Source organism: Stegodyphus dumicola, chromosome 2 (genome assembly GCF_044657685.1).
Source record: "Stegodyphus dumicola isolate Sdum_Otavi_A_Nest chromosome 2, ASM4465768v1".
NCBI lineage: Eukaryota > Metazoa > Arthropoda > Arachnida > Araneae > Eresidae > Stegodyphus > Stegodyphus dumicola.
Genome location: NC_140769.1, coordinates 249,721,704 through 249,865,882, shown reverse-complemented (window position 1 = coordinate 249,865,882; position 144,179 = coordinate 249,721,704). Strand labels below are relative to the sequence as shown.

The following is a 144,179-nucleotide window of genomic DNA, read 5'->3' as shown; positions in this document are numbered from 1 at the left end:
ATGATGTCTTTTTTTTATTTTGTGGACAGCCAATTTTGTATTGGAATATACTGAAAACGGGCGTTCACGTTGGTTTTCAGTATATTCCAATACAAATGGAGCTGGATCCAAGAAAAAAATGATGTCTTTTTTTTATGTTGTGGACTGCCCTATTTTGTATTGGAATATACTGAAAACGGGCGTTCACGTCGGTTTTCAGTATATTACAATACAAGTGGAGCTCGATCCAAGAAAAAAATGATGTCTTTTTTTTATTTTGTGGACAGCCAATTTTGTATTGGAATATACTGAAAACGGGTGTTTGAGTCGGTTTTCAGTATATTTCAATACAAATAGAGCTCGATCCAAGAAAGAAATGATGTCTTTTTTTTATTTTATGGACTGCCAATTTGTATTGGAATATACTGAAAACGGGTGTTTGAGTCGGTTTTCAGTATATTTCAATACAAATAGAGCTCGATCCAAGAAAAAAATGATGTCTTTTTTTCATTTTGTGGACTGCCAATTTTGTATTGGAATATACTGAAAACGGGTGTTTGAGTCGGTTTTCAGTATATTCCAATACAAGTAGAGCTCGATCCAAGAAAAAAATGATGTCTTTTTTTTATTTTGTGGACTGCCAATTTTGTATTGGAATATACTGAAAACGGGTGTTTGAGTCGGTTTTCAGTATATTCCAATAAAAGTGGAGCTCGATCCAAGAAAAAAATGATGTCTTTTTTTTATTTTGTGGATTGCCAATTTTGTATTGGAATATACTGAAAACGGGTATTTGAGTCGGTTTTCAGTATATTTCAATACAAGTGGAGCTGGATCCATGAAAAAAATGATGTCTTTTTTTTATGTTGTGAACAGCCAATTTTGTATTCGAATATACTGAAAACGGGCGTCAACGTTGGTTTTCAGTATATTACAATACAAATGGAGCTGGATCCAAGAAAAAAATGATGTCTTTTTTTTATGTTGTGGACTGCCCTATTTTGTATTGGAATATACTGAAAACGGGCGTTCACGTCGGTTTTCAGTATATTACAATACAAGTGGAGCTCGATCCAAGAAAAAAATGATGTCTTTTTTTTATTTTGTGGACAGCCAATTTTGTATTGGAATATACTGAAAACGGGCGTTCTCGTCGGTTTTCAGTATATTTCAATACAAATGGAGCTCCATCCAACAAAAATGATGTCTTTTTTTATGTTGTGGACTGCCCTATTTTGTATTGGAATATACTGAAAACGGGCGTTCACTATGGTTTTCAGTATATTCCAATACAAATGGAGCTGGATCCAAGAAAAAAATGATGTCTTTTTTTTATTTTGTGGACAGCCAATTTTGTATTGGAATATACTGAAAACGGGTGTTTGAGTCGGTTTTCAGTATATTTCAATACAAATAGAGCTCGATCCAAGAAAGAAATGATGTCTTTTTTTTATTTTGTGGACTGCCAATTTGTATTGGAATATACTGAGAACGGGTATTTGAGTCGGTTTTCAGTATATTTCAATACAAGTGGAGCTGGATCTAAGAAAAAAATGATGTCTTTTTTTTATGTTGTGAACAGCCAATTTTGTATTGGAATATACTGAAAACGGGCGTTCACATTGGTTTTCAGTATATTACAATACAAGTGGAGCTGGATCCAAGAAAAAATGATGTCTTTTTTTTATTTTGTGGACAGCCAATTTTGTATTGGTATATACTGAAAACGGGCGTTCACGTTGGTTTTCAGTATATTCCAATACAAATGGAGCTGGATCCAAGAAAAAAATGATGTCTTTTATTATGTTGTGGACTGCCCTATTTTGTATTGGAATATACTGAAAACGGGCGTTCACGTCGGTTTTCAGTATATTACAATACAAGTGGAGCTCGATCCAAGAAAAAAATGATGTCTTTTTTTTATTTTGTGGACAGCCAATTTTGTATTGGAATATACTGAAAACGGGTGTTTGAGTCGGTTTTCAGTATATTTCAATACAAATAGAGCTCGATCCAAGAAAGAATTGATGTCTTTTTTTTATTTTGTGGACTGCCAATTTGTATTGGAATATACTGAAAACGGGTGTTTGAGTCGGTTTTCAGTATATTTCAATACAAATAGAGCTCGATCCAAGAAAAAAATGATGTCTTTTTTTCATTTTGTGGACTGCCAATTTTGTATTGGAATATACTGAAAACGGGCGTTTGAGTCGGTTTTCAGTATATTCCAATAAAAGTGGAGCTCGATCCAAGAAAAAAATGATGTCTTTTTTTTATTTTGTGGATTGCCAATTTTGTATTGGAATATACTGAAAACGGGTATTTGAGTCGGTTTTCAGTATATTTCAATACAAGTGGAGCTGGATCCAAGAAAAAAATGATGTCTTTTTTTATGTTGTGAACAGCCAATTTTGTATTGGAATATACTGAAAACGGGCGTTCACGTTGGTTTTCAGTATATTACAATACAAGTGGAGCTGGATCCAAGAAAAAAATGATGTCTTTTTTTTATTTTGTGGACAGCCAATTTTGTATTGGAATATACTGAAAACGGGCGTTCACGTTGGTTTTCAGTATATTCCAATACAAATGGAGCTGGATCCAAGAAAAAAATGATGTCTTTTTTTTATGTTGTGGACTGCCCTATTTTGTATTGGAATATACTGAAAACGGGCGTTCACGTCGGTTTTCAGTATATTACAATACAAGTGGAGCTCGATCCAAGAAAAAAATGATGTCTTTTTTTTATTTTGTGGACAGCCAATTTTGTATTGGAATATACTGAAAACGGGCGTTCTCGTCGGTTTTCAGTATATTTCAATACAAATGGAGCTCCATCCAACAAAAATGATGTCTTTTTTTATGTTGTGGACTGCCCTATTTTGTATTGGAATATACTGAAAACGGGCGTTCACGTTGGTTTTCAGTATATTCCAATACAAATGGAGCTGGATCCAAGAAAAAAATGATGTCTTTTTTTTATTTTGTGGACAGCCAATTTTGTATTGGAATATACTGAAAACGGGTGTTTGAGTCGGTTTTCAGTATATTTCAATACAAATAGAGCTCGATCCAAGAAAGAAATGATGTCTTTTTTTTATTTTGTGGACTGCCAATTTGTATTGGAATATACTGAGAACGGGTATTTGAGTCGGTTTTCAGTATATTTCAATACAAGTGGAGCTGGATCTAAGAAAAAAATGATGTCTTTTTTTTATGTTGTGAACAGCCAATTTTGTATTGGAATATACTGAAAACGGGCGTTCACGTTGGTTTTCAGTATATTACAATACAAGTGGAGCTGGATCCAAGAAAAAATGATGTCTTTTTTTTATTTTGTGGACAGCCAATTTTGTATTGGTATATACTGAAAACGGGCGTTCACGTTGGTTTTCAGTATATTCCAATACAAATGGAGCTGGATCCAAGAAAAAAATGATGTCTTTTATTATGTTGTGGACTGCCCTATTTTGTATTGGAATATACTGAAAACGGGCGTTCACGTCGGTTTTCAGTATATTACAATACAAGTGGAGCTCGATCCAAGAAAAAAATGATGTCTTTTTTTTATTTTGTGGACAGCCAATTTTGTATTGGAATATACTGAAAACGGGTGTTTGAGTCGGTTTTCAGTATATTTCAATACAAATAGAGCTCGATCCAAGAAAGAATTGATGTCTTTTTTTTATTTTGTGGACTGCCAATTTGTATTGGAATATACTGAAAACGGGTGTTTGAGTCGGTTTTCAGTATATTTCAATACAAATAGAGCTCGATCCAAGAAAAAAATGATGTCTTTTTTTCATTTTGTGGACTGCCAATTTTGTATTGGAATATACTGAAAACGGGCGTTTGAGTCGGTTTTCAGTATATTACAATACAAGTGGAGCTCGATCCAAGAAAAAAATGATGTCTTTTTTTTATTTTGTGGATTGCCAATTTTGTATTGGAATATACTGAAAACGGGTATTTGAGTCGGTTTTCAGTATATTTCAATACAAGTGGAGCTGGATCCAAGAAAAAAATGATGTCTTTTTTTTATGTTGTGAACAGCCACTTTTGTATTGGAATATACTGAAAACGGGCGTTCAAGTTGGTTTTCAGTATATTACAATACAAGTGGAGCTGGATCCAAGAAAAAAATGATGTCTTTTTTTTATTTTGTGGACAGCCAATTTTGTATTGGAATATACTGAAAACGGGCGTTCACGTTGGTTTTCAGTATATTCCAATACAAATGGAGCTGGATCCAAGAAAAAAATGATGTCTTTTTTTTATGTTGTGGACTGCCCTATTTTGTATTGGAATATACTGAAAACGGGCGTTCACGTCGGTTTTCAGTATATTACAATACAAGTGGAGCTCGATCCAAGAAAAAAATGATGTCTTTTTTTTATTTTGTGGACAGCCAATTTTGTATTGGAATATACTGAAAACGGGCGTTCTCGTCGGTTTTCAGTATATTTCAATACAAATGGAGCTCCATCCAAGAAAAAAATGATGTCTTTTTTTATGTTGTGGACTGCCCTATTTTGTATTGGAATATACTGAAAACGGGCGTTCACGTTGGTTTTCAGTATATTCCACTACAAATGGAGCTGGATCCAAGAAAAAAATTATGTCTTTTTTTTATTTTGTGGACTGCCAATTTTGTATTGGAATATACTGAAAACGGGTGTTTGAGTCGGTTTTCAGTATATTTCAATACAAATAGAGCTCGATTCAAGAAAGAAATGATGTCTTTTTTTTTATTTTGTGGACTGCCAATTTGTATTGGAATATACTGAGAACGGGTATTTGAGTCGGTTTTCAGTATATTTCAATACAAGTGGAGCTGGATCTAAGAAAAAAATGATGTCTTTTTTTTATGTTGTGAACAGCCAATTTTGTATTGGAATATACTGAAAACGGGCGTTCACGTTGGTTTTCAGTATATTACAATACAAGTGGAGCTGGATCCAAGAAAAAATGATGTCTTTTTTTTATTTTGTGGACAGCCAATTTTGTATTGGTATATATTGAAAACGGGCGTTCACGTTGGTTTTCAGTATATTCCAATACAAATGGAGCTGGATCCAAGAAAAAAATGTCTTTTTTTATGTTGTGGACTGCCCTATTTTGTATTGGAATATACTGAAAACGGGCGTTCACGTCGGTTTTCAGTATATTACAATACAAGTGGAGCTCGATCCAAGAAAAAAATGATGTCTTTTTTTTATTTTGTGGACAGCCAATTTTGTATTGGAATATACTGAAAACGGGTGTTTGAGTCGGTTTTCAGTATATTTCAATACAAATAGAGCTCGATCCAAGAAAGAAATGATGTCTTTTTTTTATTTTATGGACTGCCAATTTGTATTGGAATATACTGAAAACGGGTGTTTGAGTCGGTTTTCAGTATATTTCAATACAAATAGAGCTCGATCCAAGAAAAAAATGATGTCTTTTTTTCATTTTGTGGACTGCCAATTTTGTATTGGAATATACTGAAAACGGGTGTTTGAGTCGGTTTTCAGTATATTCCAATACAAGTAGAGCTCGATCCAAGAAAAAAATGATGTCTTTTTTTTATTTTGTGGACTGCCAATTTTGTATTGGAATATACTGAAAACGGGTGTTTGAGTCGGTTTTCAGTATATTCCAATAAAAGTGGAGCTCGATCCAAGAAAAAAATGATGTCTTTTTTTTATTTTGTGGATTGCCAATTTTGTATTGGAATATACTGAAAACGGGTATTTGAGTCGGTTTTCAGTATATTTCAATACAAGTGGAGCTGGATCCATGAAAAAAATGATGTCTTTTTTTTATGTTGTGAACAGCCAATTTTGTATTGGAATATACTGAAAACGGGCGTCAACGTTGGTTTTCAGTATATTACAATACAAATGGAGCTGGATCCAAGAAAAAAATGATGTCTTTTTTTTATGTTGTGGACTGCCCTATTTTGTATTGGAATATACTGAAAACGGGCGTTCACGTCGGTTTTCAGTATATTACAATACAAGTGGAGCTCGATCCAAGAAAAAAATGATGTCTTTTTTTTATTTTGTGGACAGCCAATTTTGTATTGGAATATACTGAAAACGGGCGTTCTCGTCGGTTTTCAGTATATTTCAATACAAATGGAGCTCCATCCAACAAAAATGATGTCTTTTTTTATGTTGTGGACTGCCCTATTTTGTATTGGAATATACTGAAAACGGGCGTTCACTATGGTTTTCAGTATATTCCAATACAAATGGAGCTGGATCCAAGAAAAAAATGATGTCTTTTTTTTATTTTGTGGACAGCCAATTTTGTATTGGAATATACTGAAAACGGGTGTTTGAGTCGGTTTTCAGTATATTTCAATACAAATAGAGCTCGATCCAAGAAAGAAATGATGTCTTTTTTTTATTTTGTGGACTGCCAATTTGTATTGGAATATACTGAGAACGGGTATTTGAGTCGGTTTTCAGTATATTTCAATACAAGTGGAGCTGGATCTAAGAAAAAAATGATGTCTTTTTTTTATGTTGTGAACAGCCAATTTTGTATTGGAATATACTGAAAACGGGCGTTCACGTTGGTTTTCAGTATATTACAATACAAGTGGAGCTGGATCCAAGAAAAAATGATGTCTTTTTTTTATTTTGTGGACAGCCAATTTTGTATTGGAATATACTGAAAACGGGCGTTCACGTTGGTTTTCAGTATATTCCAATACAAATGGAGCTGGATCCAAGAAAAAAATGATGTCTTTTATTATGTTGTGGACTGCCCTATTTTGTATTGGAATATACTGAAAACGGGCGTTCACGTCGGTTTTCAGTATATTACAATACAAGTGGAGCTCGATCCAAGAAAAAAATGATGTCTTTTTTTTATTTTGTGGACAGCCAATTTTGTATTGGAATATACTGAAAACGGGTGTTTGAGTCGGTTTTCAGTATATTTCAATACAAATAGAGCTCGATCCAAGAAAGAATTGATGTCTTTTTTTTATTTTGTGGACTGCCAATTTGTATTGGAATATACTGAAAACGGGTGTTTGAGTCGGTTTTCAGTATATTTCAATACAAATAGAGCTCGATCCAAGAAAAAAATGATGTCTTTTTTTCATTTTGTGGACTGCCAATTTTGTATTGGAATATACTGAAAACGGGCGTTTGAGTCGGTTTTCAGTATATTCCAATAAAAGTGGAGCTCGATCCAAGAAAAAAATGATGTCTTTTTTTTATTTTGTGGATTGCCAATTTTGTATTGGAATATACTGAAAACGGGTATTTGAGTCGGTTTTCAGTATATTTCAATACAAGTGGAGCTGGATCCAAGAAAAAAATGATGTCTTTTTTTATGTTGTGAACAGCCAATTTTGTATTGGAATATACTGAAAACGGGCGTTCACGTTGGTTTTCAGTATATTACAATACAAGTGGAGCTGGATCCAAGAAAAAAATGATGTCTTTTTTTTATTTTGTGGACAGCCAATTTTGTATTGGAATATACTGAAAACGGGCGTTCACGTTGGTTTTCAGTATATTCCAATACAAATGGAGCTGGATCCAAGAAAAAAATGATGTCTTTTTTTTATGTTGTGGACTGCCCTATTTTGTATTGGAATATACTGAAAACGGGCGTTCACGTCGGTTTTCAGTATATTACAATACAAGTGGAGCTCGATCCAAGAAAAAAATGATGTCTTTTTTTTATTTTGTGGACAGCCAATTTTGTATTGGAATATACTGAAAACGGGCGTTCTCGTCGGTTTTCAGTATATTTCAATACAAATGGAGCTCCATCCAACAAAAATGATGTCTTTTTTTATGTTGTGGACTGCCCTATTTTGTATTGGAATATACTGAAAACGGGCGTTCACGTTGGTTTTCAGTATATTCCAATACAAATGGAGCTGGATCCAAGAAAAAAATGATGTCTTTTTTTTATTTTGTGGACAGCCAATTTTGTATTGGAATATACTGAAAACGGGTGTTTGAGTCGGTTTTCAGTATATTTCAATACAAATAGAGCTCGATCCAAGAAAGAAATGATGTCTTTTTTTTATTTTGTGGACTGCCAATTTGTATTGGAATATACTGAGAACGGGTATTTGAGTCGGTTTTCAGTATATTTCAATACAAGTGGAGCTGGATCTAAGAAAAAAATGATGTCTTTTTTTTATGTTGTGAACAGCCAATTTTGTATTGGAATATACTGAAAACGGGCGTTCACGTTGGTTTTCAGTATATTACAATACAAGTGGAGCTGGATCCAAGAAAAAATGATGTCTTTTTTTTATTTTGTGGACAGCCAATTTTGTATTGGTATATACTGAAAACGGGCGTTCACGTTGGTTTTCAGTATATTCCAATACAAATGGAGCTGGATCCAAGAAAAAAATGATGTCTTTTATTATGTTGTGGACTGCCCTATTTTGTATTGGAATATACTGAAAACGGGCGTTCACGTCGGTTTTCAGTATATTACAATACAAGTGGAGCTCGATCCAAGAAAAAAATGATGTCTTTTTTTTATTTTGTGGACAGCCAATTTTGTATTGGAATATACTGAAAACGGGTGTTTGAGTCGGTTTTCAGTATATTTCAATACAAATAGAGCTCGATCCAAGAAAGAATTGATGTCTTTTTTTTATTTTGTGGACTGCCAATTTGTATTGGAATATACTGAAAACGGGTGTTTGAGTCGGTTTTCAGTATATTTCAATACAAATAGAGCTCGATCCAAGAAAAAAATGATGTCTTTTTTTCATTTTGTGGACTGCCAATTTTGTATTGGAATATACTGAAAACGGGCGTTTGAGTCGGTTTTCAGTATATTCCAATAAAAGTGGAGCTCGATCCAAGAAAAAAATGATGTCTTTTTTTTATTTTGTGGATTGCCAATTTTGTATTGGAATATACTGAAAACGGGTATTTGAGTCGGTTTTCAGTATATTTCAATACAAGTGGAGCTGGATCCAAGAAAAAAGTGATGTCTTTTTTTTTATTTTGTGGACAGCCAATTTTGTATTGGAATATACTGAAAACGGGCGTTCACGTTGGTTTTCAGTATATTCCAATACAAATGGAGCTGGATCCAAGAAAAAAATGATGTCTTTTTTTTATGTTGTGGACTGCCCTATTTTGTATTGGAATATACTGAAAACGGGCGTTCACATCGGTTTTCAGTATATTACAATACAAGTGGAGCTCGATCCAAGAAAAAAATGATGTCTTTTTTTTATTTTGTGGACAGCCAATTTTGTATTGGAATATACTGAAAACGGGCGTTCTCGTCGGTTTTCAGTATATTTCAATACAAATGGAGCTCCATCCAAGAAAAAAATGATGTCTTTTTTTATGTTGTGGACTGCCCTATTTTGTATTGGAATATACTGAAAACGGGCGTTCACGTTGGTTTTCAGTATATTCCAATACAAATGGAGCTGGATCCAAGAAAAAAATTATGTCTTTTTTTTATTTTGTGGACAGCCAATTTTGTATTGGAATATACTGAAAACGGGTGTTTGAGTCGGTTTTCAGTATATTTCAATACAAATAGAGCTCGATCCAAGAAAGAAATGATGTCTTTTTTTTATTTTGTGGACTGCCAATTTGTATTGGAATATACTGAGAACGGGTATTTGAGTCGGTTTTCAGTATATTTCAATACAAGTGGAGCTGGAGCTAAGAAAAAAATGATGTCTTTTTTTTATGTTGTGAACAGCCAATTTTGTATTGGAATATACTGAAAACGGGCGTTCACGTTGGTTTTCAGTATATTACAGTACAAGTGGAGCTGGATCCAAGAAAAAATGATGTCTTTTTTTTATTTTGTGGACAGCCAATTTTGTATTGGTATATATTGAAAACGGGAGTTCACGTTGGTTTTCAGTATATTCCAATACAAATGGAGCTGGATCCAAGAAAAAAATGATGTCTTTTTTTATGTTGTGGACTGCCCTATTTTGTATTGGAATATACTGAAAACGGGCGTTCACGTCGGTTTTCAGTATATTACAATACAAGTGGAGCTCGATCCAAGAAAAAAATGATGTCTTTTTTTTATTTTGTGGACAGCCAATTTTGTATTGGAATATACTGAAAACGGGTGTTTGAGTCGGTTTTCAGTATATTTCAATACAAATAGAGCTCGATCCAAGAAAGAAATGATGTCTTTTTTTTATTTTATGGACTGCCAATTTGTATTGGAATATACTGAAAACGGGTGTTTGAGTCGGTTTTCAGTATATTTCAATACAAATAGAGCTCGATCCAAGAAAAAAATGATGTCTTTTTTTCATTTTGTGGACTGCCAATTTTGTATTGGAATATACTGAAAACGGGTGTTTGAGTCGGTTTTCAGTATATTCCAATACAAGTGGAGCTCGATCCAAGAAAAAAATGATGTCTTTTTTTTATTTTGTGGACTGCCAATTTTGTATTGGAGTATACTGAAAACGGGTGTTTGAGTCGGTTTTCACTATATTCCAATAAAAGTGGAGCTCGATCCAAGAAAAGAATGATGTCTTTTTTTTATTTTGTGGATTGCCAATTTTGTATTGGAATATACTGAAAACGGGTATTTGAGTCGGTTTTCAGTATATTTCAATACAAGTGGAGCTGGATCCAAGAAAAAATGATGTCTTTTTTTTATGTTGTGAACAGCCAATTTTGTATTGGAATATACTGAAAACGGGCGTTCACGTTGGTTTTCAGTATATTCCAATACAAATGGAGCTGGATCCAAGAAAAAAATGATGTCTTTTTTTTATGTTGTGGACTGCCCTATTTTGTATTGGAATATACTGAAAACGGGCGTTCACGTCGGTTTTCAGTATATTACAATACAAGTGGAGCTCGATCCAAGAAAAAAATGATGTCTTTTTTTTATGTTGTGGACTGCCCTATTTTGTATTGGAATATACTGAAAACGGGCGTTCACGTCGGTTTTCAGTATATTACAATACAAGTGGAGCTCGATCCAAGAAAAAAATGATGTCTTTTTTTTATTTTGTGGACAGCCAATTTTGTATTGGAATATACTGAAAACGGGTGTTTGAGTCGGTTTTCAGTATATTCCAATACAAGTGGAGCTCGATCCAAGAAAGAAATGATGTCTTTTTTTTATTTTGTGGACTGCCAATTTGTATTGGAATATACTGAGAACGGGTATTTGAGTCGGTTTTCAGTATATTTCAATACAAGTGGAGCTGGATCTAAGAAAAAAATGATGTCTTTTTTTTATGTTGTGAACAGCCAATTTTGTATTGGAATATACTGAAAACGGGCGTTCACGTTGGTTTTCAGTATATTACAATACAAGTGGAGCTGGATCCAAGAAAAAATGATGTCTTTTTTTTATTTTGTGGACAGCCAATTTTGTATTGGTATATACTGAAAACGGGCGTTCACGTTGGTTTTCAGTATATTCCAATACAAATGGAGCTGGATCCAAGAAAAAAATGATGTCTTTTATTATGTTGTGGACTGCCCTATTTTGTATTGGAATATACTGAAAACGGGCGTTCACGTCGGTTTTCAGTATATTACAATACAAGTGGAGCTCGATCCAAGAAAAAAATGATGTCTTTTTTTTATTTTGTGGACAGCCAATTTTGTATTGGAATATACTGAAAACGGGTGTTTGAGTCGGTTTTCAGTATATTTCAATACAAATAGAGCTCGATCCAAGAAAGAATTGATGTCTTTTTTTTATTTTGTGGACTGCCAATTTGTATTGGAATATACTGAAAACGGGTGTTTGAGTCGGTTTTCAGTATATTTCAATACAAATAGAGCTCGATCCAAGAAAAAAATGATGTCTTTTTTTCATTTTGTGGACTGCCAATTTTGTATTGGAATATACTGAAAACGGGCGTTTGAGTCGGTTTTCAGTATATTCCAATAAAAGTGGAGCTCGATCCAAGAAAAAAATGATGTCTTTTTTTTATTTTGTGGATTGCCAATTTTGTATTGGAATATACTGAAAACGGGTATTTGAGTCGGTTTTCAGTATATTTCAATACAAGTGGAGCTGGATCCAAGAAAAAAATGATGTCTTTTTTTTTATTTTGTGGACAGCCAATTTTGTATTGGAATATACTGAAAACGAGCGTTCACGTTGGTTTTCAGTATATTCCAATACAAATGGAGCTGGATCCAAGAAAAAAATGATGTCTTTTTTTTATGTTGTGGACTGCCCTATTTTGTATTGGAATATACTGAAAACGGGCGTTCACGTCGGTTTTCAGTATATTACAATACAAGTGGAGCTCGATCCAAGAAAAAAATGATGTCTTTTTTTTATTTTGTGGACAGCCAATTTTGTATTGGAATATACTGAAAACGGGCGTTCTCGTCGGTTTTCAGTATATTTCAATACAAATGGAGCTCCATCCAAGAAAAAAATGATGTCTTTTTTTATGTTGTGGACTGCCCTATTTTGTATTGGAATATACTGAAAACGGGCGTTCACGTTGGTTTTCAGTATATTCCAATACAAATGGAGCTGGATCCAAGAAAAAAATGATGTCTTTTTTTTATTTTGTGGACAGCCAATTTTGTATTGGAATATACTGAAAACGGGTGTTTGAGTCGGTTTTCAGTATATTTCAATACAAATAGAGCTCGATCCAAGAAAGAAATGATGTCTTTTTTTTATTTTGTGGACTGCCAATTTGTATTGGAATATACTGAGAACGGGTATTTGAGTCGGTTTTCAGTATATTTCAATACAAGTGGAGCTGGATCTAAGAAAAAAATGATGTCTTTTTTTTATGTTGTGAACAGCCAATTTTGTATTGGAATATACTGAAAACGGGCGTTCACGTTGGTTTTCAGTATATTACAATACAAGTGGAGCTGGATCCAAGAAAAAATGATGTCTTTTTTTTATTTTGTGGACAGCCAATTTTGTATTGGTATATATTGAAAACGGGCGTTCACGTTGGTTTTCAGTATATTCCAATACAAATGGAGCTGGATCCAAGAAAAAAATGATGTCTTTTTTTATGTTGTGGACTGCCCTATTTTGTATTGGAATATACTGAAAACGGGCGTTCACGTCGGTTTTCAGTATATTACAATACAAGTGGAGCTCGATCCAAGAAAAAAATGATGTCTTTTTTTTATTTTGTGGACAGCCAATTTTGTATTGGAATATACTGAAAACGGGTGTTTGAGTCGGTTTTCAGTATATTTCAATACAAATAGAGCTCGATCCAAGAAAGAAATGATGTCTTTTTTTTATTTTATGGACTGCCAATTTGTATTGGAATATACTGAAAACGGGTGTTTGAGTCGGTTTTCAGTATATTTCAATACAAATAGAGCTCGATCCAAGAAAAAAATGATGTCTTTTTTTCATTTTGTGGACTGCCAATTTTGTATTGGAATATACTGAAAACGGGTGTTTGAGTCGGTTTTCAGTATATTCCAATACAAGTGGAGCTCGATCCAAGAAAAAAATGATGTCTTTTTTTTATTTTGTGGACTGCCAATTTTGTATTGGAGTATACTGAAAACGGGTGTTTGAGTCGGTTTTCACTATATTCCAATAAAAGTGGAGCTCGATCCAAGAAAAGAATGATGTCTTTTTTTTATTTTGTGGATTGCCAATTTTGTATTGGAATATACTGAAAACGGGTATTTGAGTCGGTTTTCAGTATATTTCAATACAAGTGGAGCTGGATCCAAGAAAAAATGATGTCTTTTTTTTATGTTGTGAACAGCCAATTTTGTATTGGAATATACTGAAAACGGGCGTTCACGTTGGTTTTCAGTATATTACAATACAAGTGGAGCTGGATCCAAGAAAAAAATGATGTCTTTTTTTTATTTTGTGGACAGCCAATTTTGTATTGTAATATACTGAAAACGGGCGTTCACGTTGGTTTTCAGTATATTCCAATACAAATGGAGCTGGATCCAAGAAAAAAATGATGTCTTTTTTTTATGTTGTGGACTGCCCTATTTTGTATTGGAATATACTTAAAACGGGCGTTCACGTCGGTTTTCAGTATATTACAATACAAGTGGAGCTCGATCCAAGAAAAAAATGATGTCTTTTTTTTATTTTGTGGACAGCCAATTTTGTATTGGAATATACTGAAAACGGGCGTTCACGTCGTTTTTCAGTATATTACAATACAAGTGGAGCTCGATCCAAGAAAAAAATGATGTCTTTCTTTTATTTTGTGGACTGCCAATTTTGTATTGGAATATACTGAAAACGGGCGTTCACGTTGGTTTTCAGTATATTACAATACAAGTGGAGCTGGATCCAAGAAAAAAATGATGTCTTTTTTTTTTTTGTGGACAGCCAATTTTGTATTGGAATATACTGAAAACGGGCGTTCACGTTGGTTTTCAGTATATTCCAATACAAATGGAGCTGGATCCAAGAAAAAAATGATATCTTTTTTTTATGTTGTGGACTGCCCTATTTTGTATTGGAATATACTGAAAACGGGCGTTCACGTCGGTTTTCAGTATATTACAATACAAGTGGAGCTCGATCCAAGAAAAAAATTATGTCTTTTTTTTATTTTGTGGACAGCCAATTTTGTATTGGAATATACTGAAAACGGGTGTTTGAGTCGGTTTTCAGTATATTTCAATACAAATAGAGCTCGATCCAAGAAAGAAATGATGTCTTTTTTTTATTTTGTGGACTGCCAATTTTGTATTGGAATATACTGAAAACGGGTGTTTGAGGCGGTTTTCAGTATATTCCAATACAAGTGGAGCTCGATCCAAGAAAAAAATGATGTCTTTTTTTATTTTGTGCACTGCCAATTTTGTATTGGAATATACTGAAAACGGGTGTTTGAGTCGGTTTCAGTATATTCCAATACAAGTGGAGCTCGATCCAAGAAAAAAATGATGTCTTTTTTTTATTTTGTGGATTGCCAATTTTGTATTGGAATATACTGAAAACGGGTGTTTGAGTCGGTTTTCAGTATATTTCAATACAAATAGAGCTCGATCCAAGAAAGAAATGATGTCTTTTTTTTATTTTGTGGACTGCCAATTTGTATTGGAATATACTGAGAACGGGTATTTGAGTCGGTTTTCAGTATATTTCAATACAAGTGGAGCTGGATCTAAGAAAAAAATGATGTCTTTTTTTTATGTTGTGAACAGCCAATTTTGTATTGGAATATACTGAAAACAGGCGTTCACGTTGGTTTTCAGTATATTACAATACAAGTGGAGCTGGATCCAAGAAAAAATGATGTCTTTTTTTTATTTTGTGGACAGCCAATTTTGTATTGGTATATATTGAAAACGGGCGTTCACGTTGGTTTTCAGTATATTCCAATACAAATGGAGCTGGATCCAAGAAAAAAATGATGTCTTTTTTTATGTTGTGGACTGCGCTATTTTGTATTGGAATATACTGAAAACGGGCGTTCACGTCGGTTTTCAGTATATTACAATACAAGTGGAGCTCGATCCAAGAAAAAAATGATGTCTTTTTTTTATTTTGTGGACAGCCAATTTTGTATTGGAATATATTGAAAACGGGTGTTTGAGTCGGTTTTCAGTATATTTCAATACAAATAGAGCTCGATCCAAGAAAGAAATGATGTCTTTATTTTATTTTATGGACTGCCAATTTGTATTGGAATATACTGAAAACGGGTGTTTGAGTCGGTTTTCAGTATATTTCAATACAAATAGAGCTCGATCCAAGAAAAAAATGATGTCTTTTTTTCATTTTGTGGACTGCCAATTTTGTATTGGAATATACTGAAAATGGGTGTTTGAGTCGGTTTTCAGTATATTCCAATACAAGTGGAGCTCGATCCAAGAAAAAAATGATGTCTTTTTTTTATTTTGTGGACTGCCAATTTTGTATTGGAATATACTGAACACGGGTGTTTGAGTCGGTTTTCAGTATATTCCAATAAAAGTGGAGCTCGATCCAAGAAAAGAATGATGTCTTTTTTTTATTTTGTGGATTGCCAATTTTGTATTGGAATATACTGAAAACGGGCGTTCACGTCGGTTTTCAGTATATTACAATACAAGTGGAGCTCGATCCAAGAAAAAAATGATGTCTTTCTTTTATTTTGTGGACTGCCAATTTTGTATTGGAATATACTGAAAACGGGCGTTCACGTTGGTTTTCAGTATATTACAATACAAGTGGAGCTGGATCCAAGAAAAAAATGATGTCTTTTTTTTATTTTGTGGACAGCCAATTTTGTATTGGAATATACTGAAAACGGGCGTTCACGTTGGTTTTCAGTATATTCCAATACAAATGGAGCTGGATCCAAGAAAAAAATGATGTCTTTTTTTTATGTTGTGGACTGCCCTATTTTGTATTGGAATATACTGAAAACGGGCGTTCACGTCGGTTTTCAGTATATTACAATACAAGTGGAGCTCGATCCAAGAAAAAAATGATGTCTTTTTTTTATTTTGTGGACAGCCAATTTTGTATTGGAATATACTGAAAACGGGTGTTTGAGTCGGTTTTCAGTATATTTCAATACAAATAGAGCTCGATCCAAGAAAGAAATGATGTCTTTTTTTTATTTTGTGGACTGCCAATTTTGTATTGGAATATACTGAAAACGGGTGTTTGAGTCGGTTTTCAGTATATTCCAATACAAGTGGAGCTCGATCCAAGAAAAAAATGATGTCTTTTTTTATTTTGTGGACTGCCAATTTTGTATTGGAATATACTGAAAACGGGTGTTTGAGTCGGTTTCAGTATATTCCAATACAAGTGGAGCTCGATCCAAGAAAAAAATGATGTCTTTTTTTTATTTTGTGGATTGCCAATTTTGTATTGGAATATACTGAAAACGGGTGTTTGAGTCGGTTTTCAGTATATTTCAATACAAATAGAGCTCGATCCAAGAAAGAAATCATGTCTTTTTTTTATTTTGTGGACTGCCAATTTGTATTGGAATATACTGAGAACGGGTATTTGAGTCGGTTTTCAGTATATTTCAATACAAGTGATAGTATATTACAATAGAAGTGGAGCTGGATCCAAGAAAAAATGATGTCTTTTTTTTATTTTGTGGACAGCCAATTTTGTATTGGTATATACTGAAAACGGGCGTTCACGTTGGTTTTCAGTATATTCCAATACAAATGGAGCTGGATCCAAGAAAAAAATTATGTCTTTTTTTATGTTGTGGACTGCCCTATTTTGTATTGGAATATACTGAAAACGGGCGTTCACGTCGGTTTTCAGTATATTACAATACAAGTGGACCTCGATCCAAGAAAAAAATGATGTCTTTTTTTTATTTTGTGGACAGCCAATTTTGTATTGGAATATACTGAAAACGGGTGTTTGAGTCGGTTCTCAGTATATTTAAATACAAATAGAGCTCGATCCAAGAAAGAAATGATGTCTTTTTTTTATTTTGTGGACTGCCAATTTGTATTGGAATATACTGAAAACGGGTGTTTGAGTCGGTTTTCAGTATATTTCAATACAAATAGAGCTCGATCCAAGAAAAAAATGATGTCTTTTTTTCATTTTGTGGACTCCCAATTTTGTATTGGAATATACTGAAAACGGGTGTTTGAGTCGGTTTTCAGTATATTCCAATACAAGTGGAGCTCGATCCAAGAAAAAAATGATGTCTTTTTTTTATTTTGTGGACTGCCAATTTTGTATTGGAATATACTGAAAACGGGTGTTTGAGTCGGTTTTCAGTATATTCCAATAAAAGTGGAGCTCGATCCAAGAAAAAAATTATGTCTTTTTTTTATTTTGTGGATTGCCAATTTTGTATTGGAATATACTGAAAACGGGTATTTGAGTCGGTTTTCAGTATATTTCAATACACGTGGAGCTGGATCCAAGAAAAAAATGATGTCTTTTTTTTATGTTGTGAACAGCCAATTTTGTATTGGAATATACTGAAAACGGGCGTTCACGTTGGTTTTCAGTATATTACAATACAAGTGGAGCTGGATCCAAGAAAAAAATGATGTCTTTTTTTTATTTTGTGGACAGCCAATTTTGTATTGGAATATACTGAAAACGGGCGTTCACGTTGGTTTTCAGTATATTCCAATACAAATGGAGCTGGATCCAAGAAAAAAATGATGTCTTTTTTTTATGTTGTGAACAGCCAATTTTGTATTGGAATATACTGAAAACGGGCGTTCACGTTGGTTTTCAGTATATTCCAATACAAATGGAGCTGGATCCAAGAAAAAAATGATGTCTTTTTTTTATGTTGTGGACTGCCCTATTTTGTATTGGAATATACTGAAAACGGGCGTTCACGTCGGTTTTCAGTATATTACAATACAAGTGGAGCTCGATCCAAGAAAAAAATATTGTCTTTTTTTTATTTTGTGGACAGCCAATTTTGTATTGGAATATACTGAAAACGGGTGTTTGAGTCGGTTTTCAGTATATTTCAATACAAATAGAGCTCGATCCAAGAAAGAAATGATGTCTTTTTTTTATTTTGTGGACTGCCAATTTTGTATTGGAATATACTGAAAACGGGTGTTTGAGGCGGTTTTCAGTATATTCCAATACAAGTGGAGCACGATCCAAGAAAAAAATGATGTCTTTTTTTATTTTGTGGACTGCCAATTTTGTATTGGAATATACTGAAAACGGGTGTTTGAGTCGGTTTCAGTATATTCCAATACAAGTGGAGCTCGATCCAAGAAAAAAATGATGTCTTTTTTTTATTTTGTGGATTGCCAATTTTGTATTGGAATATACTGAAAACGGGTGTTTGAGTCGGTTTTCAGTATATTTCAATACAAATAGAGCTCGATCCAAGAAAGAAATGATGTCTTTTTTTTATTTTGTGGACTGCCAATTTGTATTGGAATATACTGAGAACGGGTATTTGAGTCGGTTTTCAGTATATTTCAATACAAGTGGAGCTGGATCTAAGAAAAAATGATGTCTTTTTTTATGTTGTGAACAGCCAATTTTGTATTGGAATATACTGAAAACGGGCGTTCACGTTGGTTTTCAGTATATTACAATACAAGTGGAGCTGGATCCAAGAAAAAATGATGTCTTTTTTTTATTTTGTGGACAGCCAATTTTGTATTGGTATATATTGAAAACGGGCGTTCACGTTGGTTTTCAGTATATTCCAATACAAATGGAGCTGGATCCAAGAAAAAAATGATGTCTTTTTTTATGTTGTGGACTGCCCTATTTTGTATTGGAATATACTGAAAACGGGCGTTCACGTCGGTTTTCAGTATATTACAATACAAGTGGAGCTCGATCCAAGAAAAAAATGATGTCTTTTTTTTATTTTGTGGACAGCCAATTTTGTATTGGAATATATTGAAAACGGGTGTTTGAGTCGGTTTTCAGTATATTTCAATACAAATAGAGCTCGATCCAAGAAAGAAATGATGTCTTTATTTTATTTTATGGACTGCCAATTTGTATTGGAATATACTGAAAACGGGTGTTTGAGTCGGTTTTCAGTATATTTCAATACAAATAGAGCTCGATCCAAGAAAAAAATGATGTCTTTTTTTCATTTTGTGGACTGCCAATTTTGTATTGGAATATACTGAAAACGGGTGTTTGAGTCGGTTTTCAGTATATTCCAATACAAGTGGAGCTCGATCCAAGAAAAAAATGATGTCTTTTTTTTATTTTGTGGACTGCCAATTTTGTATTGGAATATACTGAAAACGGGTGTTTGAGTCGGTTTTCAGTATATTCCAATAAAAGTGGAGCTCGATCCAAGAAAAGAATGATGTCTTTTTTTTATTTTGTGGATTGCCAATTTTGTATTGGAATATACTGAAAACGGGCGTTCACGTCGGTTTTCAGTATATTACAATACAAGTGGAGCTCGATCCAAGAAAAAAATGATGTCTTTCTTTTATTTTGTGGACTGCCAATTTTGTATTGGAATATACTGAAAACGGGCGTTCACGTTGGTTTTCAGTATATTACAATACAAGTGGAGCTGGATCCAAGAAAAAAATGATGTCTTTTTTTTATTTTGTGGACAGCCAATTTTGTATTGGAATATACTGAAAACGGGCGTTCACGTTGGTTTTCAGTATATTCCAATACAAATGGAGCTGGATCCAAGAAAAAAATGTTGTCTTTTTTTTATGTTGTGGACTGCCCTATTTTGTATTGGAATATACTGAAAACGGGCGTTCACGTCGGTTTTCAGTATATTACAATACAAGTGGAGCTCGATCCAAGAAAAAAATGATTGTCTTTTTTTTATTTTGTGGACAGCCAATTTTGTATTGGAATATACTGAAAACGGGTGTTTGAGTCGGTTTTCAGTATATTTCAATACAAATAGAGCTCGATCCAAGAAAGAAATGATGTCTTTTTTTTATTTTGTGGACTGCCAATTTTGTATTGGAATATACTGAAAACGGGTGTTTGAGTCGGTTTTCAGTATATTCCAATACAAGTGGAGCTCGATCCAAGAAAAAAATGATGTCTTTTTTTATTTTGTGGACTGCCAATTTTGTATTGGAATATACTGAAAACGGGTGTTTGAGTCGGTTTCAGTATATTCCAATACAAGTGGAGCTCGATCCAAGAAAAAAATGATGTCTTTTTTTTATTTTGTGGATTGCCAATTTTGTATTGGAATATACTGAAAACGGGTGTTTGAGTCGGTTTTCAGTATATTTCAATACAAATAGAGCTCGATCCAAGAAAGAAATGATGTCTTTTTTTTATTTTGTGGACTGCCAATTTGTATTGGAATATACTGAGAACGGGTATTTGAGTCGGTTTTCAGTATATTTCAATACAAGTGATAGTATATTACAATACAAGTGGAGCTGGATCCAAGAAAAAATGATGTCTTTTTTTTATTTTGTGGACAGCCAATTTTTGTATTGGTATATACTGAAAACGGGCGTTCACGTTGGTTTTCAGTATATTCCAATACAAATGGAGCTGGATCCAAGAAAAAAATGATGTCTTTTTTTATGTTGTGGACTGCCCTATTTTGTATTGGAATATACTGAAAACGGGCGTTCACGTCGGTTTTCAGTATATTACAATACAAGTGGACCTCGATCCAAGAAAAAAATGATGTCTTTTTTTTATTTTGTGGACAGCCAATTTTGTATTGGAATATACTGAAAACGGGTGTTTGAGTCGGTTTTCAGTATATCTAAATACAAATAGAGCTCGATCCAAGAAAGAAATGATGTCTTTTTTTTATTTTGTGGACTGCCAATTTGTATTGGAATATACTGAAAACGGGTGTTTGAGTCGGTTTTCAGTATATTTCAATACAAATAGAGCTCGATCCAAGAAAAAAATGATGTCTTTTTTTCATTTTGTGGACTCCCAATTTTGTATTGGAATATACTGAAAACGGGTGTTTGAGTCGGTTTTCAGTATATTCCAATACAAGTGGAGCTCGATCCAAGAAAAAAATGATGTCTTTTTTTTATTTTGTGGACTGCCAATTTTGTATTGGAATATACTGAAAACGGGTGTTTGAGTCGGTTTTCAGTATATTCCAATAAAAGTGGAGCTCGATCCAAGAAAAAAATTATGTCTTTTTTTTTTTTTTTTTGTGGATTGCCAATTTTGTATTGGAATATACTGAAAACGGGTATTTGAGTCGGTTTTCAGTATATTTCAATACAAGTGGAGCTGGATCCAAGAAAAAAATGATGTCTTTTTTTTATGTTGTGAACAGCCAATTTTGTATTGGAATATACTGAAAACGGGCGTTCACGTTGGTTTTCAGTATATTACAATACAAGTGGAGCTGGATCCAAGAAAAAAATGATGTCTTTTTCTTATTTTGTGGACAGCCAATTTTGTATTGGAATATACTGAAAACGGGCGTTCACGTTGGTTTTCAGTATATTCCAATACAAATGGAGCTGGATCCAAGAAAAAAATGATGTCTTTTTTTTATGTTGTGGACTGCCCTATTTTGTATTGGAATATACTGAAAACGGGCGTTCACGTCGGTTTTCAGTATATTACAATACAAGTGGAGCTCGATCCAAGAAAAAAATGATGTCTTTTTTTTATTTTGTGGACAGCCAATTTTGTATTGGAATATACTGAAAACGGGCGTTCTCGTCGGTTTTCAGTATATTTCAATACAAATGGAGCTCCATCCAAGAAAAGAATGATGTCTTTTTTTATGTTGTGGACTGCCCTATTTTGTATTGGAATATACTGAAAACGGGCGTTCACGTTGGTTTTCAGTATATTACAATACAAGTGGAGCTGGATCCAGGAAAAAATGATGTCTTTTTTTTATTTTGTGGACAGCCAATTTTGTATTGGAATATACTGAAAACGGGTGTTTGAGTCGGTTTTCAGTATATTTCAATACAAATAGAGCTCGATCCAAGAAAGAAATGATGTCTTTTTTTTATTTTGTGGACTGCCAATTTGTATTGGAATATACTGAGAACGGGTATTTGAGTCGGTTTTCAGTATATTTCAATACAAGTGGAGCTGGATCTAAGAAAAAAATGATGTCTTTTTTTTATGTTGTGAACAGCCAATTTTGTATTGGAATATACTGAAAACGGGCGTTCACGTTGGTTTTCAGTATATTACAATACAAGTGGAGCTGGATCCAGGAAAAAATGATGTCTTTTTTTTATATTGTGGACAGCCAATTTTGTATTGGTATATATTGAAAACGGGCGTTCACGTTGGTTTTCAGTATATTCCAATACAAATGGAGCTGGATCCAAGAAAAAAATGATGTCTTTTTTTATGTTGTGGACTGCCCTATTTTGTATTGGAATATACTGAAAACGGGCGTTCACGTCGGTTTTCAGTATATTACAATACAAGTGGAGCTCGATCCAAGAAAAAAATGATGTCTTTTTTTTATTTTGTGGACAGCCAATTTTGTATTGGAATATACTGAAAACGGGTGTTTGAGTCGGTTTTCAGTATATTTCAATACAAATAGAGCTCGATCCAAGAAAGAAATGATGTCTTTTTTTTATTTTATGGACTGCCAATTTGTATTGGAATATACTGAAAACGGGAGTTTGAGTCGGTTTTCAGTATATTTCAATACAAATAGAGCTCGATCCAAGAAAAAAATGATGTCTTTTTTTCATTTTGTGGACTGCCAATTTTGTATTGGAATATACTGAAAACGGGTGTTTGAGTCGGTTTTCAGTATATTCCAATACAAATAGAGCTCGATCCAAGAAAAAAATGATGTCTTTATTTTATGTTGTGAACAGCCAATTTTGTATTGGAATATACTGAAAACGGGCGTTCACGTTGGTTTTCAGTATATTACAATACAAGTGGAGCTCCATCCAAGAAAAAAATGATGTCTTTTTTTTATTTTGTGGACAGCCAATTTTGTATTGGAATATACTGAAAACGGGCGTTCACGTTGGTTTTCAGTATATTCCAATACAAATGGAGCTGGATCCAAGAAAAAAATGATGTCTTTTTTTTATGTTGTGGACTGCCCTATTTTGTATTGGAATATACTGAAAACGGGCGTTCACGTCGGTTTTCAGTATATTACAATACAAGTGGAGCTCGATCCAAGAAAAAAATGATGTCTTTTTTTTATTTTGTGGACAGCCAATTTTGTATTGGAATATACTGAAAACGGGCGTTCACGTCGGTTTTCAGTATATTACAATACAAGTGGAGCTCGATCCAAGAAAAAAATGATGTCTTTCTTTTATTTTGTGGACTGCCAATTTTGTATTGGAATATACTGAAAACGGGCGTTCACGTTGGTTTTCAGTATATTCCAATACAAATGGAGCTGGATCCAAGAAAAAAATGATGTCTTTTTTTTATGTTGTGGACTGCCCTATTTTGTATTGGAATATACTGAAAACGGGCGTTCACGTCGGTTTTCAGTATATTACAATACAAGTGGAGCTCGATCCAAGAAAAAAATGATGTCTTTTTTTTATTTTGTGGACAGCCAATTTTGTATTGGAATATACTGAAAACGGGTGTTTGAGTCGGTTTTCAGTATATTTCAATACAAATAGAGCTCGATCCAAGAAAGAAATGATGTCTTTTTTTTATTTTGTGGACTGCCAATTTTGTATTGGAATATACTGAAAACGGGTGTTTGAGTCGGTTTTCAGTATATTCCAATACAAGTGGAGCTCGATCCAAGAAAAAAATGATGTCTTTTTTTATTTTGTGGACTGCCAATTTTGTATTGGAATATACTGAAAACGGGTGTTTGAGTCGGTTTCAGTATATTCCAATACAAGTGGAGCTCGATCCAAGAAAAAAATGATGTCTTTTTTTTATTTTGTGGATTGCCAATTTGGTATTGGAATATACTGAAAACGGGTATTTGAGTCGGTTTTCAGTATATTTCAATACAAGTGGAGCTGGATCCAAGAAAAAATGATGTCTTTTTTTCATTTTGTGGACTCCCAATTTTGTATTGGAATATACTGAAAACGGGTGTTTGAGTCGGTTTTCAGTATATTCCAATACAAGTGGAGCTCGATCCAAGAAAAAAATGATGTCTTTTTTTTATTTTGTGGACTGCCAATTTTGTATTGGAATATACTGAAAACGGGTGTTTGAGTCGGTTTTCAGTATATTCCAATAAAAGTGGAGCTCGATCCAAGAAAAAAATTATGTCTTTTTTTTTTTTTTGTGGATTGCCAATTTTGTATTGGAATATACTGAAAACGGGTATTTGAGTCGGTTTTCAGTATATTTCAATACAAGTGGAGCTGGATCCAAGAAAAAAATGATGTCTTTTTTTTATGTTGTGAACAGCCAATTTTGTATTGGAATATACTGAAAACGGGCGTTCACGTTGGTTTTCAGTATATTACAATACAAGTGGAGCTGGATCCAAGAAAAAAATGATGTCTTTTTCTTATTTTGTGGACAGCCAATTTTGTATTGGAATATACTGAAAACGGGCGTTCACGTTGGTTTTCAGTATATTCCAATACAAATGGAGCTGGATCCAAGAAAAAAATGATGTCTTTTTTTTATGTTGTGGACTGCCCTATTTTGTATTGGAATATACTGAAAACGGGCGTTCACGTCGGTTTTCAGTATATTACAATACAATTGGAGCTCGATCCAAGAAAAAAATGATGTCTTTTTTTTATTTTGTGGACAGCCAATTTTGTATTGGAATATACTGAAAACGGGCGTTCTCGTCGGTTTTCAGTATATTTCAATACAAATGGAGCTCCATCCAAGAAAAGAATGATGTCTTTTTTTATGTTGTGGACTGCCCTATTTTGTATTGGAATATACTGAAAACGGGCGTTCACGTTGGTTTTCAGTATATTACAATACAAGTGGAGCTGGATCCAGGAAAAAATGATGTCTTTTTTTTATTTTGTGGACAGCCAATTTTGTATTGGAATATACTGAAAACGGGTATTTGAGTCGGTTTTCAGTATATTTCAATACAAGTGGAGCTGGATCTAAGAAAAAAATGATGTCTTTTTTTTATGTTGTGAACAGCCAATTTTGTATTGGAATATACTGAAAACGGGCGTTCACGTTGGTTTTCAGTATATTACAATACAAGTGGAGCTGGATCCAGGAAAAAATGATGTCTTTTTTTTATTTTGTGGACAGCCAATTTTGTATTGGTATATATTGAAAACGGGCGTTCACGTTGGTTTTCAGTATATTCCAATACAAATGGAGCTGGATCCAAGAAAAAAATGATGTCTTTTTTTATGTTGTGGACTGCCCTATTTTGTATTGGAATATACTGAAAACGGGCGTTCACGTCGGTTTTCAGTATATTACAATACAAGTGGAGCTCGATCCAAGAAAAAAATGATGTCTTTTTTTTATTTTGTGGACAGCCAATTTTGTATTGGAATATACTGAAAACGGGCGTTCACGTTGGTTTTCAGTATATTCCAATACAAATGGAGCTGGATCCAAGAAAAGAATGATGTCTTTTTTTTATGTTGTGGACTGCCCTATTTTGTATTGGAATATACTGAAAACGGGCGTTCACGTCGGTTTTCAGTATATTACAATACAAGTGGAGCTCGATCCAAGAAAAATATGATGTCTTTTTTTTATTTTGTGGACAGCCAATTTTGTATTGGAATATACTGAAAACGGGCGTTCACGTCGGTTTTCAGTATATTCCAATACAAATGGAGCTGGATCCAAGAAAAAAATGATGTCTTTTTTTATGTTGTGGACTGCCCTATTTTGTATTGGAATATACTGAAAACGGGCGTTCACGTCGGTTTTCAGTATATTACAATACAAGTGGAGCTCGATCCAAGAAAAAAATGATGTCTTTTTTTTATTTTGTGGACAGCCAATTTTGTATTGGAATATACTGAAAACGGGCGTTCACGTTGGTTTTCAGTATATTCCAATACAAATGGAGCTGGATCCAAGAAAAGAATGATGTCTTTTTTTTATGTTGTGGACTGCCCTATTTTGTATTGGAATATACTGAAAACGGGCGTTCACGTCGGTTTTCAGTATATTACAATACAAGTGGAGCTCGATCCAAGAAAGAAATGATGTCTTTTTTTTATTTTATGGACTGCCAATTTGTATTGGAATATACTGAAAACGGGAGTTTGAGTCGGTTTTCAGTATATTTCAATACAAATAGAGCTCGATCCAAGAAAAAAATGATGTCTTTTTTTTATTTTGTGGACAGCCAATTTTGTATTGGAATATACTGAAAACGGGCGTTCACGTCGGTTTTCAGTATATTCCAATACAAATGGAGCTGGATCCAAGAAAAAAATGATGTCTTTTTTTTATGTTGTGAACAGCCAATTTTGTATTGGAATATACTGAAAACGGGCGTTCACGTTGGTTTTCAGTATATTACAATACAAGTGGAGCTCCATCCAAGAAATAAATGATGTCTTTTTTTTATTTTGTGGACAGCCAATTTTGTATTGGAATATACTGAAAACGGGCGTTCACGTTGGTTTTCAGTATATTCCAATACAAATGGAGCTGGATCCAAGAAAAGAATGATGTCTTTTTTTTATGTTGTGGACTGCCCTATTTTGTATTGGAATATACTGAAAACGGGCGTTCACGTCGGTTTTCAGTATATTACAATACAAGTGGAGCTCGATCCAAGAAAAATATGATGTCTTTTTTTTATTTTGTGGACAGCCAATTTTGTATTGGAATATACTGAAAACGGGCGTTCACGTCGGTTTTCAGTATATTACAATACAAGTGGAGCTCGATCCAAGAAAAAAATGATGTCTTTCTTTTATTTTGTGGACTGCCAATTTTGTATTGGAATATACTGAAAACGGGCGTTCACGTTGGTTTTCAGTATATTCCAATACAAATGGAGCTGGATCCAAGAAAAAAATGATGTCTTTTTTTATGTTGTGGACTGCCCTATTTTGTATTGGAATATACTGAAAACGGGCGTTCACGTCGGTTTTCAGTATATTACAATACAAGTGGAGCTCGATCCAAGAAAAAAATGATGTCTTTTTTTTATTTTGTGGACAGCCAATTTTGTATTGGAATATACTGAAAACGGGTGTTTGAGTCGGTTTTCAGTATATTTCAATACAAATAGAGCTCGATCCAAGAAAGAAATGATGTCTTTTTTTTATTTTGTGGACTGCCAATTTTGTATTGGAATATACTGAAAACGGGTGTTTGAGTCGGTTTTCAGTATATTCCAATACAAGTGGAGCTCGATCCAAGAAAAAAATGATGTCTTTTTTTATTTTGTGGACTGCCAATTTTGTATTGGAATATACTGAAAACGGGTGTTTGAGTCGGTTTCAGTATATTCCAATACAAGTGGAGCTCGATCCAAGAAAAAAATGATGTCTTTTTTTTATTTTGTGGATTGCCAATTTGGTATTGGAATATACTGAAAACGGGTATTTGAGTCGGTTTTCAGTATATTTCAATACAAGTGGAGCTGGATCCAAGAAAAAATGATGTCTTTTTTTTATGTTGTGAACAGCCAATTTTGTATTGGAATATACTGAAAACGGGCGTTCACGTTGGTTTTCAGTATATTACAATACAAGTGGAGCTGGATCCAAGAAAAAAATGATGTCTTTTTTTTATTTTGTGGACAGCCAATTTTGTATTGGAATATACTGAAAACGGGCGTTCACGTTGGTTTTCAGTATATTCCAATACAAATGGAGCTGGATCCAAGAAAAAAATGATGTCTTTTTTTTATGTTGTGGACTGCCCTATTTTGTATTTGAATATACTGAAAACGGGCGTTCACGTCGGTTTTCAGTATATTACAATACAAGTGGAGCTCGATCCAAGAAAAAAATGATGTCTTTTTTTTATTTTGTGGACAGCCAATTTTGTATTGGAATATACTGAAAACGGGCGTTCACGACGGTTTTCAGTATATTACAATACAAGTGGAGCTCGATCCAAGAAAAAAATGATGTCTTCTTTTATTTTGTGGACTGCCAATTTTGTATTGGAATATACTGAAAACGGGCGTTCTCGTCGGTTTTCAGTATATTTCAATACAAATGGAGCTCCATCCAAGAAAAAAATGATGTCTTTTTTTATGTTGTGGACTGCCCTATTTTGTATTAGAATATACTGAAAACGGGTGTTTGAGTCGGTTTTCAGTATATTTCAATACAAATAGAGCTCGATCCAAGAAAGAAATGATGTCTTTTTTTTTTTATTTTCTGGACTGCCAATTTGTATTGGAATTTACTGAAAACGGGTGTTTGAGTCGGTTTTCAGTATATTTCAATACAGATGGAGCTCGATCCAAGAAAGAAATGATGTCTTTTTTTTATTTTGTGGACTGCCAATTTTGTATTGGAATATACTGAAAACGAGTGTTTGAGTCGGTTTTCAGTATATTTCAATACAAATAGAGCTCGATCCAAGAAAGAAATGATGTCTTTTTTTTATTTTGTGGACTGCCAATTTGTATTGGAATATACTGAAAACGGGTGTTTGAGTCGGTTTTCAGTATATTTCAATACAAATAGAGCTCGATCCAAGAAAAAAATGATGTCTTTTTTTTATGTTGTGAACAGCCAATTTTGTATTGGAATATACTGAAAACGGGCGTTCACGTTGGTTTTCAGTATATTACAATACAAGTGGAGCTGGATCCAGGAAAAAATGATGTCTTTTTTTTATTTTGTGGACAGCCAATTTTGTATTGGAATATACTGAAAACGGGTGTTTGAGTCGGTTTTCAGTATATTTCAATACAAATAGAGCTCGATCCAAGAAAGAAATGATGTCTTTTTTTTATTTTGTGGACTGCCAATTTGTATTGGAATATACTGAGAACGGGTATTTGAGTCGGTTTTCAGTATATTTCAATACAAGTGGAGCTGGATCTAAGAAAAAAATGATGTCTTTTTTTTATGTTGTGAACAGCCAATTTTGTATTGGAATATACTGAAAACGGGCGTTCACGTTGGTTTTCAGTATATTACAATACAAGTGGAGCTGGATCCAGGAAAAAATGATGTCTTTTTTTTATTTTGTGGACAGCCAATTTTGTATTGGTATATATTGAAAACGGGCGTTCACGTTGGTTTTCAGTATATTCCAATACAAATGGAGCTGGATCCAAGAAAAAAATGATGTCTTTTTTTATGTTGTGGACTGCCCTATTTTGTATTGGAATATACTGAAAACGGGCGTTCACGTCGGTTTTCAGTATATTACAATACAAGTGGAGCTCGATCCAAGAAAAAAATGATGTCTTTTTTTTATTTTGTGGACAGCCAATTTTGTATTGGAATATACTGAAAACGGGTGTTTGAGTCGGTTTTCAGTATATTTCAATACAAATAGAGCTCGATCCAAGAAAGAAATGATGTCTTTTTTTTATTTTATGGACTGCCAATTTGTATTGGAATATACTGAAAACGGGAGTTTGAGTCGGTTTTCAGTATATTTCAATACAAATAGAGCTCGATCCAAGAAAAAAATGATGTCTTTTTTTCATTTTGTGGACTGCCAATTTTGTATTGGAATATACTGAAAACGGGTGTTTGAGTCGGTTTTCAGTATATTCCAATACAAATAGAGCTCGATCCAAGAAAAAAATGATGTCTTTATTTTATGTTGTGAACAGCCAATTTTGTATTGGAATATACTGAAAACGGGCGTTCACGTTGGTTTTCAGTATATTACAATACAAGTGGAGCTCCATCCAAGAAAAAAATGATGTCTTTTTTTTATTTTGTGGACAGCCAATTTTGTATTGGAATATACTGAAAACGGGCGTTCACGTTGGTTTTCAGTATATTCCAATACAAATGGAGCTGGATCCAAGAAAAAAATGATGTCTTTTTTTTATGTTGTGGACTGCCCTATTTTGTATTGGAATATACTGAAAACGGGCGTTCACGTCGGTTTTCAGTATATTACAATACAAGTGGAGCTCGATCCAAGAAAAAAATGATGTCTTTTTTTTATTTTGTGGACAGCCAATTTTGTATTGGAATATACTGAAAACGGGCGTTCACGTCGGTTTTCAGTATATTACAATACAAGTGGAGCTCGATCCAAGAAAAAAATGATGTCTTTCTTTTATTTTGTGGACTGCCAATTTTGTATTGGAATATACTGAAAACGGGCGTTCACGTTGGTTTTCAGTATATTCCAATACAAATGGAGCTGGATCCAAGAAAAAAATGATGTCTTTTTTTTATGTTGTGGACTGCCCTATTTTGTATTGGAATATACTGAAAACGGGCGTTCACGTCGGTTTTCAGTATATTACAATACAAGTGGAGCTCGATCCAAGAAAAAAATGATGTCTTTTTTTTATTTTGTGGACAGCCAATTTTGTATTGGAATATACTGAAAACGGGTGTTTGAGTCGGTTTTCAGTATATTTCAATACAAATAGAGCTCGATCCAAGAAAGAAATGATGTCTTTTTTTTATTTTGTGGACTGCCAATTTTGTATTGGAATATACTGAAAACGGGTGTTTGAGTCGGTTTTCAGTATATTCCAATACAAGTGGAGCTCGATCCAAGAAAAAAATGATGTCTTTTTTTATTTTGTGGACTGCCAATTTTGTATTGGAATATACTGAAAACGGGTGTTTGAGTCGGTTTCAGTATATTCCAATACAAGTGGAGCTCGATCCAAGAAAAAAATGATGTCTTTTTTTTATTTTGTGGATTGCCAATTTGGTATTGGAATATACTGAAAACGGGTATTTGAGTCGGTTTTCAGTATATTTCAATACAAGTGGAGCTGGATCCAAGAAAAAATGATGTCTTTTTTTTATGTTGTGAACAGCCAATTTTGTATTGGAATATACTGAAAACGGGCGTTCACGTTGGTTTTCAGTATATTACAATACAAGTGGAGCTGGATCCAAGAAAAAAATGATGTCTTTTTTTTATTTTGTGGACAGCCAATTTTGTATTGGAATATACTGAAAACGGGCGTTCACGTTGGTTTTCAGTATATTCCAATACAAATGGAGCTGGATCCAAGAAAAAAATGATGTCTTTTTTTTATGTTGTGGACTGCCCTATTTTGTATTTGAATATACTGAAAACGGGCGTTCACGTCGGTTTTCAGTATATTACAATACAAGTGGAGCTCGATCCAAGAAAAAAATGATGTCTTTTTTTTATTTTGTGGACAGCCAATTTTGTATTGGAATATACTGAAAACGGGCGTTCACGACGGTTTTCAGTATATTACAATACAAGTGGAGCTCGATCCAAGAAAAAAATGATGTCTTCTTTTATTTTGTGGACTGCCAATTTTGTATTGGAATATACTGAAAACGGGCGTTCTCGTCGGTTTTCAGTATATTTCAATACAAATGGAGCTCCATCCAAGAAAAAAATGATGTCTTTTTTTATGTTGTGGACTGCCCTATTTTGTATTAGAATATACTGAAAACGGGTGTTTGAGTCGGTTTTCAGTATATTTCAATACAAATAGAGCTCGATCCAAGAAAGAAATGATGTCTTTTTTTTTTTATTTTCTGGACTGCCAATTTGTATTGGAATTTACTGAAAACGGGTGTTTGAGTCGGTTTTCAGTATATTTCAATACAAATGGAGCTCGATCCAAGAAAGAAATGATGTCTTTTTTTTATTTTGTGGACTGCCAATTTTGTATTGGAATATACTGAAAACGAGTGTTTGAGTCGGTTTTCAGTATATTTCAATACAAATAGAGCTCGATCCAAGAAAGAAATGATGTCTTTTTTTTATTTTGTGGACTGCCAATTTGTATTGGAATATACTGAAAACGGGTGTTTGAGTCGGTTTTCAGTATATTTCAATACAAATAGAGCTCGATCCAAGAAAAAAATGATGTCTTTTTTTTATGTTGTGAACAGCCAATTTTGTATTGGAATATACTGAAAACGGGCGTTCACGTTGGTTTTCAGTATATTACAATACAAGTGGAGCTGGATCCAGGAAAAAATGATGTCTTTTTTTTATTTTGTGGACAGCCAATTTTGTATTGGAATATACTGAAAACGGGTGTTTGAGTCGGTTTTCAGTATATTTCAATACAAATAGAGCTCGATCCAAGAAAGAAATGATGTCTTTTTTTTATTTTGTGGACTGCCAATTTGTATTGGAATATACTGAGAACGGGTATTTGAGTCGGTTTTCAGTATATTTCAATACAAGTGGAGCTGGATCTAAGAAAAAAATGATGTCTTTTTTTTATGTTGTGAACAGCCAATTTTGTATTGGAATATACTGAAAACGGGCGTTCACGTTGGTTTTCAGTATATTACAATACAAGTGGAGCTGGATCCAGGAAAAAATGATGTCTTTTTTTTATTTTGTGGACAGCCAATTTTGTATTGGTATATATTGAAAACGGGCGTTCACGTTGGTTTTCAGTATATTCCAATACAAATGGAGCTGGATCCAAGAAAAAAATGATGTCTTTTTTTATGTTGTGGACTGCCCTATTTTGTATTGGAATATACTGAAAACGGGCGTTCACGTCGGTTTTCAGTATATTACAATACAAGTGGAGCTCGATCCAAGAAAAAAATGATGTCTTTTTTTTATTTTGTGGACAGCCAATTTTGTATTGGAATATACTGAAAACGGGTGTTTGAGTCGGTTTTCAGTATATTTCAATACAAATAGAGCTCGATCCAAGAAAGAAATGATGTCTTTTTTTTATTTTATGGACTGCCAATTTGTATTGGAATATACTGAAAACGGGAGTTTGAGTCGGTTTTCAGTATATTTCAATACAAATAGAGCTCGATCCAAGAAAAAAATGATGTCTTTTTTTCATTTTGTGGACTGCCAATTTTGTATTGGAATATACTGAAAACGGGTGTTTGAGTCGGTTTTCAGTATATTCCAATACAAATAGAGCTCGATCCAAGAAAAAAATGATGTCTTTATTTTATGTTGTGAACAGCCAATTTTGTATTGGAATATACTGAAAACGGGCGTTCACGTTGGTTTTCAGTATATTACAATACAAGTGGAGCTCCATCCAAGAAAAAAATGATGTCTTTTTTTTATTTTGTGGACAGCCAATTTTGTATTGGAATATACTGAAAACGGGCGTTCACGTTGGTTTTCAGTATATTCCAATACAAATGGAGCTGGATCCAAGAAAAAAATGATGTCTTTTTTTTATGTTGTGGACTGCCCTATTTTGTATTGGAATATACTGAAAACGGGCGTTCACGTCGGTTTTCAGTATATTACAATACAAGTGGAGCTCGATCCAAGAAAAAAATGATGTCTTTTTTTTATTTTGTGGACAGCCAATTTTGTATTGGAATATACTGAAAACGGGCGTTCACGTCGGTTTTCAGTATATTACAATACAAGTGGAGCTCGATCCAAGAAAAAAATGATGTCTTTCTTTTATTTTGTGGACTGCCAATTTTGTATTGGAATATACTGAAAACGGGCGTTCACGTTGGTTTTCAGTATATTCCAATACAAATGGAGCTGGATCCAAGAAAAAAATGATGTCTTTTTTTTATGTTGTGGACTGCCCTATTTTGTATTGGAATATACTGAAAACGGGCGTTCACGTCGGTTTTCAGTATATTACAATACAAGTGGAGCTCGATCCAAGAAAAAAATGATGTCTTTTTTTTATTTTGTGGACAGCCAATTTTGTATTGGAATATACTGAAAACGGGTGTTTGAGTCGGTTTTCAGTATATTTCAATACAAATAGAGCTCGATCCAAGAAAGAAATGATGTCTTTTTTTTATTTTGTGGACTGCCAATTTTGTATTGGAATATACTGAAAACGGGTGTTTGAGTCGGTTTTCAGTATATTCCAATACAAGTGGAGCTCGATCCAAGAAAAAAATGATGTCTTTTTTTATTTTGTGGACTGCCAATTTTGTATTGGAATATACTGAAAACGGGTGTTTGAGTCGGTTTCAGTATATTCCAATACAAGTGGAGCTCGATCCAAGAAAAAAATGATGTCTTTTTTTTATTTTGTGGATTGCCAATTTGGTATTGGAATATACTGAAAACGGGTATTTGAGTCGGTTTTCAGTATATTTCAATACAAGTGGAGCTGGATCCAAGAAAAAATGATGTCTTTTTTTCATTTTGTGGACTCCCAATTTTGTATTGGAATATACTGAAAACGGGTGTTTGAGTCGGTTTTCAGTATATTCCAATACAAGTGGAGCTCGATCCAAGAAAAAAATGATGTCTTTTTTTTATTTTGTGGACTGCCAATTTTGTATTGGAATATACTGAAAACGGGTGTTTGAGTCGGTTTTCAGTATATTCCAATAAAAGTGGAGCTCGATCCAAGAAAAAAATTATGTCTTTTTTTTTTTTTGTGGATTGCCAATTTTGTATTGGAATATACTGAAAACGGGTATTTGAGTCGGTTTTCAGTATATTTCAATACAAGTGGAGCTGGATCCAAGAAAAAAATGATGTCTTTTTTTTATGTTGTGAACAGCCAATTTTGTATTGGAATATACTGAAAACGGGCGTTCACGTTGGTTTTCAGTATATTACAATACAAGTGGAGCTGGATCCAAGAAAAAAATGATGTCTTTTTCTTATTTTGTGGACAGCCAATTTTGTATTGGAATATACTGAAAACGGGCGTTCACGTTGGTTTTCAGTATATTCCAATACAAATGGAGCTGGATCCAAGAAAAAAATGATGTCTTTTTTTTATGTTGTGGACTGCCCTATTTTGTATTGGAATATACTGAAAACGGGCGTTCACGTCGGTTTTCAGTATATTACAATACAAGTGGAGCTCGATCCAAGAAAAAAATGATGTCTTTTTTTTATTTTGTGGACAGCCAATTTTGTATTGGAATATACTGAAAACGGGCGTTCTCGTCGGTTTTCAGTATATTTCAATACAAATGGAGCTCCATCCAAGAAAAGAATGATGTCTTTTTTTATGTTGTGGACTGCCCTATTTTGTATTGGAATATACTGAAAACGGGCGTTCACGTTGGTTTTCAGTATATTACAATACAAGTGGAGCTGGATCCAGGAAAAAATGATGTCTTTTTTTTATTTTGTGGACAGCCAATTTTGTATTGGAATATACTGAAAACGGGTGTTTGAGTCGGTTTTCAGTATATTTCAATACAAATAGAGCTCGATCCAAGAAAGAAATGATGTCTTTTTTTTATTTTGTGGACTGCCAATTTGTATTGGAATATACTGAGAACGGGTATTTGAGTCGGTTTTCAGTATATTTCAATACAAGTGGAGCTGGATCTAAGAAAAAAATGATGTCTTTTTTTTATGTTGTGAACAGCCAATTTTGTATTGGAATATACTGAAAACGGGCGTTCACGTTGGTTTTCAGTATATTACAATACAAGTGGAGCTGGATCCAGGAAAAAATGATGTCTTTTTTTTATTTTGTGGACAGCCAATTTTGTATTGGTATATATTGAAAACGGGCGTTCACGTTGGTTTTCAGTATATTCCAATACAAATGGAGCTGGATCCAAGAAAAAAATGATGTCTTTTTTTATGTTGTGGACTGCCCTATTTTGTATTGGAATATACTGAAAACGGGCGTTCACGTCGGTTTTCAGTATATTACAATACAAGTGGAGCTCGATCCAAGAAAAAAATGATGTCTTTTTTTTATTTTGTGGACAGCCAATTTTGTATTGGAATATACTGAAAACGGGTGTTTGAGTCGGTTTTCAGTATATTTCAATACAAATAGAGCTCGATCCAAGAAAGAAATGATGTCTTTTTTTTATTTTATGGACTGCCAATTTGTATTGGAATATACTGAAAACGGGAGTTTGAGTCGGTTTTCAGTATATTTCAATACAAATAGAGCTCGATCCAAGAAAAAAATGATGTCTTTTTTTCATTTTGTGGACTGCCAATTTTGTATTGGAATATACTGAAAACGGGTGTTTGAGTCGGATTTCAGTATATTCCAATACAAATAGAGCTCGATCCAAGAAAAAAATGATGTCTTTTTTTTATGTTGTGAACAGCCAATTTTGTATTGGAATATACTGAAAACGGGCGTTCACGTTGGTTTTCAGTATATTACAATACAAGTGGAGCTCCATCCAAGAAAAAAATGATGTCTTTTTTTTATTTTGTGGACAGCCAATTTTGTATTGGAATATACTGAAAACGGGCGTTCACGTTGGTTTTCAGTATATTCCAATACAAATGGAGCTGGATCCAAGAAAAAAATGATGTCTTTTTTTTATGTTGTGGACTGCCCTATTTTGTATTGGAATATACTGAAAACGGGCGTTCACGTCGGTTTTCAGTATATTACAATACAAGTGGAGCTCGATCCAAGAAAAAAATGATGTCTTTTTTTTATTTTGTGGACAGCCAATTTTGTATTGGAATATACTGAAAACGGGCGTTCACGTCGGTTTTCAGTATATTACAATACAAGTGGAGCTCGATCCAAGAAAAAAATGATGTCTTTCTTTTATTTTGTGGACTGCCAATTTTGTATTGGAATATACTGAAAACGGGCGTTCACGTTGGTTTTCAGTATATTCCAATACAAATGGAGCTGGATCCAAGAAAAAAATGATGTCTTTTTTTTATGTTGTGGACTGCCCTATTTTGTATTGGAATATACTGAAAACGGGCGTTCACGTCGGTTTTCAGTATATTACAATACAAGTGGAGCTCGATCCAAGAAAAAAATGATGTCTTTTTTTTATTTTGTGGACAGCCAATTTTGTATTGGAATATACTGAAAACGGGTGTTTGAGTCGGTTTTCAGAATATTTCAATACAAATAGAGCTCGATCCAAGAAAGAAATGATGTCTTTTTTTTATTTTGTGGACTGCCAATTTTGTATTGGAATATACTGAAAACGGGTGTTTGAGTCGGTTTTCAGTATATTCCAATACAAGTGGAGCTCGATCCAAGAAAAAAATGATGTCTTTTTTTATTTTGTGGACTGCCAATTTTGTATTGGAATATACTGAAAACGGGTGTTTGAGTCGGTTTCAGTATATTCCAATACAAGTGGAGCTCGATCCAAGAAAAAAATGATGTCTTTTTTTTATTTTGTGGATTGCCAATTTGGTATTGGAATATACTGAAAACGGGTATTTGAGTCGGTTTTCAGTATATTTCAATACAAGTGGAGCTGGATCCAAGAAAAAATGATGTCTTTTTTTTATGTTGTGAACAGCCAATTTTGTATTGGAATATACTGAAAACGGGCGTTCACGTTGGTTTTCAGTATATTACAATACAAGTGGAGCTGGATCCAAGAAAAAAATGATGTCTTTTTTTTATTTTGTGGACAGCCAATTTTGTATTGGAATATACTGAAAACGGGCGTTCACGTTGGTTTTCAGTATATTCCAATACAAATGGAGCTGGATCCAAGAAAAAAATGATGTCTTTTTTTTATGTTGTGGACTGCCCTATTTTGTATTTGAATATACTGAAAACGGGCGCTCACGTCGGTTTTCAGTATATTACAATACAAGTGGAGCTCGATCCAAGAAAAAAATGATGTCTTTTTTTTATTTTGTGGACAGCCAATTTTGTATTGGAATATACTGAAAACGGGCGTTCACGACGGTTTTCAGTATATTACAATACAAGTGGAGCTCGATCCAAGAAAAAAATGATGTCTTTCTTTTATTTTGTGGACTGCCAATTTTGTATTGGAATATACTGAAAACGGGCGTTCTCGTCGGTTTTCAGTATATTTCAATACAAATGGAGCTCCATCCAAGAAAAAAATGATGTCTTTTTTTATGTTGTGGACTGCCCTATTTTGTATTAGAATATACTGAAAACGGGTGTTTGAGTCGGTTTTCAGTATATTTCAATACAAATAGAGCTCGATCCAAGAAAGAAATTATGTCTTTTTTTTTTTATTTTCTGGACTGCCAATTTGTATTGGAATTTACTGAAAACGGGTGTTTGAGTCGGTTTTCAGTATATTTCAATACAAATGGAGCTCGATCCAAGAAAGAAATGATGTCTTTTTTTTATTTTGTGGACTGCCAATTTTGTATTGGAATATACTGAAAACGAGTGTTTGAGTCGGTTTTCAGTATATTTCAATACAAATAGAGCTCGATCCAAGAAAGAAATGATGTCTTTTTTTTATTTTGTGGACTGCCAATTTGTATTGGAATATACTGAAAACGGGTGTTTGAGTCGGTTTTCAGTATATTTCAATACAAATAGAGCTCGATCCAAGAAAAAAATGATGTCTTTTTTTTATGTTGTGAACAGCCAATTTTGTATTGGAATATACTGAAAACGGGTGTTTGAGTCGGTTTTCAGTATATTCCAATACAAGTGGAGCTCGATCCAAGAAAAAAATGATGTCTTTTTTTTATTTTGTGGATTGCCAATTTTGTATTGGAATATACTGAAAACGGGTATTTGAGTCGGTTTTCAGTATATTCCAATACAAATGGAGCTGGATCCAAGAAAAAAATGATGTCTTTTTTTTATGTTGTGGACTGCCCTATTTTGTATTGGAATATACTGAAAACGGGCGTTCACGTCGGTTTTCAGTATATTACAATACAAGTGGAGCTCGATCCAAGAAAAAAATGATGTCTTTCTTTTATTTTGTGGACTGCCAATTTTGTATTGGAATATACTGAAAACGGGCGTTCACGTTGGTTTTCAGTATATTACAATACAAGTGGAGCTGGATCCAAGAAAAAAATGATGTCTTTTTTTTATTTTGTGGACAGCCAATTTTGTATTGGAATATATTGAAAACGGGCGTTCACGTTGGTTTTCAGTATATTCCAATACAAATGGAGCTGGATCCAAGAAAAAAATGATGTCTTTTTTTTATGTTGTGGACTGCCCTATTTTGTATTGGAATATACTGAAAACGGGCGTTCACGTCGGTTTTCAGTATATTACAATACAAGTGGAGCTCGATCCAAGAAAAAAATGATGTCTTTTTTTTATTTTGTGGACAGCCAATTTTGTATTGGAATATACTGAAAACGGGTGTTTGAGTCGGTTTTCAGTATATTTCAATACAAATGGAGCTCGATCCAAGAAAGAAATGATGTCTTTTTTTTATTTTGTGGACTGCCAATTTTGTATTGGAATATACTGAAAACGAGTGTTTGAGTCGGTTTTCAGTATATTTCAATACAAATAGAGCTCGATCCAAGAAAGAAATGATGTCTTTTTTTTATTTTGTGGACTGCCAATTTGTATTGGAATATACTGAAAACGGGTGTTTGAGTCGGTTTTCAGTATATTTCAATACAAATAGAGCTCGATCCAAGAAAAAATGATGTCTTTTTTTTATGTTGTGAACAGCCAATTTTGTATTGGAATATACTGAAAACGGGTGTTTGAGTCGGTTTTCAGTATATTCCAATACAAGTGGAGCTCGATCCAAGAAAAAAATGATGTCTTTTTTTTATTTTGTGGATTGCCAATTTTGTATTGGAATATACTGAAAACGGGTATTTGAGTCGGTTTTCAGTATATTCCAATACAAATGGAGCTGGATCCAAGAAAAAAATGATGTCTTTTTTTTATGTTGTGGACTGCCCTATTTTGTATTGGAATATACTGAAAACGGGCGTTCACGTCGGTTTTCAGTATATTACAATACAAGTGGAGCTCGATCCAAGAAAAAAATGATGTCTTTTTTTTATTTTGTGGACAGCCAATTTTGTATTGGAATATACTGAAAACGGGCGTTCACGTCGGTTTTCAGTATATTACAATACAAGTGGAGCTCGATCCAAGAAAAAAATGATGTCTTTCTTTTATTTTGTGGACTGCCAATTTTGTATTGGAATATACTGAAAACGGGCGTTCACGTTGGTTTTCAGTATATTACAATACAAGTGGAGCTGGATCCAAGAAAAAAATGATGTCTTTTTTTTATTTTGTGGACAGCCAATTTTGTATTGGAATATATTGAAAACGGCCGTTCACGTTGGTTTTCAGTATATTCCAATACAAATGGAGCTGGATCCAAGAAAAAAATGATGTCTTTTTTTTATGTTGTGGACTGCCCTATTTTGTATTGGAATATACTGAAAACGGGCGTTCACGTCGGTTTTCAGTATATTACAATACAAGTGGAGCTCGATCCAAGAAAAAAATGATTGTCTTTTTTTTATTTTGTGGACAGCCAATTTTGTATTGGAATATACTGAAAACGGGTGTTTGAGTCGGTTTTCAGTATATTTCAATACAAATAGAGCTCGATCCAAGAAAGAAATGATGTCTTTTTTTTATTTTGTGGACTGCCAATTTTGTATTGGAATATACTGAAAACGGGTGTTTGAGTCGGTTTTCAGTATATTCCAATACAAGTGGAGCTCGATCCAAGAAAAAAATGATGTCTTTTTTTATTTTGTGGACTGCCAATTTTGTATTGGAATATACTGAAAACGGGTGTTTGAGTCGGTTTCAGTATATTCCAATACAAGTGGAGCTCGATCCAAGAAAAAAATGATGTCTTTTTTTTATTTTGTGGATTGCCAATTTTGTATTGGAATATACTGAAAACGGGTGTTTGAGTCGGTTTTCAGTATATTTCAATACAAATAGAGCTCGATCCAAGAAAGAAATGATGTCTTTTTTTTATTTTGTGGACTGCCAATTTGTTTTGGAATATACTGAGAACGGGTATTTGAGTCGGTTTTCAGTATATTTCAATACAAGTGATAGTATATTACAATACAAGTGGAGCTGGATCCAAGAAAAAATGATGTCTTTTTTTTATTTTGTGGACAGCCAATTTTGTATTGGTATATACTGAAAACGGGCGTTCACGTTGGTTTTCAGTATATTCCAATACAAATGGAGCTGGATCCAAGAAAAAAATGATGTCTTTTTTTATGTTGTGGACTGCCCTATTTTGTATTGGAATATACTGAAAACGGGCGTTCACGTCGGTTTTCAGTATATTACAATACAAGTGGACCTCGATCCAAGAAAAAAATGATGTCTTTTTTTTATTTTGTGGACAGCCAATTTTGTATTGGAATATACTGAAAACGGGTGTTTGAGTCGGTTTTCAGTATATTTAAATACAAATAGAGCTCGATCCAAGAAAGAAATGATGTCTTTTTTTTATTTTGTGGACTGCCAATTTGTATTGGAATATACTGAAAACGGGTGTTTGAGTCGGTTTTCAGTATATTTCAATACAAATAGAGCTCGATCCAAGAAAAAAATGATGTCTTTTTTTCATTTTGTGGACTCCCAATTTTGTATTGGAATATACTGAAAACGGGTGTTTGAGTCGGTTTTCAGTATATTCCAATACAAGTGGAGCTCGATCCAAGAAAAAAATGATGTCTTTTTTTTATTTTGTGGACTGCCAATTTTGTATTGGAATATACTGAAAACGGGTGTTTGAGTCGGTTTTCAGTATATTCCAATAAAAGTGGAGCTCGATCCAAGAAAAAAATTATGTCTTTTTTTTTTTTTTGTGGATTGCCAATTTTGTATTGGAATATACTGAAAACGGGTATTTGAGTCGGTTTTCAGTATATTTCAATACAAGTGGAGCTGGATCCAAGAAAAAAATGATGTCTTTTTTTTATGTTGTGAACAGCCAATTTTGTATTGGAATATACTGAAAACGGGCGTTCACGTTGGTTTTCAGTATATTACAATACAAGTGGAGCTGGATCCAAGAAAAAAATGATGTCTTTTTCTTATTTTGTGGACAGCCAATTTTGTATTGGAATATACTGAAAACGGGCGTTCACGTTGGTTTTCAGTATATTCCAATACAAATGGAGCTGGATCCAAGAAAAAAATGATGTCTTTTTTTTATGTTGTGGACTGCCCTATTTTGTATTGGAATATACTGAAAACGGGCGTTCACGTCGGTTTTCAGTATATTACAATACAAGTGGAGCTCGATCCAAGAAAAAAATGATGTCTTTTTTTTATTTTGTGGACAGCCAATTTTGTATTGGAATATACTGAAAACGGGCGTTCTCGTCGGTTTTCAGTATATTTCAATACAAATGGAGCTCCATCCAAGAAAAGAATGATGTCTTTTTTTATGTTGTGGACTGCCCTATTTTGTATTGGAATATACTGAAAACGGGCGTTCACGTTGGTTTTCAGTATATTACAATACAAGTGGAGCTGGATCCAGGAAAAAATGATGTCTTTTTTTTATTTTGTGGACAGCCAATTTTGTATTGGAATATACTGAAAACGGGTGTTTGAGTCGGTTTTCAGTATATTTCAATACAAATAGAGCTCGATCCAAGAAAGAAATGATGTCTTTTTTTTATTTTGTGGACTGCCAATTTGTATTGCAATATACTGAGAACGGGTATTTGAGTCGGTTTTCAGTATATTTCAATACAAGTGGAGCTGGATCTAAGAAAAAAATGATGTCTTTTTTTTATGTTGTGAACAGCCAATTTTGTATTGGAATATACTGAAAACGGGCGTTCACGTTGGTTTTCAGTATATTACAATACAAGTGGAGCTGGATCCAGGAAAAAATGATGTCTTTTTTTTATTTTGTGGACAGCCAATTTTGTATTGGTATATATTGAAAACGGGCGTTCACGTTGGTTTTCAGTATATTCCAATACAAATGGAGCTGGATCCAAGAAAAAAATGATGTCTTTTTTTATGTTGTGGACTGCCCTATTTTGTATTGGAATATACTGAAAACGGGCGTTCACGTCGGTTTTCAGTATATTACAATACAAGTGGAGCTCGATCCAAGAAAAAAATGATGTCTTTTTTTTATTTTGTGGACAGCCAATTTTGTATTGGAATATACTGAAAACGGGTGTTTGAGTCGGTTTTCAGTATATTTCAATACAAATAGAGCTCGATCCAAGAAAGAAATGATGTCTTTTTTTTATTTTATGGACTGCCAATTTGTATTGGAATATACTGAAAACGGGAGTTTGAGTCGGTTTTCAGTATATTTCAATACAAATAGAGCTCGATCCAAGAAAAAAATGATGTCTTTTTTTCATTTTGTGGACTGCCAATTTTGTATTGGAATATACTGAAAACGGGTGTTTGAGTCGGTTTTCAGTATATTCCAATACAAATAGAGCTCGATCCAAGAAAAAAATGATGTCTTTTTTTATGTTGTGAACAGCCAATTTTGTATTGGAATATACTGAAAACGGGCGTTCACGTTGGTTTTCAGTATATTACAATACAAGTGGAGCTCCATCCAAGAAAAAAATGATGTCTTTTTTTTATTTTGTGGACAGCCAATTTTGTATTGGAATATACTGAAAACGGGCGTTCACGTTGGTTTTCAGTATATTCCAATACAAATGGAGCTGGATCCAAGAAAAAAATGATGTCTTTTTTTTATGTTGTGGACTGCCCTATTTTGTATTGGAATATACTGAAAACGGGCGTTCACGTCGGTTTTCAGTATATTACAATACAAGTGGAGCTCGATCCAAGAAAAAAATGATGTCTTTTTTTTATTTTGTGGACAGCCAATTTTGTATTGGAATATACTGAAAACGGGCGTTCACGTCGGTTTTCAGTATATTACAATACAAGTGGAGCTCGATCCAAGAAAAAAATGATGTCTTTCTTTTATTTTGTGGACTGCCAATTTTGTATTGGAATATACTGAAAACGGGCGTTCACGTTGGTTTTCAGTATATTCCAATACAAATGGAGCTGGATCCAAGAAAAAAATGATGTCTTTTTTTTATGTTGTGGACTGCCCTATTTTGTATTGGAATATACTGAAAACGGGCGTTCACGTCGGTTTTCAGTATATTACAATACAAGTGGAGCTCGATCCAAGAAAAAAATGATGTCTTTTTTTTATTTTGTGGACAGCCAATTTTGTATTGGAATATACTGAAAACGGGTGTTTGAGTCGGTTTTCAGTATATTTCAATACAAATAGAGCTCGATCCAAGAAAGAAATGATGTCTTTTTTTTATTTTGTGGACTGCCAATTTTGTATTGGAATATACTGAAAACGGGTGTTTGAGTCGGTTTTCAGTATATTCCAATACAAGTGGAGCTCGATCCAAGAAAAAAATGATGTCTTTTTTTATTTTGTGGACTGCCAATTTTGTATTGGAATATACTGAAAACGGGTGTTTGAGTCGGTTTCAGTATATTCCAATACAAGTGGAGCTCGATCCAAGAAAAAAATGATGTCTTTTTTTTATTTTGTGGATTGCCAATTTGGTATTGGAATATACTGAAAACGGGTATTTGAGTCGGTTTTCAGTATATTTCAATACAAGTGGAGCTGGATCCAAGAAAAAATGATGTCTTTTTTTTATGTTGTGAACAGCCAATTTTGTATTGGAATATACTGAAAACGGGCGTTCACGTTGGTTTTCAGTATATTACAATACAAGTGGAGCTGGATCCAAGAAAAAAATGATGTCTTTTTTTTATTTTGTGGACAGCCAATTTTGTATTGGAATATACTGAAAACGGGCGTTCACGTTGGTTTTCAGTATATTCCAATACAAATGGAGCTGGATCCAAGAAAAAAATGATGTCTTTTTTTTATGTTGTGGACTGCCCTATTTTGTATTTGAATATACTGAAAACGGGCGTTCACGTCGGTTTTCAGTATATTACAATACAAGTGGAGCTCGATCCAAGAAAAAAATGATGTCTTTTTTTTATTTTGTGGACAGCCAATTTTGTATTGGAATATACTGAAAACGGGCGTTCACGACGGTTTTCAGTATATTACAATACAAGTGGAGCTCGATCCAAGAAAAAAATGATGTCTTTCTTTTATTTTGTGGACTGCCAATTTTGTATTGGAATATACTGAAAACGGGCGTTCTCGTCGGTTTTCAGTATATTTCAATACAAATGGAGCTCGATCCAAGAAAGAAATGATGTCTTTTTTTTATTTTGTGGACTGCCAATTTTGTATTGGAATATACTGAAAACGAGTGTTTGAGTCGGTTTTCAGTATATTTCAATACAAATAGAGCTCGATCCAAGAAAGAAATGATGTCTTTTTTTTATTTTGTGGACTGCCAATTTGTATTGGAATATACTGAAAACGGGTGTTTGAGTCGGTTTTCAGTATATTTCAATACAAATAGAGCTCGATCCAAGAAAAAAATGATGTCTTTTTTTTATGTTGTGAACAGCCAATTTTGTATTGGAATATACTGAAAACGGGTGTTTGAGTCGGTTTTCAGTATATTCCAATACAAGTGGAGCTCGATCCAAGAAAAAAATGATGTCTTTTTTTTATTTTGTGGATTGCCAATTTTGTATTGGAATATACTGAAAACGGGTATTTGAGTCGGTTTTCAGTATATTCCAATACAAATGGAGCTGGATCCAAGAAAAAAATGATGTCTTTTTTTTATGTTGTGGACTGCCCTATTTTGTATTGGAATATACTGAAAACGGGCGTTCACGTCGGTTTTCAGTATATTACAATACAAGTGGAGCTCGATCCAAGAAAAAAATGATGTCTTTTTTTTATTTTGTGGACAGCCAATTTTGTATTGGAATATACTGAAAACGGGCGTTCACGTCGGTTTTCAGTATATTACAATACAAGTGGAGCTCGATCCAAGAAAAAAATGATGTCTTTCTTTTATTTTGTGGACTGCCAATTTTGTATTGGAATATACTGAAAACGGGCGTTCACGTTGGTTTTCAGTATATTACAATACAAGTGGAGCTGGATCCAAGAAAAAAATGATGTCTTTTTTTTATTTTGTGGACAGCCAATTTTGTATTGGAATATATTGAAAACGGGCGTTCACGTTGGTTTTCAGTATATTCCAATACAAATGGAGCTGGATCCAAGAAAAAAATGATGTCTTTTTTTTATGTTGTGGACTGCCCTATTTTGTATTGGAATATACTGAAAACGGGCGTTCACGTCGGTTTTCAGTATATTACAATACAAGTGGAGCTCGATCCAAGAAAAAAATGATGTCTTTTTTTTATTTTGTGGACAGCCAATTTTGTATTGGAATATACTGAAAACGGGTGTTTGAGTCGGTTTTCAGTATATTTCAATACAAATGGAGCTCGATCCAAGAAAGAAATGATGTCTTTTTTTTATTTTGTGGACTGCCAATTTTGTATTGGAATATACTGAAAACGAGTGTTTGAGTCGGTTTTCAGTATATTTCAATACAAATAGAGCTCGATCCAAGAAAGAAATGATGTCTTTTTTTTATTTTGTGGACTGCCAATTTGTATTGGAATATACTGAAAACGGGTGTTTGAGTCGATTTTCAGTATATTTCAATACAAATAGAGCTCGATCCAAGAAAAAAATGATGTCTTTTTTTTATGTTGTGAACAGCCAATTTTGTATTGGAATATACTGAAAACGGGTGTTTGAGTCGGTTTTCAGTATATTCCAATACAAGTGGAGCTCGATCCAAGAAAAAAATGATGTCTTTTTTTTATTTTGTGGATTGCCAATTTTGTATTGGAATATACTGAAAACGGGTATTTGAGTCGGTTTTCAGTATATTCCAATACAAATGGAGCTGGATCCAAGAAAAAAATGATGTCTTTTTTTTATGTTGTGGACTGCCCTATTTTGTATTGGAATATACTGAAAACGGGCGTTCACGTCGGTTTTCAGTATATTACAATACAAGTGGAGCTCGATCCAAGAAAAAAATGATGTCTTTTTTTTATTTTGTGGACAGCCAATTTTGTATTGGAATATACTGAAAACGGGCGTTCACGTCGGTTTTCAGTATATTACAATACAAGTGGAGCTCGATCCAAGAAAAAAATGATGTCTTTCTTTTATTTTGTGGACTGCCAATTTTGTATTGGAATATACTGAAAACGGGCGTTCACGTTGGTTTTCAGTATATTACAATACAAGTGGAGCTGGATCCAAGAAAAAAATGATGTCTTTTTTTTATTTTGTGAACAGCCAATTTTGTATTGGAATATACTGAAAACGGGCGTTCACGTTGGTTTTCAGTATATTCCAATACAAATGGAGCTGGATCCAAGAAAAAAATGATGTCTTTTTTTTATGTTGTGGACTGCCCTATTTTGTATTGGAATATACTGAAAACGGGCGTTCACGTCGGTTTTCAGTATATTACAATACAAGTGGAGCTCGATCCAAGAAAAAAATGATGTCTTTTTTTTATTTTGTGGACAGCCAATTTTGTATTGGAATATACTGAAAACGGGTGTTTGAGTCGGTTTTCAGTATATTTCAATACAAATAGAGCTCGATCCAAGAAAGAAATGATGTCTTTTTTTTATTTTGTGGATTGCCAATTTGGTATTGGAATATACTGAAAACGGGTATTTGAGTCGGTTTTCAGTATATTTCAATACAAGTGGAGCTGGATCCAAGAAAAAATGATGTCTTTTTTTTATGTTGTGAACAGCCAATTTTGTATTGGAATATACTGAAAACGGGCGTTCACGTTGGTTTTCAGTATATTACAATACAAGTGGAGCTGGATCCAAGAAAAAAATTATGTCTTTTTTTTATTTTGTGGACAGCCAATTTTGTATTGGAATATACTGAAAACGGGCGTTCACGTTGGTTTTCAGTATATTCCAATACAAATGGAGCTGGATCCAAGAAAAAAATGATGTCTTTTTTTTATGTTGTGGACTGCCCTATTTTGTATTGGAATATACTTAAAACGGGCGTTCACGTCGGTTTTCAGTATATTACAATACAAGTGGAGCTCGATCCAAGAAAAAAATGATGTCTTTTTTTTATTTTGTGGACAGCCAATTTTGTATTGGAATATACTGAAAACGGGCGTTCTCGTCGGTTTTCAGTATATTTCAATACAAATGGAGCTCCATCCAAGAAAAAAATGATGTCTTTTTTTATGTTGTGGACTGCCCTATTTTGTATTAGAATATACTGAAAACGGGTGTATGAGTCGGTTTTCAGTATATTTCAATACAAATAGAGCTCCATCCAAGAAAGAAATGATGTCTTTTTTTTTATGTTGTGAACAGCCAATTTTGTATTGGAATATACTGAAAACGGGTGTTTGAGTCGGTTTTCAGTATATTCCAATACAAGTGGAGCTCGATCCAAGAAAAAAATGATGTCTTTTTTTTATTTTGTGGATTGCCAATTTTGTATTGGAATATACTGAAAACGGGTATTTGAGTCGGTTTTCAGTATATTCCAATACAAATGGAGCTGGATCCAAGAAAAAAATGATGTCTTTTTTTTATGTTGTGGACTGCCCTATTTTGTATTGGAATATACTGAAAACGGGCGTTCACGTCGGTTTTCAGTATATTACAATACAAGTGGAGCTCGATCCAAGAAAAAAATGATGTCTTTTTTTTATTTTGTGGACAGCCAATTTTGTATTGGAATATACTGAAAACGGGCGTTCACGTCGGTTTTCAGTATATTACAATACAAGTGGAGCTCGATCCAAGAAAAAAATGATGTCTTTCTTTTATTTTGTGGACTGCCAATTTTGTATTGGAATATACTGAAAACGGGCGTTCACGTTGGTTTTCAGTATATTACAATACAAGTGGAGCTGGATCCAAGAAAAAAATGATGTCTTTTTTTTATTTTGTGGACAGCCAATTTTGTATTGGAATATATTGAAAACGGGCGTTCACGTTGGTTTTCAGTATATTCCAATACAAATGGAGCTGGATCCAAGAAAAAAATGATGTCTTTTTTTTATGTTGTGGACTGCCCTATTTTGTATTGGAATATACTGAAAACGGGCGTTCACGTCGGTTTTCAGTATATTACAATACAAGTGGAGCTGGATCCAAGAAAAAAATGATGTCTTTTTTTTATTTTGTGGACAGCCAATTTTGTATTGGAATATACTGAAAACGGGTGTTTGAGTCGGTTTTCAGTATATTTCAATACAAATAGAGCTCGATCCAAGAAAGAAATGATGTCTTTTTTTTATTTTGTGGACTGCCAATTTTGTATTGGAATATACTGAAAACGGGTGTTTGAGTCGGTTTTCAGTATATTCCAATACAAGTGGAGCTCGATCCAAGAAAAAAATGATGTCTTTTTTTATTTTGTGGACTGCCAATTTTGTATTGGAATATACTGAAAACGGGTGTTTGAGTCGGTTTCAGTATATTCCAATACAAGTGGAGCTCGATCCAAGAAAAAAATGATGTCTTTTTTTTATTTTGTGGATTGCCAATTTGGTATTGGAATATACTGAAAACGGGTATTTGAGTCGGTTTTCAGTATATTTCAATACAAGTGGAGCTGGATCCAAGAAAAAATGATGTCTTTTTTTTATGTTGTGAACAGCCAATTTTGTATTGGAATATACTGAAAACGGGCGTTCACGTTGGTTTTCAGTATATTACAATACAAGTGGAGCTGGATCCAAGAAAAAAATTATGTCTTTTTTTTATTTTGTGGACAGCCAATTTTGTATTGGAATATACTGAAAACGGGCGTTCACGTTGGTTTTCAGTATATTCCAATACAAATGGAGCTGGATCGAAGAAAAAAATGATGTCTTTTTTTTATGTTGTGGACTGCCCTATTTTGTATTGGAATATACTTAAAACGGGCGTTCACGTCGGTTTTCAGTATATTACAATACAAGTGGAGCTCGATCCAAGAAAAAAATGATGTCTTTTTTTTATTTTGTGGACAGCCAATTTTGTATTGGAATATACTGAAAACGGGCGTTCTCGTCGGTTTTCAGTATATTTCAATACAAATGGAGCTCCATCCAAGAAAAAAATGATGTCTTTTTTTATGTTGTGGACTGCCCTATTTTGTATTAGAATATACTGAAAACGGGTGTATGAGTCGGTTTTCAGTATATTTCAATACAAATAGAGCTCCATCCAAGAAAGAAATGATGTCTTTTTTTTTTATTTTCTGGACTGCCAATTTGTATTGGAATATACTGAAAACGGGTGTTTGAGTCGGTTTTCAGTATATTTCAATACAAATGGAGCTCGATCCAAGAAAGAAATGATGTCTTTTTTTTATTTTGTGGACTGCCAATTTTGTATTGGAATATACTGAAAACGGGTGTTTGAGTCGGTTTTCAGTATATTTCAATACAAATGGAGCTCGATCCAAGAAAGAAATGATGTCTTTTTTTTATTTTGTGGACTGCCAATTTGTATTATAATATACTGAAAACGGGTGTTTGAGTCGGTTTTCAGTATATTTCAATACAAATAGAGCTCGATCCAAGAAAAAAATGATGTCTTTTTTTTATGTTGTGAACAGCCAATTTTGTATTGGAATATACTGAAAACGGGCGTTCACGTTGGTTTTCAGTATATTACAATACAAGTGGAGCTGGATCCAAGAAAAAAATGATGTCTTTTTTTTATTTTGTGGACAGCCAATTTTGTATTGGAATATACTGAAAACGGGCGTTCACGTTGGTTTTCAGTATATTCCAATACAAATGGAGCTGGATCCAAGAAAAAAATGATGTCTTTTTTTTATGTTGTGGACTGCCCTATTTTGTATTGGAATATACTGAAAACGGGCGTTCACGTCGGTTTTCAGTATATTACAATACAAGTGGAGCTCGATCCAAGAAAAAAATGATGTCTTTCTTTTATTTTGTGGACTGCCAATTTTGTATTGGAATATACTGAAAACGGGCGTTCACGTTGGTTTTCAGTATATTACAATACAAGTGGAGCTGGATCCAAGAAAAAAATGATGTCTTTTTTTTATTTTGTGGACAGCCAATTTTGTATTGGAATATACTGAAAACGGGCGTTCACGTTGGTTTTCAGTATATTCCAATACAAATGGAGCTGGATCCAAGAAAATAATGATGTCTTTTTTTTATGTTGTGGACTGCCCTATTTTGTATTTGAATATACTGAAAACGGGCGTTCACGTCGGTTTTCAGTATATTACAATACAAGTGGAGCTCGATCCAAGAAAAAAATGATGTCTTTTTTTTATTTTGTGGACAGCCAATTTTGTATTGGAATATACTGAAAACGGGTGTTTGAGTCGGTTTTCAGTATATTTCAATACAAATAGAGCTCGATCCAAGAAAGAAATGATGTCTTTTTTTTATTTTGTGGACTGCCAATTTTGTATTGGAATATACTGAAAACGGGTGTTTGAGTCGGTTTTCAGTATATTTCAATACAAATAGAGCTCGATCCAAGAAAGAAATGATGTCTTTTTTTTATTTTGTGGACTGCCAATTTTGTATTGGAATATACTGAAAACGGGTGTTTGAGTCGGTTTTCAGTATATTCCAATACAAGTGGAGCTCGATCCAAGAAAAAAATGATGTCTTTTTTTATTTTGTGGACTGCCAATTTTGTATTGGAATATACTGAAAACGGGTGTTTGAGTCGGTTTCAGTATATTCCAATACAAGTGGAGCTGGATCCAAGAAAAAAATGATGTCTTTTTTTTATTTTGTGGATTGCCAATTTGGTATTGCAATATACTGAAAACGGGCGTTCACGTTGGTTTTCAGTATATTCCAATACAAATGGAGCTGGATCCAAGAAAAAAATGATGTCTTTTTTTTATGTTGTGGACTGCCCTATTTTGTATTGGAATATACTGAAAACGGGCGTTCACGTCGGTTTTCAGTATATTACAATACAAGTGGAGCTGGATCCAAGAAAAAAATGATGTCTTTTTTTTATTTTGTGGACAGCCAATTTTGTATTGGAATATACTGAAAACGGGCGTTCACGTTGGTTTTCAGTATATTCCAATACAAATGGAGCTGGATCCAAGAAAAAAATGATGTCTTTTTTTTATGTTGTGGACTGCCCTATTTTGTATTGGAATATACTGAAAACAGGCGTTCACGTCGGTTTTCAGTATATTACAATACAAGTGGAGCTCGATCCAAGAAAAAAATGATGTCTTTTTTTTATTTTGTGGACTGCCAATTTTGTATTGGAATATATTGAAAACGGGTGTTTGAGTCGGTTTTCAGTATATTCCAATACAAGTGGAGCTCGATCCAAGAAAAAAATGATGTCTTTTTTTTATTTTGTGGATTCCCAATTTTGTATTGGAATATACTGAAAACGGGTATTTGAGTCGGTTTTCAGTATATTACAATACAAGTGGAGCTCGATCCAAGAAAAAAATGATGTCTTTTTTTTATTTTGTGGACAGCCAATTTTGTATTGGAATATACTGAAAACGGGTGTTTGAGTCGGTTTTCAGTATATTTCAATACAAATAGAGCTCGATCCAAGAAAGAAATGATGTCTTTTTTTTATTTTGTGGACTGCCAATTTGTATTGGAATATACTGAAAACGGGTGTTTGAGTCGGTTTTCAGTATATTCCAATACAAGTGGAGCTCGATCCAAGAAAAAAATGATGTTTTTTTTATTTTGTGGACTGCCAATTTTGTATTGGAATATACTGAAAACGGGTGTTTGAGTCGGTTTCAGTATATTCCAATACAAGTGGAGCTCGATCCAAGAAAAAAATGATGTCTTTTTTTTATTTTGTGGATTGCCAATTTGGTATTGCAATATACTGAAAACGGGTATTTGAGTCGGTTTTCAGTATATTTCAATACAAGTGGAGCTGGATCCAAGAAAAAACGATGTCTTTTTTTTATGTTGTGAACAGCCAATTTTGTATTGGAATATACTGAAAACGGGCGTTCACGTTGGTTTTCAGTATATTACAATACAAGTGGAGCTGGATCCAAGAAAAAAATGATGTCTTTTTTTTATTTTGTGGACAGCCAATTTTGTATTGGAATATACTGAAAACGGGCGTTCACGTTGGTTTTCAGTATATTCCAATACAAATGGAGCTGGATCCAAGAAAAAAATGATGTCTTTTTTTTATGTTGTGGACTGCCCTATTTTGTATTAGAATATACTGAAAACGGGTGTATGAGTCGGTTTTCAGTATATTTCAATACAAATAGAGCTCCATCCAAGAAAGAAATGATGTCTTTTTTTTTTATTTTCTGGACTGCCAATTTGTATTAGAATATACTGAAAACGGGTGTTTGAGTCGGTTTTCAGTATATTTCAATACAAATAGAGCTCGATCCAAGAAAGAAATGATGTCTTTTTTTTTTTATTTTCTGGACTGCCAATTTGTATTGGAATATACTGAAAACGGGTGTTTGAGTCGGTTTTCAGTATATTTCAATACAAATGGAGCTCGATCCAAGAAAGAAATGATGTCTTTTTTTTATTTTGTGGACTGCCAATTTTGTATTGGAATATACTGAAAACGAGTGTTTGAGTCGGTTTTCAGTATATTTCAATACAAATAGAGCTCGATCCAAGAAAGAAATGATGTCTTTTTTTTATTTTGTGGACTGCCAATTTGTATTGGAATATACTGAAAACGGGTGTTTGACTCGGTTTTCAGTATATTTCAATACAAATAGAGCTCGATCCAAGAAAAAAATGATGTCTTTTTTTTATTTTGTGGACTGCCAATTTTGTATTGGAATATACTGAAAACGGGTGTTTGAGTCGGTTTTCAGTATATTCCAATACAAGTGGAGCTCGATCCAAGAAAAAAATGATGTCTTTTTTTTATTTTGTGGATTGCCAATTTTGTATTGGAATATACTGAAAACGGGTATTTGAGTCGGTTTTCAGTATATTTCAATACAAGTGGAGCTGGATCCAAGAAAAAAATGATGTCTTTTTTTTATGTTGTGAACAGCCAATTTTGTATTGGAATATACTGAAAACGGGCGTTCACGTTGGTTTTCAGTATATTACAATACAAGTGGAGCTGGATCCAAGAAAAAAATGATGTCTTTTTTTTATTTTGTGGACAGCCAATTTTGTATTGGAATATACTGAAAACGGGCGTTCACGTTGGTTTTCAGTATATTCCAATACAAATGGAGCTGGATCCAAGAAAAAAATGATGTCTTTTTTTTATGTTGTGGACTGCCCTATTTTGTATTGGAATATACTGAAAACGGGCGTTCACGTCGGTTTTCAGTATATTACAATACAAGTGGAGCTGGATCCAAGAAAAAAATGATGTCTTTTTTTTATTTTGTGGACAGCCAATTTTGTATTGGAATATACTGAAAACGGGCGTTCACGTTGGTTTTCAGTATATTCCAATACAAATGGAGCTGGATCCAAGAAAAAAATGATGTCTTTTTTTTATGTTGTGGACTGCCCTATTTTGTATTGGAATATACTGAAAACGGGCGTTCACGTCGGTTTTCAGTATATTACAATACAAGTGGAGCTCGATCCAAGAAAAAAATGATGTCTTTTTTTTATTTTGTGGACTGCCAATTTTGTATTGGAATATATTGAAAACGGGTGTTTGAGTCGGTTTTCAGTATATTCCAATACAAGTGGAGCTCGATCCAAGAAAAAAATGATGTCTTTTTTTTATTTTGTGGATTCCCAATTTTGTATTGGAATATACTGAAAACGGGTATTTGAGTCGGTTTTCAGTATATTACAATACAAGTGGAGCTCGATCCAAGAAAAAAATGATGTCTTTTTTTTATTTTGTGGACAGCCAATTTTGTATTGGAATATACTGAAAACGGGTGTTTGAGTCGGTTTTCAGTATATTTCAATACAAATAGAGCTCGATCCAAGAAAGAAATGATGTCTTTTTTTTATTTTGTGGACTGCCAATTTGTATTGGAATATACTGAAAACGGGTATTTGAGTCGGTTTTCAGTATATTACAATACAAGTGGAGCTCGATCCAAGAAAAAAATGATGTCTTTTTTTTATTTTGTGGACAGCCAATTTTGTATTGGAATATACTGAAAACGGGCGTTCACGTCGGTTTTCAGTATATTACAATACAAGTGGAGCTCGATCCAAGAAAAAAATGATGTCTTTCTTTTATTTTGTGGACTGCCAATTTTGTATTGGAATATACTGAAAACGGGCGTTCACGTTGGTTTTCAGTATATTACAATACAAGTGGAGCTGGATCCAAGAAAAAAATGATGTCTTTTTTTTATTTTGTGGACAGCCAATTTTGTATTGGAATATACTGAAAACGGGCGTTCACGTTGGTTTTCAGTATATTCCAATACAAATGGAGCTGGATCCAAGAAAAAAATGATGTCTTTTTTTTATGTTGTGGACTGCCCTATTTTGTATTGGAATATACTGAAAACGGGCGTTCACGTCGGTTTTCAGTATATTACAATACAAGTGGAGCTCGATCCAAGAAAAAAATGATGTCTTTTTTTTATTTTGTGGGCAGCCAATTTTGTATTGGAATATACTGAAAACGGGTGTTTGAGTCGGTTTTCAGTATATTTCAATACAAATAGAGCTCGATCCAAGAAAGAAATGATGTCTTTTTTTTATTTTGTGGACTGCCAATTTTGTATTGGAATATACTGAAAACGGGCGTTCACGTTGGTTTTCAGTATATTACAATACAAGTGGAGCTGGATCCAAGAAAAAAAAGATGTCTTTTTTTTATTTTGTGGACAGCCAATTTTGTATTGGAATATACTGGAAACGGGCGTTCACGTTGGTTTTCAGTATATTACAATACAAATGGAGCTGGATCCAAGAAAAAAATTATGTCTTTTTTTATGTTGTGGACTGCCCTATTTTGTATTGGAATATACTGAAAACGGGCGTTCACGTCGGTTTTCAGTATATTACAATACAAGTGGAGCTCGATCCAAGAAAAAAATGATGTCTTTTTTTTATTTTGTGGACAGCCAATTTTGTATTGGAATATACTTAAAACGGGTGTTTGAGTCGGTTTTCAGTATATTTCAATACAAATAGAGCTCGATCCAAGAAAGAAATGATGTCTTTTTTTTATTTTGTGGACTGCCAATTTGTATTGGAATATACTGAAAACGGGTGTTTGAGTCGGTTTTCAGTATATTTCAATACAAATAGAGCTCGATCCAAGAAAAAAATGATGTCTTTTTTTTATTTTGTGGACTGCCAATTTTGTATTGGGATATACTGAAAACGGGTGTTTGAGTCGGTTTTCAGTATATTCCAATACAAGTGGAGCTCGATCCAAGAAAAAAATGATGTCTTTTTTTTATTTTGTGGACTGCCAATTTTGTATTGGAATATATTGAAAACGGGTGTTTGAGTCGGTTTTCAGTATATTCCAATACAAGTGGAGCTCGATCCAAGAAAAAAATGATGTCTTTTTTTTATTTTGTGGATTCCCAATTTTGTATTGGAATATACTGAAAACGGGTATTTGAGTCGGTTTTCAGTATATTTCAATACAAGTGGAGCTGGATCCAAGAAAAAAATGATGTCTTTTTTTTATGTTGTGAACAGCCAATTTTGTATTGGAATATACTGAAAACGGGCGTTCACGTTGGTTTTCAGTATATTACAATACAAGTGGAGCTGGATCCAAGAAAAAAATGATGTCTTTTTTTTATTTTGTGGACAGCCAATTTTGTATTGGAATATACTGAAAACGGACGTTCTCGTCGGTTTTCAGTATATTTCAATACAAATGGAGCTCCATCCAAGAAAAAAATGATGTCTTTTTTTATGTTGTGGACTGCCCTATTTTGTATTAGAATATACTGAAAACGGGCGTTCACGTTGGTTTTCAGTATATTCCAATACAAATGGAGCTGGATCCAAGAAAAAAATGATGTCTTTTTTTTATGTTGTGGACTGCCCTATTTTGTATTGGAATATACTTAAAACGGGCGTTCACGTCGGTTTTCAGTATATTACAATACAAGTGGAGCTCGATCCAAGAAAAAAATGATGTCTTTTTTTTATTTTGTGGACTGCCAATTTTGTATTGGAATATACTGAAAACGGGCGTTCTCGTCGGTTTTCAGTATATTTCAATACAAATGGAGCTCCAACCAAGAAAAAAATGATGTCTTTTTTTATGTTGTGGACTGCCCTATTTTGTATTAGAATATACTGAAAACGGGTGTATGAGTCGGTTTTCAGTATATTTCAATACAAATAGAGCTCCATCCAAGAAAGAAATGATGTCTTTTTTTTTATTTTCTGGACTGCCAATTTGTATTAGAATATACTGAAAACGGGTGTTTGAGTCGGTTTTCAGTATATTTCAATACAAATAGAGCTCGATCCAAGAAAGAAATGATGTCTTTTTTTTATTTTGTGGACTGCCAATTTTGTATTGGAATATACTGAAAACGGGCGTTCACGTTGGTTTTCAGTATATTACAATACAAGTGGAGCTGGATCCAAGAAAAAAAAGATGTCTTTTTTTTATTTTGTGGACAGCCAATTTTGTATTGGAATATACTGGAAACGGGCGTTCACGTTGGTTTTCAGTATATTACAATACAAATGGAGCTGGATCCAAGAAAAAAATTATGTCTTTTTTTATGTTGTGGACTGCCCTATTTTGTATTGGAATATACTGAAAACGGGCGTTCACGTCGGTTTTCAGTATATTACAATACAAGTGGAGCTCGATCCAAGAAAAAAATGATGTCTTTTTTTTATTTTGTGGACAGCCAATTTTGTATTGGAATATACTTAAAACGGGTGTTTGAGTCGGTTTTCAGTATATTTCAATACAAATAGAGCTCGATCCAAGAAAGAAATGATGTCTTTTTTTTATTTTGTGGACTGCCAATTTGTATTGGAATATACTGAAAACGGGTGTTTGAGTCGGTTTTCAGTATATTTCAATACAAATAGAGCTCGATCCAAGAAAAAAATGATGTCTTTTTTTTATTTTGTGGACTGCCAATTTTGTATTGGGATATACTGAAAACGGGTGTTTGAGTCGGTTTTCAGTATATTCCAATACAAGTGGAGCTCGATCCAAGAAAAAAATGATGTCTTTTTTTTATTTTGTGGACTGCCAATTTTGTATTGGAATATATTGAAAACGGGTGTTTGAGTCGGTTTTCAGTATATTCCAATACAAGTGGAGCTCGATCCAAGAAAAAAATGATGTCTTTTTTTTATTTTGTGGATTCCCAATTTTGTATTGGAATATACTGAAAACGGGTATTTGAGTCGGTTTTCAGTATATTTCAATACAAGTGGAGCTGGATCCAAGAAAAAAATGATGTCTTTTTTTTATGTTGTGAACAGCCAATTTTGTATTGGAATATACTGAAAACGGGCGTTCACGTTGGTTTTCAGTATATTACAATACAAGTGGAGCTGGATCCAAGAAAAAAATGATGTCTTTTTTTTATTTTGTGGACAGCCAATTTTGTATTGGAATATACTGAAAACGGACGTTCTCGTCGGTTTTCAGTATATTTCAATACAAATGGAGCTCCATCCAAGAAAAAAATGATGTCTTTTTTTATGTTGTGGACTGCCCTATTTTGTATTAGAATATACTGAAAACGGGCGTTCACGTTGGTTTTCAGTATATTCCAATACAAATGGAGCTGGATCCAAGAAAAAAATGATGTGTTTTTTTTATGTTGTGGACTGCCCTATTTTGTATTGGAATATACTTAAAACGGGCGTTCACGTCGGTTTTCAGTATATTACAATACAAGTGGAGCTCGATCCAAGAAAAAAATGATGTCTTTTTTTTATTTTGTGGACTGCCAATTTTGTATTGGAATATACTGAAAACGGGCGTTCTCGTCGGTTTTCAGTATATTTCAATACAAATGGAGCTCCAACCAAGAAAAAAATGATGTCTTTTTTTATGTTGTGGACTGCCCTATTTTGTATTAGAATATACTGAAAACGGGTGTATGAGTCGGTTTTCAGTATATTTCAATACAAATAGAGCTCCATCCAAGAAAGAAATGATGTCTTTTTTTTTATTTTCTGGACTGCCAATTTGTATTAGAATATACTGAAAACGGGTGTTTGAGTCGGTTTTCAGTATATTTCAATACAAATAGAGCTCGATCCAAGAAAGAAATGATGTCTTTTTTTTTTTATTTTCTGGACTGCCAATTTGTATTGGAATATACTGAAAACGGGTGTTTGAGTCGGTTTTCAGTATATTTCAATACAAATGGAGCTCGATCCAAGAAAGAAATGATGTCTTTTTTTTATTTTGTGGACTGCCAATTTTGTATTGGAATATACTGAAAACGAGTGTTTGAGTCGGTTTTCAGTATATTTCAATACAAATAGAGCTCGATCCAAGAAAGAAATGATGTCTTTTTTTTATTTTGTGGACTGCCAATTTGTATTGGAATATACTGAAAACGGGTGTTTGACTCGGTTTTCAGTATATTTCAATACAAATAGAGCTCGATCCAAGAAAAAAATGATGTCTTTTTTTTATTTTGTGGACTGCCAATTTTGTATTGGAATATACTGAAAACGGGTGTTTGAGTCGGTTTTCAGTATACTCCAATACAAGTGGAGCTCGATCCAAGAAAAAAATGATGTCTTTTTTTTATTTTGTGGATTGCCAATTTTGTATTGGAATATACTGAAAACGGGTATTTGAGTCGGTTTTCAGTATATTTCAATACAAGTGGAGCTGGATCCAAGAAAAAAATGATGTCTTTTTTTTATGTTGTGAACAGCCAATTTTGTATTGGAATATACTGAAAACGGGCGTTCACGTTGGTTTTCAGTATATTACAATACAAGTGGAGCTGGACTCAAGAAAAAAATGATGTCTTTTTTTTATTTTGTGGACAGCCAATTTTGTATTGGAATATACTGAAAACGGGCGTTCACGTTGGTTTTCAGTATATTCCAATACAAATGGAGCTGGATCCAAGAAAAAAATGATGTCTTTTTTTTATGTTGTGGACTGCCCTATTTTGTATTGGAATATACTGAAAACGGGCGTTCACGTCGGTTTTCAGTATATTACAATACAAGTGGAGCTGGATCCAAGAAAAAAATGATGTCTTTTTTTTATTTTGTGGACAGCCAATTTTGTATTGGAATATACTGAAAACGGGCGTTCACGTTGGTTTTCAGTATATTCCAATACAAATGGAGCTGGATCCAAGAAAAAAATGATGTCTTTTTTTTATGTTGTGGACTGCCCTATTTTGTATTGGAATATACTGAAAACGGGCGTTCACGTCGGTTTTCAGTATATTACAATACAAGTGGAGCTCGATCCAAGAAAAAAATGATGTCTTTTTTTTATTTTGTGGACTGCCAATTTTGTATTGGAATATATTGAAAACGGGTGTTTGAGTCGGTTTTCAGTATATTCCAATACAAGTGGAGCTCGATCCAAGAAAAAAATGATGTCTTTTTTTTATTTTGTGGATTCCCAATTTTGTATTGGAATATACTGAAAACGGGTATTTGAGTCGGTTTTCAGTATATTACAATACAAGTGGAGCTCGATCCAAGAAAAAAATGATGTCTTTTTTTTATTTTGTGGACAGCCAATTTTGTATTGGAATATACTGAAAACGGGTGTTTGAGTCGGTTTTCAGTATATTTCAATACAAATAGAGCTCGATCCAAGAAAGAAATGATGTCTTTTTTTTATTTTGTGGACTGCCAATTTGTATTGGAATATACTGAAAACGGGTATTTGAGTCGGTTTTCAGTATATTACAATACAAGTGGAGCTCGATCCAAGAAAAAAATGATGTCTTTTTTTTATTTTGTGGACAGCCAATTTTGTATTGGAATATACTGAAAACGGGCGTTCACGTCGGTTTTCAGTATATTACAATACAAGTGGAGCTCGATCCAAGAAAAAAATGATGTCTTTCTTTTATTTTGTGGACTGCCAATTTTGTATTGGAATATACTGAAAACGGGCGTTCACGTTGGTTTTCAGTATATTACAATACAAGTGGAGCTGGATCCAAGAAAAAAATGATGTCTTTTTTTTATTTTGTGGACAGCCAATTTTGTATTGGAATATACTGAAAACGGGCGTTCACGTTGGTTTTCAGTATATTCCAATACAAATGGAGCTGGATCCAAGAAAAAAATGATGTCTTTTTTTTATGTTGTGGACTGCCCTATTTTGTATTGGAATATACTGAAAACGGGCGTTCACGTCGGTTTTCAGTATATTACAATACAAGTGGAGCTCGATCCAAGAAAAAAATGATGTCTTTTTTTTATTTTGTGGACAGCCAATTTTGTATTGGAATATACTGAAAACGGGTGTTTGAGTCGGTTTTCAGTATATTTCAATACAAATAGAGCTCGATCCAAGAAAGAAATGATGTCTTTTTTTTATTTTGTGGACTGCCAATTTTGTATTGGAATATACTGAAAACGGGCGTTCACGTTGGTTTTCAGTATATTACAATACAAGTGGAGCTGGATCCAAGAAAAAAATGATGTCTTTTTTTTATTTTGTGGACAGCCAATTTTGTATTGGAATATACTGGAAACGGGCGTTCACGTTGGTTTTCAGTATATTACAATACAAATGGAGCTGGATCCAAGAAAAAAATTATGTCTTTTTTTATGTTGTGGACTGCCCTATTTTGTATTGGAATATACTGAAAACGGGCGTTCACGTCGGTTTTCAGTATATTACAATACAAGTGGAGCTCGATCCAAGAAAAAAATGATGTCTTTTTTTTATTTTGTGGACAGCCAATTTTGTATTGGAATATACTGAAAACGAGTGTTTGAGTCGGTTTTCAGTATATTTCAATACAAATAGAGCTCGATCCAAGAAAGAAATGATGTCTTTTTTTTATTTTGTGGACTGCCAATTTGTATTGGAATATACTGAAAACGGGTGTTTGACTCGGTTTTCAGTATATTTCAATACAAATAGAGCTCGATCCAAGAAAAAAATGATGTCTTTTTTTTATTTTGTGGACTGCCAATTTTGTATTGGAATATACTGAAAACGGGTGTTTGAGTCGGTTTTCAGTATATTCCAATACAAGTGGAGCTCGATCCAAGAAAAAAATGATGTCTTTTTTTTATTTTGTGGATTGCCAATTTTGTATTGGAATATACTGAAAACGGGTATTTGAGTCGGTTTTCAGTATATTTCAATACAAGTGGAGCTGGATCCAAGAAAAAAATGATGTCTTTTTTTTATGTTGTGAACAGCCAATTTTGTATTGGAATATACTGAAAACGGGCGTTCACGTTGGTTTTCAGTATATTACAATACAAGTGGAGCTGGACTCAAGAAAAAAATGATGTCTTTTTTTTATTTTGTGGACAGCCAATTTTGTATTGGAATATACTGAAAACGGGCGTTCACGTTGGTTTTCAGTATATTCCAATACAAATGGAGCTGGATCCAAGAAAAAAATGATGTCTTTTTTTTATGTTGTGGACTGCCCTATTTTGTATTGGAATATACTGAAAACGGGCGTTCACGTCGGTTTTCAGTATATTACAATACAAGTGGAGCTGGATCCAAGAAAAAAATGATGTCTTTTTTTTATTTTGTGGACAGCCAATTTTGTATTGGAATATACTGAAAACGGGCGTTCACGTTGGTTTTCAGTATATTCCAATACAAATGGAGCTGGATCCAAGAAAAAAATGATGTCTTTTTTTTATGTTGTGGACTGCCCTATTTTGTATTGGAATATACTGAAAACGGGCGTTCACGTCGGTTTTCAGTATATTACAATACAAGTGGAGCTCGATCCAAGAAAAAAATGATGTCTTTTTTTTATTTTGTGGACTGCCAATTTTGTATTGGAATATATTGAAAACGGGTGTTTGAGTCCGTTTTCAGTATATTCCAATACAAGTGGAGCTCGATCCAAGAAAAAAATGATGTCTTTTTTTTATTTTGTGGATTCCCAATTTTGTATTGGAATATACTGAAAACGGGTATTTGAGTCGGTTTTCAGTATATTACAATACAAGTGGAGCTCGATCCAAGAAAAACATGATGTCTTTTTTTTATTTTGTGGACAGCCAATTTTGTATTGGAATATACTGAAAACGGGTGTTTGAGTCGGTTTTCAGTATATTTCAATACAAATAGAGCTCGATCCAAGAAAGAAATGATGTCTTTTTTTTATTTTGTGGACTGCCAATTTGTATTGGAATATACTGAAAACGGGTATTTGAGTCGGTTTTCAGTATATTACAATACAAGTGGAGCTCGATCCAAGAAAAAAATGATGTCTTTTTTTTATTTTGTGGACAGCCAATTTTGTATTGGAATATACTGAAAACGGGCGTTCACGTCGGTTTTCAGTATATTACAATACAAGTGGAGCTCGATCCAAGAAAAAAATGATGTCTTTCTTTTATTTTGTGGACTGCCAATTTTGTATTGGAATATACTGAAAACGGGCGTTCACGTTGGTTTTCAGTATATTACAATACAAGTGGAGCTGGATCCAAGAAAAAAATGATGTCTTTTTTTTATTTTGTGGACAGCCAATTTTGTATTGGAATATACTGAAAACGGGCGTTCACGTTGGTTTTCAGTATATTACAATACAAGTGGAGCTGGACTCAAGAAAAAAATGATGTCTTTTTTTTATGTTGTGGACTGCCCTATTTTGTATTGGAATATACTGAAAACGGGCGTTCACGTCGGTTTTCAGTATATTACAATACAAGTGGAGCTCGATCCAAGAAAAAAATGATGTCTTTTTTTTATTTTGTGGACAGCCAATTTTGTATTGGAATATACTGAAAACGGGTGTTTGAGTCGGTTTTCAGTATATTTCAATACAAATAGAGCTCGATCCAAGAAAGAAATGATGTCTTTTTTTTATTTTGTGGACTGCCAATTTTGTATTGGAATATACTGAAAACGGGCGTTCACGTTGGTTTTCAGTATATTACAATACAAGTGGAGCTGGATCCAAGAAAAAAATGATGTCTTTTTTTTATTTTGTGGACAGCCAATTTTGTATTGGAATATACTGGAAACGGGCGTTCACGTTGGTTTTCAGTATATTACAATACAAATGGAGCTGGATCCAAGAAAAAAATTATGTCTTTTTTTATGTTGTGGACTGCCCTATTTTGTATTGGAATATACTGAAAACGGGCGTTCACGTCGGTTTTCAGTATATTACAATACAAGTGGAGCTCGATCCAAGAAAAAAATGATGTCTTTTTTTTATTTTGTGGACAGCCAATTTTGTATTGGAATATACTTAAAACGGGTGTTTGAGTCGGTTTTCAGTATATTTCAATACAAATAGAGCTCGATCCAAGAAAGAAATGATGTCTTTTTTTTATTTTGTGGACTGCCAATTTGTATTGGAATATACTGAAAACGGGTGTTTGAGTCGGTTTTCAGTATATTTCAATACAAATAGAGCTCGATCCAAGAAAAAAATGATGTCTTTTTTTTATTTTGTGGACTGCCAATTTTGTATTGGAATATACTGAAAACGGGCGTTCACGTTGGTTTTCAGTATATTACAATACAAGTGGAGCTGGACTCAAGAAAAAAATGATGTCTTTTTTTTATGTTGTGGACTGCCCTATTTTGTATTGGAATATACTGAAAACGGGCGTTCACGTCGGTTTTCAGTATATTACAATACAAGTGGAGCTCGATCCAAGAAAAAAATGATGTCTTTTTTTTATTTTGTGGACAGCCAATTTTGTATTGGAATATACTGAAAACGGGTGTTTGAGTCGGTTTTCAGTATATTTCAATACAAATAGAGCTCGATCCAAGAAAGAAATGATGTCTTTTTTTTATTTTGTGGACTGCCAATTTTGTATTGGAATATACTGAAAACGGGCGTTCACGTTGGTTTTCAGTATATTACAATACAAGTGGAGCTGGATCCAAGAAAAAAATGATGTCTTTTTTTTATTTTGTGGACAGCCAATTTTGTATTGGAATATACTGGAAACGGGCGTTCACGTTGGTTTTCAGTATATTACAATACAAATGGAGCTGGATCCAAGAAAAAAATTATGTCTTTTTTTATGTTGTGGACTGCCCTATTTTGTATTGGAATATACTGAAAACGGGCGTTCACGTCGGTTTTCAGTATATTACAATACAAGTGGAGCTCGATCCAAGAAAAAAATGATGTCTTTTTTTTATTTTGTGGACAGCCAATTTTGTATTGGAATATACTTAAAACGGGTGTTTGAGTCGGTTTTCAGTATATTTCAATACAAATAGAGCTCGATCCAAGAAAGAAATGATGTCTTTTTTTTATTTTGTGGACTGCCAATTTGTATTGGAATATACTGAAAACGGGTGTTTGAGTCGGTTTTCAGTATATTTCAATACAAATAGAGCTCGATCCAAGAAAAAAATGATGTTTTTTTTTTATTTTGTGGACTGCCAATTTTGTATTGGGATATACTGAAAACGGGTGTTTGAGTCGGTTTTCAGTATATTCCAATACAAGTGGAGCTCGATCCAAGAAAAAAATGATGTCTTTTTTTTATTTTGTGGACTGCCAATTTTGTATTGGAATATATTGAAAACGGGTGTTTGAGTCGGTTTTCAGTATATTCCAATACAAGTGGAGCTCGATCCAAGAAAAAAATGATGTCTTTTTTTATTTTGTGGATTCCCAATTTTGTATTGGAATATACTGAAAACGGGTATTTGAGTCGGTTTTCAGTATATTTCAATACAAGTGGAGCTGGATCCAAGAAAAAAATGATGTCTTTTTTTTATGTTGTGAACAGCCAATTTTGTATTGGAATATACTGAAAACGGGCGTTCACGTTGGTTTTCAGTATATTACAATACAAGTGGAGCTGGATCCAAGAAAAAAATGATGTCTTTTTTTTATTTTGTGGACAGCCAATTTTGTATTGGAATATACTGAAAACGGACGTTCTCGTCGGTTTTCAGTATATTTCAATACAAATGGAGCTCCATCCAAGAAAAAAATGATGTCTTTTTTTATGTTGTGGACTGCCCTATTTTGTATTAGAATATACTGAAAACGGGCGTTCACGTCGGTTTTCAGGATATTCTAATACAAGTGGAGCTCGATCCAAGAAAAAAATGATGTCTTTTTTTTTATGTTGTGGACTGCCCTATTTTGTATTGGAATATACTGAAAACGGGCGTTCGAGTCGGTTTTCAGTATATTCAAATACAAATGGAGCTCTATCCAAGAAAAAAATGATGTCTTTTTTTATATTGTGGACAATCAATTTTGTATTGGAATATACTGAAAACGGGCGTTCGAGTCCTTTTTCAGACTATTTTTACACACATTTCACTATATTAAAATGACGTCATGGTTGAGTCCAAACAGAGTCGTCCCCGGACAGAGTCGTCTCCGGACAAAGTCGTCCCCGGACAATTTTATACCGAATTTGTATAGAGATATACTTAAAATGGGCTTGGAGGGGAGGGCGCGTTCTAGTATATTCCTATATACATTCGGTTGCATTCAGAAACAAAAAGAAAGTCTTTTTGAATGGACAAAAAACTTTTTGTTAATTTTTATCATGTCTTCTAGACATGATAAAAATTAACTCATCCCCCTTTTGTCTGGGTATGTTGTCTCACCGTTTCTAAAATGTATATTCCAATACAAATTGGCAGTCCACAAAATAAAAAAAAGACATCATTTCTTTCTTGGATCAAGCTCTATTTGTATTGAAATATACTGAAAACCGACTCAAACACCCGTTTTCAATATATTCCAATACAAAATTGGCAGTCCACAAAATAAAAAAATGACATCATTTCTTTCTTGGATCGAGCTCCATTTGTATTGAAATATACTGAAAACCGACTCAAACACCCGTTTTCAGTATATTCCAATACAAATTGGCAGTCCACAAAATAAAAAAAAAGACATCATTTCTTTCTTGGATCGAGCTCTATTTGTATTGAAATATACTGAAAACCGACTGAAACACCCGTTTTCAGTATATTCCAATACAAATTGGCAGTCCACAAAATAAAAAAAAGACATCATTTCTTTCTTGGATCGAGCTCCATTTGTATAGAAATAGCCTAGAATTCAGTTCGAACGCTCGTATTCAGTATATTGTAATAAAAATGAAATGACATGAAAAATGCAAAAAGAGGAAAAGTAGCCTACCTTGACGGAAATTCTATTCCAAAAGGGGAAAACTTGTATCCAGGTGGGCCCACAGCACGGAAATCGATCCATTAAATAACATTTTTAAAAAAAAAAGTAAAGTTTTATTCACATCGAGTCGGCTGGGAAAAGTTTCTGAAAAATAAATTACCCCCCTTTTTAGTCTGAAAATTTGAAAATTGATGTCTTCAATTTTTCAAAAATTGAAGACATCTTGAATTGAAGACAATTTTCAGACTAAAAGGGTTTTTTTTTTTTTTTTTTTTTTTTTTTTTTTTTTTTTTTTTTTTTTTCAGCCAGAGAAATTTTTCTCCGGCTCTCAGAAATTTTTCCGCACTCGACTGGATGAATAAAACATCCCCGTTTCTTTAAGAATGGGATCACTGTTAACTATTTCAGCATTCGACGTTTCGCGTCTAATAATAACTGCCGGGTGTTCAAGAATGCATATGCACCTACTAGATTTTCTACAGAGAAGCTTGACTGGATGGAGAGTGGATGACTTTTTCCAAGATTCTCCACTTTGGACCGTCAAGAGGTAAAGGATCTTTTTTGTTTTTTTTCTTTTAAGACAATTTATAGATAGATTCATTTCTTTTTGAATGGACCTAGAAAAATAGGACAAAGTTCTTTTCCAAGATTGGATGAGAGAGGGACCCAAAAAAATTTGGTCTCGGAAGGAATCGAATGCATTTGCACTCATTCCTTCCAAGACCCATTTTTTTGGTCTCCTGATTCGTCTCTCTCTCTCTCTTCTCAGTCCATTTCCATAAATATAGGGAAAGCGGAGAACCTTTCCCTACTTATTTCTAAAAATCTTTTCTTTATTTTTTTTTCTCCTGAGTTTATGTATATATCAATTCAAATACTTTTGAGAACGGTCATCCCAATTCTCTGTCGTCTTTTCGGTTTCATTGTCCCAACACTCAGTGGACATATTCTTAGTGCATTTTGGAGCATGAGTCGTCCGTTCATTGTCCCAACACTCAGTGGATTTTGTCTTTGGATCCTCTGAAGATATTTTGGGGGTCTCATGAGATTCTTTGGAAGGTTCGTCCCAACAGGCTGCTGGATCGTAATGGGGAATATTTTCAGGTATGTCTCCCCAACCCTCCGTCTTCCTCGAGTTATTGGAGGAAGTTGACGAAGTAGAAGAGCCCATCAAGTGGAAAGGCGTATGCTCATCCGGATGTTCCATCACTTGGAAACAGGACAGATTATCCCATTTCTGGATGAGGTTATCGTACGCTTTTGGGGACGGATCCTTCTCTAACTGATCGTAGGCCTTATCAAAAGCTTGCAGCGGATTGTCTGCTTCCTCCTGAATCCTCTCCTCTTTCTCCGTTCCGTCTGGATAAACGTGATTGATATGAAAATCTCCTTCCATAATATGCCATCGATAGTTGCGCACTTTGTTTTCGGCACAATGGAAATATTTCCTCCTTTGATGATGTCGGGCACATTTTCCCCGATACTTCCAAATAATTCCATCTGGCACATAAATTTCCGTCACGGGTTTTTGATAATCCAAGGCTTTAGCAAAGAATTTAGCTTTCTGGCATCCCACCACATAAATCGTGGAGAAGCTGTGAGTGAGCGATTGGAGAATGCGTCCTAAATGGTTGTAGGGAATATGACCCTCGTTCCAACGAATTCCGTGCCGGTTTCTCGTCAGCCAGGCATTCGTCTTTTGGTTTTTTTCATTCAGTTGGTGGAAGGGGTGAGGAGGAGCAAACGTCAACGATCCCACGGTCAAAAAATCTTTTGTCGCATAGCCCAATTCTTTTAAAACGTAGGTAAATTCACCCTTCTTGTGGTTGTAGGACTGGAAACCCTCTAGATCGAGCGCGATAAAGTTTTCTGAACACGCCATGGCGATGAATACGGTGATGTCTTCCACAAACAGGAGCAAAAAAAAGAATCGAAAAGGTATATATGTATAACAGGGAAGATCTAGAAAGGGGGAAAAAAACAATAAAAGGTTTTAGAGTCGTCGTCTTGAAAGAGACATTTTTCTTTTCAAAGAGTTAAGAAGTTTCAAAGTTTCAAAGGTCTTTTTAAATGAAGTTATGATTATTATGATTATTAAAAAAAACTAAGAATCAAATCGATTTTATAGATAACCATATTCATAGGACCAAAGGGACTTACCAGCTCAGTTCACGTCTTCTTCTGTTCTCTGAAGAAATCTCGCGGAGGACACACATTTTTATACTCGCGCGACATCTGTCGGGATCGCGACCCCATCTAAATGTCAGGGTCATTCCAACCTCTTAAAAGAATCGGGATGAAAGAAACACTTTGATAAAAAATATATTTATGAAAAGATATCTGAGGGTCGTGAGAACATTTTCTCTCTCCCCCCCCGCCTATTTCAAAAAAAAAATAAAAAGTCTTTCTTGGATCGCGTCAAGATTACAAAACAACTCACAGGACTTGTTTATCTCGATCTCGTCAGGATCATCGTTTCACATAAGAAGATGGATGGACCCTGAACTTTAGACATGATAAAAATTAACTCTACCCGCCTTTTGTCTGGGAATAGGGTCTCACCGTTTCTAAAAATAGACCAGATCCCATTCTTGGAATTCTATTCTTTAGGAAAGGAGGAGTGATGGTCTATTTTTAGAAAGTGTGAGACAACATTCCCAGACAAAAGGGGGTAGAGTTAATTTTTATCATGTCTAAGACATGAGAAAAATTAACCAAAAGTTTATTTATTTATTTTTTTTTTTAAAGGCTGAAAAATTTTTCTGAGAGAGCTTAGAAAGATTTTTCCTCCCAATCTTTTTCGACGATGAAAAGGGAAAAACTATTGATCCGATCTCCCTACGCTTTAGGGAAAAAAAACAAAAAAAATACTTATGAAATATTCATGTGTTGAAATTGACTATTCAAATAAGTGACATTTTGTTTCTCATTGGAACTGTTCAACGGCGAGTCCACTCGTCTCATTCTTTGGGGTAGAGGATGAAAGTACAGCGGTTTGTTGAAATCGATGATAGTTTCCTCTTTAGTCGGCGGAACTGTAAATCTATCCCGTCTTAACTCTTCTAATCTCTTTGAAAGTCTTTCCACTTGCTCTGCTAAGGTTTCCTCGGTACTCATGATCTCTCTTAGTTTAGGGAAGTCTTGACGTATTGGCTAGAGAACAGAGGGTCTTTTTCTCTCTATACATATATCATGTGGGAGCGTGTAATTTATAAATCCTTGTGAAATCTTTCTACATCTTGTGTAACTTGGAAGATTCGTCTTGTGTAACTTGGAAAATTCTTCTTCTTCTCGTCGATTGGGCTGGAGTTATGGAAAAGAAATGGGATTGGAAAGAAATCAACATATTACAAAAAAAAGAACTTTTTTTTCTATTTTTTTTTCTCTAGGGATTTACATACCATTTCATTCATGAATATTCAAGGGTTCTCTCCAAGACCAAATTTTAGAAGAGGACCACAAAGAGTACACTTGAGGATCCTCTTTCAGGTCTAGGTGAGATAAGGGTTGAGACCAATATTCTTGGGTCTCTAAAGCATCCCGACTTAGACATTTATTATTATTATTATTATTAGAAAGTTAATCCTCCTCCTCCTCCTCATCGTCGCACGAGTTCTCCTGGGGAGATTCTTCCGCCTCCTCTTCGTCTTCGACAGCTTTGCTCTCGGAGGGGTAACAATGTAATTTCCGGAAAACGTAACTACCCTCCATCAAATGGTATCGAAAATTTCTCACCTTGTTCTCGGCACAATGAATCATCTTTTGGAAATATTGGTGTCGCGTGCATTTCGACTTGTTCCGCCACTCGGTTTTCCCTGGGATGTAAAACTCGTAAACGGATCGCTGGCAGAGCTTGCTGAAAAATTCGGCTTTATCGTATCCATTGACGTAGATCACCTCCACATTTTCGGTCAGTATTTTCAGGATCGTAGGAAGATGCTCGTAGGAAAGACGACCCTCGGTCCATTGAAGGCCGTGTCGGTTATTTGTAGTCTGGTTGACCACAGCTTGATTGCGGGACGATAAGTCATCGTAATGGACAGGAGGGAGAAAAATCATGGATCCGCATAAGGTTAAATCGCAAGTGATGTAGCCCAGTTCTTTCAAGATGAAACATATATCTCCCGTCTTTGGATCATAACAGTGAAAGTATTCCATGACCAGAACAATGTAGGAATCTTTGAGAGGTTTGGCACTCAAAATGTCCATCTTCTTCAATTGAGGAAAAAAAGAAAACAAAATTCTCTCTCTCTCGCTGTGTGTCCTGAAGGAAAAAATGGATAGCGTTCTCTCGCCGTCTCCTCTTTTATAGAGAGAGAGAGAGAAGGTTGCACGTGACAGGTCGTATGAATTCTGGGAAAGGTCACATTCGTATATATATTTGTGTTTTGAATAATATCGTGCGTATCTCAATACACATCCATCATAATAATAATAATAATAATAAAGGTCACCTTGGAAAGAAAAAGAAATAAAAAACATGGAACTCGTGCTCGACTTTGAAGGTTTCTACGATTCTCAAGGAGCCTTTATTGTGAAAGAATTGGCTTACGTCACATTGGACGGTACTTCTCGAGGGGTATTTGTTTTTAAACCCCCGTTTCCATGGCAAATGCTCACCGAGAAAGAAAAACGAACCGCTGTGTGGGCGAGTGATTATTATCACGGCTTGTCGTGGTACGAAGGAGAAATTCCGTACAGTTATTTTCCATGGGTGTTAACGATGTTGACGGAACCTTTTTCCATGATTTGGGTGCGAGGAGAAATGAAACGGCGGTTTTTAGAGAAATGGTTGCAAAGATCCATTTATTGCATTTCGGGATCGACGCAAGAGATTCTCAAATACAATGGGATCGAACACATGAATTGTCCTAACCATACAAAAGGTTTTTTCCATTGCGCTCTACAAAAAGCAGTTCGGTATCATTATTATTTAAAGACACAGAGAAGAAATTCGCAAGGTCGATCCTGCACAATTCAATCTTGACAGAACTCATTAAAAAAATACATATATCACGTTACTTCTTCAACAGCACAGATGGTTCTGAAGCGAAACTTGGAATTTTGAAATAATAGATCAGGGAGAAATCATTCTTAAAAACAAATGGTAAAGTCTCGAATCGGCTGGGAGAAAAAAAATTTCTCAGAGGTGAGATAAAAAATTCTCAAAGAAAAAAAAAAAACTTTTGGTTAATTTTTATCATGTCTTAGACATGATAAAAATTAATGACCCTCCCTTTTTGTCTGGGAAGGATGTCTCACCCTTTCTAAAAATAGACCATGACTCATCCTTTCTCTAATGGCAATCATTCCATGAATGAATCACGATTTGTTTTTCAAAAGAGTGAGACAACATTCCCAGACGAAAAGGGAAGGGGGTCGTTAATTTTTATCATGTCTAAGACATGATAAAAATTAACAAAAAGTTTTTTTTTTTTTTTTTTTTTTTTTTTTGAGTTGTAGAATTTTTCTCAGCTCTGAAAATTTTTTTCCAGCCGACTCAAGACTTTGCCATTTATATTTACGAATAGTCTTTGGATTATTTATTTATTTTATTTTAAAAAGAAAAATTCTGAGCTAGACCTATCTATTGGCTTAACATTCTGGTCATAGAAACAGTCTAGAATCTCATTTTATTTTTCGAGGCTAATGCACGGGTTCTCCAATCAAAAGGGTTACTATAAAGGGATTGGTTTGAATGCATTTATCTGCAAATATTGTAGGATTCTGTTGTTGAGAAGGGGGTATATTATTATTATTATTATTATTATTATTATTATTGTGGCAGATTCGTTTTCTACATGGAAGTCTAATCTCCTCCGAAGACCTTTTCTGGGGATCGTCGATAGATGGTTTTTCAATAGGAATCGTTTCCCTCGGATCCTCAAGAGATAGAGGGGGGTCCTGTCTTGAGACATGGAGCGGTCTCTCCTCCTCCTCCTCCTCCTCCTCGAGAAGTCTTGAGAAAGGGAGAGGATTTTCGGTTCCCTTATTCTTGAGGGGTCTTGACAAGTTGAGAGGTCCCTCCTCTTCGAAAGAGAGAGAAGTTTTGGTTCCCTTATCCTCGAGGGGTTTTGACAAATCGAGAGGTCCCTCATTTTCGAGGGGTCTTGATAAATGGAGAGGTTTTTCATCTTCGAGTGGGTTTGATAATGGAAGAGGTCCCTCCTTCTCGAGGGGTCTTGATAAATGGAGAGGTTTTTCATCTTCGAGGAGGTTTGACAATGGGAGAGATCTCTCCTTCTCGAGGGGTCTCTCTTCCTCAAGGGGTTTTGAGGAAGGGAGAGGTTTTTCATCCTCAACGGGTTTTGACAAACGGAGAGGAATCTGAACAGGCTTCTCCTCATCCCCATCATTATCGAGGAGGATGAGGATAGGCTTTTGGAAAGGTTTTTTCTTTTTCTTCTGAACAGGCTCCTCTTGATGCCCGGGGAGCGGGATGGGGTAGTTGTTCCACCATTCTATTTTTTCTTGCTCGAGGATTTTTTCAAAAGTCGTGGCCTCTCTATGATGAGACGAAGGACGAGAGTCCTCGAGAAGAATATAATAGGTATTCTTCCCAGTCTTCTCGATCGAGAGAGGTTCGTGCAAACATTTATGCAACCATTCACTAAAATGAACGAGAATCCCTTTTGTCTTCTCAAGACGATCCATAATCCTATTCATTTGCGAGACGGTTAGAAAGTGGGACGTGTAAAAATATTTGGCTCGTTTCATTAACAAAATTTGTGCATCCAAAGGTGGAATGTCACGAGCCATCAACACGTTTTCGTCGGATAAAAATTCGTCCCGCATCTTTTGATAACTCCCCACGGTATAATAACCCGCACATTTTGAAAAATCGGAGGCTTTCAGGTAAACGACTCCTTGGATGATATAAAAGGAAAGATCAACATATTTATATTTGAAAGGAATACACGTAGTGAGCTGGGGATGCCTCCTCATGATCCACTTGGACAAAAATACGACTTTGGGGCTCTCCCCTTTTATTTATAGAGAGAAAGAGAGTGTGACCTTCCCTTCCCTCCTCCTCCTCTCCCCCTGCTTCCTCTATCTCTGGACGTCCTTGGATTGGAAAGGGTGACTTTGAAAAAAAAAAGAAGATCATGGTTGGATAATTTTTTGTTTATTAAATTATTACTTTCACTTCCTCATTCCCACACACATTCATCTTTTTAAGAAAAGAAAAAGAGGTCATGGAGATAAGATTTCTTGGAAAGAAGAGAGAGAGAAACAAAAAAAAACAAATAAAACGGACGTCATAGAGCCTCTATGTGTGTCTGTGTGTGTCTATATAGATATATAAAAAGACGAGAGTACTGGGCGAGATCATTTCTTTTCCATTGGGAGCCATGTCGCTATTAGACGTTTTTCCAACTCAACGGATTTCGAACGGGGAGGATTTGAAGACGCTAAAGCAAATCTCCAACTTGAAAATTTTTTGGCGTGTCATTGTGCGACATTTATTCCGCATTTACCACCTCATCAAGCGATCGTTTCTTTCAACCAAGATGTCGAATCCTCCAACCTGCTCGTTCAGAATATATACAGAAATTTATTCGAATCGCAACAAACGAAAGAGGAATCTCCCTTCTCTTGGAATCGGATGGATCGAGCTTTGAGACGGCCCATTCAAACAGACCGGCGATATACGGATCCGCGCACGAGTTTTCGGTGGAAGAATATTTTTCTCACGAAACGATATTTTACGTTTGGAGTGAGAACGACGGCTGAGGACGAAGTTCATATTGTTCAAACCACAGCCGCTCCTCTCGCCTATTACGAATCATCGTCCCCCAATCTGAAGGAAAGAAGTTTTAAAGTCAGCGACAGGATGAAATATAAGAAATACATTCTAAGACCTTTTCAAAACTATGTCGTTCCCCCGAAAACGCAATATCTCATCGTCACAACCCAGAAGAGTCTCTTTCTCGTCGATCGGTGCTCGTACTCGCTTTGGAAACAATTGAAAGAGGAGATTTCTTTCCAATCGCCGATGATGTTTCAAGAAAAAGAAGAAGAAAACCCTCCGCCACCTTTACCCATCCCTTCCTTAGATGATAAGAGGAGCTGGACCAAACCGTCGTCATGGCCCGAAACAAAATCGACCCGCAACGGAATGAAATTGAAGTCATCACAATTGAAGATGAGGAGGAAGAAAAAAATTACCTCTTAAGAACGGTCGGCTTACCGAAACCTACCTGGCGTGCAAGATCCGCTTCAGAACCCAGAAGCTTCTTCTTCTTCTTCCCCGACTTGTTCAAACAGGCAACCTCTTTTGGACTCCTCACAGACAGAACCTCTTCCAGTATCCTCTTCTTCTTCTTCTTCTCCTCCTCCAACCTGTCCCGACATCGTAGAGGTAGAATGTCAGACGGGTCCACAAGCTTCAAAAAGTCCCGACATCGTAGAGGTAGAATTTCAGCCGGATAAACAAGTTCCAACGGGTCCAGAAATCATGGATGTAGAATCACAGCCGGGTTCATAAGTTCCAACGAGTCCAGAAATCGTAGAGGTAGAATTTAAGCCGGGTAAACAAGTTCCAACGGGTCCAGAAATCATGGAGGTAGAATCGCAGCCGGGTCCAGACATCCTAGATCCCTCCACTCATCCCAAAGAGACTCCAAGTGTTTCAAGACAGCCTTGTGAGGATCCAGCCCTTCCCGTATGGAATGATTATATGGACTTACAAAATTTGGTGCAACAGGAAGGAGAAGAAAATAATCATACGGATGGGTGGGTCAAAGACTGTTTAGATCATTTAACCTCGAATGAAATTGAACTGTTATGGAATTGTATTTCTGAAATCACATCGGAAATGGGATAAAAACCAAAACAAAAAAAAACTTTTTTAATAACAAATTGGAGGAGGGTCATAATGTCAATTAAAAAAAATATTATATAGAGTCCAATCTTGGTAGTTCACTTCAGTTTTCCAGCATGAGGTGATCCACGTTTCCCGAAATATGGATCCCATTCCAAGAGAGATTGTGTAGAGCCTTCACTTCAGTTCTTTTTTTTTCCTACCAAGAGGAGAGAGTCCCCAAAGGGCTACCCATGTCCAAAGAGAGAAAGTGTAGAGCGTTCATTTCAGTTTTTTTTTCAAGTTTAGGGGAGGGAGGTCTCAAAATGACACCCCCCATTTTCAAAGAGAGATGGTGTAGAGCGTTCATTTCTGTTTTTTCCAAAGTTATGGAGTTTTCAAATGGCTACCCATTTCAGAGAGAGAGAAGGTGTAGAGCGTTCATTTCAGTTTTCCAAGGTTAGGATGGTGGTGGAGAATCCTCCAAAATGGCTACTCATCTCAAAGAGAGAGAGAGAGAGAGAAAATGCGTAGAGCGTTCATTTCAGTTTTCCAACATTAGAAGGTCCCAAAATACCTTCTGAATTCAAAGAGAGATCGTGTAGAGCGTTCATTTCCAGTTCTTCAAGATCAGAAGAAGAGGGTCCGCTTTTCAGAGACAGCGAAGTGCAGACTTCAGTTTTCTCCCTCCCCAAGAATAGAGGGTCCCAAAATGGCTTTCCATTTCAAAGAGAGAGGGAGAGGCGTTCATTTCCATTCTCCAAGATAGGGTCGTCTGCTTTTTCCCAAAATGGCTTCCCAATTCAAAGAGAGAGAGAGAGAGAGAGAGAAAGGGTGTGTAGAGCGGTCATGTTCATTCTCCAAGATAGGGTCGTCAGCTTTTTCTCAAAATGGCATCTCCCCATTCAAAAAGAGATCGTAACCAATTTTTTCCAGTTTTTTCCAAGATGGGGGGGAGAAGAAAACCTAGGATGGAATAACACGACACACAGAGAGAAAGAGAAAAAAAACGTCATCTTTTCATTTTCTGATAGGGTACCGGTGTTCGAATACTTTTGTGACCGACTGTACTACTAATGTATGTTTTCAAATGTGTAAAATTAACGGCATGTTGATATGTTCTTATATACATGTGAACTGTTATTTTAAATGTTAAGAAATACCGTGATATGGTAAAAGTGAAAGTAATGTTAAAAATTTGTTATTCGTGTGACTGTAAAGATTAAATCATGGCGAATATGTGGTAAAGGTTGAATGAGGCTCTCTGACGCTACACTTTAGAGTTAGCCACTTTTAGAATAGTACCTCAGGGTTTAGAGTTGAAAGTAGGGTGTGTTAAGAGGTCTCGTTATGTTGAATTTTAACACTTTAGTGTTTTGATTGTAGGAGGAAGTGTGGCACACGTAGACAGAAACACATTCGTGTTTGGTGTTCTTTTACAACACATGTCAGAGAGCACGGGGAGAGATAATTAAAATAGTCATGAATGAAATAAGAAGGTTAAGAGAAGTATATTCTATATGTTATTTGCAATGTCATTCTGTAACATTTCATTAAACTAGTTTTCCTTCCAGATCTCTGGAAGGAACCAGAATTGAATAAAGCTCCTGTTTAGATGCAGTACAGATGAAAAAAAAAAGATTGTTGTAGATCCTGGGAGCTGCTATTGTAACAAATTTCTTTCTTTTAAATTTTCTAGTTTCTAGCTAAGTTATGGTTGTAAAAGGTTGGCCTCGCGTTAGTTCCTAGAGCTAAAAGTTTTCAACAAGGTCGTTTTAGACCTCAGTTTCAAACTAATTAACTCTGGCGGGAAGTATGTAAGGATCTTAAGTTTTACTAACGTTTATTTTATTTTAAATCTTTACTATCACTTCTTATTTTCTACTTCCGGCCAGAATTATAAGCGTGAAGGATTTTATGCAAAGTTTGTCTGGCGAACGCCAAGTATTTAAGTGTGGCCTTTTTTGCCAAGCGAAAGAGAGGAAGCAGTGAGTTCGAAGCAGGCCGCTTACCTTAGAAGTTACGCAGTTGCTATTTGCCTTCCAGGCCAGAGGTTTTAATCCTCTTGATAAATTAAACGTATTGTAGTGTTCACAGTCTCTGTGCTACATACGCTTCCTGTTATTATAAGGCCAATCTTCCACGTGTGTTATTCTAAAGTTAAATTAGAGTTTAGTTTTATTTTTATACCTTTTACGTTAGACCCCGAGTGGAGGGTCATTGTATTCCGAAGTACGGAAGTCATTGTATATAAAGAAAAATAAAGGGTTTTGTATACCCTTCGTCTGTATCCTGTCTACTTACTACAATTAGTGAGCATAGCTTTAGTAAGCTCTCTGTTCCTAGTCAGGTCATTGTATGTTTCCGAAGAAGGTTAGAAGAAACATTGAACCTGATAGTATTACCACACTAGAGAATAACTATTTTAGAACTATTTTCTTAATATTAAGAACTAAATATGAAATAAGCATTTTTCACTGTAGAATATTTAAGGTTTTACCTAAATGAGGATATAACCTTTACCGAATTTAAGTTATTAATTCAGAATTCCCAACAAATGTTTAGAAAATGTGTTGATAGAAAGCAATATATTTACCTATATCTACCTAAGGTCATAACAAAGTCTATAACAGATTTTTATCGGCTCCAGGTTTTTATCGGCTCCAGATTTACTATCAGTGAGAAAAACTTGAAGTTCACTTTATCTACCCTTGTGAGTATACACAAAAAAGTCATGAATCATTCTGTAGTACAATTAGCATTTTAAATACATTTAATACTAAATAATTTTTATTAACTTTCAATTAGGATTTTTAAAAGAAAAGCATATTTATGCGACATATTATTAAATTACTCCCAAGCGTTGTTGAGGAAAATGTAATTAAATATCCACATACACATTAAGAAAATCCTACTCATTAGGAACATTAAAATCTTACCAATACTTTAAACGAAATGTAAAATATTGTAATGCATTAATATAAAACCTGAGTAACAAATCATTTCCTATAATCTGTATGCGATTAAAAAGACTTTTCTTATAACTTATCAACTTTTAAGAAGTAAGAGTAAGGTAACGAACCAACGTTATTAGAAATGTTCCTTTATTTTCTAAATCTACCCTTTTGTAGTAACGAGAAAATTCAGTCATACTCCTATTTTATTTTTATGTAGGCATGCGCATTTCTTCTAACAGACAAAAATCTGAAAATATATCACTTTTCCAAAGATTTAGCTTTAGACTTACTTTCATCGGAAAAGGAAAATAATTTTACTTAAAAAACAGGATATCTTCTACTCAAAGAACTTGAAACAATCACGATCACATCTATATGTAGCACTCAGTGATTTAGTTTCAAACCAAATTTTGATATTGTTTAATCATGCAAGCAACAATTTTCATCTTCGAGTTAAATTTTATACGACTGCAACAGATTTTTCAATGGCTTTCATGCTCACATTGCGTAAAAGACTTCTAGTTTTGACTATTTTAATTTCTAATATTGAGAAATACATTGATTATTTTCAGAAAACGTCATTTCACAATCATACTTTACCACTCTGAAACTTTTGAATAACACTTTCTACCATAACGACAACCAGATACTATATTATTTTTTTACAAAAACATGAATATTTTTTTTTTTCTAAATCCTCTTCTAGAGATACTAATAAATTCTGCTATAGAAAGAAGATTCAATTCCTATTATAACTCTATATGCTGTTTGCAAAGAGAAAAGACACTCTAGATGATAACATATCACCCATATATTTTTAAAAATTTAGAACAATTTCAGTAAAGCAAATTATCTACAGAGTTTTCGAATACGGATATATTTCTGAAAGAAACTGCCTAACATACCGCTCATTTACTTCTAAACCATTTAAGTAAAACCAATCAATTCATAAAATATTTGAATTTTCCATAAGGTTTAGTACATCTATACAGTTATTTAATTCATGAACTACTAAATTTTGAAAATAATAATAAAGAAAACATCACTATTTCAGAATTTAGGAAGAGATCTTCAATAATGAGAGTGAACATATACCGAACTTCATGCAAAATTTTTATCGTTTCATACCAAACATTTCACTATTTCGTAGATTCTAATAACATACCCCAATATTTTTCAAAGAATATATATCATTTCACATTAATTAGAGAGTGCCATACGAGTTTAATTGCAGGTGCTTACTGAATGACACTAAAACTTTCAAGGAAAAAATCAAATATTTTTCATCTTTCATGAAAATCTGTGAATAACAATAATATTTCATAAGAGCTAGAAGACTTAGTGCAATGAAACAGTATCAAAAATAGAAAACTATTTTCAAAATTTGAATTCCCATTGAACATTTTAGATATTCTTATGTAAAGTTATATCTGAAGTTATATCAATTCAGTCGAACTTGAAGACCAATCAAATGTACTACGTGATTTTACACATTTCTGGTACTTTTTCCCGAAAACAGAAGTTTATATTTTTCATACGCAAACTATTACAACGAATTAATGACATTTTATACTGCACAAAACTATTTTAAGTTCCATATTCGAAGGACACCATCCATAAATTTCACATAATACTATAGTTACACAATACAAACTATAAGAAAAGCTGAATAATCTATATTACATACAGAACAGAGACTACAATACTCAAGGACCTACTTAAAGAATACTTGAAACTTTTCAAAATTTTATATAATTCTATGCATATTTCATATATTAAGCACATTTCACGTTTTTAGAAATGTAGCATCACGCTTCCCAAGACAATGGCCAATGTATCCAACCTTATGAAAGTGAATCATCTAAAATAAGAAGGGGTAGTTTTATTATCTTCAACCGGTAAACAAGTGATTAGGAAAGTGACGCCTGTTAAACTACCACTACTAGGATATGTACATATCCTTGTTTAACAGGCCTCACTTCCCTAATCGCTTGTTTACCGGTTGAAGATAATAAAACTACCCCTTCTTATTTTAGATGATTCACTTTCATAAGGTTGGATACATTGGCCATTGTCTTGGGAAGCGTGATGCTACATTTCTAAAAACGTGAAATGTGCTTAATATATGAAATATGCATAGAATTATATAAAATTTTGAAAAGTTTCAAGTATTCTTTAAGTAGGTCCTTGAGTATTGTAGTCTCTGTTCTGTATGTAATATAGATTATTCAGCTTTTCTTATAGTTTGTATTGTGTAACTATAGTATTATGTGAAATTTATGGATGGTGTCCTTCGAATATGGAACTTAAAATAGTTTTGTGCAGTATAAAATGTCATTAATTCGTTGTAATAGTTTGCGTATGAAAAATATAAACTTCTGTTTTCGGGAAAAAGTACCAGAAATGTGTAAAATCACGTAGTACATTTGATTGGTCTTCAAGTTCGACTGAATTGATATAACTTCGGATATAACTTTACATAAGAATATCTAAAATGTTCAATGGGAATTCAAATTTTGAAAATAGTTTTCTATTTTTGATACTGTTTCATTGCACTAAGTCTTCTAGCTCTTATGAAATATTATTGTTATTCACAGATTTTCATGAAAGATGAAAAATATTTGATTTTTTCCTTGAAAGTTTTAGTGTCATTCAGTAAGCACCTGCAATTAAACTCGTATGGCACTCTCTAATTAATGTGAAATGATATATATTCTTTGAAAAATATTGGGGTATGTTATTAGAATCTACGAAATAGTGAAATGTTTGGTATGAAACGATAAAAATTTTGCATGAAGTTCGGTATATGTTCACTCTCATTATTGAAGATCTCTTCCTAAATTCTGAAATAGTGATGTTTTCTTTATTATTATTTTCAAAATTTAGTAGTTCATGAATTAAATAACTGTATAGATGTACTAAACCTTATGGAAAATTCAAATATTTTATGAATTGATTGGTTTTACTTAAATGGTTTAGAAGTAAATGAGCGGTATGTTAGGCAGTTTCTTTCAGAAATATATCCGTATTCGAAAACTCTGTAGATAATTTGCTTTACTGAAATTGTTCTAAATTTTTAAAAATATATGGGTGATATATTATCATCTAGAGTGTCTTTTCTCTTTGCAAACAGCATATAGAGTTATAATAGGAATTGAATCTTCTTTCTATAGCAGAATTTATTAGTATCTCTAGAAGAGGATTTAGAAAAAAAAATATTCATGTTTTTGTAAAAAAATAATATAGTATCTGGTTGTCGTTATGGTAGAAAGTGTTATTCAAAAGTTTCAGAGTGGTAAAGTATGATTGTGAAATGACGTTTTCTGAAAATAATCAATGTATTTCTCAATATTAGAAATTAAAATAGTCAAAACTAGAAGTCTTTTACGCAATGTGAGCATGAAAGCCATTGAAAAATCTGTTGCAGTCGTATAAAATTTAACTCGAAGATGAAAATTGTTGCTTGCATGATTAAACAATATCAAAATTTGGTTTGAAACTAAATCACTGAGTGCTACATATAGATGTGATCGTGATTGTTTCAAGTTCTTTGAGTAGAAGATATCCTGTTTTTTAAGTAAAATTATTTTCCTTTTCCGATGAAAGTAAGTCTAAAGCTAAATCTTTGGAAAAGTGATATATTTTCAGATTTTTGTCTGTTAGAAGAAATGCGCATGCCTACATAAAAATAAAATAGGAGTATGACTGAATTTTCTCGTTACTACAAAAGGGTAGATTTAGAAAATAAAGGAACATTTCTAATAACGTTGGTTCGTTACCTTACTCTTACTTCTTAAAAGTTGATAAGTTATAAGAAAAGTCTTTTTAATCGCATACAGATTATAGGAAATGATTTGTTACTCAGGTTTTATATTAATGCATTACAATATTTTACATTTCGTTTAAAGTATTGGTAAGATTTTAATGTTCCTAATGAGTAGGATTTTCTTAATGTGTATGTGGATATTTAATTACATTTTCCTCAACAACGCTTGGGAGTAATTTAATAATATGTCGCATAAATATGCTTTTCTTTTAAAAATCCTAATTGAAAGTTAATAAAAATTATTTAGTATTAAATGTATTTAAAATGCTAATTGTACTACAGAATGATTCATGACTTTTTTGTGTATACTCACAAGGGTAGATAAAGTGAACTTCAAGTTTTTCTCACTGATAGTAAATCTGGAGCCGATAAAAACCTGGAGCCGATAAAAATCTGTTATAGACTTTGTTATGACCTTAGGTAAATATATTGCTTTCTATCAACACATTTTCTAAACATTTGTTGGGAATTCTGAATTAATAACTTAAATTCGGTAAAGGTTATTTCCTCATTTAGGTAAAACCTTAAATATTCTACAGTGAAAAATGCTTATTTCATATTTAGTTCTTAATATTAAGAAAATAGTTCTAAAATAGTTATTCTCTAGTGTGGTAATACTACAGGAAAAGTTAAATGATTTATATGGTGTTTGGAGTTTTTCTTTCAGAAAGAGGTAATATTTAGCAAATTACAGTTCTCAAAAATGGATAGAAAGTTCCTACAATGCAAACATATATGTACAATTATAAGAAAACATAACACTTATTTGGGTGTAATTTTGAATTGAAAAGGGGTTATTCCTCATCAAATGTGCATTAGTAAGGCATGTTTAACTGCTATGATACGTATTGTGAGAAGAAAGTTCTGTATTTGTGATGAAGAAGGTTAAAATATTCGAAATTATAGTGGAGATTTGGGTAAAATGTCTCTTACTCTTTCTCTCTTTGGTTCCTTCTGTAAATATGGGTATATTGGTAATGATATATGTTGTGTAAAGTGCTTCCCAAGATTTCATTCATAAGAAAATAAATTGGTAAATAAATTAATGCAAACTGACATTTGCGAAAAGAACATTTTATTCTAAGAAATAAAAAAAAAACAGACTATATATGATATTGTCTAGGGAAATTAAGTTGGAACTGGACTAAGTTATAAAAAAAATGTGTTAACACTATGTGTACTATGTGTTAGAAATAAATGTATACCAATAAAACAAACTTTCAAGAGATGAAATCGTAGCCAATGGGTAAAATCGATTGTCCTTCATTTTTTATTCAAAACTGGAAATGTATTAGGACTTTCTTTTGGATATGTAACCTAAATAATCGCCAATTTCACATGAAAATCATTCATGAAGGCAGAAATATCCATACTTAGTGTAGGAAAAGGTAATAAAAGGAAAATTTGCATAGTCGAAACATTTAAAGTGAAGTAGAATGCATTCATTTAGTACAAATTACTGAATTAGGAGGTACTGAGCGTTCAAAATAATAAGAAAGAATTTTGTACGAGTACATGAAAGAATGAATATGGGTCTAAAATTATGGATGAAAGTTGAGATTTCATTCTAAAATTTCGGAATCTATCAAACTAGCTTAATGATAATCAAGATTCAAAACTGAACATTGGTAACACTGAAGAGCTTAAAAACATATATTCAGATATAAAGGGTATTCAGAATTAAAAGGAAATGCCGGAATACGCAGGAAATTTTAAAGTTTGAAAATGCGAATGAAGTTAATAATGAAGTAAAGTAGTAGGATAAGTCATGGTAAGAGTACTACAGAATGATAAATTGTAGAATTGGCAAATTAAAATAGTACTATAAAATATGGATTAAGTAAGGGCTATTCAACGAATTGGATATGAATAACAGTTAAAGGTTGTAAAATAATATGCTTAATTGAAATCTATCTCTATGTTTAAGAAATTTAAGCGTGTTAATTTAGCTGAAATAGTAAAATCACAAGCGCAATTACAATCAAAAATTATAAAACAGAGTTAAATTTTAGAGTATGTTGGAAACTAGAAAGAAACCCAGTGTCAGAAAAGTATGAAAATTACATCTGAAATTAAGTAAAGTTCATGCGTATGGTAGGAAAATGTAATAAACAAGTTCAAAATTAGAGTACTTTAAAAATTACGAAGGTATAAAATGTACGAAACATGTTAACAATAATATCTAAAATTGAGTAAAGCTCATATACATGGCAAGAAAATAGAGGAATTAAGCTAAAATTAAGAGCCTGTTCGAAATTAGCAGTGTTAAAACGTATGAAAGTCGTTACAAATTAAATGAAAGTCATGTGAAAGTATAAGAAATTAGTTAAAATTCTTAATATGTTGGAAACTAAAAACAGTAAAAAAACAGAAAAGGAGTTAAAATTTACATCTAGAAATAAATAAGTTAGGTATATGGTAGGAAATTGTAATAAACAAGTTTAAAATTAAAGTAAAATGTTTAAAATTAAAGTTTAAAATTCAAAATTTACGAAGGTTTAAAATGTACGAAACAAGTTAAAAATTACATCTAAAATGAAATAAAGCTCATATATATGGTCAGAAAATATAGGAATTAAACTAAAATGTAAAGTATATTTGAAATTACGAAGTTTAAAACGTATGAAAGTAGCTATAAATTAAATGAAAGTCATGTACATAGTGTAAAAATATAGCAAATTAGTATGTTGGAAACTAAAAACGTTAAAATATAGAAAAGAAGTTAAAATTTACACCTAAAATTAAATAAAAGTCAGGTATATCATGTGAAAATATAGCAATTATGTTAAAATTTGGACTATATTGGAAATTATGAAGGTTAAAATGTATGAGAGAAATGAAGTAAAAGTCATGTACGTAGTGTGAAAATATAGCAAATTAGTTAAAACTCAGAGTATGTTGGAAACTAAAAACAATAAAAAACAGAAAAGGAGTTAAAATTTACATCTAGAATTAAATAAGTTAGGTATATGTTAGGAAATTGTAATAAACAAGTTTAAAATTAAAGTATATTAAATAGTGTGAAGGTTAAAATGTACAAAACAAGCTAGAAATGTTACATCTAAAATTAAATACAAGTCATCTATATGATTAGAAAATGTATGAAATAAGTTAAAATACAGAATATGTTGAAGATCTCTAACGTTGAAAAGAACGAAAAAAGTTAAAAATTACATCTAACATTGAATAATATAATACACGAAAATGCGTGTTTTAGTAATTACACTCATAAAATATAACGAATAAGTTAAAAGTATTGCCTAACAAGTCTGAAAAACTCTGGGTAAAATGAATTTAGGAATAAGAATGAGTAATGCAATGAAGATTACGGAAAGTATATGTGATATTATGAACAGAAGATTTAAGAAATAAGGTAAAATTCTGAGTGTATAGGATCATTCAATCATTAAATTCGAAAATAATCCTCGTTCAGGGTAACTAGGAGATAATCATCATATACGTAGTAAAACAGTTGGAATACGAAGAAAAAACACAAAGGCTAAAAATTTGTTAACGAAGGGAAATCACCTCCGATAAATCAGTAAAATATAATCTCTTATTAAATTGTGATGACATGTAGCAGTTTTGCAGATATTCAGTCATAGAATAAATACAAGTAAGAAAATAATTATCTTCGGAAGAGGTTATACTGTGAAGGAAACATTTCATTTTATATCTGTTTAAGGAAATGAACTATATTAGTCACTTAAAACACCTACTTGATATACGTTTTTAAGAACTCAATATAAATAAGTACACATTATCATATAACTGCTCAATGCCTAAATCACCAAATTAATAAAACCTAAGCACACGTCGTTTTTCTGTGACGTAGCAACTACCCTTATCTCCCATCCACCTCCTGATAAGGCTCCCTGTCTCCATTTTCAGATAAGCCTCCCTTCCACGACTCAGCCTTCCTTCTCGGGAGCTCCCTCAACTCCCGCTCCCTAAAGCTCCCGAGCCAGAACTCTCATTTTCCTCTACTTACCCTAGTAACGATTTGGAGTACCGAAATACGCAGCTAACGATTTTGCGCACTGAAGGAACTCTGCCACGTCACCACGTGTTTGATTTTATCTGTACGGAGTAAGATTTTGAATATCAGAAAATATGTCAACTACCGAAGTGTCTGAGGAGCAGGCCATTCATGGACACAAGAAGGGCATATCACCATTTCGCAAATACAACCAGATACTACTGTCCTCGTACCAAAACCGAAGTGAGCTGAACCCTCATCGATCCTCCAGTAACGAATACCGAAATACCGAGAAGAGACGCATATTTTCGTTACAAAGTAACGAATACCGAAAAGCACCCGTTTCGGTACAGAAGTAACGAATACCGAAAAGTACCCGTTTCGGTACAGAAGTAACGAATACCGAAAAGTACCCGTTTCGGTACAGAAGTAACGAATACCGAAAAGTACTGATTTCGGTACTGAAGTAACGGGTACTTGGATGTACCGATTTTCAGTACCCGTTACAAAATACCCGGTTCGGTAGTACCGGCTCATCACTAGTGTCTGGTCTGCACGGATATAGCTGAAATATCGCGCAGATGCGCAACTTGTCCGGCTCTTGATAAAACAGCCCAGTGGGCACATGATTTTGAAGTTTCTTGACAATTAGGTAAGGTCAAAGGTGGTTACAGGGGGTGACCGTGAGTCGCAAAGCCTTTGAGAGGCATAGCAGTGAGTGCGCACGATACAGGAGCCGTGAGGATACTGTGTGGTATGTTTGTGTTGTTGCATCAAATAAGACAAAGAATCTATCAGACAAATTATTTCATGACATATAAAATACAAGATAAGATACATGTAAATGCAATAATGATAACTTTTATACACAATTTTGATACATACGATGTTGAAATATGATAATAATAAAATACAAAATATTGAGTTAATACAAGAAAAATTTCAAAATATATACATAATAAACAGGATCTCTACACAGTCTGCATATGCAAATTACGTGGGGAAATTTAAGTCCCGGGCGAAGCCATTTAGTGTCGGTACATCCTTTTGCCTATATTCACCTTAAACGATATAAATAAGAAATGGATGTCTGGTTGTAATTCCAAGAGTTTCCCATAAACATATAATAATATCTCTTTGTATTAATTTACCTTAAAACAGGAAAATTCACTTGCATTTTCTTAAATTTTCTAAACATCGTAGCGATCTTCATTAATAATTTGAATATAAATAACCACTGAAGGAGTTTAAATGCATGTATGATGGGCATTTTGCACTTCTAATTCTTTATACGGAGGCAGACTATCTACTTCATTCATAGCTAGAATTTATTTACATTTGTAACAGCACTATAATGAAAAAAGTATTAATTTTAGAATGTATAAAAATGCTTTTTAAACATTTTGATTGAAAGTTGGCTAAGTAGCATTCGCTTAAATGCGGGAGATATTTTATACAGGCCCTTTTTGTACAATTTGTTTTAGATTTAAATTTTAGTTAGGCGGCAGAAATCAAAGATTGTTTTGTGAATGTTATTGATTAAATAAGTGACTATGTATGCGCATGGATATTACGATAATTTCTGAATGCTTTTAGCTGTATTAACCCAATTTGATATGAATGCTCGTCAACTCTAACATTGGAAAAGCCTAAGCACCATGATATGATTTTTGGCATTGATTTCCAAACAGGTATTTTGGCATTAAATTTCAGCAGTGAACAGGAAGAAAACAGAAGACATTAGTGAAAGCGAAAGGGAAAGAATTAACAAAAACGTTTTGCTTCTCCTTACCAGTTTAGGTAAAGCCATGCTTCCGACTACATCCCGTAGTAGTAACACCATCGAGGAATGTTGCAACCATGATTTGGGAAGATGGGTAAGGTGTTTGTCATCAATGGCCACACATCTAAAGATGGAAATATTAAAATGTTGTTGGACACCTGATGAAAATTATGATTGTTGACTTTTCCGTTAAATCCTATGTGATATATCTGACTTCGAATCTAAAATTTTGTGAAGAACACAAAAACCTTGTCTAAAACTTAAAGGTTTATTTAACTGGAACTTCAACACTGATGAAAACTTAACATCATAAACGAAAACTTAGCATCTTGGGGGGAATAATTCAAAGTGCTTTAAAGTAACAGCTATGCCGGCACGGTGAAGAACACTTTCCTTTAAAAGACAGAATCCATCTAGCCCTTTCGGCATATATCTCCATTCGCTGGATTCAGACTTCCGCTCCTACGGGTTTTGGACTTAAACGGCCAGACTGGAACTGGAATAGGACTCGATCAGGACCGGAACAGGACTGGATCCGCAACAAGACGGGAACCGGAATCTCTCATCCCCTGGCTTCTCCCCCGGGCAGGTCTATTCTGGCTCGAACTAAAATGAACTGCGGTGCCACTAAGGAAAGCACCTCCTTCCTTTTATTGACGGCGGTTGCCGTTACTACAGGCGATTATGCAAATATTTAACAATGATTTTGCAGCAGATGCTATCCATTCGAGAAGAAAGTTTAGGCATGAGTGGCTAAAGACTCATGCTCCTTGGTTCCCATATTCAAAAAGTGTACAAGGAGCATTATGCTTCAGCTATGTTCTTTTCCCTCCTCCTTCTGCATCAGTGAAAGGTGTTTTAGGCTGCTATCACACGTCAGTTTGTTTTGAAAGAACAACTGTTTGGAACAATTTTTCTGCTTTGTCACAACAGCCAATCACCACAGCTCGCTTTGGGGTTAACACAGGGGAAACTGATTCTCCATTATAAAAAAGCTAACAGCATTCGGCGCTGATAGCTGATTAGTTGAAAACGAACAACTTCTAACTTTTTTCGAAAGGAAGGAAAAAGTCGCACGTCTTTCAATAGTAAACTAGGCAGAAAAATTGTCCGAAACAGTTGTTCGTGTGAAACAAACGCCATGTGATATGGGCCTTAGACTCATTCATTATTAAGTCATTCACACGTTATCATGTCATGCATAAAGCTTGCATAAAACTTCAGATCAGTGGCACAAAGCATCAGTAATCGCTGCTAAGAATTTTCTAGAAAATGAACCTGTAAATGTTAGACTAGTTTCTGGGCACAAAAAAGTAATGGAAGAAAATCAAAACATAATAGCGTCAATAATTTCCACAATCATATTCTGCAAAACCCATGACCTCTCTAAAGCCCCGTTCACATGCAACGCTCCTTCGCACAGCTGCTGTTAGCAAGAGGAGAAAAAGGAGACATGAAAGAGTTTCGTCTTTAGGACCCGTTCAGAAGACCACCGTCTTCCTTCCCTTTACACCTAAGCCTCTGTGAACAATCCCGTCTCCGAATAGGCAGATTTCTAATAATGTTTACACATTTTTAACGTTGTTTACTGTTGTTAATTTTGTAATCTGTACTTTCGCAACTCGTACCTGAACTTTCGTAATGGTTCCTGAAAAATATATGCTTTTTAATTATTATTATTATTATTTTATAAGCTGTTATTTATTTCACTCTTGGAGCTTGTCGCTATGGTTAAAAGATAGTTATGGACTTTTAAACTGCTTCCCGATAAGATATAGAACTCAAACTTGGTACATACACTGCTTGTGGATGTGGTGTCACGCTTTTGATTTTTAGAGGATTAGATTTTTTTTTTTCAAATTTAAAGTTGAAACGATTTTTTGCAAACATTAACAAATAAAGTGAGAATCTCATAATATTATAGTTTGCAACCACTGTGAAGGAAAAAAAATTAAATGAAATTTTTAGCGTAATTTTTCTAAAAAATATTTTGTGAGAATTTTTGAAAACCGTTCATATTTTTAGACTTTTTGACGCCCATTAATTTTAAAATTTCATATCTAAAAATATATCGGTTACAAACTTTCGACATTTTCCTAGCTTGTAAAATAAACATTTCGCATTTAAAAAAAAATGATAAAGGAAATTAATTGGATGATTTTTTTTTTACTTTTTTGAAAGATATGCAGTGAAGCAGAATGGGAAATATTGGTTCTTCTTGGGCATCATTCGAAATTATTATAATATTTCGAAGTAATAATTTCGGTTTCAAAGTAATAATCTCATTATACCACACTATTTTTATGACATTATTTATGCTATATAAGTTGTTATTGTTTGCAGTTGTTAGTTCAGCGGGAGATTGGAACCTTTTGAGATGAGAAACCTTTTGCGTTGTTTTCAATAAATCCTTTTACTTAAAGTCCTAAAACATATACAGGTATGGACTAATTTTTTTATTATTTTTATTGCTTATTTAAAATTATATACTTTATAGAAACAAGGATGGGTTTTGCAAAATACTGAAAGGAAAAATTATTTGAAATGAAAATGTACATATCTGTTTTAAAGATTTTAGATAAAAGTGTATTTTTTTCTCAGAAACTAATTCATTAATTGCAAAATCATTCCTTGAAGTTATAAAAAACACTCCAATAAATACAATAAAAAAACTGGGAGAAGACATTGAAAATTGTAAGAGAAGAAAAACATTTTAATTGTAAAATTTTTCTTCAAAAATTTAAATTAAAAAAATTACTAGCAAAAATTTTTTTCAGCTTAAAATTATTTTGTCTCACAAAACTATTTAATAATATTCATAAAAAGTAGATGAAAATGCTTAAATTAAAAAAAAAAATTCAAAAGGTACCGAGTCCCTTGTCGCGTTGAAGCCGATATGCACTTGTCTTAACTTTAGTTTTAATTTGAACGATATTTCTGGAATACCTAGCATCAGATAACCTTGTCTGTATTTGTCTATAATTTCGTATCTTGTACAGTTCTATCTAATTTTGAGGGTGATGCTATCACATCCCCAGACATCTATCAGCGCGATTATTTCGCTGACAGTCCAGCGAGCAGTAACTAAAATTAAGTGAACCGCGCAGTATAGTACGGGAATTCTTCCCATTTGCCCTGCTCCCGAGAGGTAAGGAACATTCAACCAAGTTCTACCTCCAATTCGGCGAGGCAGTAATATTGTACAGTCCAAAAATTTAAATATGCTACAATGTGTAGACCCCATAAAGAGAATTTTAATGCTTTTAAGAGAAGGTCATAGAAAAATAGATGTTTTATGCCAGGAAATTGTCTTTCGCAAGTGCTATGGCTAAGAGCATTGCAAGCACCGAGAATTGTAAAACTGCAAAGCCATCGCTCAAATCCTCACATCTAAAACCGATGAATTCTGGAAAAGGTCTCTTAGTATCCCATATCTGGATTCCTTAATACTATTACTGGAAGATTTCCCAGCAATAATTTACCAGCATTTTCTTTGTTGATATTACATTCTGTGGTTATGCTAAAGATGGCAGTGGAAGAATTTACTAAAAAAAAAGAAAAAGAAAAAAAAAAAAAAAAAAAGAAGTGCTTTCGCGATTTTTATTAATTTGAAAAATTTTTACAGTGTTCTAGATCTACAAATGGTATCATAATTCAGCTGCTAATCTTTTTTTAGAAGCATTTCTGGCCCACCAGCGGCCGAGCGGTAAAGTCGCTGAACACTGGTAGTTCGGTCCGAGGTTCGAATCCCGCGAACGGGCTGGCTGCATGGGCGTTTTCGTGGTTTTCCCCATGTGTAACGTGTATACGAGCCAGTTTCCCTTAGAAAGTCCTCCACGAAGGCATCCCTCCTCTTAGGCAGACAGCCCTCGAGGCTTTGCCATAATCACACACACACACAGAAGCATTTCTGAGTTTATTTCTTATGAGAACACTTCTTAGAGACAAACAGGCTCTGAACATTTTTCATAACAAAAATTCTGGTTTGTAAGACTATGACATCTTCCTTGCTATGCATTTGCTAATTCATATATTCTTGGTAAAATTTTTCAAATATAATATAAATATCCTTATATTGGCCACGAAAATGTTTAAAATAATCTTGTAAACTAATATTTGAAAACAATGAAATTATTTATCAGAATAAATTCACAATTTTCAAAAGACTTAGAAAAAAGCTACAGGCTTCTAGTTTGGAGGTTGGTTGGTTGGTTTTTTAAATGGCACAAAACCTCGAGGGTTATAATGTAAATTTGCACAAGATCAAGTGAGATACCTAGGCCATGTTGTGGGACAAGAACAACGAACCCCGGATGAAGTAAAGATCCTGGCTGTAAAGGAGTATCCTACACCTAAAACCAAAACAGAAGTACGTGCTTTCTTAGGACTGGTAGGGTATTATCGCCAGTACCAGACAAATGGTGAGTAAAATTCAAGATGCATAAACAAGTATCAAGTGAATTGATGAAATGAACGTGAAAGACTGGTGAAGGCATGGAGAAATGACTTTAAAATGTCCAGGCAGAAATGACTGAAAAGTGCTCTAGCAACAGGTAGAGCAGGATAAAATGTAGTTCAAATCATATGGTAAAAGGAGATGTCTTTTAAAAAACTTATGAGGTTCATGTGAGGGTTTCTTCCAATGAGATCTGTTAAGTTAACATTCGTAGAGTTAAAATAAAATTCACGTTTCTGACTAAAAGCAGGACAGCAGGTTAAAATATGATTGACTGAAACGGGAACGTTGCAAGTGCCACAAATAGGCTCATTGTCTCCTTTCAACAGGTACTGATGTGTCAGTCTGCAATGACTAATTCGTAAGAGTCAGTAGTACATCCTCCTTCCGGTTCCCTCTCGACTCCCAGTACTCCAAATTGGGTTTTACCTGCCTTCATTTGTTCAGAGTATGGCATTCTCAGAATTCTTGCCACCTGAACAAGACCTTTGTTCTAATGTAATTCCGTATGCCTGTAAAAGGGGCATCGTTTACTGAGGTTATATCAGCAGATTTTGCTGCAATATCGGCGAGTTCATTGCCTTTGATGCCGGCGTGTCCAGCAGTACGCGATATAATAACCTGCGTTTCTCAAACGGAGGTGTGCCTTTAAAATTTCTAAGACCAAAGGGTGTGTGGTATTTGTATTTATTGATTCAAGAGCACTCATAGAGTCAGAGTAGATGATGAACTTTCTGCTATTCTGCCTAGAGATAAAGATTAAGGCATTCAAAATGGCAAAAGTTTCCGCAGTAAAGACAGATGCAGCCTTTTGTAGTTTACTACTCTTTATTTCTTTATCACAAACAAAAGCTGCCCTGGTCATGATTCTTTGAGCCACCAGTAAAAATTGCTTTGTAGTTAGAATAACTGTTTCTATGCTCTAGGAAAATTTGTTGGTAATGGATATCATTGATACTGCTTTTCTTTAGTTCTCCAAAAATGTTAAGTAGGTGAATGTTCACTTCTTGCCAGGGAGCAATACCGAAAAGGTCAAAGCTTTTGGGATGCAGATCATTTAGGTTAATTTCTTCAATGAGTGAATGCGAAGATCAAAAGGAGGGATACATGAAGGACGGGCATAGTAAAGACGCCAGTACTCATTAGATGTCATGAGTCGGACAGGATGTTCGGCCTGTGACATTACTTTATAATGAAGATCAATGGACAACTGCTTGCGTCTGAATTCCAAAGAAAGTTCAAAACAGATGACATATAAACTTTGGACTGGAGATGTTCTGAAGGCTCCACAGCATATCCGTAGCGCTTGATGGTGGACTGGATCAGGAGCACAGAAGGTCTTGCTGATCCGTAGATAACACAGCCACAGTCAAGTTTGGAACGGATTAAAGCTCTATAAATGCGGAGCATAGAACAACGTTCTGCTCCCCATGAGGTTGTTGAGGACTTTCAGTATGTTGAGAGTTTTAGCACATTTTTTCTTTAGATTTAGGATATGCGGAAGGAAAATGAGCTTTCTGTCAAAGATAATTCCTAAGAATTTTGCTTCTGGCTCAATGCGGATCAAAGAGCCGTTAAGATGCAGCTCTAGATCAGGATGCAGATTTCTTTTGCGACAGAAGTGCACGCAGACTGTCTTCTGGCTAGAAAATTTAAAACCATTGTTGTTGGACAACTTTATGATTCTATTTAGAGCAATTTGTAGTTGTCTCTCAATGTATCTCATTCTTGACCTTGACAATAGATCATCAGATCATCAATATACAGGGAACCGTGCACTGTGGGAGGAAGTTCTCTTAAAATGGAATTAATTTTCGGGCCGAAAAGAGCGACACAGAACACTGAACCTTGCGGTACACCTTCTTGTTGTACAAATACTTGAGAAAGCAACGAACTAATCTTGACTTGGAAAGTGCGGTCCTTCAAAAAGTTTTGAATAAAGATGGGTAGATTTCCTCGCAATCCAGTGCTGTAAAGGTTATGAAGAGTTACATGGCGCCAAGTTCTATCATACACCTTTTCCATGTCAAAGAAGGCCCACCAGCGGCCGAGCGGTAAAGTCGCTGAACACTGGTAGTTCGGTCCGAGGTTCGAATCCCGCGAACGGGCTGGCTGCATGGGCGTTTTCGTGGTTTTCCCCATGTGTAACGTGTATACGAGCCAGTTTTCCTTAGAAAGTCCTCCACGAAAGGCATCCCTCCCCCTAGGCAGATAGCCCTAGTGTGCTTTGCCATAATTAAATACACCACACCACACCATGTCAAAGAAGATTGAAACCACATGATTTCTTTTCACAAATGCATTGGGTACTGCGGTTTCTAAAAACAGAGCATTATCAAGTGAAGATCTTCTCTTACGGAAACCACTTTGGTAAGGCGATAGGCAATGATTAGTCTCCAGATAGTAGGTGAGACTGTGATTTACCATTTTTTCCATAATCTTGCAAAGCCAGCTAGTGAGCGCAATGGGGCGATAATTTAAAGGATTTTTCGGGTCCATGCCGGTTTTACTATAGGGATAACAAAGGCCCTGCACCAGGCAGTAGGAAAAATTTGTTCCTTCCATATCTTATTATACAGAGCAAGAAGGACCACTAAAGATTCATAGGACAGGTGCTTTATAATCAGATAACTTATGCCATCAGGACCAGGGCAAGACCTATCAGTGCGAGATATTGCATTTCTTAATTCAAACATGGTGAGATCTTTATTATAAGATTCTGCGTTACGATTTGAATCCTTTCCAAGCGCATCTTTGCGAGCAGAAACTCTTTTGAGTAATTGCTAGCGCCAGATACAGCAGCAAATGTATTACCTAAAGCATCGGCTATTTCCTCTCTAGAGCTAATCAACTTTCCATCTTTTTCTAGAACAGAAAAGGAATAATCATTATAGAGTTCAGAGGCTTTGCGGACTCTTTCCCAAACCTGTTTGCTAGACATTGAGAAGGTAATAGTAGACACGTAGGCTGCCTATGATTTTCTCTGGCTTTTCCGCCTCTTTTCTTGCATTCGCCTTAGCTTTTTTAAAGGCAAGAAGATTTTTCAGTGTTGGATATCGACGAAAGATACGCCAAGCTTTCTTTTGCTTTCTCGAAGTTTTATGACAATCATTGTTCCACCAGGGTTTAGGGAACTCTGGGAACTTTGTCGAGGACTTCGGAATAGAGAGTTCAGCAGCTTGTACAATAGTATCAGAGATCATTTTTACTGCAGTATTAATGTCCACATCGTTGACCATTTCTTCAGTCAGCACAGCACAAGATTCAAAAAGATCCCCATCAGCTTTATCGTAAAGTAAGCGTGGTTGTCTTGAGATCTTTGAATTCCCTGTAATATTTACAATGACTGGAAAGTGGTCACTATCGTAGAGATTCTTCCCTGCACTGAAAGAGCAAAAAGGTAGTAGAGATGGAGAACCAAAAACCAGATCAATTGCATGAAAGGTTCTAGTCGATTGATGAAAGTAAGTGTATTCTCCATTATTAAGGAGACAAATAGAGTGATCTTTCAGTAATTGTTCGATCTGCCGGCCCCTTGAATTAGTGTTCTTACTTTCCCATAATGTACTATGGGCATTGCAGTCACCTAAAAGCAATAAAGGTTCTGGAAGCTGCTCTATTATTCTGTCCAACTCTCGCTGATCAATATGCTCATGTGGGGGGGGGGTAAATAAATGGTGCATATAGAGATTGAAAAGCGTAAATTAACCTGAATAGCCACAGCTTGAAGAAAGGTCGTCAATGTATGGGTGATTGTGGGAGGTGATAGGTAAGGCCCACACCACCACAGGCACGATCCCCAGACGGGTTGTCCTTTCTTACTGTTGTATATCTCCGTATCTTAGCATGTCTGCTTGGTTTTAACAAGGTCTCCTGAAGCGCAAGGCAGGCAGGTTTATAGATGTTTATTAAATTCTTGATGTTATCCAGGTTTTGACGAAAACCCTGGCAATTCCACGAAATAAATGTACCCATTATTGATGCTTGTTTTGGCGGTGTTGGTGTTTTGACTTTCGAGGCAAAAGGTGCTTCGGAAGGGATAACCCTTCTTCAACGTCCATTTCGTCTGAGTCGTCTTGAACTCATGCTTGCGATGGAACTTTGACTGAGGGTCCTGGGTTTTTGTTTATTTTTCTCTTTGATCCCATCTCTATGCTTGTTCTGTTGGACATCCTGTTTTCCTCTGGGCGCTGTCACTGGCGTACTACTTTCAACATCAGGTTTTCCCCTGATTTTTGGTTTCTAGTATCTACTTCTTTCTTCTGTGCAGTTATTGTGGTTTGCGTTGATACTGATCTGAATGATTTTGTAGCGGATGCATAAGATTTATTAGGTCTTGGCTGATTACAGAGAACAAGTCTTTTGGCTTCTACAAATGATATCTTTTGTGTAACTTTAATGTTTTGAATTTGTTTTTCTGTCTGCCATTTCGGACATGATCTTGAAAAAGCTGGATGCTCGCTATTACAGTTTAGACACAAGAGGGCAGCAGAGCAGCCTTCACTGTCATGGCCTATGATGGAACACCGAGAGCACGTGAGGCTACCGCGACAAGAGGTCTTTCCATGTCCAAAGCGCTGACATTGAAAGCAACGCATTGGATTCAATATATATGGCCTGACTGAACAATTTAGGTATCCAGCTTTGATGTTGTTTTTAGGCAGGTTAGGAGACTTGAAAGTAAGTATGACATGTTTAGTGTGAATGAGTTGACCTTCTTTCCGTATTTTGATCCTACGAGCTCCACACACGTTTTGATCTGCCAACTCTTTAACAAATTCCTCTTCAGTTACTGACAGTAAGTCTATTTCAGAGATTACTCCTCGGAACGAATTTAGAGTGTTATGTGGCTTAACTACAATATCTGCTTGTCCTAATTTAGTTAGTTTCAAAAGATTATTAGATTGCTTTCCGGACACAGTTTCTATCAAAAGGTCTCCAGATCGAAGTCTCTTAATATTTTTCAGTTCTCCTACAGAAGACAAAAGATGTTTGTTTATTAGAAAGGGTGACATTTTTTGAATTCTTCAGAGCTGGTTATAATTAAGAAACGTGGACAAAGTACATCTGATGCAGTGCTTTCTATGTCACTTCTTAGTCTTTTAGTCACAGTCGGAGTATCGGGTACATTGTTGGAGCAGGAAGGTATCATAGTATTCATATTTAAATTAAGAGAGATTCGGGTCCCACCGCCCCACCCACCATGGAGCCCAACAAGGGGACACAGATTCCTACGCCAGGGCTAGCCGGACCTATACGCAATCTGAAGTCTCACAGTCGGCTTTCTCAAAAGCAGGTACTCCCGAGAGCTTGTCCCCAAGCCAAGGACTAGTGACCAGCCGATTGACACCCGTGAGGATGACAAGGTGCCTCCCGTTTAACTGAAGCAGAGGCCAAAGCAGTGTGTTGGGGACAGTACCTCGCCCCTCAACTACCAGGACCCTCCTTTCCAGTGACTCGGGTCTCCACGAACGGCAAACACGTGGGCGGTTTTCTCGCCACTCGAAGAACTAGCGACAGGGCTGTTCCAGTTTCTTATGACGAGCCCGAACCTCGGAAGAGGAAACCACATGGGAGAAGGAAAGCGGGAAAAGTTACAGTGAAGAGGAGAGAAGGCAGAAAGGAGGAGAGATCACTGGGACTCCAGGATTGTGACATCTGATCACCGAGACGGTAATCCTCTGAAGGATCTTCACCTGCTATGCTTTGGCTGGGCATGTTGGAACGGCCTTCACGCCTAGGGTGGCCCTACCAGGAGCTATGCTCCCGACGTACTTCGCCCGTTCCGCCCAGTGACATCCCCCGCCGCGTTGAGGCAGAATAGCAGGACTTGGGGGGGGGGTCTAGTTTGGAGGAGGAAGGCTGATTAGTGTTATCGTAAAGAAAGAAGGTTGTTTAGGTGAACAGAGCAAAACTGTGCTTTCATAAAATCATTTCTCATATTCATAGCTTTCAAAACGTCATTGGAAAAAGTGTAAAGTGACTGGAGTAAAGTAAGAATGATGGAGTTTCAGAATTGTATCTAACCTACATATTCTGGCTGCAGTAACTTAAAAAGGGGTGGTTGGAAAGAAGAGGGAAACTCAAGTGAAAATAAAGATTAAAAAAAAATATGAAGACAAGGAGATAGGAAGTTTATACAATACCTTTCCCTCAGAAATCAAAGTAAGATTCTATGTAATTTTTCTCTGTATTTTAAATAATACCTTTCATCTATTTCTTTTGGAATCTTTGAAGAGTTCAATTTTTTAAAATACAAAAGACATTTTGGGAATTTGTTGCAGACAGATAACCTTTTTATTTATACAAATAATATCTTGCATTGTTTCTTGCACAGGTACACTGTAAGATGCTTCAAAGTCATTTAATAACTTAAAAAATATTTCTTTCTCTGCCTGATTTATTTTTAAAAGTGCTTATTAAAAACCACAAACCTTTTTAAAAATACTTTTAAGAACAATAAAAATCCCATAAAAAATAATACAATTAAAAAGTTATGTCTTTTAAAACTTGATAATGCTTCTTTAAATAAGCTAAGGACTCTACATATTGTGTACACTGCTGTTTGATATTGAGCTTGTTAAATACTGGCAACAAATGTTATGCAGTTTTATAATACTTCATTATCTTATCTGATGACTTTTAACCAGTGATTATTAAGTTTTGCCTTCTACTTCTCACTTTTTTAATTAATTCACTTTTTGGGGCTTATAAACTACTAGGGACATTTGAGTGTTCAAATAAGAAAATACCAAATGATTTAAGTTTTTTAATAAAGTAATATTTACAAGTCACATTTAAAATAAATTAATCGACTGATTAGAATGAAAAATACAGATCCAGCTAAATGCATCTATTATTAGTAAATAAATTAAATACACTATTGGACAGCCATGTGTATTCAAATATACACAGAAATTTCTGTGTTCTGACTATATAAATAAATAGTTTTTCCCATCTTCTTTTTAAATATGAAACAAACAACATTCAGAATGGTATTACATACCAGGATCACATAGTTTGGCAAGTGTAACACAATCTTCTATATTGTAATTGGTATAAATATATTTCCATATAATATTTTGGGATAAAACATAGTTTAATAACTGCTGCATTTAATCCTGACATTCAAATGAAGAGTGATTTGTAATCTTCTTTTGGAAACATGTGCGTGCAGGTTAACCAATTAAAAACATTCCTTTGAAGAATTAACACCTAAAAATTTTTTGATCATTTCTTCTTCTGTTTTCCATATACACCATCAAGTGTTAATCCTAGAAGTATAAAAAAAGTATATATAATATTTCACTGTATGACAAAAATATATTTCTTTTTAAAAGCAGTATTTTTACGAATATTACAATGTTTGAAGGCTATAAAATACCAAAATTTTTATTGACTAATTATTATTAATACATGTATAATATTCAGTAAATTTTGAAGAAGGTACAAATGAAAATGCATATGAAGAAAAACATTTAATGTTTACAAAAGTTACATACACACTATGTTACATTAGACATTCTTGCAGCTTTTCGTCCCATCACTTTTCTTCGTATAGTGTGTAGAGAAGTCTAACAAAATCAGTGCCCTTCCCCCTTGAATATAAGATTTGTTCAGTTATGAGACTTTTCTTAAAAGAGAAGGCCAAAATGCAGCTGAAGTTCATTGCAGAATGTGTAAAAAACTGCACAAGTGACAGTTCGCATAAATGTGGTAAGATATTTCAAAAAAGTGAACAGACGTTCATGGCAAAAATGTTGAGGAAAAATGAATGATCAAACTGATGACTTTGTTCAAATTATATTTGACTCAAAAGTCAAATGACAATATCCAGCAACATGTCATGCAAAAGTTTTGATCAGAAGAGCATTGGCACACACACAGAACATTTGCACATAATTTTTTTTCATTCTTTTTATTTACAAATTCTTTAGACCATCATATTAAATCAGCAAAGTTATAAAAATACAAAAAATTATTTTTAAACTATTTCTTGGACCTTGAAATGATGGCATATTAAATTATCTGATATTTGTTTCAAAACAATGACAAATAATATAAATAATTTTTTCCCCTAAGGTATGTTAGTATATTGGATTTAACTGGTTATTTTGGGGATCCCAAACTCAGAAAAACACAACCACTATTGAGAACCACTATTCTCGAAATTATGAAAAACGACCACTATTGAGAACCATAAAAAGGTAAGACCACTATTTGGATTCTGGCTGACAAAGTAAAGATAGGTCCCTCACAACAGCTCCAATTTTACCAAACTTAAGTATATAAATCAATTTATTTATTTACTTCAACAGTTTATTATTCAGATTGTTTACAAAGTAAAGAAAGTAATCTCAAAACTTTTTGGTTATCAGATTTCAGCAGAAATATCCATTTTGGTGATTTTTTTTTTAATGCCTGCATGTATGGATAATATAAAGGACTTTTTTTCAAAACGGATTTTTCTGTGATTTCTGTACATACGTTCATATGATGTCATATAACTTCAAAACGATTAGTTGTACAACATTGAAATTTTGTGTATGGGACTGGATGTAACATCTAATTGTGCACCTCCCTATTTTATTGCAATCAGTCCCAAAATGTTCTTCTGAATTGGAATTATGAATATACTATAATATATATATATAAAATTATGAAAATATTATAATATATATATATATAATTATGAAAATATTCATGTGTTGGCACAATGCCAAATTTAAAAATAAAAAAAAATTGGACAAATAATAAAACCTAATTTTTGATGCGGTCTTCTAGTTTTTACATTTCAGAAAGTTTATAGTTACAAATTATTATGAAAAAATAAAATTGTACAAAGTTTGACTCTCATGTGAGAAAAATTGACTAGGATCTTTAATTTCAAAATTTGCAATTTTTGATGTCATTTTCAACTTGCCTTGAAGAATCCATTAATTAAGTTAGAATAATTTAAGGAAATAAGTTTAAATGAAGTGCAGCAAAAATATGTACAGTTTAATAGACCATACAAGTTATGTGGTGTACACATCAGATTTTTGTTTAAACTATGTATAACAATTAATCTCTAAGCTTTCATCTACTTTGCAGATCAACATGAATCATTATTTTGAGAAATTTCTCTAACAAAGCAAAAGAGACTTCAAGCATATAATTATTTGGATTTTCTAACATATCAAGCTATTTTTCACATTCTCTATGCTTTCATAGGGTTTACAAAGTTGCCAGCTTTTCATCTTTTAATGATATCAGACAGCATAAATCATTCACATCAGGCTAATTAAGAGTATCATTATAATTATTTATCAGATATTTATTGCAATTTAATATTAATTCATTATTAAGTATGTTACATTTCAACATTAAATGGTTAAACAAATTTCAAAATACTGAATTCATCTTACCAGTAAATACGAGGGCAGTACCCATCCACTGCCTTGGAGCTAATGAATTTCCAAATATAAATACTGATCCTAAGACTGTAAAAAACTTTCTTGTAGTAGTTATTATGGAACAAAGAAGGGGTCCAAAGTCACTTACAACTAAGTATATGAAAACCTAAAAAAGAAAAATAATTAATTAGAAAGAAATTCTGTTATGAGGAACAGTATTGTAGAATACATAATAAAATGAAAAATTCTAACATAATTCATTTTTTGTAATTATGTATTTTATATTGAAAATTTAAGTGGAAACACAATGGAACCACAAATTTTAAAAGAATCCCACATTTAAATGGAAATTTTAAACAAAAATAAATGAGCAACTCATTAAAATGCTTCTTTTAAATGAAAAAATTTCATAACTTTTTAAGCAAAAGAAGCATCTTTACTAATTACTTAAGCATAAACCGATATTTAAACAAAAATTCATTTAGAATTTGTTCAGATTCTATATGAATGAAGAAATTTAGTATTAATAATAACATAATTTAACTCTAACTGCATGGTTGCATTCTCCTCCTATTTACAACAAGAAAACATTTCCAAATAGCGTATAACTTTAGCATTGCTTAAAAAAATTTATCTTATTTCTAAGGAAAGAAAGTACAAACCTGTTCAGACACTTATTTTCTTAAGATCTTTTCTAAATTAGGGCTGTTGGCCCATCTACCATGCAAATACTTACACCTCTCATTAGAAAAGGCCCCCTTTACTAGCCAATGAGTCTTCAGATGGTGAGTCAGACATTGATTCATGCCTACTCATATAAAGATCTAATAGCCTCACTCCAACAACAAATTCCTCAAAGCTGACAAACCAAGGAACTTACTGTATAGTAAAGCACATTATTATTTATAATATATTTTATTAAATATGTATTATCTATTCATTCTATCTCCTATCCCATGAATACCATTTGAAGATTAACACACACATTTATATCAATACATATAATTATTAAAAGAAAGGAAAAGTCATATATAGATATATGTATTAATGAGCAAAAGATGCAGGTATATATAACAAAATTTGGGTTTTGATGCATAGTATGTATACTAAACTGCTTTTCATAATTATTATTCAGATCTTGCACACTTCACTGAATGCATACTACTACACCTACTAAGATATGATTCAAATGGCTGAAGACATTTTAAGATATTAGTTAAATCTTATTAGATTAGACAACATTATATTATAGCCAATTTAAAATTTTTTATTATGAATCCAGTTTGAAGAATTAATGCCCAAGGAAAGCATTTTACTTAATAACTTAACATACCACATCTACTTTTATTTATTTTTTTTTTTTATTTATTTAATTTTTTTTTTTTTTTTTTTTTTTTTTTTTTGCTTTGATAATTATAAAAAAGCATTCAAGAGTTACCTACCAGAGGGTTGCCCTCATGGAGGATTTTTAAAGGAAATTTATTATTATATATAATGAAAACTAGAAAACTTTCATGCAGCTAGCCTATTTGCCAATATTAAAATCAGGCAGAACTACCACTGCTTAGTGATTTTAATCAATTAGTCATTGGTGGATCCTTTCTGTTCAATAACAAGTGGATACAGAATTAAGTTAGGTTAGGTTATTTAATTGCGGCAAAGCCTCGAGGGCTATCTGCCTAAGGGAAGGGATGCCTTCGTGGAGGACTTTCTAAGGGCAACTGGCTCGTATACACGTTACACATGGGGCAAACCACGAAAACCCCATGCAGCCAGCCCGTTCGCGGGATTCAAACCTCGGACCGAACTACCAGTGTTCAGCGACTTTACCGCTCGGCCGCTGGTGGGCCCACGGGTACAGAATTAACAGAGTATTAAATTACACTCCTGAGGAACAAAGACTAATAGATGGCTATTTGATATCTAAATTACTTTACTGAGCAACAACAACAGTATAGCCTCATCCTGAATTCTAAATTATAAACATTTGTTTTTAAAATCTGATATCATAATAGTCATTTACTTAATAGCAAATGCTTATTTTCACTTCAAACAGACAAAAATATAAAACAGTTTCATCTGAACACACTGACCTGAAAAAGAACAACAAATGTGCAAACTTGAATGAAAAAAAAAAAGGGGGTTGTCTTATTCCATATACATGACGGTTAAAAAATAATGCGAGGTATTCAGAGCCCTCTAGCAAGTAAAGTATTGCACGAAACATAACCAAATCAGATGAGCATAGAATGTAGACCACAGAAATTTTATTTCTTAAAAAAATATAAATAAATAAAAAAACAAAATAAAAAAAAATAAAAAATAAAAAATAAAAATCTGAAATGTTTCAGATTTTAAATTACGTCCAAAGGGGCGTTTTTTAACATTTTGTGTGTTACCTTTCTTTATTAAATATCATGTTCCTCGCACTTAAACCATAAGATCCAGTGCAACAGCAATATCGCAAAATAGTTTTAAAATGAGCATATCTTTAGAATTTCCGATACAGAGACTCACGCGCTGGAGATAAAAATGTTTTTTCTGCACAACGTTGCCATTGCTCGCTTTGAAATCCTTGAGTTTGTTAATCAAAAATTCGTCAAAGTTTTAAAAAATAGGAAATCGATCATAAAACAAATTTCAAATTTCAAATTTGGTCTTCCACGTGCTCATATTCGTTGGAGGATTACGTTATTCAAAATTCGATGACTCTATGTACCAATGACATGACAATGTCACATTGTTATGACAATGTGAGAAATATACATACATTTACGCAGATTTTCGTTATTTAATTTATTCAAATATAATGCAGGACTCTAACATTTTATGGCAACAGTTTGAAAAGTGAACCGACATTTATCCGTCCGACGCAAAATGCCAAAACGAAACTAATAGTCCTTCAGGATTCAAATCCCTTTGGACTAATAAAAAAATAAGTACTAAAAGCTGTCACCAGGATAAATGTTGGTGCTATAAAAATATATTTCTGTGAATAATAAATGCTTGAATGCCAAATGACACAGCACACATCAACTTTATCAACAACAAATGATTACAAATCAGGTTCAATATTCCCACTATTGTGAAGTCTCAAGAGCTGAATATGCTGCACGACATTTCCCATGGTGGCTCACAATGTATCATTCACCTGTAACACTATTCGACCTTTCAAAGTTGTGATATTGTGGACATTCCTTTGATACACAACACCTTTGAGAAATCACCACAATCAAAAGTGAAAAAGCTTGAGAATGGGTGACCATGGTAACCATACCATAGGAAATTCATGACTAATGATTCTTCTGTTATTGCCTGTCATAGAAATGTTGCTGCAACACATGCGGTACCTTAGGTCGAATGTGGAGTGGTGCACCATCCTGCATGTCAAATCGAGACATCCTCGCTGTTGCAGTTATGGAATTGTGAAGTTCTATACCATATTGGCCTACTAATCAGCGGTAACAGTACATGTCACTGGTCCACTTTCATGATTTTCCTCTTAAAAGTAAGGACCAATGATAAAAAATGCTATAATGCTACATCATGCTAAGACTTTTGGCAAATGTAGAGGCTCCAGCACACAAGCTTGTGGATTATATATGAAGCCCAAATGCGACAGTTGCATGTTAATACCAGCATTCAAATGAAAGTGTCTTCGGCACTCCATAAAATCTGCCCCGGCCATGTGTGCTAATGTCAACTTCCATGTGTGCTAAGAATTTCATACAAAAATTAGATCAGGTGGCTGCATCACCAGTGTACAATTCTTGAACAGAAGAGATTTTATACAAGTAAAATTTCAACATCTGATGCAGGATTTTTTGCACCTTTGAGTATGGGATCAGCGTGTGCCAGGATACTGCCCAAGCAATTACTGGTATTCTGCACATTTGTCGTCTTCAACAATAGCAGTTGCAAATTCTTCAACTTCTTGTTCCTTTGCATTTCTGGCCTGGTTGCTGTGCTTAGAGTTCCTGTAGTTTCAAATCGTTGAATCCTGTTTCATATGTTAGGTTCATCTAATTTATCTATCTAAGTTTAATTCTGTTTTGTTCAATACTTTGAGCATAAGAGGATTCTGCATACCTCATGCTATTTTGTAACCATCCTGTATTTTTTGCTTATACCCTTTTTTTTTCCAAGTGCAACACAAAAATATGTAAAGGGTTCTGCAATTAAATTTTTGGAACAAACTTGACAATATTATGAAATACAGTCGTTAATTTTCCAAAAAATGATATTAAAATGCATTTTATATTCTGAAATCACTTACCTGACCTAGTGCACTCATCACAGAAAATCCTAACATATTATAAATAATATAGGGATATTTTTCTACAAACTGCAAGAAGCCCCATATTTCACCAGTAAGTAAAATTGCTAGAAAAGAATGTAAAAACATATATATTATACATTGTAACAAACTAAGCTCCTAATATAAATTTAATAGAATTTAGTAAAATGTATCAAAATGAGGGAACCCAGAAGTAGGAAGTTTAATTCTGAAAATTGTTTTTTAAAAAGAACTTAAATGTAAATCATGAAAAAACTTTTTAAGGGGACTTGAATTTATATATATATATACATATATAATTCAAATAATAAAATTAATTATTTTTAAAATAGTATTTGCTATTTTTCCAACAGAAAATTTTATTTTTATACAGTACAAAGTCCATAATCCGGACTCGTCAGGACTTCGGTGATTCTGGATTAGGGGTTTTTCCAGAATATAGATCATCAATTTAAATCTGGTAAGATGGCATGCAGAAATTATACAATTAAAAATATGAAACCGTAATTTATGAAATAAAGAGCAATTATGGTCGAAAGGTGTATCAAAATTTACAAAAAAAAAGGTTAATATTTATTTGTTTACTTTACTAAACATTTCTTTCAATGTAAGTTGTTTAAGTTGCTTCATTATTTCTGCTAATACTTTCTCTTTAATTCTATAAACATACATAATTTCTTGTTCAGTTACAAAGTTCCACTGTTCAAGTCCCATAATTGATGAGTCAAGAATACCGACTGATTTGTCAATGGAAATGTTTTCGTTTTCAATAACCTCTCTGTCACTTTCTTCACTATCGGAAGCGGTATTTTGTGGATCTAGAACCATACTACAGATTTCGCCGTCCATTAATTGATTGATGATTGAGGCATTGTCATCGTAATGAAAAACTTCTGTTTTATCATCTTCATTTATTACCGCTTCTTCACATTTCTTAAAAAAATCCAATAACTGGAAAATTTCACCTTTAGTTTGCTATATCCGAAAACCTTCAAATTCGCGGCTACCATCTTCATCGTCCTCACCATGAAATATGGTAGCTGGCCATAAAATATGCCAAGCATTTTTTAACATATCTGGAGACACATCCTCCCAACGTGCATGCGTAAAGCATACAAAAAAAAAAAAGTTTGTGGCTTTGAGGTCTGGATTATAAATCATTCCAGATAATGGACGTTTGGATTACAGACTTTGTACTGTACATATTTTCTGGAAAGATGAAAAACATATGCAATTAAGAATAATACTTTAGAAATAGGTATCCTTCATACTATTTTGTTTCCCAAATGTCGACTTTCAAAGGAACATCAAAGCAAAAGCATGACTTTTAAACCTCAGCAGGATAATATAGAACAGAACAATCAACCTGCAATAAACTCTGGTTCTAAGCTTTCAGTATACAAATATATTGTAGGTAAATGCTAACTAATATTCTTTAAAAAGAATAAATTCTATATTATTTACTAGAAAACCTGATGTAAATATCAAGATCTGTGGTAGTTCTTGGTAATAAAAGAAGTTCAGCATAAAAACTGTTCTTGGTAACCTGCTTAATGAAAATTCAGGATTATCTACTTAATTACAGTACACAACATGACAGTAGTAAGGGGAATTCAGTAAATTTTGGCTTTTGACTCCAAAATCAGAAAATTTAAAACTTCTTGTGGCTTTAAAAATAGCCAGTCTGGTACTTCTTTTTACCACTTCTTGGTAAAATGAAATGTACTTTGGAATAATATATTGGATGTTTCAATAAGAAAAAATATAGTGTTTATATCTTCTATGTAATGAAAAACAGTATGACAAACCACATGATCCAGTTAACAAAGGACTAGAATTCAATTTTTCAGACCAACAAAAAAAAAAAAAAAAAAAAATCTGTCAATAACCTTTAAGCAAAGAACAGGGCAGATTCAAAAGTTGTCATGAATGTAAACTGATTTCTGTCATTTTTAAAACATATAATGGAATCTAAAATTGTGCTCAGAGATAATGAATATAGAGCACATGCAGTGATGTTAATTCTGTAATGCTACACTCAGAAAAATAATGTAATATGAATTCTAATTTTTTTATATATTAAGAGAATTATAAATAAGAATAATACATATAAATTCAAAGCCTCAAGGTCTATATGCCTAAGGGAAGAGATGCCTTCGTGGAGAACTTTCTAAAGGAAACTGGCTCATATACATGTTACACATAGGGAAAACCAAGAAAACGCCCAACACATAATTGAAAGTTAAGAGGAATAAAGAGCTTACCAAGACCTAATATAAGAGTAGACCACAGGTTAATACTATACATCATATGACAGGATTTTGATTGGTATTCAGCCCTCATTCGGTCTTGTATGGCTCCAGTAAAACCATCCAAAGACAGAGAAATTAACTAGAAAGAAAGAAAAATTAATCATGGCATTCACAGTTTCCTTGCATACTTCCATATACACATGTTTAAAAAAAAATCTCATGCATCCAGCACATGACCTCCCAGCAAATTCCACGTTAAGATATGGAATTGGCGGAATAGCAATGAGCTTTTCAGTAAACTAAAATTTCCCTCAAACTATCACTTTTAAGTAAACTATCACTATAAATTTAATTTGTTTTTGCACTTGATGGCTCAATGTTTTTAATTTGTTTTGCACTTGATGGCTCAATGTTTATTATTCTATTCTCTCATACAATAGACAGTGAGTCATATGCTCACATACACACCAATTCTCCTGCTTTGATCTTACATCGCATCGACCGTAGCGTATTCTCTGAACATATAGTATTTCGGATTCTCAAATCAATGACTTAACAATCACAAAATATTTAAAAGCAGTATACAGTACAAAATCCGTAATCTGAACGTCCATTATCCGGAAAGATCTATAATCCGGACCTCAAAGCTACAAACTTTTTTTGTATGCTTTATGCATGCGCGTTTAATGCGCACTTCCGATATGCATGCATGCTTCCGATAGTGAAAAAAGTGACAGAGAGGTTATTGAAAATGAAAAAATTTCGATTGACAAGTTAGTCGGTATTCTCGATACAGCAATTACAAGACTTGAACAGTGAAACTTTGTGACTGAACAAGAAATTATGTCTGTTTATAGAATTAAAGAGAAAGTATTAGCACAAAAAACGAAGCAACTTAAACAACTTACATTAAAAGAAATGTTTAATAAAGTAAGCAAATAAATATTAAGCTTTTTTTTTTTTTTTTTTTTTTTTTTTTTTTGTAAATGTTGATACTCTTTAGATGATAATTGCTCTTTATTTCATAAATTACGGTTTCATATTTTTAATTGTATAATTTCTGCATGCCACCTCACCAGATTTTAACTAATGATCTATAATCCAGAAAAACCCCTAATCCGGAATCGCCAAAATCCCGACGAGTCTGGATTACGGACTTTGTACTGTATCTTAGAATTCTCGGCATTTGTTTTTATACCTGCTATATTATTTCCTTAAAAATAATACAAAGTAATACTTAAAGCAAATACACTTAATGCAAATAAATGTAATATGTTGTTTGCAATGATACACCTATTTTAAAAACCAAATCTGAGAAGTTTTGGATTATCTCATAATATTTTTTTTTTTTCTTTTTATCTTTTCCTTTTTTTAAAAATTTTTTTTTATGTATATTCAGAGTTTCAAGTAAGTATCACTTCTGGTTTATCAATTTTATCCAAAATCTAATGTGTTCCTTTCAATATAAAAACCTTAAATAATAAAATTAAAAAGTTTTGGATTATATTTTAATATAGTTTTCTATTGAAAACTGTTATGGGCTTCCAGTAAAGTACAAAGTTTAATTGCCTAATTTTACCAAAAACTTAATCAACTCTATGATTGCAGAAAGTTTAAATACAAAAAAGAGAAATTTTTGGAAGTTTGATATAAGCCTTATTGCATATGAAAAAAAAAAAAAAAAAAAACATCATACACATACATGCACATCATTATAAAAACCTCTTGTGGGGGAACCTAATTCATGCTTATTCATTGAAAATTCACTACTAAATTTCTTGGCCAAAATATTATCTTCCTTACTTATGTGTATACCTATGTTATATGGCAGGAGGAAAAAAAAAACACTTTTAATACAATGCATACATAATGGATTTAAATATTCATATATATTCGCATGTTCTTCTTCAATTATGAAATTACAGATTTTGAACAAATGGTCAAGATATAACATGTCACAAGAAATTCTTTGAAGCCTATTCACATATTATGAATAGTAGAGGAAAGGACATTTACCAATAAAATTTCACCCATTCCCAAAAGTGGGCCATCTTCAGTATCAACTGTAGCTGGTTTATCTTTGTACATGAAAAGGCAGACACCCACTACAATCATGAAGACATACACATATTTAGCAAGAGGATATTGTTTTTTTCCAATAAGAACACCTAAAATCATTACAGGAATAGGCTTGCATGATTTTCCTACAACCTATGAAATAAAATAAAATTTGGTTCATAAAAATGTGCATAATACTAAACACATATTTTATTAATATTTAATAAAATCTTTCATTATATGTTATTGAAATTTTCGTTTGCATTCAAGACATGTGCATACAGACATATAACTATGTGAATTTTAGAAAATGATTATTACAATCTGACAATGAAGGAATTACAATATACATTTTTAAAGATATCAAACTTTCAAATTTAAAATGCAGAATGAATTATATTCCCTACACATATATTAAGACATTCATTTTAATACACAAAATTTACATAAACAAATTTACAATTATTTATCTGTATTGTCTATAAAAGTGAAAAATGATAATTAAGTAAAAAGTGAAATATTAACAGCTTTGCTTCCTCTACATGATACTCCATATGATCATAATAGTTATATAATGTTACATAAGATATGACCATAATAGTTAATAATGAATAATGACCATAATAGTTACATAAGAAAAATTCTTTAAATTTAATTAAAAGAGAAAATAATTTTATCTTCTACATACAAACACTACTGTAGAATCACCTTAAAAGCATTTATAACATTTACATTTAATCTAGTAGTTTTTATATTACATATTGCATATTATTTTAAATTCTCATTTTTCCATTCATTTTATTATTATTATTTAAATTACTAGTATTTTGAACAATGTAATTTACGATTAAGTAAATTACATTGCTCAACATACTGTTCTGAGGTCAATTATATTTTAAATATTGCACTGAAAAAATTACTTTTGATTTATTTTCAAATGTTTGAGATCTGACTTAGTTTAATTTCATTAGTGCATGCCTTTCAATTTTTCAGATTTTGTGTATAAATAACTTCTAAATGTCTGCTAGAAATCAGATATATCTCTAGTTCAACTCTTCTAAGATATTTTTATACAAAATTATAAATAATATAAAGCGATGAAATGTACGAAAATATTTTGTGTAGATTTTATACATTAAAAATTACACCAAAGAAGGATAAAATTATTAAAAGCAAATGTAGAAGTGTAGAACAGATAAAATTAATATAAAATAAATAAATAAAAAGAGACATTCATATAAATTACAATAATTTAAAATATTCTGATGAAAGCTATCTAAAATAATGATGTCATATCTCTGAAAATATTTCTTGGTTATATTATCATAGACAAATTCATCACAAAGAAAATGATTAAAATATTTTTATTAATGGTCTTAATGTTTGCAAATGGACACGTTTAGTAGCATGACAAAAAAACCCAGTTGTTTCCATTTCACATTGCATATGCATATTCAGCGTAACTATAATCAATAAAATGGCTTTTTCTAGTTTCTTGACTGTTTCATTAAAACTGGGAGAGTTCAGGAAAATCTCAAGTGCTATCATAATTTGAATGACTGTTATTTTATTATGTTTTTTTATTACAATTATTTTTGACACTCTAACATCCATTTCAGATGCTTCTTCTCACCTCATTAGGTGAAGTTCTTTGCTTTTCTAGGTATACTGTCACGAGACTGAATTTTGTGGCTTTCCACATAAAAAAAAAAAAAAAAAAAAAAAAAAAAAAGGCTGTCTTTCTAACAAGTAGACAAGCACAGACAATTTACCCCCTTTTGAACTCTTTCACAGTCTCCATTTATTTCCTAAAATTTTCAATCTTTTATCACTGAAAATTCAAACTTCACACTGGAACTCTTGATAAAATTTCAAATTTTAAGGCTTCCTAATGGGAAGAGTAACATTTGTTTGAAATCTGAAAGGCTGTATTTATCAAATGTTTCATTGTCCAACTCCTCAATACATATTCAATGCTAATAATTTTGATGTTGTTCATAGTTGTTTGATGCTTTAAATGACATTCTAAATTGTCATTTAAGGACTTGACAACCTGGTGTTTAGTTACAAAAGTTTAGTAATTGAAGCATTAAAGCTGAAAAAAATAAAAAGTTTGAAAAACTATGACATAAAAATTTGGTTAAGAGCTACTGTTTATGTTTATATAGTGTGTATATATATATATGTATACACTGCAATAATTGGTCATAATTTAGCCATTATAATATGACCATCCTCCATCTATAACAATGGGCTCGCCCAAGAACAAAGCCACTGCATATGCACAGCTGATGTTGAAGTATATAAAGCAGCTATGCATTGTCTTTCCAAACACTGTAGCAGAGTGGTGCAGTGGAAGCATGCTGGGCCCATAACCCAAAGGTCCATGGATTAAAACCATGCTGTGATAGTTAATTTTTTGTGGGCAGTAGGAAGTTGACGTCGCTGTACAACAGATGTAATATTCTAATGTTCTTCCTTGTTCATAGTTCAAGACTTTTGTTTCTTATCATATTGATCACTTTCTGATGTTACTGATCACTTTCTGATCAATATTACTGAAACAAAGCACTATCTTAAAAGATGAGGATAATGATGAACTTTTTGATGAAGTTTTTGCAATGGAGGCATTGCTGAAACAATGCACACGAGGTGAAAAGTTTCTGCTAAACTGAAATGCTGTGAAACAAACTTTATTAAAAGAATTGTCAGCAAAAACTTTCCTACAGATGTTAAGATTCCTTGATCAAAAGAACATACCGCAAGATGAAGGGTGGTCTTCACCTAAGAAAACCACCATCAGCCCAGGTTTGTGCTCCAGTGCTGATTTCTTTGAATCCTTTCATAAATTTAGACTCTGGAAAAACTCAGGAAAACCCTGTGCTTGTACCTACAAATGCTCCTGATTGTGTGGAAACACTGATTGATGTCGATTCTAATCTCTCATCGACTACTATTGGTTTGAAACATAAGTAATGGCCATTTAATGTTGTGTTTAAAATTACACGGTAAAAATAAAATGTATTGGCATAATGTATTGTGTTATTCGAAAGAGAATCTTTCTTTCTACAAGATGGCATATTTTATCTTTTGTCTGAGCTAATTTTTGTTATTTTTCAGATCATTAAAATGGAGTGTCAAGTCGACAAAGAAACGCATTTTCGAAACCTTCTTCTTTATGCATTTAATCAAGCGCCAAAGCTGCAGAAGCTGCCCAAAAGATTTGTGAATTGTATGGAGAAGGTGCAATGCCTGAACGAACTGCAAGATATTGGTTTGTCAAATTCAAAAATGAAAATTTCAACCTCGAAGACGCTGCTTGTTCTGAACAACCAAATGAGTTTGATGAAGAGCATTTGAATCAACTTCTAAATTAAGATGCATGTCAAACCACTCGAGAATGAGCAGAATGAATGGGTTATAGCCAAATGACTATAGTTCGACATCTTGAATCTATGGGGAAAATCCAAAAACTCGAATATTATTGACTAATTTATAGTTTTTTTTGTTTTGTTAAAATAAAAATTTTTAAATTAAAAAAGGGGCCATTACTTATGTTTCAACCCAATAAAAAGAGAAACTTCCGCCGATCATCTTCCTCCCCCCCTCCGGATGTCACCTGGAATGAACTGAAAAGATTATTACTCAGAACAGAGTAAATGACTTTATTGGAGCTCTCTTACTTGAATGTAGCACTACTATCATATTTAAATCCAGCGACCAATGTAACCCTACACTTGCTGTTCTTATGAAGCATTAGGTACAATTCAGTACCTTCAGAGTTAAAGCTGATACTCCACTGGATACAATGTCACTACTCGTGGTCTTTCCTGTGGATATGACTCCTATAATGATATCATGACTGAACTCAGTCAGATGGGCTTCCCTGTGCAGAAAGTAAAACACTTTACAAGAAAAAATGAGGATCATGAGAGATGATTCCTGTGTTTCATGCCTCTGTGCAGGGAGAAAAATCTACACAGTTATGACTCTGCAAAATTTGAGTGTGAGAATCAGAAAATACCGTTCTGGTAAGAATCTGATACAATGTTTTAGATGCTAGAGTTTTGGCCACTGCTAAATTTTTTGTAGCAACAGCCCGCGCTGTCTCAAGTGTTCTGGAAACCACCTGACTTATATGTGCAAACTCCCAAGAGATGCTAAGCTGACCTGTGCCTGCTGCAAAAAAGATCATATTTCATTCTTTTATGGCTCTGAACTCTTTCCAAAAACTCGTTATGTTAAATCTTCTCAGCAGCCTCTAAAAGCACCTCCTAAAACTAAATCATTTACAGTGCCTACAGCTAATGAAAGATCTTTCCCCATTTCATCTCCTGATTCCTTTTTCTTAAACCCTAATGATTTTAGTAAAACCCTAAACGGACATTGCACATAAATGTAAAGCTACAAAATCGACAATTAGAAAATTTAAATTTGGCTCCCACAGCGCTTGCAATGTTCGAAAGAATTCAAAAATTCTTCTTAAAGTATTAAATTCAACTATGCAACATTGCTTAGTTATTCATAAAAATGCAGGAATGTAAAATTTCAGTACAGTCAAAAGTCGTTAATCCGGACTCGTCGGGACTTCGGCAATTCCGGATTATCGATTTTTCCGGATTATAGATCATCAGTTTAAATCTCGTAAGATGGCATGCAGAAATTCTAAAATTAAAAATATGAAACCGTAATTTATGAAATAAAGAACAATTATGATCTAAAGGGTATCAAAATTTGCAAAAAGAAAAAGCTTAATATTTATTTGTTTACTTTATTAAACATTTCTTTCAATGTAAGTTGTTTAAGTTTTGCTTCGTTTCATGTGATAATACTTTCTCTTTAATTCTATTAAACAGACATAATTTCTTGTTCAGTTACAAAGTTCCGCCGTTCAAGTCCTATGATTGCTGTGTCAAGAACACCGACTAATTTGTCAATCGAAATTTTTTTGTTTTCAATAACCTCTGTCACGTTTCTTCGCTATCGGGAGCGAATTATAATGACGAGGAACTTGTTTTAAATCATATCAAAGACGGAGCATATCGAGATGAAATACTACATTTGGTAAGGAATTATAAGCCAAATAAAATAAAAACATCTGCGCTGAAGATAAGGATAGTGCTGACAAATCAACTTCCAATTCATTACGCGCCCGCCGCCGAGCAGCGTGAAATTGATAAACAGATTTCGGATTTCAAAACATACTTTCGCTTTAGATCCTTTACATATTAACAAATATATATCGGAAATTCTATTTGATATAATCGAAAGTTTAAGCTTACCTTTATAAAATTGCTCTTACAGTCTGCAAAAAATAATAAGCCGGATGCAATTCGAAAATTAAGGAACAACGCAATCATCAACATTAACTGAAATAGATAATTAGATAATTTTAGATTATACGTCCATTATACATAAAATGCGCACGCTAAAACGTATTCTGCACTTGCGCACACTCATATGCGCAGTCGTAAAAGGTCTTACGCGCACGCGTGAACGCCTCTGCGCATGTGTCAACGCGGCGCACGCGCAGAAAGTTTTTAGTTTTGATGTCCGGATTATAGATCATTCCGAATTATGGGTGTCCGAATTAACGACATTTGACTGTGTATGATAAAATTCATAAAAACTTGCATACAAATAAAAAAGTGCTTTATAATACATTTTTTACATTAAAAAATATAAATCTTATTCATAACAACTTCTTTGCAATCACTTCTTGCTAAATTTTTTGCTCCTCTTACGTAATTTTTATAAATAATCACTTCAGAAAGAGATGAATAACTCCTGCGTCTTACCTGTGTAGGGTAATTTACATGCTGTAAGGCCATATTACTTGAGACCATAGCACCAAGATAAGAAAACCCACAAACAGCATAATATAATTGTTTTGTCGGATCTTCACCTTGCTTCATGATAGTGTGTAACACTAAATAAGTTAACAACAAAAAATATTAGAAAATGATCAAAAAATGATCAGAAAAATATTAGCCAAATTGTTCAAAGTATTGGATATTTCACACACTGAATCATGCTTCAAACTAAACAGAATAAACTTGGTTAAGTATTTATGCTTGTTAAAAGTATAGTATACGTTTTAAATAACTTGAAATTTAGCAGCTAGATTATAATGAAGTCTACGATTCTTAGGATTAGATTATGAAATATTTTATAGAATCATTCTGATATTTTTGGACTGCACACACTCCTACCCAAAAGCCACAAAATATACTGATGAGACAACTCACCATGTTATCAAAAAATATTTATGAGACAATCTAGGAATACACATAGCATCTCTTCCCAAATGACCTTCCACTTCACTGCAAATTATCCCTTCTATGAGAATTTCAGAATTTTAGCACAGAAATGGATCACATGCTACAGGTTTCATCATCATCTTTAGCAGAACCTTGGGCATCTTTCTGCACACATTGAGATTTTTATGGTTTTCCATCTCATTTTAATACCGAAGTTGTGTGCAATTCCAAGTTTATGTAATTTCCCCCCTTTTATATTCTTTTTGGCAATTACAGAAAAAGAAGATAACAAATACACAGCACTGTCTGCATTGTTAAAATAGATGCAAAGATACCTGACTTAATAAATTACTTTTTCTCTCCAAAGTCCCAGATTAATTTAAAATTTTTTTTCTAGTAGGGATGCAGACAATCAGAAAGTACCATCATTTCTTACATCCGCACTTCCCATTTTTTTTATTCAAAATTTTATTCATACGAAAATAATTGAAATTTCGGTTAATATTTGGATTATGGTAACTTGGCAATTTTTTGGCGAAAATTTGGCGACCAACCCTGCTACAGCAGCCTGCTAGTTTTTGTTTGGACGCCATTTTGTTTTCACGAAGTAAAGGCCTTTTTTTTTTTTTTTAACTCAAAATTTTTTTCAAACAATCTGCTAGCCAAATTACACTTATGCTAGAACTTTTATGGAACAAAAGTGCTTAATCATGACAAAGATTAGGTGCGAAATTGGGAGAAAGTTCAGAACCGCTCACTGCTTGCCACGTTTTTAAGAATTGCACATACACGGTATCCATGTACACGTCGATCTATTTTCACTTAAAAAAAATCCCAAAATTGCACAAAAATGGCATTGCACACACTTTGACTTTATCCATGTACACTGCTAAAGTCCTAGCTAGTAACCTTTATCGCCTTACCAAAATGTCGCCAAACTACCTGTTACCATATTCCAAAGATTAGCCGAAGTTTTTATCCATATAGTTTAACCTTTTGTAGACAGATGGCCAATATATTGGCAGTTGTATTCCCTTTTTGAATGGACGGGGTTGTCCACTTTATTGGCCATGTCTTTTTCCCCCATTTTACAGGCTGAAAAGTGGGGTGAAATGTCAAATTTGACGTCCCTGGGTTTTCAACCACTTATCTCTTTCAAAGAACTCCCTTTTGCAACATAGATGCACCCCTCTGAGAATCCATTAAACTACATAAGAATCTTTGTTGCAAATAGGAGGTGATTTCTTAACGAGGGGAAAGCATTCGGTTCAAGATTTCCCGTCTTTTGGTAGCTTTTACTGCTACCAAAGCCCAGGCCTCAAAAGGTTAAATTAAACTTCCAGTAAACAATTTAAATGACTTAGATGAAAAATTATAAAATATATCTTCATTCAACTCTTTATGCCAAGATTTTTATAACCCACAGCTTCAGCTACTATTAATACAAAATAAAATTAGGGATTTCAAAAACACATAAATATCTTCACCTTTATTAATGTTTTTAAAAGTTAACTACAGTTTTAATGTGATACAAGGCATAGGTTTTTCTCTGCATGTTTGTTTTTATTAACAAAAACTATTTTATACAATCATTATTATTTTAAAAGCCAAATATGAGCTCGCTTAAATTAAAATAGCTAAAAGACTAAAGATGGAGAAGAATGTTCAGTTAGAACATGAAGTTCTGACTTGTGTCTCTTGTAATATAATATTGCAGAATATTTAAAAGGCCCATTAATGATGGAGTGGATAAGACTATTGAGAACTGGTAATTTAAATCCAAATGAACAGGTTATCTACCTGAGTACTTTTATGGTTTTTTACAATGTGCAATGTGAATAAAGCACAAAGTTCAAAATAAAAAATTATTGGGACTTCAACAATTCCAGATTTTAGATCCAACAGTTTATATCTTGTAAGATAACATGCAGAAATTATATAACAAAAATATTCTTTATTAATGTTTAAAACCATACTACTGATATTCATCTTTCTGCTAAATGACTGATGATTGAGGTATTGTCATCACAATGTAAGACTTCATTATATCATCTTCATTTAGCATTTCTTCCAATACTCCATTAATTGGAAAATTTTGCTTTTTCTTGGGATATCCGAAAACTTCAACTCTCATCATCATCATCACAAAATCTGATAATTATAAATCTGCCAAGTTTTAAATTATACCAAGCATTTTTAAAAATATCTGCAGACTCTTTCTCTCATGATCTTGCAATGTTCTGTATATCAGATTTTTATATTAAAATATTTCTAAAATTCTTGGATGGGTTTACTTCATCAGTTTTTAAATACCTATTTTATACAGTCAAAAGTCGTTAATCCGGACTCGTAGGGACTTAGGCAATTCCGAATTATCGATTTTTCTGGATTATAGATCATCAGTTTAAATCTTGTAAGATGGCATTCAGAAATTCTAAAATTAAAAATATGAAACCGTCATTTATGAAATAAAGAACAATTATGATATAAAGGGTATCAAAATTTACAAAAAAAAAACAAAAAAAAAAGCTTAATATTTATTTGTTTACTTTATTAAACATTTCTTTCGATGTAAGTTGTTTAAGTTGCTTTGTTTTATGTGATAATACTTTCTCTTTAATTCTATAAACAGACATAATTTCTTGTTCAGTTACAAAGTTCTGCTGTTCAAGTCCCATAATTGCCGTGCCGAGAATACCGACTAACTTGTCAATCGAAATTTTTTCGTTTTCACTAACCTCTCTGTCACCTTCTTCATGTCTTTATCCATTTTTTGCAGCAATTCCACTTTTTGTTTGACGGACATCGAAACATACTTTCGTTTTGTAGATCCTTTGGGAGCTCCAGCATCGGAAATTCTATTTGACATAATCAAAAGTTCAAGTTTACTTTTATAAAATTGCTCTTACCATCTGCAAAAAATAATAAGCCGCATCCAATTCGAAGATTAAGGAACAACACAATCACCAATATTAACTGAAATAGATAATTAGATAATTTTAGCTTATACCATCCGTTATACATTAAACGCGCACGCGAAAACGTATTCTGCGCTTGTGCACATGCATATGCGCGGTCGTAGAGGTCTTACGTGCACGCGTAAACGCCCATGCGCATGCGCAGAACGTTTTTAGCTTTGAGGCCCGGATTATAGATCATTCCGGATTATGGGTGTCCGAATTAACGACTTTTGACTGTATTTGTATTTTGATGCATGCAAAATTCTAATTGGCTCATTGATTGATGTATAGTTTCAAAGGATGAGATGTTATCATACACTAAAACTGTAATTTTAATAAGATTAATAGTAGATGAACAAAATAATAAGCTTCTGTTGTTGTGGCAATAAAAGAAAACCAGCACGAGCCAGAATGCACTCTAAATAAACTTGGCTCGGGAATTTACTCATTGTTTAGGTCAGATAGAAAATGTTTCCACTGGCTACACTATTCAAGGGCTAAAACAGCAGTTGAAGCTATCAGTACAACTTCAATCAAGGTATTGCTTTTGGGCATGGTGTGATTCCTTAGCTATCAGGCATTTGAAGGTGACATACAGAATCTCAGTTAGTCAGGAGAAAAACTGCTTTTATGGCACACTTTCTTTTTTACCATTTCCAAACTTTGTAATTAAAAAAAAAAAACTGTCACTAGTGGTTAGGAGGTCTAGATATCAGATCATTCTGATATTGGATGTTTGGATTTCGTACTTTGCATTGTATAAGCTACTTTTAACTAGAAAATCGGCTAATCTTTGGAATATAGTAACAGGTAGTTTGGCGACATTTTGGTAAGGGGATAAAGGTTACTAGCTAGGACTTTAGCAGTGTACATGGATACAGACAAGAGTGTGCGCAATGCCATTTATGTGCAATTCTGGGATTTTTTTTAAAGTGAAAATAGGTCAACGTGTACATGGATAATACCGTGTATGTGCAATTCTTAAAAACGCGGCAAGCAATGGGCGATTCTGAACTTTCTCCCAATTTCGCACCTAATCTTTGTCATAATTAAGCACTTTTGTTCCATAAAAGTTCTAGCATAGAAGTAATTTGGTTAGCAGATTGTTGGAAAAAAATGTTGATAATGTTGATGAAAAAAAAAAACATGCCTTTTCTTTGTAAAAACAAAATGGCGTTCAAAAACAAAATAGCAGGTTGCTATAGCAGGGTCGGTCGCCAAATTTTCGCCAAAAATCGCAAAGTTACCATAATCCAAAGATTAACCAGAAAATGTTCTATAAAGGCCCTTAGGCAGATAAATCTCAGATGTTTTGTCCTACTTAACTAATACAATCCATGATTCGATCCCATTAGCATGCACCTAAAGAAAAGATCCTAAAAATAACAATGGACTATAGAAGGGGGCTTGAATATTGTTTTTTGGTTTTAATTTTGAATTTTATTGCCCTGCCCCAAGATACAAAGAAATTAAAATCATCATCAATAAAGCACATGTCATATGCAGATAGATATTTCACTTCCACTAAATGAATGTTTCAAACTCATTTAGTAAAAGTGATTCTTCTCAACGTAAGCAAGTCACTATTATAATCCTGCAGGGGTAGGGGAAGAACTTCCCTAAAATGTAAAATTTATGTTTAAATATTTTATATTTATTGAAATGGAAATTATTACCAATGAGGAACACAAAAACAAACTGAATTAAATATTTTACTTACTAATTTTTGCAAAAATTGCATTGATAACACACTGTACAAAAACAAGTGTAGCAGTAAATGTAAACTTGTCACCATCTCCATATGTACTCCTTGTTCTACAAAAAATAAATTTCTAATTCATCTATTATGTAAATGCTACCATGAAAAATACAAGATGAAATATTGTCATTAACATTATTATTCTTTCCAGATTTATATATATTCTTATAATATACTCATATATAAGTGATACATCATTTAAAAAATTTGTTAATACACTTTGGATTATATTTGAGCTACAGTTTTATCAGTATTGTTTCAACATGTAATATTTTTAAAAGACAGTACAAAATTTATATGAATAATAATACAAATGTAGATAAAATTTCAGAAAAAAATATCAAAGACATATAAATACCATAATAAGAAATAAAATGTGCTGTTATGAAGTAAAATTAAAACCCATATTTCAGAAACATATTCCAATAAAGATAAAAAGATTACTTGACAATTCCGTCCCCCTCCCCCACTTGCTGCAGATATACTCTCTTTTATAACTAAAATGGAAAATCATATTTCTCTTTATATAATGATATAAATATATAAAGTGAACATAGATAATTAAAAGCACTTTTTCTCCAGTATTGTATTTATTCATCCATTTCTAAACATCAACATTATATAACAATAACACTTAAGGTTCTTAGGATCATATTAAAGACTAATTTTATTTAGGTCTGGACGATACACACAGTTGGCCAGATCGAAAATTCAGGATATATCAAAACTACTTTTTCTCGCATATTGTACATTTAACATTTATTTTTATTACAGTACTTCCTCCAATCTAAATATATACACATTAAAATAATGAAAATGAATTTTTTTTCTTATTCTTTACATTAATTTGATTATAAAGCACATTCAAACCTTCCAGCTGAAGTTCAAAAAACAGCTTTATGTAAAATAACAGTTATTTACTAATACCTACTATTTTTTATATCTGAACTTAATTAATTTAGAAATCATCAATGCAGCAGATATAATTTTTAGAACAACACAGCTTGGAATATAAATGTTAACAATTGTAATGACCAATTTGACAGTTTTTTATTCTTGAGTAGCAGGCAAATAACATAAATCTTAACTTTTCAAAAGGTGAAAAACCTGCAATAGCTCTGACAGTATTTTAAACACAATTATGCTTTTAGCACATAGTATGCATATTAAAATAAATCAAGTTTTTTAATTTATGTTTAACCAGATTACAATATTAAGATATATGAAGAGACATAAATACAAATCTACTGAAAATAACAATTAAATATTTATCTTAGTAGACGTGGAAGAAAAATTTACAGAAAATTATAACCAATGATATATTATTATTTAGAGAAATTCAGAAATATGTATCTTTTATTTTAATTCATGCCCATTTTGAACCAAAGAGTAACATATTGTGAAATAAAAACAATCAATAATGATGGTCTGATTTTAGAAATTTATGTAACCATATGCATTTCAACAAAATATTCCAAATATTCGAATGAAATGCATGGACTTCTACATTTTGTAAACCAAGCTAAGCGCGAATATCGTCACACAAGTCGTTCACTCATTGGTCAGACTTTTACAACACCACACTGTAAGCGATCGTTGACCTTAAATCATTAAATTCTTACATTTTTTCTTGCAGTATTCCAAAATAGAAGTAGCAGACGAATATTCCAGCAGCGCAGAAGATCAGCTTTCTATTTGATGCCATTCTGTCGGCATTTACAACGTGCTCACCATTATCTAAAATAGGTGCAAATTTCGACCCTTGCGAGGGGTCGTCGCGCACGATGACGATGCATTCGTTTTTCATAATATCGTCTGCTGCTTCTTCCGCTGCCAACACCAGCGACAAAATCTACTTTCGGTGTAACCTTTCCTTCCACTCTACCTTCCTCAGCGATTACGTTTCGCTGCAAATACATTCTCTTGGTCTATACATTCGATTGTTTGTAAAGGTGCAAAGGGAAAGAAAACATTGTTCAGCTTGCTGCAGTTAATATTTGCTGAAAAATAACTTACCGATTTGAAACATAAATAATTTCAGAGATCATGAGAAATATTAAACGGTTTGCGAGACTTCATTGAGGAAAATTTTATGCTTCTAATTATAATATTTTTTTTCTTATAAATCATAGAGTCTAAGTTTTAACTTAAAAACATGAATAGTCCAATCTTTCACATTTCACGTCTACTGCTTCATATTATCTATAACTATATAATTATAACTATATAATTATATAAATCACTCGCTATCTCAGACAGATAGTTCTGAGAACTGTTTCTCTTTTGTCTGATCTTTAACTTGTCTTTCAAACCAAAGTAGCACTTTATTTAACTAAGCAAGGAACTCAATAATTTAAAAATACAAATATTTCTTAATATTTTCCTCTATTTTTTTATCCTTTTAAATTCTAATACTATATTGCATACTTCTGTTAAAATTGATAACGGTATAAAATGTGATGAGAAATTTATATAAACAACACAAATAAAGATTTATAAATGCCCGTGCCAGTTTTCATAATGCAAAGAATTTTATTTATTTTCTTAAATAATTTATGTATTGTGATCAGTTCACACTTTTAATTTTATAATTTGGAAACTGATGGATTAAAAGAAGTGGAAACTAAGAAATAATTAACCCTGCTTTCTTGGAACTGCAATGGCGAGAGGCTTGACATTCCAAGCGACCCCGAAACTGTTAACTAGGTTATTTTACAATGGTAAAAAATATCTTCTTTTAAGATGAGTACCGCCGAAAAGTTAGGCTAATTGGGTCTGTCATTTCGAAAACCTGCCGCTGATATAATGTATGTAACTGATAACTTAAACAAATTTTTATTCCATTGGACAGTTAATCAATTTTAATTTTTCTAATGCTATAAGCTTTTGTATCCTGGCTGCTAAATAATTGTTAACTTACTTAAATAATGCATGGCTTTTTTAATCATACACGTATGCTAGGTTATTGCACCTTATTTCTTAATTTCAGATAACTCAGAATTATTTTTCCATAAACTTGTGCAACATAATTACAAACAATAAAGTGTAAAATGAAAAGCTCTTAAATGGAAACAGAGATAAGACTAACAATTTAAATTTGCAGTAGAAAACATTGCGATCATATTAGGCTTCTTTGCTTAATCCTGCTTCCATAGTGGGACGGTGCTTCTGGACACCTGGGTACCTGGGCTAAAAATCTTACCTCGTGTAAAACATTAATTATCTTATCGAACATTAATAGTAAATAATCGACAAAAGGTATAGAGAAGTTTTTTTAAATTATTATTATTATGTTTAAATTTAAATTTAAACAAATTTAAATTTAAATTTTAACAAACACGTATAAAAGTAAAAAAGCAAATTTAAAGCCTAAAAAAAGAAAGAAAGCCAAAAAATTTTTTTAAAAAATTTTAAAAAATGTGCAAAAATATAAAAGATTTAATTCTCGAACTAATCTACAATATCATTTAAATTCAGAAGCATAAGCAAATCAAGTGCAAAACCAATCCATGAAAATAAATTCACTAATTTAGCAAATTAAAATTAAATTAAACAATTTTTTTAAAAATGCATAAGTGAATGACTGTTGAGTAGGCAGGAGACAGACTTATCAAGGGGAAGTTGCCTAGAAACCTAACTCTCCAATCATTCAATTCGTGTTTCGTCATTCATGCAGGCAAGGGTAAAAGTCAAAACCAAAAGTAATACCAATAAAGTGGTACCCTTAGAAATTAACATTTAAGAATTAAATTTTAGAATAAAGTTCTAAAAGGAAAATATTAATGAAGTCTTTTGAGAAACAAGCAAGTAAAGTCAAGTAATAAATTAAACTATTTAAAAAAAAATAACTGTAATTTTATTTATAATAATTTCAATTTTTTTTAAAAAATTTTTTGGCTTTCTTTCTTTTTTTAGGCTTTAAATTTGCTTTTTTACTTTTATACATGTTTGTTAAAATTTAAATTTAAATTTGTTTAAATTTAAATTTCATTCCTTGCAGCAATGGCGCAAAGAATATTTGATTAAATTTGTATTTAAATTTAATTTTTTTAATTAAATTCAATTTTCTTATGAAACAATATTATTATGTTTATATATATATATATATATATTTGTATTATTAAATATTTTCATAACTTTTTTTTGTAAGGTTAAGTGTATGGCATCTCGAAACCATGATAACAAACATAAGAGATTAAAGGAAATATTACACAATTGTTATACAAGCATAGTTACAAAAACAATAAAAAATGTCGGCAGAAGTACAGAGGCATGGGTTACAGTATAAAATAAATTATAACATAAGCACAAAAAATAATCAGTGGCAAAGCACAAACAAAAACAGATATTAGTGACAGAGTTACATGATCCAGGGGTTGAGGATGGCCAAAGGACGGTTAATGTTAGCAACATCATTGGGGTTGTAGTTGGCAATTTTAATAGCAGATTGTTAATGGTTTTCTGTTTGGCATGAAATATCTTGGAAATTTTATAGTAATGGGATCTAAGTTGGCAGATCCTTAGCTCTTCGTGAATGCGTTGATTTCTAATGTACCATTGTGCATTTGTAATTTGTCTCAGTGTGCTATTTTGAGCAGTTTGCAACCTTTTTCTACCGTTACTATTAGAGTACGCCCATACAGGGCAAGCATAACAAAGCAATGGTCGCAATATGCATTTATAAATGAGCAACTTGTTATCTATAGACAAACCGCATTTTCGAGCAATTAAGGGGAAGATTCTAGCTTTAAGAGCTCGAAACTTCTGTATAATAGCTGTGATGTGTGAGGTCTATGACAGAGTTTTAGTGACGGTCATCCCAAGGTAAGGGTTAATCCTGCTGTGCGGTACACATGGGATTTGGCGACATTATGATGAGCAAAACGCAGTATTTATGATCAGCAGTAAAAGGGTCAATTTGGTGTTGGTGGCAGTTTTCAAAATCGGCACAGGGCCGTACTGTATACTAGGATTTGACGGGCATCTTTAAAAACTGTCTTGAATAGTACAGAAGAAAGAAGAGAGTACACAATATATATATAATATATATATATATATATATATATATATTTAAATCTTAAACTTAAAATCTTTTAATTAAAAAAAAAAGTTTAAATTTTTTTGCACGTGTTCTACTGAAGGTTGGTACACTAAGAAATGCAAAATAATAAGCCTGTTTTTGAGCTGACAAAAGCACAATCAAGAACACACTATCCTATTCGACAGCCCAACCTCAACAGACCGGAAATGAAAATAGATTTCAAAACCGAAAGTGAAGCAAATAAAAATATTCAGAAATTTTTAAATTAAATTAAAAAAATAGACAATTTTTAATTTGCAGCAAAATATAATTGAAAAATATTAAATAAAATAATTTAGAACCCTGTAGAACCCAGTAATAACAAAGAAATTTCATAAAAATGCACTTAATTTTAGACAGAGCACAAATTTTCGCGAATGATCAAGGTAAGAATTTTTTTGGAAGCACTTCCGCAGAGAACCCGGTAAATGTAAACATTGCCAACTTTGGCGATAATAGTTCAAACCTGGTAACCTATTGGATTCATCCTATTCGCTTGTTTGAAGGTTGCAACCATTCCTCTTGAGTTCATTTTGTTGAATTATCACTGTCGTTGTTCGCATTTGGAGATTTATATTCTTCTTCTTCTTTTATTTATTATTATTTTTCTGATTTTCCACGTTATTTTTTCTGAATTCTTTAACAACGAATAGATAGAAATATTTTCGTATAATTAAAGAAGTTTTCGTCGATTGATGCCGGTTCTCGGCTCCAATTTTTATGGCGTAAAATTTTATTAAGATACTATATTGTTAATGCTTTTCTAACAATAACCTTTCCGAGGATGGCAGGTGTGACATAAATAACTGATTAAATGGAAATAAAAAATATTATTGATTATCTAAGACGACAGAGTAGTTTGATGCATCCCCATGGTCATCAAAATTAGCAAACCACTGCTGGTGTAAGGAATACTGTTCAAATAACTCTTGAAAAATAATAAAATGTATAAAGTTCTAGTTTTATTAACAATGCTACTAAAGAAATTTTGATTACTATTGAAGGTTATTTGTATTGTGAAATATATTATAAAAAAGGTTTATTTTCGTATATCACGTTTAACCGGTTAGTTTTACATCTGCATGCTTATTATCTGTGAATTTTTACTACCATATGCTTAATATATTGTTTTGTCTGCTAACTTGAATTTACATGCACTAAAAATCACGTTTACGGCTCATCGTCGATGAACCGCGAGCTTGGCGAGTAAAAATGCGACGGCGCCAACGGGTTCTTTCCCGAAGCGCCAACGGGTTCTCTGCGGATGAAAACCCATCCTTTTTGAAATATATTAAAATTTAATATTATATCCGAAAAAGAAGCGGGGAATGTGCAGAATCGCCTACTGCATGGAGCGTTTTTAAGAATTGCACATACTCGGTATCCATGTACACATCGACCTATTTTAACTTAAAAAACATCCCAGAATTACACAAAAATGGGATTGGGCCTTCCCTTGACGTTATCCATGTACACATCGACCTATTTTCACTTAAAAAGTCAAAGAAAATTGACAAAAATCCAATTCTTCTTACTCTTGTAAAAAGCGCCAAACAAATAAATGGGCGATTCTGCACTTTAGCCAAAAAAGCAAGAACAAACTGCTAATAAATAAGCCTTTTTAAATCTTGCATTAAATTTAGAGTCTATTAATCAACTGAAAATTTATTATTACAATTTACGTAGAAAAATAGTAAACACACAGAAATACAAAATTTTCAGTTGCAACAATCGAGACTAAAAGATCTACAATACCAAAAACGAACATCAACACTTCTATTTCCATACAGGGAAAAAATGTGTTAGAAGAAATAGAAGTACTTTCGTTGGAAGTACAAAAATGCTTTGAAAATGAGAGCAGTTGAATAAAAAACCATTAAGAAACTTGAAATTGAAATGCTAAGGGAAAAAAAAAGGGGGGGGAAGTAGTAATAGAAAATGGCACAAACCTAAACAAAAACGAAAATGAACCTATGAACTCCTGTAAATTTTTTTTTATTCCATTATAGGCATTTTTTGCTGTATTTCAATTAAGCTTATGTTAATCTTGCTGTATTTCATACAACTTTCATGTACTTCCATGTACGGAATATTAAATCATACGCATTTTTCCTGCATTTCATTTACACTTATTTCATCGAATTTCATTAAAGATATATTCCTCATTCAATTAATTCAGTTCTCACTTCACGGCAAGTCAAACCTCAAAATATCTTTATTATAAATTGAAAAATATAGAAAAAATAAAACATTAAATACATTTAAAACAATTTAAAAACAAATTAGACTTTCTATGGAAAAACAAGCAGTTCGATTAACGGTTAAGGAGGCAGATTTTTCGGTGCACAAAACTGAAAGTTTATCTTTTGCTAGCACTCGGCAAGAAGACACTGAAGGTGCAAAAACGGATTTTATTTACTATTATTCGACTAATAGTTTGTCTAATAGTTTGACTAATAGTTTGACTAATAGCTGCTAAGTTTCAAATATAAACAAATATGACTGCTTTATTAGGCCTTAAATAACTTTTAAATTCTACATTATTATTGCATGGAGGCAACATCCTTAACCTAAAGGCATAATATCCTTAACCGGAAGAGAAGAAAAATATTCAATCATTTTTAAAGCAAAAAGTGCCCAATTTACCAACATATAAGGATAAAAAGAACTGAGCTCACGAAGCTGCGAAACAGAGTGAGTATATATATCTATATAACTTTTGGTGCTGCCGATTGCAACCAAAAAGGGAGTTGCACAACTACATGATACAGAAGTCCTACATACAAAATTTTAACGTTCTGTGGCTACTTGATTTTGTGTTATGCGAGATACGTACGTACAGACATCACGAAAAAAAATCACTTCTGAATCCATTTTAAATCTTTTGTGCCGTTTCGGGAAGAATAGTTTTTTTATCCTGTCCTTACGTACAGATTTCATTAAAAAATATCTTTAAATTGCATTCGATAGCAGTTAAAATGGATATTTTCGTTAAAATATGGTACCTGAAAATTTTCGCGATTACAATACTTCCTCAATTATTATTTTAAATAGTTTTGCAATATGCATTAAAGGCTGAAAAATTAGCAAAATAATTAAACTTAATAGCTTAAAAAATAGAAAATTTTTTATTTTAATTTTTAAGAAAAATTTTTGGTTCAAAAAGAAAAAATTCCTAAACGCTTAAAATAAGAAAAAAATCTGAACGCTTTCAGATTTTACATTACGTCCAAAGGGACGTTTTTCATTTACACACGGGGCCCACCAGCCGCCGAGCGGTAAAGTCGCTGAACACTGGTAGTTCGGTCCGAGGTTCGAATCCCGCGAACGGGCTGGCTGCATGGGTGTTTTCGTGGTTTTCCCCATGTGTAACGTGTATACGAGCCAGTTTCCCTTAGAAAATCCTCCACGAAGGCATCCCTCCCCTTAGGCAGATAGCCCTAGTGTGCTTTGCCATAATTAACATACACACACACACACACACACACTTATTTACACACGCATGCACGTTTCGAAAGCATTTCAGCTAATGTCTCTTGACTCAAAATATTTAAAAACAGTATATCTTTAAAATTTCCGATAGACAGTCTCGCGCGCTACAGATAAAGATTTTTTTTTCCCCCAGTATTGCCACTGCTCGCTTTGAAATTGTTGAGTTTATTAATAAAAAGTTCATTAAAGTTTTACAAAATATGAAATAGAAAATAAAACAAATTCCAAATTCGGGCTTCTAGGTGCTCATATTCGCGTGAAGGACTACGTTATTCAAAATTTGATGGCTCTAGGTATTGTTGTTTTATCACAGTGCGAGAAACATACATAGATTCATGCAGATTCTTCAATGTTTAATTCCTTTAATTAATATTCCGGTTAAGGTTTTTATGCCTTTAGTTAATCTGCAAGCAATAATTGCAGAATTATCCCCGATTTCAAAGTGTAAGTGGTACTTAAATACAAGGTGATAATATTTTGTGGCAACAGTTTGCAAAGTGAAACGGAAATTTATAGTGAACCAAAGCAAAATGCCGTTTCTAGACTCACAGCACTTCTGGGCTAACTCGCTTAGGGCTAAAAGAAAATGCAAAACCCAAATTATGCTCTTCAGACTATAATAAACTGAAGAAAAATAAATACAAATACCAGACTAAATTTAATAATAATGGAAGAAGAAATGACGTAAATATTGAAAAAAAAAAAAAAAAAACAAGCGTCTAAAATGACTCAAAATAGTCAAATACAAGAGAATAGAGGAAAGGAGAAAAGAATTTACCTTTGGCGGCATAGTATCATCTTCGGGAAGTTGCTACACCAAGAAGTGCAATACAATAAGCTTGTTTCTGAGCCAAGAGAGCACAATTAAACTTAATATATAAATTAACCTTGCTTTCACCAGCCATATCTATATGTATACACCACGTGTGCAAAATCAAAAAAATTTGCAAATTATTTCTGTGTTTACTACAAGTACTAATTATGAAGCCGAAAAAGTATGAAGATATTCAGATCGAATACGCAAGCGCACACGAGCGTGTCTTTTAGGGGCTGTAATTGCAGAAGGTATATAAGCCTGCAAGCAGGATATATCCCTTCCGCAATTACAGCCAGCCTTCCGCAATTACAGCCTTCTAAGATTAAAAGTGCCGGAGCCCATAAGGGAAGACCGTCAGCAAAGAGGAACAAGAGTAAATAAATAAATAAAATGACTATTAAACTCATTGATAATTTTAAAATTAAATAGTTAATTATTATCAAATTAATTAACAGCTATTTAATTAATGTTTAAAAAATTATTATTTAATCCATAATTATTATATAATTAATCATAATTTAATTGATAATTATTAGATGATTAATTAATTATAATTTAATTGATAATTATTAGATAATTAATTATTACTTATTGAAATAATTAAATATTGAAGTAATTAAAATTAAATAAAATGTAAAGGGATAAACTGAAATTTAATACGCGATTTTTAATATAATTTTATTGTTAAAATAAAATTTTCGAGATAAAATTTCTACCGAAATTGTAATTCACTTACATAAAAGAAGTGCGGCAGCCTTCTTATTCAGGGCTCTGGTGCGTTCCGGCTAGAATTATGATTTATTACAAAAACTAAGAAGCACCGGAGCCGAGATCCGGTGGGTTCCGGCTAAATTTAAGCTCTGATCGTAGGGCGGGGGGGGGGGAGAGTTTTTTTATCATCACAAAAATTAAATATACTTAAAGTATAGCTGATGAAAATTCCAGGGCGAAATAGAATGAGAGTATGAGTGGGTGGAAACAAAAAATGAAGGGAATTTTGGTAAGAAAGAAAGTTCTCTTTGACCGCGGCTCTCTGCTGATATGATTATAGCTATCAAGTGAATGTGTGTCAGGGGTAAAATGAGTCCTGAATCTGACTCCTAAGGATGAATGTAAAGTTGCTAGTTACGCTTTACCCGCTCCCCCATTAGTGGATACTGTGAGAAGACGATGTACAGGATGTGCTTGAGCAGTTTATCTCAGTATTTCCCTCTTATTGAACTCGCTGCCGTTTAAGAACACCAATTTTCTTTCCTGTGAGGATAACTAAATGTAAGCATCGATAACAATACACTAGATACGATGGCACGCGTTCCTAAACAAACAAATTTGGGTGCACAAAGTACACCCAAATTTATTGCCCTTCTTAAAGGGAAAGGTTTCCGCATATGAGTGAGGGGACTGTACTTGAACGTCTCATGTTCTCATGAATTCGTATCTCTAGGGAAATAGAGTATTGCAAAGTCTGCTTATTGTTAAACTAAAACGTTAGGAATTCTAAATTTTTTGCCTTTAAATTGTCGTTCAGTTTTATAAAAAGAAGTACCGGAGCTCATCTTATTTAGGGCTCCGGTGCGCTCTGGCTAAAATTGTAATTTATCTTAAAAATTGGAAGTATCGGAGCCGGGCTTCGGTGGGCTCCGGCGTAATTTAAGCACTGCCTTGCAAGGCTAATACAAACTCTACAAGAGATTTTGACGCTTTGTATGCTCCTACTCCTTCACGACACTCGCCATATTTCTCTTAAGAGTTGGGTGAATTTTATAAGGTATCAGGTAAAATGAGTAACCATGAACGTATGGATGACGCAGCGAGATGCAGAAATGTCGATAGACTGGAGGCAGGCCAGTCGCAAGCGCAGGTGGCTATAGAATTAAATGTAATGCCATGTGTCATCTGCAGTTGGTAGAAACAGTTTCAGGACACTAGTTCCATATTGAGAAGACCTGACAAGGTCGACCAAGATCCGCAAAGACGAATGAGGATCGCATTTGGCACTTTCAGGGCGGCGACATTGAATTGCTATAGATTCACAGCTCCCATGTGAGCTGTAAGCTGTCATGGAAGTCTCTCACTACCTTCAGTTGTTCGAAGCCTTCATAAGATAGGGTTGTGCGAGAGAAGACCCCCTGTTTTTGCATGCCGTTCACTGCACAATACACCGTGTTCAGCACGCTGCAGACAACATGTACCTTGATTCAAAGTTCATTGGAACTTTTTATAGATGAGTCGAAATTTAGCCTGGAACCTGATTCTCGGTGTAACTGCACCTGACAACCTGGAACACGATATCGTTCCTCTCTTATCAAAGAAAAGTATTATTACAATAGTGAAGGGGTAATGGTTTGGGCAAACATTATGCTGGACGACCGCACATCCCTGCATGTGTTTGACAAAGGCTTCCTTACTGCTATGAGATATAGAGAAGGATCTTATAATCCTATGTTCAATTATTTCCATAGATCAATAGATCTTAGGTCGTATGTTTCCTCTATAAGCGCAGTTGGTCCTGGGTTCCTATTACATGGACGATAATGTTCGTTCATATAGGGTCCAGTTGGTCGACGGTTACCCGGAAAGCGAGTGTATTCGCCACATAGCTTCGTCAGTGACTTTTAACCCTATAGAGCAGGGGTTCCCAACCTTTTTGTCACTAAAGCTGCGTTCCCACTGGAGTTTATCTGAGCTAACGAACACAATTGACGTAGACGACCCATCTCCAAAACCATTTTTTCCCATAGGACGGCAAATTGAAAAATCTAAACTGCAAGTACAGCGGAGCTAGTCGAGGCATGGAACCGACTCCGTTAGCTCAGATAAACCCCAGTGGGAACGGGCCTTAAGAGCACATTCTAGAATATCTATTGGACTCTGAGTACTGTGAGCTTTACTGATTATCATGCGTACCGGTTAATATTTCGGTTAAGGTTTTTATGCCTTTAGTTAATCTGCAAGCAATAATTGCAGAATTATCCCCGATTTCAAAGTGTAAGTGGTACTAAGCCTCTACCACTTATACTTACATTTGTTTTTTTTTTTTTAAACCCTTAGAAGGACAGTGAATTAAGTCAGTTGGTGCACCAATCTCAGTGTCTGACTAAAGTAACTAAAAGACTAAAAGTAAACTTTCAGTTTTGTGCACCGAAAAATCTGTTTTCTTGCCTTATGGCTAAATTTCCTTTTTTTGAGTGCAAACTCTAATTTTAATTGCAAAATTTGTTTTTTTTTTAACCCTTTTTAACTGTATTTGGTGTTTTATGGTTTTCTGTATTTTACAATTTTTAATGAAGGTATTTTGAGTTTTTATGTATTTTTGCTTTGCCGCGAAGTGAGTACTGAATTAATTGAATTAGAAATATATTTCTAATGAAATTAAGGGAAATAAGTTTAAATGAAATGCAATAAAAATGTGTATAATTTAATAGGCCATACAAGGAAGTCATGTGGTGTGCACATCATATTTTTTACTTAAATTGTTCAATTGTGTAAATAATTATTCGCTTCGTTGCAGTAATGTTCTAAAACGATGAATAATAAAACCTGCATTTATTGAAGCGCTTTTATGATACATTCTTTGCATACATAATCTAGTTTAAATGGTAGCCAAGATATTCAGTATTCCGCCAATGGGCATAAATTGTAAATAACTGAGGCTTTTAATTGTTTTATTAGTGTATGTAATACAGATTTATTTGTGACTAGCATCTAATTTTTGTTAATGCAATATTGAAAAGAGTATGTTATTACAACAGTGCTCTAATTAATTGATGTAGTAACATAGGAGCATAGCTCATCTTGAACTATAACTAGTAGTGCCTTTGCAAGCCTGAAGTAGCATTATCTATACTGGCAACATAAAATGAATAATTATGTGTCAATATGCGACTATGATAATGGAAGAAGTACGTATCTTAATTGCTTATGTAGCTTTGTAGTGGCTTGAACTTATACAGAAACTTTAAATACTGATTAATATCGTTTTATTTGTTTTTTGTTGTTTTCAGAATGGCAAAAAGAAGATTATTCAGTTTTTGTTGTTCTTGGAATGGCAACAAAAGATTAGTAATGATATTGTTCTAAAGAGTTGTTTACATTTGCTAAAATCAAAATAAAGATTATTTTTGATTTAAAACGTGGATTGACGTTATTTGAAGAAACAGAGTTCTAAAAATAAAGATTTATTTGGAGTCAGAGCCAATAGCTTAACTGTATATGCAACCATGTACTTTAAATATTTTAAATAGGCCTTGTTTGTCTTTGTAAGTTTTTTTTTTTTTTTTACTTTAAATTTCAATAAATGCTGTCTGTATCGCTGGCTATTTATGGAACCAATTGCTGCCAAGTATAAAATTATGAAATAATAATAGAGTTTAAAAGACTGAAAAAAATTACATCCGTAAAAAGTAAATTTTTTATCATGTCTTAATTCTTGAAGAATGTGAATTTTTCTTTTTAATTTTTTAATCAACAATATTCTACACATAAATAAAAAATAACAAAACAAAACGAAATTCAATGTAAACAGATGGCATAAAATTACAAATATCATTCAATATTACATAATAAAAAAATTCAGTTTTTGAATACAACCGATGCCACATAAATTCTATCAAATGTGACTTTAAATGTTCATACCCAGCATTTCTTATATCCTTTCCAGTAGTCTGAAGATATAATACTGCCATCCGCGATGTTTTCCTAAATGGCAATCAACAGTGTTGTAGCACAACGATCGGAAACGGCTACCAGAAAACATTCTTTGCTTTCCCAACATAAACCCCCGAATACCCATCGCTCCGGAAGAACACCTCCAACGTTGTTGTGATTTTTTGTGAAAAGACTTTAAAGTGTAGTTATTCCAGTCTGTTGTCATACTAGGATCGATTTCTAACTGAAGTTGGTAAAATTCAATCGACGTCATTCTTGACATCACGGATATATAAAACGAAGGTATTGAGGAGAGAAAGACGCGAGCATTCAAACCATGTTTTGATTCTGAATCCTTTTTTTTTTTTTTTTTTTTTCCCAGAGCAAGATCGTACTTAACAACGCCATATAGTATAAGGTATCTCTCGCGCCTCCTGCCTTCATAGTGTGGTGGTCTGCACGCTGGGCGCGTATTCCAGAGGTCCCTGGTTCGATTCCCGGCGAAGGCGTAGCTCACTTTTCATCACTCCTGCTTCAAAAATACCGAATGTCTCTACAATAGGAGCTTTGTATGAGTCAAAAGTTAACTTCATCGGATGATTTTGAGAACAAAGACTAGTACTATGAATTATTCCTTTATCCTGAAAGAATTTTATGGAAGCCTCTTCGTCATTAGGTAATTACGAAATTGTGTAATTATTAAAGAAATGGCGAAATATGGCAAAAAAATAACAAATGATGGTATTTCAAATGAGAAATAGAAATCTCAAGCCAAATACTCAAACAAAAATAAAAATTTCAAACAAAAATTTAAAAAAATACTCAGAATAACGAATGACAATATTTCAAAGGAAAACTAGAAATTCCGACTCAAGATATTTCAAACGTTAAATTCTCGAGCTACGTTATTTGGCGTGTTGTTGTAGCATTACATTATTCTCACTTTTTCTTCACTTTTAAGTGACGCCGCTCTAACGGAATAAAACTCAGCACAAGAACCTCTTCAAGAGCAACCTTCAACAGCAACTCCATTCAGACCTTCAACAGCACGAGGCACAAGAGAAGCGGACCACTGCTGAAGAATGAGGCCTGGGACCTAAAGGAACCCAAGTGCTCATTTCTTAATATTTTGTTCTCATTGGCTATTTTTGCGAATGAGATTTCATGTGGAGTATGAGACTCGACTCAGAGGCTAGACGAATCCTGGCTGGGTTTTCGTGATCCTAAAGTATACTTCAAGTTTGAATCATCTGATTGACAATACCCCTTCCTGAAACATACTTTTAACAGTAAGCCAGTCGCCAAATCCTGGGTGTGGATAATCATTACCCACAACCGTTTCAGTTCACGCGCCACTGCCGAGACATTAGGTATTTTTTGGAAGCAGGTGAAGTGAAAAGTGAGCAACGCCTTCGCCGGGAATCGAACCATGGACCTCTGGAATACGCGCCCAGCATGCTGACCACTACACGACAAAGTCATGCTAAGAAGGCGGGAAAAGTACCTTATAAGCTCATTTATGATTTTATGTTCCCTGTCATGAATTTCTGGGATTTCGTTCATAAGTCTGCTGGCCTATTGTAACTGCCAAATGCAGATGATTCCAGTATTGACAAAGATGTGAGATTCAAAACCATTTTCCGCCATTTGAATTTTTTTAATTCGATATTGAATAAACCGTTCTGTTTCAGTATTATCTAGATCGCTTTTGCGAACTACTAAAATAAACAAGTTTTATTTTTCTTCGCTTTCTAGAAAACTTTGTATTCGTATACATTAATTCTAAAATAATTTTCCTCCTTTTATAACACAACTGCTATATTCTTCTATTCCTTGGCGCAATATTCTTAAGAGAATAAATCCTATCAGTTAAGAACTTCAGATAAGATATGAATATTAAGCTTTTTTTTAGAATATAAATAAATAAACATTTAAATAATATATAAAGAAAATTAACATTTTTATTACAAAAGAGACCAGATATTTATCTCAGCATAATGCTTAAACTAGCCAAAAAACTAAATGAATATGTAAATCGGGGGGGGGGGGGTTTGAATTTAAATTTGCGGTTGATGAATGCAAAAGACACGTCAGTTTCTTTATGAACATCTAAATGAATCACTACAAATGTCTAAAGGCAAATTTAGAATTACCTTTTAAATGTAGTACGAACATCCTTAAAACAAGCGTTTTCAACTTCTAACACTATGATAATTTTAGTTTCGCACAATTTATCAGAAATTGAAAAAGAAGATCACTAGAAAGAATATAACAGTTGGGGGAGAAACCTAGGGGTACGTTTCTTCAAAGATACTTACAGAGGTAGATTTAAAACTCAATATCCTTTTGAGATTCTGCGGTGCAATCGATGAAAAATCATTTTTCAAAACAAATTTATTAAGAGACACATACAATTATGTCATGAGAAAGGTTTTCGAAACTCGCATTAAAAGAGTTGAATATTATGTTTATATCGAATTCCATATAAAAGATATAATTTCTAATTTCGTTCATCTAAAATGTAGAAAAATAAAAACTCAAATTAACATCTTTTTAAATTTATTAACTTTTCGAGCACTAATGTTTTAATTAGTTTTAAAATTACATATTTATCTTTAAAGTAGAATTTAATCGTGTAAAATATTGTTTTGTTCTCTTGCTTCTATCAGTGACAGAAATGAAAGCAGGAAAATCTGGATATGAACGATGTTTTATTTTATTCGCAGGCGAGCTCCGAAGACCCTATCCTGGCCTGTATTTAATTACTGTATAAATGATTCGAGAAATTTTTAATCCGGTAAAAAAATAAAAAAAAAAAAAAAAAAAAGGCCTTCATCCCTCCTCGTTTGTTAAGCCTAAACCAATTTTCAGATGCTAAAAAAAAATGTAACATCGAAAATTTGATCCCAGCTTTCCATTTAGACTTTAATGATTTTTATATTTCAAAAAAAGTCTTTTAAAACTTTAGCGATAAAGGAAAGCTAGACTGTAGGGGGCACTCGGGTTTGAACCGGGGACCTCTCGATCTGCAGTCGAATGCTCTACCACTGAGCTATACCCCCTGCTGTTTACTCGGTTTGCTTCTTTCTTTATATCCTGTAACGAGAATCATTCCGGTTATTCGAAGCAAAATCAATTGATGCCATTTTGGATACCTGAAAACTTGATTCCAACAGATGAATATAGAAATTTCAGAAAAAGGACTTAGGAATATGACAAAGGAATTAGGAATTCAGACAAAGGAATTAGTGGTCCTAGTTGATGAATCTTTTCATGTAACACAAATAAAGAATGATGCATGTTTACCCTTAGTTTACTTGACTTATCGTTCATTATATAACTAATACATGCAATATTTTTAAGAACAAAAATTAATATTTTGGGTATTAGAACAAAATTTCTCAAATTCAAGTTAATATGAGGAAAAGTAGCGAACTCAATTACTTTTTAATAAAATTTTACTGTTCTTAAAGTATTTTAAAACTGTTCGTCGCGTTTTTGACGTCTATTGAAGTAAACAAAAATATATTTTTCATTACACGAAAACCAAGGAAAGTTTCCACGAGTATCCTTTTAGTGCTTTCAATAATCCTATGAACACCGGAATTATAAAAAGTAAAAACGAATTAGCAGAGCGTGGTTTCGATCCACGGACCTCTGGGTTATGGGCCCAGCACGCTTCCACTGCGCCACTCTGCTACATTGAAGGTTGCCTAAATTGTGTACTTGTCCTCACTTACGATATTTCATTATCTGTTTAAAATGCTAAAATTTTTATCGAAGTTTTTAAATTGAATATTTTCGACATTTGATAAAACTGAACTACAATAAGCTGCATTGCTATTTAGTGCAGAAAGTTTAAAATTCAGCGAGAGCCCATCCGAATAGAGTTACGATGTATCCTTGCTTCTCAATTTTAATCGTTATTATAGTCAGAGATCAAGATTTAATTCCTGAAATTAAAAGAGGTTTAGCCTTATGAAAGGCCGTCAGCAGGAAATCCGAAATAAACAATATAAAAAATATTAATAAATTAAAAAATAAAAATAAAAATCTAAAAGCTGTCTAATTTTGTATTGTGCCCATAGCGGCGGTTTTTTACTGTACTTTTGAATTTAGCCATTTATTTTCCAGGCTAACAGTAAAAAATAACAAAGAAAATAAAATAAGTTTTTCTTTTAATCGTCTGATTGAAAATACAAGTTCATAAATGTGACAGATACCAAATAGTATCTAAATAGTTAATTTTTGAATCAAAATTCATATATTCCGTTCTTTTTATTTCATGTCTTCTGTGATACTGATATTTGCAGGTGTTTTGAATAATGTGGAAAGCAGTGATCATAAGAAAATTTGAATATATTTTGGAAACTGCTGCAAGCAGTTCTTGTGAAATACTAATTTTTGCACAATTTGAAGAAGCAGAATGATTTTCATGTGTCAGAAATATTTCCCCAACGATACAATCGTTGTATCGTTTGCGCAGGCCAAACGGAAAAGTACCGAATTCAGTTCAAAAGCGATATCGCAAAATAGTTTTAAAATGAGCATAGCTTTACAATTTTCGATACACAATCTCGCGCTCTGGAGACTTTTTTTTTTTTTTTTTTTTTTTTTTTTTTTGTTGTTTGTTTTTTGTTTTTTGTACCACGTTGCCATTGCTCGCTTTGAAATCCTTGAGTTTGTTAATCAAAACTTCGTTAAAGTTTTACAAAATACGAAATCGATCATAAAACATATTCCAAATTTCAAATTTCGGGTTCCAGATGACCATATTTGTAGGAGGATTACGTTATTCAAAATTGGATGGCTCTATGTACCTCTGTTTATCCCAATGTGAGAAACATTCATGCAGATTCTTCATTATTGAATTTCTTTAAATATAATACAGGTCGATAATATTTGGTGGCAACAGTTTGAAAAGTGAAACAACGCTTGTAGGGAATCAACGCAAAATGCCAAAATGAAATTAATAGTCCTTCTGGGTAAATTGTCCTTTTGGGCCAAAAAGTGAATGAATTCTAAACACATGTTGCTATGCGGCTTTTGAAAAATTTTGGGATTATGCTGTTAAATTGCATGGGGCGTTAATACAAAGAAAAGGATGCTTAATAATAAAGCTTTATTTAAAAAAAAATATTTAGCAGAAATGAGTGCAAGAGCAGGTTAGTAGACTGCGACCTCAAAGAAAACAAACAAACAAACAACAACAACAAAACAAACAAACAAAAAAAAAAAAAAAAAAAAAAAAACAGTTTCGGACGACAGTTAAAATATGAAATCTTTCAATTTTTACTTTCTTGTACGAAGTAAAAAGGAAGTATTGTAATCGCGAAAAGTTTCGGGTTGCATATTTCAATGAAAATATCCATTTTGACTGCTATCGAGTGTAAATTAACGATGTTTTTGCGTGATATCTGTACGTAAGGGCAGAATAAAAGACTCTTCCCCCCCAAAAAAAATATACATATATAAAACTGCTTTAAAATTAATTCTGAAGAGAATTTTTCGTGGCGTCTGTACGAACGTATGTACATATATACGTACATACGTATCTCGCATAACTCAAAAACGAGTAGCCTCAGAACGTTGAAATTTTGTATATAGGACTGCTATATAACATGTAGATGTGCACCTCGTATTTTGGTTGCAATCGGCCGCACCAAACATATATAAATATATTTATATATATATATCCACTCTGTTACGCGGCTCAGTGATCTCAGTTTGTTTACTCTTATGTTTGTAAATTGTACATTTTTTGCTTTAAAAACGATTGAATTATGTTGTTCTTATCTTCCGGTTAAGGTTTTTATGCCTTTAGTAAATCTGTATGCAATATTTTTAGAATTATCCACAATTTTAAAGTTGTTTAAGTGCCGTTAAGCGTAATAATTTTTTTGATGGCGGCCATCGCTTGTTTACATTTTAAACAGCAGAATAGTGGATTTGTTGCCAATCTAGAGAAACTTAGCTTCGCAACAACAAAGATAATGCTTTCATTTATTATTGCGAATTAAATCATGCTTAATCCTTTCTGGAATTTTTCCGAGGAAATAAGTGTTTAATATTTACTTCGTCATTTTTAATACAGATATTTTGAGTTTTTATGTATTTTTGCCTTGTCACGAAGTGAGAACTGAATTAATTGAATGAGAAATACTCAATCATCTGTGAAAAACTGTTTCTTTTTTGTTTCGTTTGCTCAATTTCTTTTATACATCGTTCTAGCTTTATTACAGTATTTGAATAGAACATGTGGCAACGATTAGATAATTCTTTAAATGATATAAATTTTGTGCATTCTGAGTTATAATATGAACGAAATATAATACTGTTAAGTGAACCTAGTGCCAGAGTGTCGCTATGGTAAACAAATAGAGTGATTTAAAAGAATGCTTTTATTCTATTGTGGTTTATGCGCTGTCGGCGAAGTAGATTTAATTCAATCCAAGAAGTTTAAATGAAATGCAAGAAAAATGAGTATAATTTAATATTCCGTACAAGGAAGTCATGTGGTGTACACATCACATTTTTTAAAACTGCTTTCCTCCTGCCTTTGTTCTATTTTTTTTAGCTTCTTTTCAAAAAACAAGGGTTTGTTTTAAAATGTGCATGATTATGTTTCAGGCAGCGCTAACTCAAACCATAGAAACATTAAATTTAGATAAACAAGTGTGATAATTTCATGGGGGGCTTATAGAGGGAAAAAACTGCCTTGTGTTTTGCATGAAGAAAGCTGCAAAAATGACGATGCGATGCAGCCACTGATTACTTTTTTATTTTCTTTTTTTATTTATTTTTAACTATTGCGCATCCTAATTCAATTTCGTTTAAAATTCTTAGAGCGTTTGACAGATCTGTTAATAACATTTTTGAGTGAAAATAAGATTATTTTTTAGCTGCCACATGACATAAAATTTCTTGCAGCTTTAGGTTACACTTCTGCGGTAAAAAGAGAAAGTCTGAGAAATTCCAGAAACAAGTTTTGTTTTTTGCACAGTTGGTAGAGAATTAGGTATTAAAATATTCACTTGACACGATCAGAAGAAAATGAAAATCTGTTTATTGTTTCTTCAGATTCAATATAGAACTGCCGTTTTCGACCCTTTCTTGCATATTAGTTTGGTCATGGAACAATTCCGTCTCGGCTACTTACCAAGTAAGTAAGTAAGTGTATCAAGTAAAAAAAGTTTGTAACTGTTTCTCATTCGTGTTCTTGTATTTATTGAATAAACACTTTTTAAATTTATTGATAAAACATTTAATTAAATATTAATTTAAATTGAATTACTTTGTGAACATACAACTACTTTACTTGAACTATCTTTAAATTGCTGCCATAATAAATTTATTTGTATTTAACTGCTGTAATGTTTTATTCAAGTTGATTAGATGGTTAATAAAGTAATTAAGATTATCTGTTGAAGATTCATAAAGTAATGTAAAATACAATTAATTAAAAAATAATTAAGGCTAACACTGAGTAATGAGAATGTCCTAGCAAATATTTTTGGATTTCAATAATCTCTCGGTTTTCTCTCTCTCTCTCTTTTTTTTTTTTTTTTTTTTTTTTTTTTTTTTTTTTTTTGTGCCTGTTTTAAAAATACTTATAAATATTTCTTCAGAAAGCAACGATTATATTTCTGGGTAAAAGGTCGAAAAGAATATAAATTAGAGAATAAAATCGAAGCTCGTAGATGTATTTATTTAAAAGAGTTTCCTATTTAAAGATCAAAAGCAGTTTGGTTAACTAAAATTAACTGTTTTATTATCCTGGAACGCAGAAACTTATTCTTGAATTTTTCAAAGTAGAAGACCCTTTCTCTCCCATTTAGTGAACATTTCCTGAGAACGGATAAAAGCCTTGGTCTTGCGAGTAGCCATTAATCGGAAATTCGACTATAGTTGTTAAAAACGAATTATTATTTAAGTAATAAAAATTTAATATCAACATAAATGAAAGAATTGCCCCAAAATTAAACATCTCACGTAAAAGTACTGCTTACTAAAATACGTCGCTCGGAGCAAATTACTCCTTTCTTCTCGCTACACTACTGAAGGATTGAATAACTTAACATTATAGAAAATGCCTATAAATTATCTTCCAAACTTAATCTGAAATCACAAAGAAGAGAGTCACTTATCAATATGCTGTACAAACATTTCAAGCGGTCATATAGAAATTAAGATTGCATCAAAGCAACTGATTTTTGAAT

The 144,179-nt window shown here is 33.5% G+C and overlaps 1 protein-coding gene, 1 long non-coding RNA gene and 2 other non-coding genes across 4 annotated transcripts; 1 reads left to right on the top strand and 3 right to left on the bottom strand.

The window, feature by feature from the left end:
* Nucleotides 1-80,908: 80,908 nt before the first annotated feature.
* Nucleotides 80,909-116,489, top strand: LOC118193506 (uncharacterized). Its single transcript, XR_015039831.1, has 4 exons — nt 80,909-81,078; nt 83,042-83,145; nt 90,831-90,927; nt 114,066-116,489. It is a non-coding gene; the product is annotated as an uncharacterized LOC118193506 (long non-coding RNA).
* Nucleotides 99,698-123,802, bottom strand: LOC118193505 (solute carrier family 35 member B1-like). Its single transcript, XM_035364606.2, has 8 exons — nt 123,547-123,802; nt 121,886-121,980; nt 116,744-116,874; nt 110,904-111,098; nt 108,900-109,026; nt 106,615-106,721; nt 102,351-102,504; nt 99,698-100,217 (listed from the first exon to the last, which is right to left on the bottom strand). Exons 1-8 carry the CDS (start codon nt 123,729-123,731, stop codon nt 100,174-100,176), a joined length of 1,038 nt encoding a protein of 345 aa, XP_035220497.1. The 5' UTR covers nt 123,732-123,802; the 3' UTR covers nt 99,698-100,173.
* Nucleotides 123,803-138,950: 15,148 nt separating this feature from the next.
* TRNAC-GCA (transfer RNA cysteine (anticodon GCA)) lies at nt 138,951-139,022 on the bottom strand. Its single transcript has one exon. It is a non-coding gene; the product is annotated as a tRNA-Cys (tRNA).
* A 565-nt stretch (nt 139,023-139,587) lies between these two features.
* TRNAM-CAU (transfer RNA methionine (anticodon CAU)) lies at nt 139,588-139,659 on the bottom strand. The gene has a single exon. It is a non-coding gene; the product is annotated as a tRNA-Met (tRNA).
* Between the last annotated feature and the right edge of the window lie 4,520 nt (nt 139,660-144,179).

What these genes read in the sequence shown, in the direction of transcription:
- LOC118193505 (XM_035364606.2), bottom strand. Translation starts at nt 123,731, where the DNA reads ATGAAAAACGAATGCATCGTCATCGTGCGCGACGACCCCTCGCAAGGG. An exon ending in TGATGAGTGCACTAGGTCAG is followed by an intron (nt 102,505 to 106,614) that starts GTAAGTGATTTC and finishes TTTCTTTTTTAG; the next exon opens with GTTTTCATATACTTAGTTGT. An exon ending in TACTGCCCTCGTATTTACTG is followed by an intron (nt 100,218 to 102,350) that starts GTAAGATGAATT and finishes TTATACTTCTAG; the next exon opens with GATTAACACTTGATGGTGTA.